This window comes from Neofelis nebulosa, chromosome 15 (genome assembly GCF_028018385.1).
Source record: "Neofelis nebulosa isolate mNeoNeb1 chromosome 15, mNeoNeb1.pri, whole genome shotgun sequence".
In the NCBI taxonomy this organism is placed as follows: domain Eukaryota; kingdom Metazoa; phylum Chordata; class Mammalia; order Carnivora; family Felidae; genus Neofelis; species Neofelis nebulosa.
Window position 1 is genome coordinate 66,369,519 of NC_080796.1, and position 123,522 is coordinate 66,493,040.

At 48.6% G+C, this 123,522-nt stretch overlaps 1 protein-coding gene across 2 annotated transcripts; it reads right to left on the reverse strand.

Annotated features, from left to right (window-relative positions):
* Positions 1-45,505: 45,505 nt before the first annotated feature.
* Positions 45,506-121,614, reverse strand: UCK2 (uridine-cytidine kinase 2). 2 transcript variants are annotated; one of them, XM_058702154.1, is made up of 7 exons: positions 121,236-121,614; positions 64,078-64,237; positions 63,193-63,289; positions 59,186-59,328; positions 52,984-53,081; positions 50,820-50,868; positions 45,506-49,204 (listed from the first exon to the last, which is right to left on the reverse strand). In XM_058702154.1, the coding sequence occupies exons 1-7, from the start codon at positions 121,332-121,334 to the stop codon at positions 49,065-49,067; spliced, it is 786 nt and encodes a 261-aa protein (XP_058558137.1). In that variant the 5' UTR covers positions 121,335-121,614; the 3' UTR covers positions 45,506-49,064. The 2 variants fall into 2 exon arrangements, with proteins under 2 accessions (XP_058558137.1, XP_058558138.1); XM_058702155.1 differs by lacking the exon at positions 121,236-121,614 and adding an exon at positions 94,068-94,291.
* Between the last annotated feature and the right edge of the window lie 1,908 nt (positions 121,615-123,522).

Below are 123,522 nucleotides of genomic sequence, written 5' to 3' on the forward strand. Positions count from 1 at the left end.
CTGGAAAGACCATGTAAAGAGCAGGAGAGAGATTGTTCTAAGCAAAAGGAAGACCATGCACAAAGCCCCATGGGTAGGAAGAGTTTGGTAGTTAGGAACTAAAGAAAGACCAGTATGAGGGGTGCCTGGGTGGCTCAGCTGGTTGAGCTTCTGACTTCAGCCTAGGTCATGATCTCATGGTTCCCGAGTTGGAGCATCGGGCTGTGTGCTGACAGCTCAGAGCCTAGAGCCTGTTTCGGATTCTGTGTGTCTCCTTCTCTCTCTGCCCCTCACCCACTCATGCTCTCGCTCTCTCTCTCTCTCTCTCTCTCTCTCTCAAAAATAAATAAAACGTTAAAAAAAATTAATAAATAAATAAATAGACCAGTGTGATTGGAGGTAGGGACAAAGGAGAGTCATGAACAATAGAGTTGAAGAGACAAGCAAGGAAAAGCCCCCTGGCATCTTGTGAGCCACAATAAGAAACATGGACTGAGGCGAGGCATGACAGGAAACTGCTGGATGCCTATGGAGTGCCATGACCTGATCACATTCAGCAAGTACACACAGAACACACGGTGACTGAAGCCTGGCTGACGAGAAGCTCTGAAGACCTGCCTGCTCTGCGCAACCAGACCAAAACATGAGGATGTGTTCTCTGCCATCAGAGACCTCACAGAAGAAAGAGAAGTTCTCCGCAATTGATGCCTCCCCCTAAACATATACATATGGATGGAGCTTGGTCTAGAGTGTCTGAAAATTCAGATCACAGATATGGGAGGCCAGGACTGAAACGGTGGGATTCAGAATGGGAGGGTTTTGGTGGGTGGTGAGGAACTGGCCTGGACCACTAGGCACCCAGAATATGAAAGGTTTTTTAAATTTTTTAATATTTATTCATTTTACGGAGGTGGGGAAGGAGGAACAGAGAGAGAAGAAAGAGAGAATTCCAAACAGGCTCTGTGCTGTCAGCACAGAGGCCAATACAGGGCTTAAACCCACAAGCCACAAGCCATGACCTGAGCCAAAATCAAGAGTCAGACACCCCACTGACTGAGCCACCCAGGTGCCCCAGAATATGAAAAGTTTAACTGACTTCTATCAAGATTATTGAGGGAATGTTGATATTTCTGTAAATAACTAGGGGGAAAGCTGAGCTCAGGACTCTTGCTCCCAGCCAAATCTTCTAGGCGCACATAAATGGTCCTATTTCAGGGCAACTCCTGTCCACTGTCTAAGAAAAGCAAAAGCAAACTATCTCCAGAGTAACCTTCCCCATGTTGGGCCTATAGAACTTCTACAAACTAAGATAAAGCAATGACCTCACATTTTAAAAAGAATTAAATACATGAGAAGTTATTATGAGTGAGAACCAAAGCTAAAACAACAATCATCAGATTTAGATACCCAGACCCCCAAGGATGTGAGAGTGTATTTTTTAACAGTTATATTTTTACGTTATGTTGAAGAAATACAACATGCAATTACAAAGATGAGCATTCAATAAGAAACTATTAGGAGAGAAGAAACAACTTTAGGGGAAAGAACAAATAGAACCATTTAAAAATAAAAAATATATGTATATAATCAAAATCTCAAAAGACTGGCAAAAACAGCAGTTTGGGTGCAATTTGGGAAAGAATTAGTGAAGTAGAAGATATCCAAAGACATGTCAGATGTAGCAAAGATAAATGAAGAGGAAAAAAATACAGAAGAGGCTCAGAGGCACTGAGAGTAGAATAAGAAAGTCTAACGTGTGTGCAATCAGAATCCCAGGAGAAGAGAACGGAGGAGAGGCAATACTTAAGATGATGACAGTTCTACAAATTTGACAGAGCTAATAACAAGTATAGATCCCAAAGTTCAGGAAACAAAACATCCCAGATATGATGAATAAAAGGAAATCCACACCTTGTAGAGTAGTAAAATTGCATAACACAAAAGACAAAGACCAGATCTTGAAAGCAGCCCGGCAATGACAGATAACCTACAAGGAAGTGGTCATTAGAAAGACAACTGACTTCTCCATGCCAAGAACAGAAATTAGAAACAGTGGAGTTAATACTTAATAGGTTGAGAGAAAATGCTGACAATTAAAAGTAAGTGCCCAGCAAAATCACCTTTAAAGAGAGTAAAAGAATAATATTCTCAGAGAAAGAAAAACTGAGAGTTTACTACTAAGAAACTGATCGGAAGGAAGGAAGGAAGGAAGGAAGGAAGGAAGGAAGGAAGGAAGGAAAAGACAGAAAGAGAGAAAGAAAGGAAGAAAGAAAGAAAGAAAGAAAGAAAGAAAGAAAGAAAGAGAAGGAAGGAAGGAAGGAAGGAAGGAAGGAAGGAAGGAAGGAAGGAAGGAAAAGACAGAAAGAGAGAAAGAAAGAAAGAAAGAAAGAAAGAAAGAAAGAAAGAAAGAAAGAAAGAAAGAAAGAAAGAAAGAAAGAAAGAGAAGGAAGGAAGGAAGGAAGGAAGGAAGGAAGGAAGGAAGGAAGGAAGGAAGGATGGAAGGGGAAGGGAGGGAAGGGGAGGGGAAGGCAGGACAGGGCAGGGAAGGGCAGGGAAGGGAAAGGAAGGGAAGGAAAGGGAAGGGAACGGAAAGGAGTTAGGGAGGGAGGAAGGAAGGAAAAAAAGGAAGAGGAAGGAAGGAAGCCAGAAAGGTGGCTTAAGATGCAAAAAAGAATGCAGAGCAAAGAAAATGGTAAACCTAAACTGAAACAAATACTGTCTAAGTAAAAGTAATACTTGTGTCTAATTTGTGGGATTAAAAAGGTTACAACTAAAAAAAAAAAGAAAAATCATAATATATAAATTGATGGGCAAAGGTTAGAAATAAAAGGTTATGAAATCCTTAGAGTATTTGGAAACTGGGGTCAGGATACTATTTAATTTGTTTCATGGATGCAAGACTGGTAAAACCAGAAGAGGGGACACACAGTAAGAAGTGGCTGCAGAAGCCCAGAAGAGAAATCAAGGTTTCCTGGATTAAGATGTGACAGTGAAAATGAAAAGAAACGGTTTCAAGATTTACTGTAGAGAGAGAAGGATTGGGAGGACCCAAGGATAACTTGTAGGTTCTGCACTGAGTCCCTGGCTAGATGGTGGTGCTGAGTGAGAAGGAGAAGCCAGCATCGCCAGGGTGGATGAGGGAGAACAAGGGAAGCATCCCACTCAGACATGGTCAGTCTGTGAGATGATCGAGAAAGTAGGTGATGGGCAATTCTGTAGTTTTAAGTAGAATTCGAAGCTGGGGAAGTCAATGTGGTCATCAACAGCATAAAGATGTCTTTTTAAACCCATGGGATTGGAAAAAATTATTTAGGGGAAGAATTTTGAGAGAGATTGGAAAATGACTGAAGGCAAGTCCTCAGGGACACTGACCTCTAGAGGTCAGGTAGAGCAGGAAGAGCCAGCAAACAGGAAGGTGGGGGGGAACCAGTAAGGTAAGAGGAAAAGAGGAGAGGGTGGTGTTACGAGACCCAAAAGAAGAGAGCGTTTCAAGAACGACCCCACTATGATGAGAGGTCAAGTATGTTGGGGACAGAACCAAGTATGACCTTGATAAGAGTTAATTTAGAGGAAGTGTTGAGTGGTAAAATTAAATGGGAGGGAAGCAGTGAAGTATCCAAAACCTGTTCATAAAGGCTGGCTATGGAATGGAGCAGAGAAATACAATGGCACCTAGATAGACAAGTGAGGTCCGGCGAGGGTTGGCTGGGTTTGGAGTTGTCAAAGTGTTCCTGTACAGTCTAAGGATGATTCCACAGAGAGAGAGAGCAGTTGATAGTGCAATGCTGGAGAGAAAAGAATCATCAGAGAGGTGTGATCCTTGAGGGAATAAGAAGAGACCAGTGAACAGAGAACAGTGGAAAGACTGGCTTTTTAATGGGAAATGCACGCATTCTCCATTGCTAACACGGGGGGAGAAAATGCGTTTATGTTTTGAGGTTTGGTGGCAGGCAGATGAAGGAGTTCATACCTAACAGCACCTGCTTTCTCAGCATAGCACGAGGCACCATGATCACCTGGGGGCGAGGAGAAAGAAGCTACAAGTAGTTGAGGGGGAAAGTGTCAAAAGGTAACCCTCTCCTCTATATCACAGCACTCCATTTATTTTCTTTGTGGAAGTTATAACAATCTCCAAGAATCTTATTTATTTTTCCATTTACTCATTTATTATCTGCCTCCTCTACTAAAATGGAAGTTCCAGGAAAGGCAGGAACCAGGCCTGACCTGTCCAGTTAGACTCAATCCTAGCAGAGTGCCCAGCACACTATACGGAGAACTGAATGAATAAACATACTTGTGTATTCAATGCTCAGTGATTACCGGAGAATTAAAAACTCCTACATAGAGGTTGTTCTGCTGAGTCCTTAACCAGAGCAGCTCTGTGACCAAGGCAAGCAGTTAGAGTTGTGCTTCGGCTGCCAAGAAGCAGACAGTGATGTGGATGGCAGCCCAAGCAGGACAATTGCCTTGACTGAAACCAAATTACCCTCCACGGGAGCCACAGAGGGGATTTATATCTCCTGTCTCCACCTGGCCCTGCACGGCAGGCAGCCGCCGCCTGCCCTGGGTGGAGAAGGAAGAGAAGCCACTAATTGCATCAGGGCCCTTTAATCCCGTCACAATCTAATCAGGCTTGGGGCTGTCAGCAACAATGCAGCTTTCAAAAGACACTTTGATCTCCTGAGCTGTCCCTGCCAGAGCTGCCCACATCAATCTCTCTGGAGCCAGAAGCTACCAGACCCATGTACCCATTAGACCAGGGACTGGCAAAGAGGCCCGCACTCCAGACACACCAGACCAGACCCCAGATGATGAAATTGGGCATCGGGCCCTTAGGGAAGAGCCTGAAAAGAGCAGCAAGCTGCTGTCTTCTGCCTTCAGGAAATACGAGTTTTGCCTTATTCCTAATTATTAACGCTGATGGCCATATACCCTAGAAATGACAAAATGTTTCCCAATGAAAGCAGAAACAACTCTAAGGAGAGTGTCTTCCTTTCATTAAAAGTAAGAAGACAAGTACAGTGACTGACCTCCCCAGGCTCCCATCTACCCTCTCTCCAATCCATCCTTCAAAAAATAAATTAACTTGTCTACCTAACACATGCTGCTTGAGCATCCAGTGTGTGGACCATTGAGGGACAAGAAGAATAAGACTTGGGAAACCAACATGGAATAGACCACTCAGTATCAAATGGGCAACAATGGGCACGTGAAGTTTGGGCACCCAGGAAGTTCAGAGGGTCATGTTACTCTCCTGTACAAAAGCTTACAAGCACACCCCGTGTCCTCCCTAGTTGTAGCAACCAATGTTCTCTTCACCAATATCCCCCTTCTCTTATTTCCGTGTCCACAGTGGCATTGTCCTTCCCTGACCTCCCCATGACCATAGGACTTCCTTTGATCAATAAAATATGAGTGAAAGTGACAGGTTACTTTTGAGTAAAAGCCTTTAAGCACTGATGTGCATATTTCCATGTCCCTTCCCTCTTACTCTATAGCAAATCATAAGATTTTCAATGGTGAGACCTCCATGATCATGAGCCAGGGTGAGGAGAACAGGGAGCAGGTTCCCTGCTGACTTGAGATGGATTTGTAGCATGAGTTAAAATTAAACTTTGTTGATTCAAGTCTCTGCTATTTTAGTCTGTTTGTTCCTGCAGCAAAATGAAGCCCATGCAGGGGCACCTGGGTGGCTCAGTCGGTTAGGAGACCGCCTTCGGCTCAGGTCATGATCTCGCAGTTTGTGAGTTCGAGCCCCGTGTTGGGCTCTGTGCTGACAGCTCAGAGCCTGAAGCCTACTTCCGATTCTGTGTCTCGCGCTCTCTCTACCCCTCCCCTGCTCATGCTCTGTGTCTTTCTGTCTCTCAATAGTAAATAAACGTTAAAAAAATTTTTTAAAAAAATGAAGCCCATGAAAACTCCTTAGGCTGGCATTGAAGGCTTCCCCATATATCATAGCACCTACCCTCCCAGGCTTTTCTTTCACAAATCTGACATGAACCCTACACTCTAGCCAAAATGGTCTATTTCCCATGCTCCAAACACATCCAGAAGCATCTGACAAGCAGGCATTTCCCATGAGCACCCCCTTACCCAAAATGCCATTCTCCCATCTCAATCCTACCAGCTTATAAAATCATTCTTAGCAACTGCCTCTTTAAGAAGCCCTCCTGGATGACTTGAGTTAGAAAGGAGTCCTCCTGTGGACTCCAAAAACCCTTTCAGTGTCCCATTCATGGGTATTTATCTTATGGAGTTTTCTAGAACGTTTGGTCATTTGTTGACTGTGTTCCTGCAAGACTGTGCACCTTGAGAACAGGGCTTTGGGTCTCATTGATCTTTGTGATCCACACTCCATGTAACCCACACTTTGAGTGTCTTACACATCATTTGCTGGAACATTCCCTAAACCAGCATTCGTGAATCTAGATAGAAAATATGGCGAGCTCTCTCAGTCACATTATAAATCTAAGCCACTACTAACCTTCCAGTCTTTATCTCAAATTTCTATTTTCTGGCCCAAAGTCCTAACATTCACTTCCCCCCCTCCATCCTCAACACTAGTTGTTGCTTTCTTTCAGAGACTATTTTTCATCAAGACACTAAACGGTTATCATTTAACGAGCTATGGCTTCTTGATGGGTTGAAGTGCAGGCACTGAGCGGTCAGAAAGCTTCCCTCACCAGCTGAGAAACCCCCTCTGCACCCAGCCTCACAGTGCACAGACAGACTCAGCCTCATCAACACCACAGATTGCTACACCCCAAGGCCCTCCAGGTTGTTTGAGAATAGCTGAAACTGTAAGTGATAAATACTGTCATTCTCACCTTGCAGGGTTCCCGTGAGGATCAGAGACTAGTCTGTGCAAACGCCTGGTACACAACAGGCACTCAAGTGACAAGCATGGACATTGTTGTTACAAGGTAGCCTTAGTCAGGCCACACATGGACACACAGATGCCCTAGCTTAGTGACCACGGCAAGATCTAAGGGATGAGAAGCAAGGCCTCTGCTTTCTCACCATGCCCCTCCAGCCCTGGCATTTACTCTCTCTCTTTCTATCTCTCTCTCTCTCTCACACAAATACACACTCATGCACTAGTCACCCCACTCTTTGTGTAGGGTCTGGAAATTCTACCTATTATGTTGGGAAATATTATACCTGTCCAAGAAAGCCCTCTAGGAAACAAAAATAAGTTTATTATATGACCATGTAAGCCTTCATCATCTAATATCTAATAGAAGATTCGTAACCTAGGAAATGTGGCATAGAATTAGGCCCCCTTCACCATTATTTGGGATAATGGGGAAAGAGACCCAGAAATAAGGAAAGAGAATCATTGGCCTTTAGACCTCAAAGAGACTGGTTGACCTTGGAAGTCATTTAGGTCAACCCCTCATTATATATAGGAGGACACTGAGTCCCAGGGATGGAAGTAACTTGCCCACAGTCCCAGATGCATTAACAAGAATGCTGGCTCACCCTCCTAGACCTCCTGACCCCATTTACTCTTCTTCCAATACCATGCATCTCCTGGAGACTGACATGGAATGCCCCAAAGGCCATTTTTCTGGGGCCCACCCTGCACTACGATCCCTACTTCTTTCTCCCCCTGCCCTGGGTGTCCTCCTCCTACAAAAGTCCCCATGCCCACAGCACTCTCCTTTCTTATATTACCATCATTGACAAAAATTCCAGTAATCCCAAAAGAAAAGAAAGTAGGTAGGGAGTGGTCAGGAACGAAAAAGGGGCTTCCCACATGTACAAAAAAGCCCTGGCAGGAGCCAAGGAAATATACAGCTGCTCTAGCTTTCTGAGTTGAGCTGTTAGCAGGTATTCCAGAAATTCAGCTGCTAACAGCAGCAGCGGAAGTCTTGCCTGCTCAGCCTCCCACATCTGCTCCCAGGCTCCAGAAGGGGGAGAGGAGCCCAGCCCGGGAGGCCTCTGAGCAGATGGTAACTCTGCGCCCTGTGGATGACTTCACCCAGGTAATTACGACTGACGAGGGTATTGGGAAGCCTCCTTGCCGAGGATAATTAGTCAGGATAAATAAACTGAGCCCTGCTCGGAAGTCTGGGAGATCATAAAACATTAATAATAGTAGCCACTGGTCATGGAGCACCTACTAACTGCAGGCACTTTACAAATCTTTTTTTTTTTTTTTTTTTGGTTAATCCTCGCTACAACCCTATGAGGTGTAGGTTTTATGGTGCCCATTTTACATGGGAAAACAAAAAAAGGAAAGCCCCTAAAATACTAAAGCAACATGCCCAAGATCACACAAGCAGTAAAATAGCAGCTTCAAGGTTCAAACCTTAGTCTGACCAAATGGGGAACCTGTGTGTTTTCTGGGGTGCCACATACATACCCATGCTGCCACTGGTGGTCTAACAATGTGAGTCTTTTTAACCAATACGAATCTAGTCTCTGTTCTGAGACAGACAGTAAGATGGCCCTGAGCATCCAAAGACAAGTAAGATACCATCCCTCTCCCAGCGGCTCACACTCTAGGGGGAAAATAAAAACAGAGACCTCATGAGTAATGGTACCACCAAGCGGGAAATTCCTTCACAGAGGTGGGTAGTCACCTGGATGACTTTTTTTAGTTTGCTTCTTTTCCAATATCCTCCAGATCCTAAAGCGCCATAAGGGTGATGTATAAATAATAAAATGTTTTTGAGATAAAGGAAGAAAGATGTAGTAAGTGCAGGAAAGAAAGAAGAGAAAAGGGAATTATATATCTATGTGTGAGCACAGGAAACCCCACACTAAGCTTAGAGGATACAACAGGGCACTAGTCATAACCGCTCAGGTCCTGGGAGACTTGGCTACCACTAACCAGGGCTCCTTGCCATGGCTCAGAAACATTTATGGCAGATTAAACATAACTCAGGTCAGGCATCACCTCCCTTATTTGAGTAGAGACCCTATGGCTTACCTCGTGTCTCCCTATCATTGGTCTCAAAAGGTCCTTGTGCCTCCCCATTGCAATAATCTTACCCCCTGAAAAGTAAGAAATGAAATAGAGCAATTCCATAATTTTATCATCTCCTAGAAATATCTGCAGAGGTTGGATGGTCATTTCCAGGATGGGACAGAAGTTTTCCTGCTCTGAATAAGTCCGAGAATTAAATGATCTATAAGGTCCCATTCCACTCTGAGGGTCCTTTGCTATGTAAGGTGATCCCAGGCAAAGACAAAGATGACAAGAAATCCAATCAAGGCTTTGCAGTTATTGTAAGATGACAAAGGACCAAAAGTGAAAAGGTAAAGAATGTAAGAGGCCAATTTCACTTGTGAATCTATTTACTTAGCACCCATCATTTACCAGTCAGCAGGTTCTTAGGAGCAGTGACCAGGACAGAGCAGAAATATTCACCCTCAAGGAACCTGCATTTCAGCAGGAAGAGATAGACAATCAGCACATAAACAAACAAAAAATGCAATAAAGTAATTTTAGGCACCACTAAATCCTAAGAAGAAAATAAAATAGAATGATATAGAGGAATTGCAAAGCTGCCTAACTATACAAACCTCAAGAAGACGTTCTCTGGGAAGGTGACATTTGAGTTGGGTTATGAATGATGAGAAAGAGGTAGCTCAGAAAAGATCTGGGGGGAAGAATATGCCCCCCCATGACAGTAAGGTTGGTATGTTTAAAACCAATGCTGCTGGATCTAGGGAGCAAGAGGGAAAAGTGGAGAGAGAGCTAGGTGGAGGTTAAATAATAAAAGGTCTTACAGGTCTTACAAGCAATTTTACTTTATTCTCCTTACAATGGAATGCTAGAGGTGTTTAAGCAGGAAAGAGACATAACTTGACTTATGCTATAGGAATATAATTCTGGGGTACTTGGGTGACTCAGTCAGTTAAGTGTCCAACTTCAGCTCAAGTCATGATCTCGGGGCTCGTGAGTTTGAGCCCTGCATCAGGTTCTGTGCTGACAGCTCAGAGCCTGGAGCCTGCTTCAGATCCTGTGTCTCCCTCTCTCTCTGCTCCTCCTTGGCTCATGCTCTGTCTCTCAAAACTGAATAAACATTAAAAATAAATACATAAATAATAAAAATAATAAATAAAAAAGGAAATCTATGAGTATATTATACCACAAGTTATATATGACAAAAGGTGTGAAAAGGGCATTTAATAATATTTGGATGCATTCTAAATAAACATCTTAAGATGTGAGAGTAGATGTGTTGTTTCTCAACAGAATAAAGAGTTCCTATTTCCAAGGGACATCATTTTTGTGTATAAATTATTAGAGACCCTAAACAAAGATGTCCACTGTTTTCATTACAGTTTAATATTTTGGTCATAAATGGCTAGACAATCTAATAAGACATGAAACACAAATAAAAAGCATCCATTTGAAAAGAAGAAACTCACCGTTATTGATGGAGAGTATGATTTCTTTTCCTGCTGAGAATCTAACCCTTGACACAAACCTACTGTGTGCCAGGTGCTTCTGACATGCCATCTCTCTGCACCCCACAACACATAAGGGGTGACATCTTTCTTCTCATTTGATAGATAAAGATAAATGGTCTTCCTCGCTATTGAGCAGGGAAGCTGAGATTTGAACATAAGTCTGTGATTACAAGGTCTGTGTTCTTACACCATGTTGCCAAAACATAAAAAGATAAAGTCAGAAGCTGCCAACACTTCCTCTTTCCTGTGGTCCCAGAGCTGTGGAAATTTTAGCTCACCTGCAGGATTAAGGTAGGAGCTAGAGCTTACCAACATCTCAGAAGTCTTAGTGCCAGAGGAAGTGATATGGCTGGCAGCTGCCTCCTTCCCTGCATCCCATGGGCCATTCCAACTAGGAAGAGGCCCCAGAACCTCAGCTGCTCAGTATAAATAATGCTGAGGAACTTTGGTTAGGTGTGAGTCTTGGCCCTTCCAGGGAATATTTTTTTTTATTTTTTTTCAATATATGAAGTTTATTGTCAAATTGGTTTCCATACAACACCAAGTGCTCATCCCAAAAGGTGCCCTCCTCAATACCCATCACCCACCCTCCGGGAATATTTAAATTTTAAAAGAAGAACATTTTTTTTAAATTTTTTAACATTTTATTTATTTTTGAGACAGAGAGAGCATGAACGGGGCAGGGGCAGAGAGAGAGGGAGACACAGAATCGGAAGCAGGCTCCAGGCTCTGAGCCACCAGCCCAGAGCCCGACGCGGCGCTCGAACTCACGGACCACGAGATCGTGACCTGAGCTGAAGTCGGATGCTCAACCGACTGAGCCACCCAGGCGCCCCAAAAGAAGAACTCTTTTTACCCAGATGACTCTATAGTTGGTTGAATTGTGTGAATAATATTTTAACATTGGGAGGGGTGTGTATTTGTAGTTTCTCTTTCATCCTCCATGCGGCTGCCAAAGTCACTTCCCCCTACAATACAAGAGGCTATAACCTTGGCTCCCATCTCTGGAAGTGTGCCAACCCTGTCCAGAAGTCACACATTGCTGCATACAGTGACTTGAAGAAAGAGGCCAGGCCCTTGAGCTATGACTGCACAACCTGATTGTCCTCTTTAGACCCCAAGGAGGCTCAACCCAACACCCAGGGATGCTGAGTTGTCCTAAACCAAGGAACTCTGCTTCTCAAAGCTCCAAGTTCCTGCCAGGACTATAGAACTTTCTCTTTCCATTTTGATGACAACATCGAAATAAAGTACATCTCTTCCCATTTTCTTTTTTTTTTTTTAATTTTTTTCAACGTTTTTTATTTATTTTTGGGACAGAGAGAGACAGAGCATGAACGGGGGAGGGGCAGAGAGAGAGGGAGACACAGAATCGGAAACAGGCTCCAGGCTCCGAGCCACCAGCCCAGAGCCTGACGCGGGGCTCGAACTCACGGACCACGAGATCGTGACCTGGCTGAAGTCGGACGCTCAACCGACTGCGCCACCCAGGCGCCCCTCTCTTCCCATTTTCAAATGAAAACCTCCATTCAAGGAATTGAAAACTATTGCCTCTCTAAGATAGAATGGACTGGCATGTCTACATTTTCCACATTTCTCTTGAAATGCCAGTGTCAGGGGCAAAAGGCATTTCACCAGCTGCCTCATATCTGCCTGAATCCAAAGTTGGCAAGCCCAAACTGGCCTCTTCCCAGTTGCCAGTCACTTTGAAGCTTTTCAGTTTCCTTGGAGTGTTTTCTTTCCTCCCACCCTAAAAAACACAATAGCCACCTGCAAGCGGCCTGCATTCTGGCCCTTCTCCCATTTCTCCCATGCCCTCCAGCATGTAGCAGGTGTGAAGCTTGGATATGGTAAAGAGGAGATGGGAGGGACAGATAGGGCATGGGAAAGGGGAGGGGGAAAGAGGAGAAAGGGAGAGGAAGAATATCTGAGGAAGGGTCAAGAGGGTGCCAGTAGAAGACTCTGAATCCGCAGACTGGTGGCACACAGCACCAGCTATGTCTTAGAAGCACAGGGTCATGAGAGAAGTTTCTCGGTCGTGGCCTGAAGCACCTGTTGCTGTACCATGAGGGCCAAGCTGTCGCCGGTTGTCTAAACTAATATTCCAGCCAAACAGCTGAGCACAGAGGAATGTGGTATTTCACTGTCCTGGAACCTTAGGAAATCTGCCCGCCAGGAGGGCTCCCATTTCCTCCTGACAAAATCTTGCAGGACACCCTGGAAGGATGGCCAGCGGTGCCTAGCAACCCCAGCAGTCACCATTCAGTACCTTGGACAGCTCCCTGCCAGCCCGGCAGCCCATCCCTTTCAGATTTCCACAAAGCTAGGCAGTTTGCTTCTCTTGGAGTCCAGTCACATAAACAATAAAGACAAACAGACTTTAAAAAATAAATTTGGGGCCACCTAATCCATAGTCAGCGTTGGTTATTCTGCAGAACAAGTCTCTTTAAACATGGCTCCCACGTCCCCTTCAAGTTGCCCCGTTTATCATTTATGACAAATATTTATTAGCAGCAGAGCAGTAAACGGTGAGTGAACATCTGAAAACAGGGCCATAAAATCCTGTAAATCACAACACTGCACAGGCAGCCAGCAGCACTGGGACGACCCCTCCCTTCCTGGCTGTGGAAACCATGGCAGAACTCCATCTGTACCGGAGTCATTTACCCTGCTCAGGTGCTGTATAGTACGATATGGATGGCCTTTTCCTAAGTAGACTCACTCTGTCCCCTCCTCACTTTGTTTGCAGAGCCCAGACTGTGTGTCAGATGCTGCACTCGGGGTCAGGACCTGAAAATGGTCCCAGCCCTCCAGGAGCTCATAATCCATTAGCAAGAGGCAAAGAGCCAACACCACAGTTGCATCCTTGGCTCTCAGAGGGACCCGGTCCCTGCTTCTTTCTGTCTCCTTTCAATCATCATGCCCCCTTCGTCAGCACAGGCAGCTGGGCCTACTGCTGCTGCTGCTTCTGGTCTCTCACGTTGCTCCAGGCTCAGTCTCTCACATGTCATGCTCCATGCTTCATGCAGCCCGTCTCCCACGCTGCAGAACCCACTGGATCCCACTGAGCCGCTTGGCATGCACACTGGCTGGCCCACACGCATCTTCTACAGGCAGGCAGGGAGGGAGGGCATGCCTCTGGTTCCCACCACCATCGCCAAGTCATGGGATGTGGCTTCCCCAGCAGCCGCCCACAGGGGCAGGTAACACAGCCTGAGAATACAAGGGAATTAAGGCCCCATGAGGGAAACTTTGGCTGATCAGAGCAAAAGACAGGAAGGAGACAGTGGATCAATTCTTCTCCTTCCCTCCTCCCAATAGACTACTACCAGACTCAGTATTTCTGTACAACCCCTCCAGAGGCTTCCCATTTGATGGATCAATACTAATGCTTCTCGGTTAAACTGTAGCCTGTTTAGTAACACTCTTCCTCCCATTTGTTGTCCCTTCTTCTTTGCACCATTTCTCTTCCCCCTCACTCTCACTTCCCTGGGGCTGCATGCCTGCGCCCCTATAAGCATTAGCTCATAAGTTTTGCCTCAGGCTCTGTTTCCTAGGGAACTCAGGCCAACATCCTTCTCAGTCATAAATGACCAAAAATAACTTCCTGCCAACCTCTTAGCTGCCCTGTTCAGCCCATCTCCACAAAGCCTGCTTCAGATTTTGCCTTAGAGCCAGCTCCCTGCTACAGGGTGGAGAGGAAACCAGGAACCTTCCAAAAGGAGTCACAATGGAAGGTGAGGAAAGTTTACTCTTTGATAAATAGAATAAGAGCCTTTATCAGCCTGGTAGGCCAGGCCCCTCATTGACTGAAAGAAGTAGGTCTCAAACTAAGAAAGCTAGCTTATGGCTTATACACACACTGCTATCCCAAATTCTCGGGGAGGGTGATGGGATATATGGGGGAAGAGAAGGCAGGGAAGCTATAAGGTTTCCTTCAATTTTGAGCGCCATGAGAAGCGACTTCCCAGCTGGCCTGTGACAAGGCATTGCTAGCATTAGTGGGTCCTTGAGACATATTTGGCATTTTACTGAAGACACAACAGTAAGACTGTTCCTGACTTTTAGGAGCTTACATTTCAGTAGAGTGCATCAGGTTTCAAAATTAGATATCCTTTGCATACACCCCCCCCAACATTATCAAAACTGATTCAGACCCATAGACTCATCAAGCTCCTCTTGTGATAAATGGCACGCTCTTTCAATACAGCTGTCTGAGATAACCCACGAAATGGCCCGTTGACTGAGGTAAGGTAAAAAGCCACATTTGCAATATGAACCCATTTTTAAAACATGTAGTCTGTGCTTACTACATACCAGCCATCTAGAGGCTAAAAGATACCAAGATAAAGAAGACTGAGATCCTGACTTCAAAAAGCTTGTCTGTTCCAGGACACCAATATATTCAGTTTTAATATGATGTGCTATCGGGGTGCCTGGGTGGCTCAGTCGGTTAAGCGTCTTTTGGTTTCGGCTCAGGTCACGATCTCACAATTCGTGAGTTTTGAGCCCCGCATCGGGGTCTGCACTGATGGTGCAGAGCCTGCTTGGGATTTCTCTCTCCCTATGTCTCTCTGCCCCTCCCCAGCTCTCTCTCTCTCAAATAAACAAATAGATAAATAAATAAACATTTAAAATTTTTAAATAAAAATATGATGTGCCATCATAATAGAAATGCATATTGGGAGTAAAAAGGAGAATATCTGGTCTAATCAGGAATGCTGAGCTAAGTCTTGAGGAATAATTAAGAGGTAGTCTGATAAGAGGTGATACAGGAAAAAAGGAATGGTATATGAAAGGGCTGGAAAGATTTAAACCATTCCAGGGTCTCCAAACATTGCTTCCAATGTTTCCCATTCAGAAGCCCCCTGCTACAGCTGACAGCGCTATCGCTATCCTTCCATCAGTCATACCCTACAGTGACATAATCTGCCAAATCTCTTCGGCACACTACTTACTTCTGGCCATTTCCCCCAAAGCTTTCATGCATATTTACTCTTCTTGTACAAGGAACCGTGGATGTGTCAGACAGACAACGTAAGAGGCTTCCCACATTCCCATCTGCAACAGTGGCTCCTTCAAGCAGTGATTGCCAGTCTTGGGTGGAGGGGCAGGTACAAGGCAGAGGACAAGATAAGAGATTAGAGCCTGTGCCGCATGAAAAAATAAATCCAAGGGGTTTACTAGGAAGGCCATAAACGACTTTCTGGGAGGATAGAAAAGTTCTATATCATGATAAGGATTTGGGTTACAGGGACGTATTTATCTGTCAAAGCAAACTGGTAAAATGTATGCATTTTGTTGTATATAAATGTTACAACTATAAAAGGATAATAAAACTGAGTGTAAGCTGAGGAGCAGGTAGAGGGATGGATGAAGCAAGGATGGTAATGGCAAAGTGTTGGTGACTGTTGACACTGGGTAATGGAAACGTATCATCTTATTTGCTACGTAAATGCCAAGACTACATTCTTCGTAAAGTGTGGCCACTGAAGTCTGTTCTGTTGGCTTAGGGCTTAGCTCCTGATTTGACCGAGATGTCCTTAAACACCTGAAGGGGGAAAAATGTAAAAAAAGAAAAATTGCATACTGACAGTGTGCTATTCCTTCAGGACTTAGCTGGGCATTTACAACTCTGCCTTAGCCTTCACTTCCTGTAGGATGAAACCTAAAAGTTAGCTTTGCAGCAGTGAAAGCTTAGGGACTTCCCAGGTCTTTTCTGAGCGTGTGTCCAGCCCTGGGCAAGTGTGTGACCTTCTACATGCCCCAATAGACAGAGGTTTTTCAAGGCCCTTATTCTGTATCTCCTTCCCCAGTCTTTTCCTTTCTGGGATTTCCTCTCCATCTCTGCCTGCCCTGAATGTTATCTCCTGCGGTGGGTGGCTGCGGCTAGTATATTTGCCTTTAAGTGCTTTCAACAACCACCACCCAGGGAAGCCGCTTCAGCCCTGAGAAGGCAGGAGAAACAAAAATCATTCAGCCTCTCTTCAGGAAGGCACTAGACAGGTCAAATCATACACCCCAACCTTTTGAAAATAAGGTCTGCTTGCGCCCTCTCACACAGGCTGCCCAGCTGAGGAGCGGGGGTTGGGAAATGGGTAACTTAACACAACACAGTGCTCTCTTCCTGAAATTCAGCAGCTTCTTTCTTCACTAAGCACTCCCCTGGCCATTGTAAGTATTTTATTAGGGTTCCAGAGGTCTGAAAAAGTTGATTCTTGCAGCTTTTGTCTGCTTACTCATTGCTTTAGTCAAGAAAGTTTCTGAGTTCACGATCCTGTCCTTTTTGGTGACATCACTCCTGTTTATTCTATATATGTTTCAAATTTTCTATCAGAAAAAGTTTTTGTTAAACCTGCAGGTAAATCTGATGGGTTATAACCACTTCCACTCATCCAAACTTTCAAAACTCACTACTTTCTTCTTCTTTTTTTTAATGTTTATTTATTTTTGAAAGACAGAGAGAGCACAAGCAGGGGAGGGGCAGAGAGAGAGGGAGACACAGAATCCGAAGCAGGCTCCAGGCTCTGAGCTGTCAGTACAGAGCCCAATGCAGGGCTCGAACCCACAAACCATGAGATCATGACCTGAGCCGAAGTTGGATGCTTAACTGACTGAGCCACTCAGGCTCCCCCAAAACTCACTAATTTAAATGAATTCTGGCTTTCTCTTTTTTTGCTTTGAGCAACTTTAACTCACCACCCCCCTGTGGTTGTTTGGGGTTACGCTGGTCATCACTGTCCCCACCCCCACCCCCTCCTGAGTCTCCAGGGGACCAGACACCCTGTGTCAGCCAGCTCTGTTAGTTCATCTACAGGAGAATCAGAAGGGATGAGGAGTTGCACAGAGCACATTGACCAGGACTGACTGGTTGGGGCCAGTTTTCTTCCCTCTCAATGCTGAGCATCCCAGATCCAGTGTCCCTCTTTCTTGTGTCTTTCTTGTGTCTCTCTTGTGAGATGTGGTACATGAGAGAAAAATGAGGAAATTGCTCTCCAATAAGCACATCTGCAACCCCAAGGACTATTCATTGGCAAACAGTGTTTAGCTTTGTTGCGATGTGGTTTTGGTTTTAATTGGTGCAGATGTTACTCCCACTACCCAGAATCTCCACCAGGCCTTTAAGAGCTAGGCACTGAAAGGATTAGGCATTTCTCCTCTTTTGTGTTTTCTAATGTCTATTTATTTTTGAGAGAGACAGAGACAGAGCACAGGCCGGGGAGGAGCAGAGAGAGAGGGAGACACAGAATCTGAAACAGGCTCCAGGCTCCGAGCTGTCAGCACAGACCCCAACGCGGGGCTCGAACTCACGGACCTTGAGATCATGACCTGAGCCAAAGTCGGACACTCAACCAACTAAGTCACCCAGGCATTTCTCCTGAAGAAATCTTTTCAGACAGCCACAAACACTGCTAAGCAGCTGAGTACTTCTGAAATGCTTTCTCTTTCTTTCTTTCTTCCTTTCTTTTTTTTTTTTTTTTTTTTTTTTCTTTTTCATTTCACCATCATCGGAGCTGTTTCTGGCCACCTAGAGGGAACTCGGGAACAAACAGCTCTCCATGTGCTTGTTTTCTCCTGAACCAGATGCATGCGGCACCTGGCAGCTGAGTGATTTGGGGAAAACAGCTTCTTGTCACACCTCCCCTCGCTCCACAGCCCTGGGAACCCTGAGGGATTTCAGAAATGGGGGCACGGAGCTGGGCCTGGCCAGTTCTTACTTTTCACAGAACTCAGAGGAATGTGAGACACCGTCATCCTTTGCCTTTTGTACAGTTTCTTGGTTTCATCTCAGAACAAGATGGGAGTATGCTCCTTCTCGCTCATTAACTGATGTAGAACTCTACACATCATGCTATTTCTGTGAAGACCCAAAGAAACTTCAGTGTCGCCCCATTGTTGGCAAATTAAATCCAACATCTTTTTGGGTCTCAAACAAGCTGAAACTGACCCGTTTTTCTAATTCTGTTTCGTGTTGTGTAGCGCGTTGTGTTCCAGACAAAATCAAACATCATCCGTTTTCTTTTTTTTTTTTTTAATGTTTATTTATTTTTGAGACAGACAGAGACAGGGTGTGAGCAGGGGAGGGGCAGAGAGAGACAGAGACACAGAATCCGAAGCAGGCTCCAGGCTCTGAGCTGTCGGCATAGAGCCTGACACGGGGCTCAAACCTGCGAACTATGAGATCATGACCTGAGCCGAAGTTGGAAGCTTAACTGACTGAGCCACCAGGCGCCCCACTGTGTTAACAGTTTCTACCAGTTAGGGAAGACAGTGGGGCTGCTTCTGCTACTGACATTATCTTCTACATACGAGGCACTCAAACCTGTTCTCGTGCATGAATAAATGTTAAAAGGAGAGTGAAAGAACATGCCCGTTGTTCCTCTTGGGTGCCGAACAGCCCCCAAGGAAAACTCAACCACGATCTGCCTCCTCGCAGTAATCTATTTAGTGCCTCCAAAGCTGCTGAGTTTAGCTCCCCACCGAAGTCCTGCCCAGACAGTGTAGTGCTCCTGGAATTGACTGATCGATGCCTAAGGGACTAGAAAAAACTCCTTTCCCGATGCACTGCCTCTTCTCTTGCTAATTATCCTCTGTGTCTCCTGAACAAATTGCTCCCTAATCAGTAACTTCATCCTGTGCAGAGAGAAAGCCTGGCTCTAACTTAAGATGTCTGAACCCAGCTCTGTCCTCTCCCACCTCCCCAGGGACAAGTGGGCCGTCAACAGACCTGAGAATGGGGCCTGTGAGCCAACCCAGCCCAGTGTTCCCCTGATGTACAGAGGGAAGGGGAAGATGGAGGCCAGAGGTGGAGGGGCGCTGGCCCACGGTCACGTGGCTCCGTGAGGGTGGAAAAGGGACCAGCCCCCTGGAGTCCGGATTCTCAGGACCGTTCACTATGCCAGCATTTTCCCAAACCTGCCTGGGTGCAAAACTCACCCAGTATCTTTGTTAAGAAGAAAGAATCATCAACACTTTGTTACCACCAAGTTATGGAGGATAAAGGGGGCAGGATAAAAAGGGATGGAGGTTTCATGCTTAGGGGGCTGGAAAAGAAGAGGGTTTTAAACACAGAACGGGAAACCACAGGCGGATGCTGAATTGCAGAGGGGAGTGGAGGGGAGCTCAGTGTGGGTCACTTTGACAGCTGCCAACCAGGTCTCGAGCTGGACACCGAAGGTGACACAAAAGGCCCACAAAGTGTTTTATGATCTAGTTGTTAAAAACTAGACTAGGGCCTGCCACAGCAGTGGCTCGGAGCAAAGCATTGCTGGTGTTTGGAGGAGAAGAAAGAAGCCTGCTTACTGAATGATTAGCCAGTTGGAGGAGGCAATGCTTGAGCTGGACCTTGAAGGACAAGCAGGTTGCAGTGGAGCTTCCAGGAGCTAGGCGCTAAGGCAGTAGGCATCTGAGATTAGCCATCGCCAACTAGCGGTCAGGGAGACTTGAGAAAAATGTTAGAGTCAAAGAGTTAAGCAAACGTCGATTCTCTTACATGGTCTCATCCCTTCCCTCCTCACGGTGCGCCTCACACAGCCCTGCATATCCCGCTCTCCCCACCCATGTTACCCAGCGCCTGCTCTTGACAAAGCCCCGCTGAGATCTGTCCTACCCTAGACAACTCCCGCATTCCCAACCTTCTTGGTGCTTCTCCCCAGGTCCCCTGGTAAACCAGACCCACTCCGTTTGCGATCACCTCCTGGCCTTTCCAGACAACTGGCCAATGGAACTACCACCAACATGGCAATGACAGAGAACTCTCTCAATTTCCAATACTCCATATCCCAATAATAGTGTACTCAATATTCCAATAATAACTCGTTAACAGTTACCAGGGCTTACTATGTGCCAGGGTCTGTGCCAAACAAAGGACATATAGGATCTAATTTAGAACTCACAATTTAGTGCCTATTATAGATACTGTTATTATTGCCATTAATCAGAAGAATAAATCGGGTGCAGCAGGCCAAACGACGCCCCCATCAGAGATGTCCAAATCCTAATCCCAGGAACGTATGGATATGCTACCACCCATGGCAAAAAGGACTTTGCGGATGTGATTAAGTATCTTGGGATGGGGCAATTATCCTGGATTCACCGAGGGGGCCCAGTGGAATCGTAGGGTCCTTACAAGAACGAGGTAGAAACATCCAAGTCAGGGAAGAAATGTGATGGGAGAAGCAGAGGCTGGGATAGTGTACCTCGAGGGTGGGGAGGATGCCAAGGAACGCAAGCAGCCTCTAGAAGCTGAAAAGGCAAGGGATTTGATTCTCCTCCGACCACCAGAAGGAACGAAGCCCCACCAACACCTTGATTTTAGCCCATCAGACCCATTTCGGACTTCCGACCTCCAGACTGCAGTGATAATAGATTTGCAAAGTTTTAATCTACTAAGTTTGTGCTGATTTGTTACAGCAGCCACGGAAAACGAATACACTGACTTCACACAACATTTGCACCAGAACAGAAATCTTTACTATCTTAACTCAGTGGTGTTTCTTCAAGCAAAGGAAGTTTGGTCAAGTCTGTCAGGCCAGTAGGGGAGATGTTTTCATCTGATGCCTTCTCCGTAGGGCATGAGAGGGAGGGTGTTGTAAGGAAGGACTGTTGGAAATTCATCGAAAAGGCAACAAAGTGTTCTGCTGGAGAGAATTCCCCAGGGCGGTTAACGCTGCACCGGGGAGGAGATTCTGCCCTGGGCACCTGAGGGGACCAGGCCAGAATGTACCAAGCGGGGACCTCACCCCTCACAGGGCTTTCGAATCCTCTTACTGCCTTTGTACGGAACCAGCCTTTGTTCTCCGGGAGCCTGCTGTCAACCTGCCTAATTAGTATGGTGCAGTGATCAGAAACGGAACCGTAAAAGGAAAATTGCTGAGCGGCTGGCTGCTCATTAGAGAAGGGCTGTGCCTATCACTCCCCATTAACGAAAGAAAGGCGGGACTTGGTGTCACCTCTCGGCTCTCACAGCGCCTGGCTGCTTTCATTGGCCCGTAGGGGACTCTGGGCAGAAGATGCTGGAATGCTGCAAAAGCACTTTATTATACAAGATTTGCTTTGCAACCAGCAAGACAAGGTAAAGTTACTCTGTTGTTGGGGGGAGTGGGTACCTGAGCATTTTGATTTTTGGAAAATATAATCAGTTACCGGGGAAAAGAAGTAAAAACTACACTATGACACGATGCGAGCTAAGTGACCCTTTATCTCTGTGGTTTCCCCACCAAACCCAGACCCCAATCTGATCATGAGAAAAACATCAGACAAATGCTAACTGAGGGACAGTCCACAACATATCTAGCTGGATCTCAAAATCGCTGTGTGTGCCAGTCACTACAGACACTGCCATCCCCATGGCAGGTGAAAGTCTGGCTCACCGTCAGGGGTCCCTCTGAGCCAGGGGGCCCCCGAAAACTGTGGCCTCAGGATCCAGCAGGCAGTCTGTCAAACTTCAGAAATAACCGAAGCAAAGAAGCACCCGGACATGACCTCGGAGACATGACCTTGAGGAGGTCGCTCCCTCTAGGTCAGGGTTTGCCAACCTCCAACTGCAGACAGGTCACCTGAGGACCTTGACAAAGGCAGGTTCTGATTCAGGATTTTTGGGGTGGGGCCTACCAAGTTCCGAGATGTTCTACCAAGTTCCTAGGTGAGGCCGATGTTACTGGGCCACTGGCCACATTTTCCGAAGCAAGGGTCTGGACCCCTAGTTCTCAAAAGGATGCTTTTTGCCTCATCGGGGACATTTGGCAATGTCTGGAGACACTCTGGGTTGTCACAATGGGGAGGTGCTATTGGCACCCAGTGGGGAGAGGCCCTGGGATGCTCTAAACATCCTACAATGCACAGAACAGCCTCCACAACAAAGAATTATCCGGCCCCAAATGTCTGTGGTGCTGATGTCGAGAGACCCTGGTCCACAGCAGCGTGGTCCAGGGCAAGCTTAGTGTGTCCAAGAACCACGTGGAGGACTTGTCCAAACACAAACAGCTGGGCCCTCCCCCGAGTTTGTCAATCAGCACGTCCAGAGTGGGACCCGAGACTCTGCAACTGGAAGAAGTTCCCCAGGTGGTGTTGACACTGCTGGTCTCGGGAAGCACTTGGAGAACCGCTGGTCCAAGGTCCTTGCAGCCATGACATGCCTGGCTCCCCCCTCGCCTCTCACAGGAGGCAACGACTCCTTATCTTCAACCCCCAATACCATCAGAACTTGCTGGTTCCCAGGTAGGAATTGGCATGATGCCCCGTGACAGCGTCAGATCTAACAGAAGGCAGAAGTAAGAGGGCGGGGGGGGGGGGGGGGGGGGGGCACATGGGTGGTTCAGTTAAGCATCTGACTCTTGATCTCGGCTCAGGTCATGGTCTGATGGGTCATGAGTTCAAGCCCCACGTCAGGCCCTGCGCTGACAGGGCAGAGACTGCTTGGGATTCTGTCTCTCCCTCTCTCTGCCCCTCCCCTGCTTATACTTACTCTCTCTCTCTCTCTCTCTCTCTCTCTCTCAAAATAAATAAACTTAAAAAAAAAAAAAAAGGTGGAGGAAGTCAACTCCATCGTGAAGAATATCCCTGATACATCTGGCCTTAGGTTTAGGTAGATCCACTTTTTTTTTTTTTTTTTTTAATGTTTATTTTTTTTTATTTTTGAGAGAGAGAGAGAGAGAAGGTGGGGGTGGGCAGCAGAGAGAGGGAGACACAGAATCGGAAACAGGCTCCAGGCTCCGAGCCATCAGCCCAGAGCCTGACGCGGGGCTCGAACTCACGGACCGGACCGCGAGATCGTGACCTGGCTGAAGTCGGACGCTTAACCGACTGCGCCACCCAGGCGCCCCGGTAGATCCACTTTTGAAAGAAACTAAGGACAGTCCTCCTAAGGCTCAAAACAAAGTATTGGGAGGGCAATCTACCCCTAATTTTACTACTCCCTCCATTTTGTTCCCCACAAGTGGGCCATGAAATATCAGAAACATGTACACGGATTCGGCCAATAGGCAAAGTGGGCTGTCCATTTAGGATAACATTTTGGGGGGCCCCTACAGGGGCACATGGTGACCTTGGCTTACACTATGTAAAAGAGAATAATACGGACCTGTCATAGGGCTACATCCGAGGCGACAGGTTATGGATCCCCTTCTACGGGCCAGCACATTTTAAGCATTGGTGCTACAGCCATGAACAAAACAGACAGAAATCCCTGTCTGGCTGGCCCAGCTAAGGCCCTCAAAATTTTTTGTTGAATTTACTCAAGGAAAATGAATGGAAGCGCTAAGAGATCTATCAAACACAGCCTCCAATCCACACACAAACTAAAGCTCCAACAGGCAAGGCGGGTAAAGCAGAGAAAATGGAGCCCAGTGAGGCCTTCTCCAGGATGATTTATTTTTGGCTCAGCATGGTACAGGGCTGCGGCTCTCTGAGCTTTAAATATTCAGGGTTTCATTATGACTATTTCATTACCCCAAGCAGCACATTGCAGGAGACAAAGTGGCTCAGTGTGACCAAGGCAGGAGGTGAGGCTGGCTGGTGTCTGAAGCCTGGTCCTGGTGGGACCTGCCGAGAGCTCCTGGGGGGCAGGGCCATGTGTTGACCACCGGCACAATCATGCCTGTGCCAGGCACTGGCTGGGCACTGGGGACACAGCGGCACTCGGGGTGAGGGCTGAATGGCCCTGCAGTAGATGCCCAGAGCTGCCCCAGGACTGCCGAGAGCCACAACGCTTTCTGGATGAAGTCTTCCAGAAGATGGCTGTGAGCTTCTGGCCGGCCAACAGAGCAGATCGGTCCGGAGTCCCCACAGGCTCAACATCACGGGTTCAGTTGCTGGGGCCAGCAGCCCTAAGCTGACCCCTGTGCGTGTCTGCCTCGTCTCCTCCATCATGAGACCCCTTTCACAGCTTTGCCTGGCCACCAGGCTGCTTCTTCCTGTCACCTCTTTCTCCTAAGGTAAGACTTCTCCCATGTTCTGGGCCTTTCCACCCACATGTTTCGATGCTTACCCAGCCTGTCCCCTCCCTGCTGTCAATAGCTAACTAGGTGTGGGGCACCTGGGTGGCTCAGTCGGTTAAGTGTCTGACTTCAGCTCAGATCATGATCTCACAGTTCATGAGTTCAAGCCCCATGTTGGGCTCTGTGCTGACAGCTCAGAGCCAGCTTGGGATCTCTCTCTCCCTCTCTCTCTTTGCCCCTCCCCTGTGTGCACTTGCTCTCTCTCTCTCAAAATAAATAAATAAACATAAAAAAAAAAAAAAAACCCTAGCTAACTACATGTGATCAACTATCCCCGGGGCTGGGGTTCAGTGGATGCCTCTTACCAGTGTAGCCCCTCCCTGCAACACTCTTGTCTATGGATCTTCTGGAGGGGGCACCTGAGCGGCTCAGTTGGTTAAGTGGCCAGCTCCTGATTTCAGGTCCGGTCATGCTCTCACAGTTTGTGAGTTCGAGCCCTGCATCAGCTCTGCCCTGACAGTGGGGAGCCTGCTTGGGATTCTCTGTCTCCCTCTCTCTCTGCCCCTCCCTGCTTGCACTCTCTCTATCTCAAAAATAGAATATAGATCTTCTGGAGACTATTTCTTAACCCAAGGAAACAACGAATGTGAAAAATTGTCACACCATGTAAAAAATGTAGGGGGAGTAAAGGCAAGGTATGGGGTCGGGGGATGAAAATATGCATTTACCGCTGTGATGGCCTGCAAGGGTCACAGTGACCCTAAGAGATGAATATTACCGAGGCACATTTTTACAAGGGAAGAATCTGTGAACGAGAGACCTTAAGGAACTTAAAAGCCCACTGGCATTTTCTGACTCTAAAACCACAAGCCCGTCACCTGCCACAGGAGGAGGGGGACTCGTGCAGTGGACCAGGTCGTCCATGAGAAAGAAGCCTGGCCTGCCAAGGAAACCTGGGGTGGGGAAGCCTGGAGATGCACGAGGCTTCCCTAAAACCTGCCCTGAGCCTGCTTTTGCTCCTAAACCCCGCAGCCGCAGCCGTATCCCGTGGGGGTGGAGCTGGAAGCCATCAGAGGAAGCAGTGAAGCTGGGAGACAGGCGTTCTCTGCTGGGAACCACAGCCTGGATCCAGGGCGCGAAACACAGGGTCCAAACCAGCTCCGACTGGGACAGCTGGCCCTCTGGAGCACCCTTCCGCTACTAAGTCCTGGGGGCCGATCGAAGCAGGGTCCAGCCTCACAGCTGGCCGTGGCTGGAAATGTCAGCCCTCCTGATCACAGTAACATCTTGACCCCCAACCTCACGTTGCTGCACTGGAGAAATGGACACTTAAGTCTGTGAGAGGCAAGCGGGGCCTTTCCTAGACCCCACAAAGTCTTTGACTCCCCAGGTGCTGTTCTTCTCCTTATGCAAGACTTCCCACTAAGGCTGGCTCTCAGTGCTTTCCTGTCCGCAGTGGGAAGGGCTGGCTTCAGGGCCCCCTGCCTGTCTCTTTTCAGCCAGGCAGCTTAGCCTCAGCTGGGGCTCCAGCTAATGGGCTCCCTCTGCTCTTCCCCAGCTGGGACTGAAAGTCCCTAGTGCCCTTTCTGCTCCCTCCCCCTGACTCCGGCACCCTCCTCCGCCCCAAACTGGATTTCTAGGTCTCCAACCCAGTGCCTTTGACGATGACGCCCCCAGCAGCACCGGAGCAGACCTGCTGGTCCTATCCTCCGCCATCCCCTCCCCTGACACGTGGGATGGACCGCATCTTGCCCACACATGCCCGTGGCCAAACGGAAAGGACCTAGGGCTCTGAGCTAGGTGGCTCGGCGGGGACTCCCAGCTCTGCCACTTGTTAAATGTGTGGTCTTAGTCAGGACACGCCGTCCCCAAGCCTTAGTTTACTCAGCTGAGAAAGGGAGAGGAAACTAATACCTGCCCTGTCTCACAGAGTTGCCGCAAAGGTCAAGTAAGATCATGCATGTAGGGGGCAAATAAATAATGCCCCTCCTGGGTTCAGAACTAATTGAAAAAAAGAGACAAAGATGAAATGGTTTTGGGGCGCTTGGGAGGCTCAGTGGGTTGAGCACCTGACTCTTGATTTCGGCTCAGGTCGTGATCTCATGGTTTGTGATATCGAGCATTAGATTCTGTGCTGACAGTGCGGAACCTGCCTGGGATTCTCTCTCTCCCTTTCTCTCTGTCCCTGCCCAGCTCGCTCGCTCTCTCTCTCGCTCTCTCTCTCTCTCTCTCTCTCAAAATATATAAACATGTTTAAAAAGTGATGAAATAGGGTTTTTTAAAATCAAATTTATTGGAAGAGTTGAGTTGGAGAATATTGACTGAATTTATGGCCAAGGTGGGGGACCTACTATATCCCTAATTATGTCCCTCCTGAATGCAGATGTGAAGGCAGAAGTCATGAGCGAGTGGCACTCTGGGCCAAGGGACATACCGCCTATATCTCTGAGCATCACCAATCAGCCCTGAGGCAGGCGTGATTGGCATTAGTTACTGAAGAGAAGATGAAAGCTGAAAGAGATTCAGTAGCTTATCTAAGACCACACAGTGAGCAAGTCGCAGAGCTGGGATCTGAACCAAGTTATTGGTTCCAAAGCCCGGGCTTTTACTGCTAGCCCGGGAGAAACCAGGGCTCAACTAGCAGGTGACTTTACCGCCACAGGAGGCAGAGGCAAGGAACAACAATCTCAACCTAGGGGTGATGCTTCCACTTTTCGGGGAGATTCCACATGCATTATCTCCTTTCGCTCATTCACCTGTTCAATAAATATATACTGAACATGTCCGTGTGCTAGACAATCTATCTAGAAACCATACAAAGTCCTTACTCACAAAACTTACATCCTAGTGAAGAAACAGACACAAAAGAATTATCCACATAGAAGGAAAGGTAGGCAGGGGCGCCTGGGTGGCTCAGTCGGTCAAGCATCTGACTCTTGATTTCGGCTCAGGTCATGATCTCGCGGTTCTTGAGTCGGAGCCCTGCATCAAGCTCTGTGCTGACAGTGCAGAGCCTGCTTGGGATTCTCTTTTTTTTTTTTTTTTTTTTTTTATTTTATTTTTGGGACAGAGAGAGACAGAGCATGAACGGGGGAGGGGCAGAGAGAGAGGGAGACACAGAATCGGAAACAGGCTCCAGGCTCCGAGCCATCAGCCCAGAGCCCGACGCGGGGCTCGAACTCACGGACCGCGAGATCGTGACCTGGCTGAAGTCGGACGCCTAACCGACTGCGCCACCCAGGCGCCCCGGGATTCTCTTTCTCCCACTCTCTGCCCCTACCCTGCTCTCTCTCTCTTTCAAAATAAATAAATAAACTTGAAGAAGAAGAAGAAGAAGAAGAAGAAGAAGAAGAAGAAGAAGAAGAGGAGGAGGAGGAGGAAGGCAGATGGAGACAGACCTAAATGTAGATAATCTCAGTTTAAAAATGGGGCACCCGAGGGGCCTCAGTTGGTTAAGCATCCAACTTCATTCAGCTCAGGTCAGGATCTCACATTTCGTGAGTTCAAGCCCCACATTGGGCTCTGTGCTGACAGTGAGGAGCCTGCTTGGGATTCTCTCTCTCTCTCTCTCTCTCTCTCTCTCTCTCTCTCTCTCTCTCTCCCTCCCTCCCTCCCTCCCTCCCTCTTAAAAATAAATAAATAGACAGTTTTCAAAAATGAAATTAGGGCCCACCTGGGTGGGCCAGTCAGTTAAGCGTCCAACTCTTGATTTCAGCTCAGGTCAGGATATCACAGTTCGTGGGATTAAGCCCTACATCAGGTTCTGCACTGTCAGCTTGGGATTCTCTCTCTTCCTCTCTCTCTTCCCCTCCCCCCTCCTCTCAAAATAAATCAATAAACACTGAAAAAATGAAATCGGGGCTGAAGACAGGCTGAGTCGTCGAGGATGACTGCCCTCAGCATCACATCCGTCAGAGACCCAAGTGAAGTCAGAAAATGTGACTCTCAGGGGAAGAGCACTCCAGGCAGAGGGAAGGGCCAAGGCAAAGTTCCCAAGAAGGGAGCCATGCAGGGACCTAGCGCCAGGAAGTAAAACATCATGGCTGAGAACCAGCAAGATGGAGGGTGGTAGGAGGTAAGGTCTTAGAGCTGGAGACAGGGGGTGAGTCTTGGGACAGTCAGCCTTGTTGGTCACAGGACAACAAGATTTGAGGTTTTCTTCATAAGTGTGTCAAGAACTAGAGGGTTACGGAACAAGTGAGTGGCTTGATTTGATTTATAGTCTTAGAATATGGCAGTGAATTGGAAGCAGGCGGCCCCGTCCAGTGACGAAGCTACTAGCTTGTTGCATCTGACAGACAAGGGTGGCTGGAACCAGAAGGTAAGCAGGGGGCATGGTGAGAAGCGGCTGGTTCGGGATCTGTTTGGAAGGTAGTTAATAGGACTGCGATCCTAACAACCTGCCTGTGAAGACGTGGGGGTGGGAGGGCGTGAGGTCATCCCCAGAAACAAAAAAGGAAGCCCAGAGCCCCAGAACAGAAAGAGGAGGGTAAGTGTGCAGTGTGCGGGGTGACCAATCAGGAGGCCTGAACCTGCGCTGGAAGCAGCCTCCCCCCCCCCCCCGACCCTGGCCAGGGACCCCCTGCTTTGGAGACACCGTAACCCCTCAGCATGTCCTGCGGGAGGCCCAGCACCTGCCATGAAACGCCCTTGGCTCCTCAGCCGCCCCCGTCAAGACGGCAGGCCAGATGCGCCATCAAACATTCGCCGCGCAGTTTGCAGGTGACATTTCCCCGTCGTGAAAACACAGCATACGCCACTTTCATGCAAGACGGTGGGACAAAGGCACAACTCCGGGGGGAGGGACGTCAGAGCCCTCCCATCCAGGCAGCCAGGCCTTCCGTCCCTTTTCCACATGGGACGCTCCATTTCCATACACGTTCTCGACTGCCTGCTCGCCAGAGGCTTGCTGAGGTGCCAAGTGGGACGTTACAGGGTGCTGTGCTCTTAGTCTGGTGGTGGGAGACGGGTCGCGAGGCCCAAGAGAAGCAGCGAGGACGAATCTAGGGTTGAGGAAAAGGGACGAGGAAAAGGTGTTCAGGGTGTACCCTGAACGAGGTCTGGCGACCGTGGGTAGGTGGGGACAATCGTGGGTGGGCAGGACAACGTGCGAACGGAGGCACGGGGTGTGAAGAAACCTGGCAGGGTAGCCCCGGGCGTGGGGGTCTGGTGTGGCCCCCGCGACAGCAACCACAGCAGAGACAAGACTATCTGCTGAGCCATGCGCCAGGGGGGCCCCGGCGAAGACCTTGGAGACATTTGCTCACGGAGTCCTCACAGCGCCTGGAGGCAGGTTGAGCGGACCAAGGCTCAGAGAGTTTAATGTTTACTCATTTATTTTGAGAGAGACAAAGAGTGTGAGTGGGGAAGGGGCAGAGAGAGAGGGAGAGAGGGAGACAGAGAGAGAGAGGGAGGGAGAGAGAGAGAGGGAAAGAGAGAGAGAGAAGGAGGGGGGGAGAGAGAGAAGAAGAGAGAGAAAGGGATAGGGAGAGAGAGGGAGAGAGGGAAAGAGGGAAAGAGAGAGACAGGGAGAGAGAGAGAGAGAGGGAGACAGAGAGAGAGAGAGAGAGAGAGAGAGACAGAGAGAGGGAGACAGAGAGACAGAGAGAGGGAGGGAGAGAGAGAGGGAAAGACAGAGAGGCAGAGAGGGAGGGAGAGAGAGAGAGGGAGAGAGAGAGGGAGAGAGAGGGAGAGGGAGAGACAGAGACAGGGAGACGGAGAGACAGGGAGAGGGAGGGAGAGAGAGGGGGAGACAGAGAGAGAGAGGGAGAGAATCCCAAGCTTGTTCCATGCTCAGCAATGCCCGATGCAGGGTTCGGACCCACAACCATGCAATCGTGACCTGAGCCGGAATTAAAGTCAGATGCTTAACTGAAGAGGCTCAGAGAGTTTAAGTCACTTGACCAAGACCACACAGTTAGTAAGATGAGAAATATAGATTTAAAAAAAAAATTTTTTTTTACTGAAGTACAACAGAAATGACTAGAGACCCTAAGCGTGCAGCGGGTGCATTCTTACAAAGAGGATACATGTACCCGTAATCTTAACATTCTGAAGCCCCTCTCCTGCCCTCTTCCAGCCCTTCCCTTCCCTCCTCCCCAGCCCTTCCCTTCCCTCCTCCACAAAGGTAAGCACTTCGGTCTATCCTGACTTCTGACCCCATAGATTTCTTTTTGGAGTTGAGATTTGCCCACAGGTCTGTGGGAACCTGAGGCCAGGATTTTGAGCGGGCACAATAATACGTGGACGGACATCCCAGTCTGGTTAGGTCTGCATACCATTGCCAGCATTGTTTTCCCGACCACATCCTGATTTGTGCAGTGCTCCTTGCTGTCTCCCTCGTGCCTAGCGGCAGACAGATGACCGCTCTAAAGAGAGTCCCGGAAACCAGCGCGGGAGCCGCCAGTGTCCTGTCTAGAATAGTCCCTTCCTGTGCTTGGCGACATGGACATGTGCTAGACTGCAAGTCAGCGACTGAGGTGTCCCACTTCCCATCTTCAGAAAAATGTGATTTAAAGACAAGTGCGTCCTTCTGGAGAGTGTAAATCAATAGCCCTGAGCGGTGTCCTTGAATAGATTTAACCATATTCTCAAAGCTAAGGGTTTTAATTTGTGAGATGTGAAGAAAATTCTATAGTCATTGCAAAATAAAACACAAAGATTCCAGTCCGTCAGCTGGATAGTAAGACTCATGCCCCCACCTGCACCTCACACACACACACACACACACACACACACACACACACACACACACCCCATCTGCATTCTGGTACAAACCAAATTTAAAAAAAAAAAAAAAAGCACAGGGGCATCAGGGTGGTTCAGTCAGCGGAGCGTCCAACTCCCGATTTCAGCTCGGGTCATGATCTCATGGTTTGTGAGATCGAGCCGCTGACAGTGCAGAGCCTGCTTAAGATTCTCTCTCTCCCTCTCTCGCTGCCCCTCCCCCTCTCACGTGCATGCCCTCAGGATCTCGCTCGCTCAAAATAAATACATTAACTTTAAAAAAAAAAAAGCATGAACTTCGCGGAGAACACGACTGGATGGCTAGCTTGGGCTCTTCTAGAGTCCCAAGTAACACAAGCCCTACCCCGCCTGCTGCTTCCTTCGCCCCCAGGCTCATCCCGGCCAAGTCCTCACCGCACAGTCCTCTCGGCAAGTCTTAGTCCCCCTGCGTCCTGGCACTCGGGACAAGATCAGCCCCTGACCTTCTCGGGCCGCAGACCTCACGGTCCTGCTCCCCTCACCTGCCAGTCCTGTCTCAAGTGCCGCGTGTTGGGAAGAGTCAGAGGAAGCAGCACCCCCTCCCCTGCAGACTACTGGGGTCCAAGGAGCGGCCCCCGAAGGGCCGACTCAAACGCAGGTGTGAATGCCACGGTCCCACGTGGGGACGCCGCGTGGGGACCGGAGGCGCAGGCCGGGAGGCAAAGGGAACGATCACCTGCCGGTTGGGTGAGCAGGTCAGGGCCGGTGGGGAGCAGGGCGCTTGCGAGGACACCCAGGTGGGGAGGGGGGGAGGGCGGGACTCCGCCTGTGAGGTGCTGGGACACAGGAGGGGTGCCAGGGAGCTAGGGAGAGCTTGCGTCTTGCGCTCGGAAAGGCACAGGTCAACTTCCGGCTTCCCCACGCACTGCTGACTTGATGTAGTTTCCTTAACGTTTCCTAAACCTCGGTGCCTTTTACATAAAATGAGGTAATATGATCCACCTCACGGAAGTCAAGGCACATTGAAAACTAACGTATTTCGACGCCGGACACACAGCACCGGCCGCCTGTGAGGGTTGACGGAGGACAGGATCGGGGGGGGGGGGGGGGGGGGGGGGAGAGAGGGGGGGGAATGTTCAGTTCCGCCTCCTGGTGGAGTTGTGAGGCCCGGCGCTTTGGAGAACGAAGAGCGTATGGGAGATGGCGTAATTTGCCGGGTGTGTTCTGGCCGACGCACACTCACGCGCGCACACACGCACACTCACACGTACTCACACACACACTCACATGTGGGCTCACACGCACACTCACACACGTGCACGCTCGCATACACACCCACCTACACTCACATACACGCACACATAGACTCACATGAACACCCACACATATACACACATGCACACTCGTACCTACACACATACATGCACACACATATACATACATGCACACATACATACATGCACACTCACACATATACACACATGCATACTCATACATACACACATGCACACGCATGCATACTCACACTCATACATACACACATACACTCACATGTGGACTCACACGCACACTCACACACGTGCACGCTCACGTGCACACCCACCTACACTCACACACGCGCACATACACATACACATACACTCACACACGCACACATACACATACACGCACACAGACTCACACGCACACTCACACATATACACACATGCACACTCATACCTACACACATGCACACGCACACACACATACACTCATACATACACACATACACTCACACGTGGACTCACGCACACTAACGTACACGGTCACATGCACACCCACCTACACACATACGCGCACAGACATACACGCACACACTCACATGCACACACACACATGCACACTCATACCTACACACATGCTCATGCACACCCACTCATGCTCACACTCATACATACATACACTCACGTGGACTCACATGCACACACACACGTGCACGCTCGCATGCACACCCACCTACACTCACATACACGCACACATAGACTCACATGCACACCCACACATATACACACATGCACACTCGTACCTACACACATACATGCACACACATATACATACATGCACATATACATACATGCACGCTCACACATATACACACATGCATACTCATACATACATGCACACACATGCATACTCACATACATACACACATACACTCACATGTGGACTCACGTGCACACTCACACGTGCACGCTCACATGCACACCCACCTACACTCACACACCCGCACACTTAGACTCATGTGCACACTCACACATACACATGCACACTCATACACTCACACATGCACACGCATACATCTATACACAGACACCCTCATAGACTCACACATGCACTCTCATACACATACACACTCGCTTGCACACTCACAGACACACTCACATATGCACACACACACAATCACACATGTACACATGTACACTCACACACATGCACATACATATTCACACATACACACTTAAACATGCACATTCACGCATATACACATGCACACTCACATACAGCACGCATATTCACACACTCACACTTGCACATATATATACACACTCACAAATATACATACATGCACACTCGCACATACCCACTCATACATACTCACACCTATACATATACACACACTCACACACACGCAGAAGCTACCTCTGCCAGTTCTCCTCCGTGCTACAGCAGCACACAGAGGCAAGCGTGTATTAACTCCTTCTCCCTGTGCTCACACACACAAAATGCAGCCAAGAGAAGTCTCCAGATCCAAGTATGTCCAGAAGCCATGTTCTAGAATGTCGATTAGTAAACTGGAGGATGTTGTTGCTGACTGAGTGATCCTTGCAAGAGTAAATAAATCTCTAACATAAAACTGATTAGAACCATCTCAGAGGAGATGCTCTTGTAAACCAGCCTTTCCTGCGGTGCTCAATCCCACCCCGGCAGTCCCCACGCACACTCACACGCACGCGCATGCACACACTCATGCCAAAATGTCTGCATGGAAATCTCACTTTAAGCTGAAGTTTTAAAAACATTCGTTGTGATCGAATTGACAGATTGTTTTTAAGATACACTCCAGTGGCAGAAGGACCAGCAGGCTCCCAGGTGTTCCCTGGTGGGGCAGGAAGTTAAGCATGGTGACCTCTCTCCAGGCTGTCCTCCTCTCCCTTCCTCCCAGGGGCCCCACCAGCTGGAGGAGTCTCCCTCCCTCAAGAGTGAGCAGGGATGGGAAAGTCCCCACTAGCCAGTTGGCTCTTGTCACACTGGTCCTGAAAAGTGACTGTGGCTTTCTTGTTGGCAGCCTGTTTCAGGGCTTAGGGCAGCATCACACTGTACCCATCCAGCCCGACTCCACCCCATGTCCTCTTCCTCAAGGGCCCTGCCTGGGGCCCCCTCCCTGGGGCCTGAGACAGGAGCACCTGCTGCGGGAGCCACACCCCCTGTCTAGTGCCAGCCTAGACCCACCCGTTGAGCATCAGTGCCTGACGCTAATCCCAGCACATCAACGGCACACCTCCCCTCTCGGCTCTGAGGTTGGTCAGAACCAGCCCGACATACATCCACTGGTTATGAGTCTCCTCTTCTGGAAGAGTCATTCCAACCAACTCAATAAATGGCCACGATGGACCCAGCCTGCCCTCGAGAAACTTTAGGGAGATTTATATGAACAATTATTTTAGTGCCCCCACTAATGAATTTTCAAAGCATTAACCTTTATCACTTCACTTAAATATGAGACAACCCTGTGAAGCTGTTGGGACCAACACTGTCACCCAAAAATAAAGCAACTGGGCTGAAGAAGTAGTCACTCCAGGGTTGCACAAGCAGCCACTTACAGAGCCAGACCTAGGAGACCTCTGGTAGGAAAAGCCAATGGGAATACTAAGACATGTTCACATGAAACAACCACAGAGGGTGTTGGATGGGCCAGAGCGGGTGACACAGGGATTGTAGGTTTCCTTCTTACTGACCAATCTGAGTTCTGCTGGGAAGGGGCCAATGGTTCCTTCTTCTTGAGACCCCCTAGATCCAGGAACTGGAATCATCCCCCTCTGTGGCTGCTCCATTCTCCTTCACATAAGTGCTGTGTCTACACATGAGGGGCCACTGGCCATGTATGAGGTCCCAGAGGGCAGGGAGGGCTTGGCGCAGTACCTGGCACAGAATGAATGGTCAATATGTTTGAACCGACTGTCCTCCAGCTGTCCTGAAGGTTAAAGCAAGACTCGACTGTGCTGTGGCTCACTGCTGCCATCTAGTGACCAGTTCTAAGAAACCAGACAGAGTTGTTTCCCCAGCCAATCAGCCAATCGGCCAACAGCGCAGGGCCACACCTAGTCAGCGATCCACCCTTCTTCTTGGTCAGGAATGATTCACACACAGATTTCCACGACGCTCTAAAAACATACGTGTATCTCATGCTAGCACAGGGCCTGGCTCCAAAAAAAAAAAAAAAAAAAATTAAATAAGGAAATCAGCCAACTGTTAGGCATTGATTACATGGACAAGTGTATGTTATAGCGCATTAAAATACAGGAAAAGCATACTTCACAATCCCTGACCTTAAAGAGCCTACAGTTTGATTTGGAGTAAAAACACTCCACAGCAAAGCAAAAATTTCCTGAAGCAAAAATATGAGAAAACCAGTGGCATGCTTTTATATATATTTTTTTACCATGATGTAAACATTTTTACCATGATTTTTACCAGAAATTCCAGATGAAACATTTAAAAATCCTGCTTAGGGGCACCTGGCTGGCTCAGTCAGTAGAGAGTGCGACTCTTGGTCTCGGGGTCACGAGTTCGAGCCCCACATTGGGTGCAGAGATTACTTAAAAATAAAAAAAATAATAATAAAGGTCCTGCTTAATGCATAGGGGAGCACATGAGAAAATGAAGACATTTTATAAGGAGTCAAGAATAGGAAATGAAATATAAGGATAAGACACTGTAGAAAAGCAACAAGCAGGTTTTGTAACACGATGAAGTACTTTTTCTGAAAGCTAAAAATGAAGTCAACAAAATTAAAAACTCGATGGAAGGGTTTTAGACGGCAGGCTAAACATGGCTGAAGAGACAATAAGGGAACTGGAAATAGACCTGAGAAATAGCGAAAATGTAGCCTTGAGAAGCTAAAGGTGTGAAAAATTAAAAAAAAAGAGACTCAGAGGAGAGAATAAGGGTTCCTACATACATGTAACTGCATATCTGGAGGGAGAGAACAGAGATAAAGATGAGTGGTGAAAGGTACAGCTAGCAACAACATTAGAACTTGGAATTTAAAAAAATATATACTATTTGCTAGGGCGCCTGGGTGACTCAGTTGGTTAAGTGACTGACCGGCTCAGGTCATGATCTCGTGGTTTGTGAGTTCGAGCCCCACATCAGGCTCTGTGCTGACAGTTCAGAGCCTGGAGCCTGCTTCGGATTCTGTGTCTCCCTCTCTCTCTCTGACCCTCCCCTGCTCATGTTCTGTGTCTCTCTCTCATAAATAAATGAACATTAAAAAAATTTTTTTAAATACTATTTACAATAGCATCAAAAATATGAAGTACATAAAGACAAATCTGATAAAAGATGTACAAGATCTGTAAACTGAAAATGATAAAACATTGCTGAGAGAAGTGAAAGAACACACACACACAAAAAAAATGGAGAGGTGGACTTTGTTCAGAGGTCAAAAGACACAACGTTGTGAAATGTCAGTTGTCCCCAGATAATCTATGGATTCAACAACATCCCAATTACAGCTCAGCAGAACTTTTTGTAGAAATTGACAAAGTGATTCTAAAATTTATATAGAAATGCAAATGACCTATAATAGCCAAAACTATTTTGAAAAGGAACAAATTTAGAGGGTTAACACTACCTGATTTCAAGACTTATTATAGAGTCTCAGTAATCAAGACAGTGTGCTATTGACCCCAAAATAGACAAAAAGACCAGTGGAACAGAGTCCAGAAACAGAGCCACAAATATGAACAGCTAATTTTTTTTTAAAGTTTTTATTTATTTATTTTGAGAGAGAGAGAGAGAGTGCACAAGCAGGGGAGGGGCAGAGAGAGAAGGAGAGAGAGAATCCCAAGAAGGTTCTGCACTGTCAGTACAGAGCCCAACACAGGGGTTGAATTCGCAAACCGTGAGATCATGACCTGAGCTGAAATCAAGAGTTGGATGCTCAACTGACTGAGCCACCCAGGCGCCCTTGATATTTTTACAAAGGTGCAAACACCATTCAAAGAGGGGAGTCTTTTCAACACTGGTGCTGGAACAAGAGGATATCACATGCAAAATAATGACCTTCTGTCTACAGCTCGCGCCATAAATAAAAATTAACTCAAAATGGATCATAGACCCCTGTGACCAGAGGTAGAGAAAGGAATGCTGTCTTTGTGGCTCCTGCTGGTTCACGGATGCTGCCCCAAAGCCATGGTCTCTGAGTGGCTGAGACAGGCTTTGACTCCTGTTTTCATTTGCCCTAATCTTCTTTCTGGCGGTGGACAGACCTCTTGTCTTCCTCACCGACACTCGGCCTGAGTCAAAGTTGATCTTTTTTTTTTTTTTTTTAATGTTGATTTATTTTTTTTTTTTTCAACGTTTTTTATTTATTTTTGGGACAGAGAGAGACAGAGCATGAACGGGGGAGGGGCAGAGAGAGAGGGAGACACAGAATCGGAAACAGGCTCCAGGCTCCGAGCCATCAGCCCAGAGCCTGACGCGGGGCTCGAACTCACGGACTGAGAGATCGTGACCTGGCTGAAGTCGGACGCTTAACCGACTGCGCCACCCAGGCGCCCCTAATGTTGATTTATTTTTGAAGGAGAGAGAGACAGAGCATGAACAGGGGAGGGGCAGAGAGCAAGGAAGATCCAGAATCCAAAGCAGGCTCCAGGCTCTGAGCCTCCAGCACAGAGCCCGACACGGGGCTCGAACTCACGCACCGTGAGATCATGACCCGAGCCGAAGCTGGACGCTCAACCGACTGAGCCCCCCGGGCACCGCAAAGTTGATCATTTTTAAACATCACTTGGGCCTAGTTACACTTTGCACTGAAAATAAATAGCACACTTGATGTTCCTATTACAGTTTTTACTGTTTCTCGTTCAGGTTCCATGCGTTCTTTCCCATCATGTAGCAAAGCATTAGGTTGGGAATGGCAGAGGTTACACTGTGATTTCGCAGACGGAGAGCCGGGCAGGAGAAGTGCCGTGACTTTGCCAACCTCACTGGCAAGCGGGGCAGTTGAGGCCAGAGTGAGGTTGCCTCACTGACTGCGCCCATCCCGCACAGCCCGCCCGGCGCCGTGGCTCAGGCCCGGCTCACCAGGACACGTCTTAAAAGGGAACACTTCTGTCTACCTTAGTCACCAGGCAACTTGAAGGATTTGGATCTCAGCCAGGGGTTCTTAGTCTGAGGATTCAGGACAGCATTTCCTTATGTTATGAACGCAGGCGACAAAGCACAGGAGTATTAGCTGTAAGTGGGGGCGCCTGGGTGGCTCAGTCGGTTGGGCGTCCGACTTCGGCTCAGGTCATGATCTCACGCTCCGTGAGTTCGAGCCCCGCGTCGGGCTCTGTGCTGACAGCTCAGAGCCTGGAGCCTGCTTCGGATTCTGTGTCTCCCTCTCTCTCTGACCCTCCCCCGTTCATGCTCTGTCTCTCTCTGTCTCAAAAATAAATAAACGTTAAAAAAAATTTTTTTTAAAGGAATATTAGCTGTAAGTGAAACTTTGCCAGAAGAAGTCACAGTTATTTTCAGAACACGTGCTCACTGTTACAGAATGTCACAGGATCGCTTGGGTTCATTAATGCTACCTAACTGCGGTAGTTCTTAGACTTGACCCTGGCTCATGTTATTTGACGGGTTAATAAAGAAGCACATGTCTTCCCACAATACATGCTTGTTTTTATATTTGGGTAACTGTTTTACTACAATTTATTTCCTTTGATGTTTTGGGGTGTTATTTCATGTATGTAAAAACATTATCCTGAGAGGGGGTCCTTAGAAGGCACACTTGCTGCAGGGGGCTAGGGACAACAAGAGATTAAAAACCCTAATCGGGGGGCACCTGGGTGGCTTATTCGGTTAAGTGTCTGACTCTAGCTCAGGTCATGATTTCGTGGTGCACGGGTTCGATCCCCACGTCGGGCTCTGTGCTGACAGCTTGGAGCCTGGACCCTTCTTCGGATTCTGTGTCTCCCTCTCTCTCTCTCTGCCCCTTCCCCACTTGCACTCTCTCTCTCTTTCTTTCAAAAATGAATAAACATTTAAAAAGTTTATAAATAAATAGATAAAATAAAATAAAATAAAATAATAAAACAAAACAAAATAAAATAAAATAAGACAAAATAAAATAAAACAAAATAAAATAAAACAAAATAAAATAAAATAAAATAAAACAAAACAAAATAAAACAAAACAAAACAAAACAAAAAAACCAAAACAAAATAAAATAAAACAAAACAAAATAAAACAAAACAAAATAAAATAAAATAAAACAAAACAAAAGAAAACAAAATAAAATAAAATAAGACAAAATAAAACAAAATAAAATAAAATAATAAAACAAAACAAAATTAAATAAAATAAAATAAGACAAAATAAAATAAAATAAGACAAAATAAAATAAAATAAAACAAAATAAAACAAAATAAAATAAAACAAAACAAAACAAAACAAAAAACAAAATCCCTAATCGAGAAAAGAGAGGTGTTTCATCACTCTGGTACATCCTGGATGAGGGGGACGTCATCCTTAAGGGAGTGCCGGGCACGACGCAGCCGGTCCCACTGAAGATGCCCTGTGCCCACCCCCAATCTGTCGCACAACAGACTCTTCAGATGCAGAACCCGAGGACACCGTATCTGACGCCTTCATTTTGATGCCACGACTGTCTGACACTCATTATTTTCAGGTCTTAAGAAGCACACCATTAAGTTTTCAGTCCTTTGGGTTTTTAATTTTTTTAAGTTTATTCATTGATTTTGAGAGAGAGACGGTGGGGGAGGAGCAGAGAGAGAAGGAAAGACAGAGAATCCCAAGCAGGCTCCAAACCGAGAGCAGAGAGCCCAATACAGGGCTCAAACCCACCAACCATGAGATCAGGACCTGAACCGAAACCAAGAGTCACTAAACTGACTGAGCCACCCAGGCGCCCATCAGATCCATTTTAAATGACTCGATAATACCTATGCAGGTGTCTTTCCTTACTCTATCCCAGAATCCAACTCTCATCACAGAGCCTGACACCAGGGGAGGCGGCGGGGGTGAGGAGAGGCCCAGAAAGGGGTGAGTCTCAGCCTGGGAGGCTCATAGCCCTGGGGCGGCTAAGGCTCTGAACCCCTTGGGTATAGCCCCACATCAAAATAGCCCATTTGGGTTTTGCTAAACCCTCCTCCGTCAATAGGTGAGGTGAGCCTGGGGGCAAGGCTCTAGCAGTGGCTGTAGAGAATTCTAGTTTAGGAATTCTCCCTGAAGCCAGCCAGACTCTCCCAGATGCCCTGAGCTCCAGAGAAGAAAGGGCCTTTCCAGAATTCAGTGTCACCTGTACAGCCCAATTACCAAGAACACCACAGCCACCACTCACTGGGCACCTTATACCGCCGTGCACAGTCCTGCCTCTCTGCCCACACGTTGTCATTCAGTACTCTAGGCCAAGCAGGGGACTTCCCCCCTAGGATACAGCTGCCCAAGACCACCTAGCTGTTATGGGAAGGAGCCAACGTGTGAAGCTAGGTCTGCTGACTGCAGAGTTGTTTGCCCCAAGAGGCTGTCTCTCCTTTTAGCAGAAGCTAGACCACGTGGAAATCATTAAGCAGAGGTGGAACCCCTTCCACAAAACTCAGTTGACACCAACCAACTAAACCTAATTTTTAAAAGGTGTTCAAGGGGTGCCTGGGGGCTCAGTCAGTTAAGCGTCTGGCTTCGGCTCAGGTCACAATCTCGCGGTTCATGAGTTCGAGCCCCGTGTCGGGCTCTGTACTGACAACTCAGAGCCTGGAGCCTGCTTCACATTCTGTGTCTCCCTGTCTCTCTCTCTCTCTCCGCTTCTCCCCTGTTTGTGCTCGCGCTCTCTCTCTCTCTCTCTCAAAAAGGAATAAACATTACATTTTTTTAAGAATTAAAAAAATGGTAATAATAAAATGATAAATAAAAGGCATTCTATTCTCTCTCCTTTTTCTCCTGCCTTCTGCAAACCAAGTGAGTATTACTTAGATCATTCTTCCTGCCAAAAAGAATCAATCCAAGGGGCGCCTGGGTGGCGCAGTCGGTTGGGCGTCCGACTTCAGCCAGGTCACGATCTCGCGGTCCGTGAGTTCGAGCCCCGCATCGGGCTCTGGGCTGATGGCTCGGAGCCTGGAGCCTGTTTCCGATTCTGTGTCTCCCTCTCTCTCTGCCCCTCCCCCATTCATGCTCTGTCTCTCTCTGTCCCAAAAATAAATTAAAAAGCGTTGAAAAAAAAAATTTTAAGAATCAATCCAAGAGCAGAGACCCACCCCAACTTTTGCCAACAACGCCTGCCCCTGGAGAAGCTCCAAGATGAGACCCAGGAGAAGGGAATTCTCTTTTTAAAGCCCTAATCAAGTCCACTGCAGACCTAGAGCCCACGTTGCTAGGATCTTGACCCAGTCACTCGGCCTCTGGGCCCTGATTTCCTCGTGTGTAAAATGAGGGGCTTGGATTCCCGGTTTCAAAGAAAACTCAGAATCCTCAAGGAAGAGTCTGCATGATTCTCGAGATGCCCTCTTGCCAACTTTAACCACATTTTTCTTTTCTCTGTTGAGACTTCAGGTAAGATGTCACAAAGGGTGCTGTGACCAAAACCTGCTTGAAGATGACTCCTAAAAAACGTACCCACCTCTGAGGACATCCTAAGGCACTTTCCCGGGGCACCATAGTTTAGCATCTCCCGGGGGGGGGGGGGGGGGGGGGGTCTTGCAACCTAAGAGGGCAGTGCTGGATTTGAATGGCCTTAAGAGCAGACTCACGCCTTCTTTCCAGTCCCCACACAGGCAGAGAAGAGACTTGAACAGCACAGACGACGTTCCTGAACGAAATGGGCACCTGAGTACGATGAACACCACGGATCTGAATGGTCTATATGATTAAATACACGAGCCCCTCGGTTTCCAGCCCTGCCTGTGTGCCTGATTCACCTGGCAGTGTGTTACAAAGGATTTTTCTCCCTAGACCTACAGAATCAAAATTCTCAGGAATGGACCGCCCTTTTCAACACCCCCCCCCCCCCCCGACTGTAACGAGCAGCTTGGAGAACCGCTTGCAACAGATTGTAGCGGGAGAGAAAAGGGGGCAGCTCCCATCGGGCCCTAACGAAGGCTCTTTTAAAGACTTTCCAGGAAGACACAAAAGCGAGATCACTTCAGCAGTCAGACTTCTGGGGGCGCTCTGATAACCCTCTTAGAACCACAGGAGCCGAGCAAACGACCTTAGCCCAGCCACTCCACGCCGCCCTCCGTCGGGATCTGCGTCCCACCGCTAGATGGCAGGCGCGCACCAGACAGCCCGGCGGCAGCATTGGCTCAAATCCGTCCTCTCCTGGAGAGCGGAGCAGGACCGCATTCCTTACATACCTTGCGGGACTGCTAAAGCGCAGTGAAGGTGTCCTGAAGGCTGGGCAAGTCCGAAGTGACCATTCTCGCCATGAAAGCCAAAAAGTTCAGGAACTGAAAAGAAAGTACAGGGCGCTGATGAGGAGGAATCCTGAAACATCCACAGGTGTTACTACCTGACATGAGAGGATCCTGGACTTCTCCGCATGAAACCCACCCAGACGCGTGGGATTTGTAGGCAGAGGCCACGCTGGCGTTCCCTGGCCCCGGGGGGCAGCCAGGACTCAACACACACTCATTGAACCCCAAGCCATTGCCATTCTGCAACGCGTCAGAGGAACCACTGATGTAGCCCAGACAAATCTCTGAACATCAGCTGGCCTGCAGGGTAATGAGTTGTGCGAAGCAGCTTCGAGTTCTCCTGCCCCCTCACCGCCAGTCATTTAATGGAGAACATATGTCTAGGTTTTACTCCTAACTCAAGCCGATTCATCTGGCTCTGTTATTTTAGGTACGTAGTTTATTGAAAGAAAATATTAAGTATATATACAGGCAGAGCCGAAGATTCAACAAGTGGGTTGACTTCATTCTAGGTGTTAAGAAGTGATCTTTTAAAATTCAGCTTCAAAAACAGAAATCTTAAAGGGGCGCCTGGGTGGTTAAGCTGCTGACTCTTGGTTTCATCTCAGGTCATGATCTCCCGGTTCGTGGGTTCGAGCCCCGCGTTGGGCTGTGTGCTGACAGCCGGAGCCTGCTTGGGATTCTTCTTTCCCTCTCTCTGCCCCTCCCCCACTTGCGCTCGCTCTGAAAATAAACTTTAAAAAAAGAACAAATGCTAAAAGAAAAAAAAAAAACCCACCATATTCTACCATCAGAAGTTGGTTGAAATCCATCTCAAAGAGAATTTTCCCACCTCCCAGGTCCCCTTCTCCACCCCTCCCCACTCCTTAGAACCTTCAAGCAGGTCCTAATAGGTTTATTTTCAACTGAGCCCATGAAGGGTTTAACTAAAGCTGCACCAGCCAAAGCAGTGTCTCCGAGTTGTGTAGGAGGAGGTTGGCTCTGTTGGCTCAGAGGATGTTGTGACAGAGGGTGGAGAAACAAAGCCAGTTTACTAAGGCTTAGGTGTTATTTAAAAGCACAGCAGTCTTGGGGTGCCTGGGTGGCTCAGTAGGCTGAGTGTCCGACTTCCACTCAGGTCACGGTTGGTGGGTTCGAGCCCTGCGTCAGGCTCTGCACTGCCAGCTCAGGACCTGGATGGAGCCTGCTTTGGATTCTGTCTCCTTCTCTCTGCCCCTCCTTCATTCACACTCTCTCTCAAATATAAGTAAACATTTAAAAAAATTATTTAATAAAAAATACAAGTGCCAGTTATTTTACCAGCAAAAGGTGGATTTGTTTGGAAATAGCAAAGAACGGCGAGCCAAGATAAGCTACCTGTAGCAAAACCACAGGCAAGTGCCAGAACAGAGAGGTATGGTCTCTTATAGAAGAAAGGGGAAGTTGGGAAGGCTGTTACGAGCAAGCCCATTGGAGCACACTGGGGGGTGGGAAGTATAGTGGCCTCCCATTGGCTGGGCTGTTGCCGGCGGGAAAGGCGATAAGCCTTTATTCCTCCAGGGGGAGAGTCCAGTAGGATCTCCCTGCAAGGTCCTCTCTTCTGGTTGGATTTGCAATTGACAAGTGGTAAGGCGGTAGGGTGCGTATATACACCCCACCCACCCCTGCCAGACCTCCTGACTCCATTGTAGCCCATGTTTCCCTTTATTAATTTCACAGCACGTTAATGAGGGTGATTCAGTGTCTGGGAGGCAGGGGTGAAGGGATGGAATCCTAGAGGGTGCAGAGGTGGTGGGGGAGGCAGGGATCCCCCCCTAGGTGGTGGGTGACCTAGTCTTTTAAAAACAGGGAGCTATATGGGGAGCCTGGGTGTCTCAGTCGGTTGAGCGTCTGACTTCGACTCAGGTCATGATCTCGCGGTCCGTGAGTTCGAGCCCCGCATCAGGCTCTGTGCTGACAGCTGGGAGCCTGGGGCCTGCTCTGAATTCCAGGTCTCCCTCTCTCTGCCCCTCCGCCACTCGTGCGCGCGCTCTCTCTCTCTCTCTGTCAAAAATAAACACTAAAAAAAAATTAAAAGAACAGGGAGATATATGTAAAACCTTGACGCAAGCAGAGTTCCTCCTGGAAACATGCTTGTCAGCCAAAGCACTCGCATATCAAAGCGAATTTCAAGACCCCTTGCCTCAGTTGTGATCATGTGACGTTCGTACTACTCGTATGGCAAGACATCCCTTGTTTATCAAGTTAAAATGTATTAGAAACGTTGGCTCGCTTGCAGAACACTCCCAGAACAAGTTACTGGCAACTCAAGGTTTTACTGTATCTGCACTGGTTAATATGTATCAATAGCTGTACCGCTTAGAGTGCTCACGCGCATGCACACACCCGAGAAGTTTTGCGCATTGTTATAACGTAAACCTTCTCCACCACCACCCCCATCAAGTTCTCTACATTTGGAAGGTTGTTTGGAGTTTCATTGTGGGCGTGGAGGAAGGGGTGGCGAATGACCCAAGGCAGACCGCCAGGCAGGAGCTGCACTGACTGGGATACTCAGAACCAGAACATCCCAGAGATCAGAAGCCTCCCAGAAAGCTTGGCCCTGGCTTTCGGGGACAGGGACAGGGACCAGGAGAAATGCCCAAGTGTACGTCTGTCCAGGATCCCAGGCCAGCTGCGGTCTGGGGTCCCGCCCAGGACTGCCGGGGACTGAGTGGCTTAGTGACGGCAGGCCGCGTGCCCTCCGCCACTGGCCTCAGTCACCGCTCCTCCTGCCCAAACCTCACAAAGGAGACAAGAATTGGCTCTTTTTCCGTTCAGACTTTATTTACAGCAAAGTACATAGTATGCGGTCATTTTTGTTAACTACTAACAATAAAGGCAGGGCGGTAGAAAGAAAGGGAGGAAGACCAAGTATCTGAAAGAAAAAAAAAAAACAAACCCAAAACAAAAAATGCCTATGTCTTTATTTAGCTACTCACCCTGTTCCTGAGGCAGGACCAGCTAGGCACTCGTGACCTCTAACTGCAGCAAGGAAGCTGATCTGAAGGCCAGCCACCTGGAGGCCCAGGAGGGCAGCATGGGGCCCCGAGACCAAAGATCAAAGAGCACTCTGAGCCCCAGACTGACTCCAGGCCTTTTCCCAACCTGCTGTCTCCCTTGTTTCACTGACACCAAGCCTGTTGCCCCCACCCCACCCTGAGACAGGGGAAAGGCAGCGTTAGACCGAAGTCCAGCCGGTCCTTCCCAGAAGCACAGCCCTGCGATCCCAAACCTGCCCTAGGCTACTGACCCCAGCACGGTCCCTTGGTGCTGGAGTCACTGACAGGCAGGTGGGAGACTCCAGGGCAGAAATATTTCCCTGCAAGAATCTACTAGTTCCCTCCGCGGGCCTTCGGTGCCAGCACAGGTCAGGGGTGCTAAATCGAGGAAGCTGTACCAGGTCAGCAAAGGAGGGGCTCCACAAACCAACTGGGCTCCAGTCCCTGCTGGTTCCCACCTGCTCGGGGGAATACGCAAGCCTTCAGCCTGACCTAGTGACCTCATAGAGACTGGCAACCCGCCCTAGGCCTGGGGGACAAGCGTCCAGTGCCGAGCCCAGAAGGGGCGGGTGGGCAGCATCCACGGCTGAGACCGGAGCGGGCTGTTGTGGGCACGATTGGTTCTGAAGGGTGAACAGGAGACCCTTCCCTGCACCCGCCCCCTGGCCTGTTCAGGGGCCCACCTCGAGGGCCTACCTTAGGCACTCCAAAGGACACCTGAGGTCCAAACACTTGCGTGTTCCTTACACAGACTCCAACCTCTCTGTCCCCACTGGCCTCCGGCTGCCCAAGGAAAAGAAACCCGGGTCAGCACAAGTTCTATTAGCGCGAAAGAGTAGGAGGTCATGCCTTCCCATGACAATGAAGCTTGGATGTGTGTTCCCTAAACACTTGGTCTGTGGATAATACCTGGGCAGGGGTGGGGGCAAGAAGCAAGCACCATTGGGCAGCTCTGAAGCCACGGGACTCCCGTGCACACATGACCAACATCATCCCCACCCTGCTTGTCAGTCCCTCCTCCCTGGGCTGCAGACAAGACCCACAGGACTCAGGTCATGGTCTCTGGCCTAATGATCCTATCCCTGACTCACCAGTGGAGAGATCCCAGGTCTCTCAACACACCAAGTCCAGGATTTGCCAGATAGAAGGCTCAAGCTCAGATACTCAGTTGACTAAATGCTGGGGTGGCCACACAGGGGCAGACTCCTCCCTTCCTTGCCCCAGTGCCCCCAGCCAAGCCACCAAGAACTGGTGACAGTTTTACCTGGAGGCAAGGCAGGCCTAGCACTGTTTCCCAGCAGAGACACTGGAGGCTTGGTCCCAACACCACAGGTAGATGAGGAAGCAGCTAAGAAAGTCAAGGCTCAGAGATGAGAAGAATCCATCTTCCAAGGCAGTGGGACAGACAGCCAAGGCACTAAATGGTTTGGCACCTGGGAGCTTCAAGTAAAGTTGAATGTGCTACCCACCGGAAGGCCAAGGCTCCCCCAGACAGGAGTGGGCTGCCCCTGGGCACAGAGAGGCCCCATCAAGGCACGAGGCCTTGGGTCCTCAGGATCCTAACCCAGGCCTGCCACCCACGCTTCATGTCAGAACTGTCGAAGGCATGACGAGAAAGATAATACGGACTCTGAGACATCCAGAACTGGCCTTCAACGTGGGCACCTCGGAGAGCCGTCCCCTGCTCCCTCCAGAGCCTGCTGCGGTCTCCTGGATGACTCAGGGGTGGCAAAGCTCTGCCGGGGAGGAGGTTTGACTCTTTTGAAACAGCAAAACAGCGTTAGAGTCCAATGGAATCCAGAAAGGGGGAATCAAATTGGACGGCGGTTTAAGTCTCGGGGGCAGTGCGGTGTGGTGGGAGAGTGGCTATGTCAGGTTTACCTGAACGGCTCCAATGGGCTAGGACAGCAATGGAGGGAGAGGGTTCCCCAAAACGTTTCGGGCCGTGGCCTCCCAAGCACTGAGAAGGTCGAGGAAGAAATGCAGGCCTCTGACTCATCTGCAGTTAAAAGCTGAGGCTTTAGGACTCTACACTCCTCAGTCTCGGTCTCACTTAGTCCCCCCCACTTCCTGCCCCCCATCCAGCAAGGATCATCAGGGATCTGTACTTCTCCCAGAGAGGGAGCCCTCAGGAAAGGTGGAACTCTCTACCCAGTAACTATGGCGGCTGTCATGCTGCGAGTGACAATTCCTGCTGGAAAGTGCGTGCTGTCCTCATCCGGCAGCCAAGCCCCGCATCTCGGTGAATAACCCCTGCAGGGCTGTCGCCACCCTGTGAGGGGCCACCAAGCGTCTTTGCTGCTAGCAGAAGCCCTCCTCTGAAGCCCGAACTCAAGAGGCCACCTGTGCTCTGCAATCTGGGAAAAGGCCCAGGGAATCTAACCATAGACGTCCCCGGGAGGCGGGAGGAACCAGTGTTTCCTCGGACGCTACAGTAGGTACCTTGCTACTCTCTCCTCCTCGTATTTTACCGGGAAATGATCCCATCAAATCCCTGTCAGGGAAGGAGAGAGAGGCGGCGCTGGCTTTCGGAGAGCCTGGGTGGCTAAGGAAGGAGACCCTGAGCTACCAGGCGGCCAGAGGTGGGGCATCGGGCAAGAAGAAAACACAGAAGACTTGTTTGTTTGTCTTCAGTGGGCCTCTTCCCTGAGTTTGATTTTTGAGCTGAGGTCTTGCCTAATTTCCACTCAAAAAAAAAAAGAAGGAGGAGGAGGAAAGAAGAAGGGGGTATCTCTTGTCGACGTGTCACAGAGCTCCTGCTCCGGGAAGGTGGCACGGTGGCAGGGGGACAACCCAAGGCTCCCAACTCCACTGTCACTGAGTGGCACAGGCACTCAGAGCCACTTGAGCCTCCCACACCGAGGCCTGAGCCTGCCCCGCCTGGATCCATCACAAGGGCATCACAAGGGCAATCCCCACTGGACCAAGACTCCAGCTCGAGCCCCCAGACACTCAAGTACAGGCCCTCCTGCAGAATACTTACAGCAAACAGCTTTACAGTATTTGTACATTTACACAAAAATAGATCCTTTTATATATATATATGTATTTATAACTGGTTACACGTTGGATTCATAATTAGGCATCACCAGTAGTTGGCACAGTTTATCATTTAAGCTCAGGGTCAAATTCGGTTTCATTGCGCCGCTCCAAAGCACAAAAAGAAACAAAAACAGAAAAAGAAAAACCAAAGGCATGTGACCTCCATGGTGTTTTCTTAAATACAGCAATGTCATAGGAAACCACGTGTACAGATGAACACCACCTCCTGATCCCTCCTCCTGTCTCTTGAAGATAGGGGCCGGGTCGGGGGGAGACAGGGGTCAATGCGGCCGGCTGCTGGACTCCGAGGACTGCCTCTTGCGTGACGGGATGTAGCCGTTGAGATAGCCATTGGTCTGCCGTTTGGAGAGCCCTCCGTTCAGGATGTCCTGAATGTGCTGCACGATGAGGTTGATGGCCACTGTGGGGCAGAGGGTGGCAGCGTGAGGGACGCAGGGCAGAGAGGAGACAACCCTTCTACCAGGGAACCCACCAGCTCCCCATCCCGAAGAGGCTGAGCCCGCAGAAGGTGCTTTCCTCCAAAGGAAATGCAACACGGGACTCTCTTTTCTCAGCTTTAGAAATAAATTCTACGTCTCAAGCAAGTGATGACTGTGTGAGCGTCACCAAAATCGGAACAAGCATCAAGTGCTTTCTGAGACGATGCACAAGGAACAGGACACCTCTTGTGCGGTCTTCTCCAGGTGGTACAAAGCGAACGCAATCATGAGGAAACAAACCCAAACCGAGGGCCGTTCTACAAAACCACGGGGCCTTTCTCCTCAGAACTGCCAAAAGAGATTGTCCCCATGTTCACTTTCCAGAATGTGATGGGTGTTCTGCGGCTATGAATGAAAATGCCCTCATCCTAAAGAAATACACAGTGATGGGGCGCCTGGGTGGCTCGGTCAGTTAAGCGTCCGACTTTGGCTCAGGTCATGATCTCACGGTTTGTGGGTTTGAGCCCCAGCTCAGGCTCTGAGCCTCACAGCTCAGAGCCTGGAGTCTGCTTCAGATTCTGTGTTTCCTTCTCTCTCTGCCCCTCCCCCACTTGCACTCCGTCGGTCTCTCTCAAAAATAAATGAACATTAAAAATAAATTTTTTTTTTTAATTAAAATGTGGAACCTGAGAAACGTCAGAGAGGGAGGCAAACCATAAGAGACTCTTAAATTACAGTGAACAAAAAACTGAAGGTTGATTGCGGGGGGGGGGGGGGGGGGCAGGTAGTAAGGAAAATGGGTGATGGGCATTGAGGAGGGCACTTGTTGGGATGAGCACTGGGTGTTGTATGTAAGGGATGAATCATGGGAATCTACCCCCAAAACCAAGAGCACACTGTATACACTGTATGTTAGCTAACCTGACAATAAATATTACTAAAAAAAAAACCCAAAACACTGTGAAACAGTTATCGCTGTAATGGACTCCCAACTGGCTCAGCAAAAAACAAAAACAAAAACAAAACTTTTTAAATGAGGGGAAAATTGAAATTAATGAAAAAGAGAATGAAAAGGCAGTCTTCTTACAGATCAACTGTGCCCCAGCCTGCCTCAGTCCAGAGCTACCCCTGCTTCTTAGACCAGTCCAAACCAACAAATAAACGATACCTGGATAGTCGGTCACTCTAAATTAAATTAAGGACTGTGTTTTGGCTGAAGGGTGGCCTCAATGGAAGGCCTCTGTCATCGAGTGTCATCCCACTGTCATGGGAGTGACAGCAAGAGACAGTCTCCAGCCCTCTGGTTTCTACCAGAGAAGCACGAGTTCCCATTTGTCGCTGTGCACATGCACGCACACACAGATACACACACACACACACACACACACACACACACACACACACACATATGCAAAGGGGCCTGTTCCCAAGGCCAGGCATGTAGGCAGAAATTTCTTTCTGGTTCCCAATAGCAGACCAGTGGTTCGGCCCTGTCCATGGAGCCTTGTCTGGTCACCACATCCTGTCCCAAAGTCTGATTGACAAAGGGTAGAATAGAAGTTATGCCCTACGAGAGGACCCTCGACCAGCACTCACCTAGATTATCTGCACCTCTAGGAATGATCACATCAGCGTATTTCTTTGTCTGTGGAGAAAGATATTCACAATGCATTACAGGGGGGTTCCAGAGAAGCGGGCCCACGCCCCTGTCAATGTGAGGCTAAGGGGAAAGGGTCAGACTTCCTACTACTGACCCCACACGGTGGCATAATTATCTTCTAGTCCCTTTCTCTACACTACAATACATCAGCTTTCTCTTGATTTCTCATTACTAATATTTAATACAGTTTAAGCTTATGACCTACACAGAGAACGTGGTCTTTGAAACGAAATTCGTAATTGCTTTCTCCCTACTAAGAAAAATATGAATTAGAAAAACCCAACTGAAAAGGGAAGCAGTTCACCTTGGACGTGTGGACACAGTCTGAGAGGTGACACCATTAACCCTAACACAAGGGTAAACCCCGGAAAAACAACCCCCACTGATGACCACTTTCACTGGCTCTGTTATCACACTTGGGGGGGGGGGGGGGGGTGGGAAGTAAAGCCACAATTCGAAGCATTCCCTTTTTTGTTTTCGTTTTATTTTACTGAGATTTTTGTGGACCAATTCACAAATAACTATGTCCTGATGTATGACCCAAGTTTAGGTTAAGACCACATGACCATGACTTCAGACCATGGACATCTTTACTCCAGGCAGCTTCTACACAGAAACCATTCAGATTCATGTGTGTCCGGCCCAAACCCAACCCGAAGGAGGCAATTTATCAGGTCCAAGCTCCTGGCTTACATGGGAATGACCTGATCTTCTCTGAGCACAGAGTGGCTAGAAAAAGTAGAAACCACCCAGAAAACATGCAGAACTTTAAGCTCCATTACAACTAAGTTAAACAGCAGAAAATTGGCAGTTAACTCTAATTTATGTACAATCACAAGTTTATCATGGGTTCTTTTTAAGTTGAAAAGAGCAGAAGTCCTCAGACAGATAGATGGATGGATAGAATTTCCTGGCTTCTCAGTCCCCTGTGCTCTCTACCCAGAAACCTGATCCTGTGACCCAATCCTCTCTGGGGGAATGAATAGGGCATCAGCGTTACTCAGGCTGACTCAGAAAGTCCACCTGTCCCCGATCTGAAACAAAAAGTCTTGTCTGCTTTGACGCAAAACCCCACTAACAGACTTAAAGGAACAGATAGTCGGAGATCCTATTTTTCCAGGAGAAAGAAAGAAGTTAATTACCAGGAGAAACAGAGAAATTCCCACACTCAGCCTCACTCTACACCTCTTCTCAATGCCCTCATATTCCACTCTCTCAAAAGAGATCACCCAAGATCAGACTAAGTCCCAACATCTCCCCACTCTGTCTTACAGCCTAATGATTAAATTGTTAGGGAGTTAGACCACGGGGAGGCCAACCCGGGGAAGACATATGATACAGGTGCAGGAGTCTCCTGAGTTAAACGTTTCTCCTTGTCAAACAACGTCATCTCCTGCGTTTTCCTCCACCACTAACCTCCCACCACTCCACACCTTTTGTCCCTGGTGGTCGCCTCTCAGCATTCACCTGTCTGTCCTCAGGAGGCTGAGGGCTGATTCACTAAAGCCTAAAAATTCCCCATATCTTCAACCTTCCTTCTCTGAAAGCCACCCCACCAGAGAGTTCCCAGCTGCCACAGGAGGAAAGATGAATCTATACTAGGGCAGAAGGATGGAAGCTTACATGGTGGGACACTTCCCATACGGGAACTTACACAGGGGCCAAAGACAAGCTCAAAGCGGGGCCTCAATGTCGTGGCAGAAGAGATTCAGAAGGAAATATCTGGTAGCTGAGCCCTCCCTGCACCAATACTGCAACCATCATAGACCTTTTGAAGATCCAAATGGCCGAGTCTGTGCTGAGACATGACGCACCCTCACACCTTGAGGCCGCCAAGCAAGGAGAGCAGAGCTTGCTGGAATCAGACAGCAGGACCCTGAAGGACCACTCTGACAACGATGGCGGCCTACAGCTCCTGGGGAACACAGTGGTAGCACACAGAGCCCCAAAGGCTGCCCTTTCGTGGGACTTCGGGATAGAGGATCACTCAGAGAGGAATGGGATTCAGGCTGGGGGCTCCGTCAACTTATGTAGCTTTACTGGTACGATCAGGTTTTACATTCTAAATTCAACAAAAAACAAACCAAGAACACAACTCACTGGCAAGCAGAATTCCTCAAAGGCAGGCTTGACGAACGTAATGTACTGAGATAAAATCTGCTCAAGGTCCCTCCCTCTTTCGCTGATGTCCCTTAATACTATAAGAAAAGGAAAAACAAGAATCAAGAAAATGGTGCATGAGCCAACACATGTCTGCCCTTCAGGAGGCAGACCCAGCTCACACAGACTCCACGATTGATCTGGATGATTCACAGCCCGGATTCCCGAGAGACTTGACCAAGAGCAGGTCGGCAGCAGCTTCAAGAAAAACAAGTTATATTTTTATTGCTATCGTCACACGTGGCTATGACCAAAGGCCGTCCAGCCTGAGCCAACAGTCTTCGTGTTTCAAGCAGCATTGGACCCGAATAAAATTTCAGTGTGAACAACACAAAAAGCAGGACAGTCCTACAGAGCTCGTAACAGGAAGTAGATGGGGCCCCAAGAGGTGGCAGGACTCCCCAGCAAAGGAGCCCCGCGCACACCTTGAGCCGTCCCCTCGCACTTACTTACCTGTGCACAGGCCACTGACCTACTGATGTACCACCTTACACACCCGGCTCCCCCCAGCTTCCAGCCCCCCAAGGGTGGAGGGCAGGCAGAGGGTCCAGCTGCTGGGTCGGCCATTCCTGCTAACCTCAAGCATAGAGGTTTGCCAAGAGAAAACCACTTACTGAAAGATGAGAAAAGCATGGTTTTAGAGATGGTGTGGCCACCCAGAGGGACTCGTCATCGCCCACCTTCTTCCTCTCGGCAGTGTTAGCCAGGGGCTTTCGTCAAACACCTTTATTATTTTAACAGAGTCTGTTGTCAAAAAAACCAGAAAAAGGTCGGGGGGCCTGCGTGGCCCAGTGGGTTAAGCGTCCAACTTCGGCTCAGGTCATGATCTCACAGTTCATGGGTTCGAGCCCCACATCGGGCTCTGTGCTGACAGCTCAGCACCTGGAGCCTGCTTCAGATTCTGTGTCTCCCTCTCTCTCTCTGCCCCTCCCCAAACTTGTGCTCTGTCTCTCTGTGTCTCAAAAACAAACATTTTAAAAAGTGAAAACAAAACAAAGCAGAAAAAGGTCTGACCCCCTAAGGGACTGGAATCTTAGTTTTCCGCTCTATCGCTAACTACCCTGATCCTCAGTTTCCCCCAAAGTCAGCAGTGAGAGTTTGGAAGGAGAATCTCTCGGTGAAAACGGCCCCGCCCTACAGGGGCCATCTTAAATCTTAGCCCCCCAGTTCCTCCATCTTCCACCCCCACCCCAAAGCGGGGTGCCACCATCAACAACCATCTGCAAAGGCCCCTCGACTCAACCATTTCTCAAGTTACGGACACAGCAGGGGATGAAACTCACTGCAAACAAACCGGGGAACACTTGTCAGTGAACTTCTGGAAAGCCGTGTCTCCAGATAATTCTGTGCTTCCGCGCACCCCCGCACACAGGCACGCGCAGGGCAAGGGCGGTCATGGTTAGGATTCAGGCTGGCATGACATCCATGAGATTAGATGGCTAGAACACGGTCTCGAAGACCACACTCCACAGAGTCACGTGATATCACTACCACCACTTGACTTTTCTACCAGCTCCGCAACTTACAAGGACGTTTTCCCGCGTGAGCCCTGGTCACAAGATGGCTGGTTGGCCGCTACTGCGTCACCACTTGCCTCAGAGCCCCTCCTGGTCGCCCGCTGCCCCCCAGGACTCCCCAGCCAGGAAGTGGTGCTCCCGGGCATTCTGACTCGGGGCCCGGCAGCTCGGCCACGAAGAAGGCCCAAGAGCGGCCATGTGGCTCACCCCCACAGGCCTCGAGAGCCCTGGCACGCCGGCTAACGAGCTCCCCTCGGCCAAAACACACAGGCGACGTGGCCTCCAATTCTTCACGTCTCCAGGTAAAGTACAAAGAATAAAGGAAGCCGGAGCAAAGGGTTATCAGAGCTGGGGAAAAAACAAACACGCGCCCGCACTTGGGCAGCTTTTACTTAAAAGCCCTGCGAAAGCCCGATGTGGGCTTGTTTCCCATGCAAAGCATCACACAAGTGCTGACGGCTTTAAGCAGCCTGGGAACCGTTGTCCTGCCCCACCTCCCCCCCAAACGTGCACACACGGGCACACGGGCTCTCCCGTAGCTGTGCCACGGCCCTCGGTCCCGGCCTGCAGCTCCCTTGTAGCCGGCAGACCGGAGAGCTTCACCCGCAGCGTCACCGAGTGAGGGCCGGGGAGAAAGCGGATGGAGCAGGAAAGTCACGGGGAGCCAGCTCTGCAGCCCAGAGCTGCCTCCCCGTCCACCATCTAGAGCAATGCAGGCAAAACTGCCCTGCACTTGAATCCTGACCCCACTCTTACCTCTCTGTGACCTTAGACAAGTTACTCAACCTTTCTGCACCTCATTTTCCTGAACTGGAAAACAAAGACAGTGATACGCAGAGACTTTCTCAAAGTCATCACTTAGGAACACAGGGAGAGGTACACGTGGGAAGACACAGCGGAGAAGGTAGCAACAGGGAAGACGGAGAGGAGCCCTCCTACAGTTTCTGCCCTGGAAAAGGAAACAGGAAATGGGTGAGGATGTTGCCCAGACACGGGGAATGTGCAAATTCAAAAGGCATCACCCACCTCCGCTCTCGGAGAAGCTTCCACCGCGTTATCGCCTTCAACAGCCCGAGACCCCTCCCTGAGCCCAGACAACACTGCGCGGAACTGCCCTGCTCCTCGGGCGAAGTCAGGAAATGGGGCCAAGCCAAGCACTGAATCACAACAAGGTCTTGGCACAGACCGGAAACTGCAGGGACTCCAAACCAGCTCCTTGATGATCAATCTGACCTCGGCACATTCGCTTGGCCAGGAAAGACCCTTTCAGAGGAGGGGGGTAAAGAGCAGGAAACTCACTACACGTCCGCCCACCTTCCCTGCCTGGCTTCCACGGCAGCCTTTCCAAAGTGCTCCTTCTGGCCAGCCAAAGCCAAGAACGAAATTCAGAAGGCCCCAGGATAAATACAATTCCTTGGTGGTTAAGCCAATTCACTTTAAAAATTAGTCAAGGGGCACCTGGGTGGCTCATTTGGCTGAGTGTCCGACTTTGGCTCAGGTCATGATCTCACGGTTCATGGGTTCGGGCCCCACATTGGGCCCTGTGCCGACAGCTCAGAGCCCGGAGCCTGCTTCGGATTCTGTGACTTCCTCTCTCTCTGCCCCTCCCCTACTCGTGCTCTGTCTCTCTCAAAAATAAACATTAAAAAAAAATTTTTGTTGGGGTGCCTGGGTGGCGCAGTCGGTTAAGCGTCCGACTTCAGCCAGGTCACGATCTCGCGGTCCATGAGTTCGAGCCCCGCGTCGGGCTCTGGGCTGATGGCTCGGAGCCTGGAGCCTGTTTCCGATTCTGTGTCTCCCTCTCTCTCTGCCCCTCCCCCGTTCATGCTCTATCTCTCTCTGTCCCAAAAATAAATAAAAAACGTTGAAAAAAAAAATTTTTTAAACGACCAATTTAAAAAAAAAAAAAAATTTTTTTGTTTTAATTAGTTGAGGAGATGTGTTACTCTAGCAATAGAAGAGACTGACTGTCCACCAGAGCCCTGATGCTATGAGAACCGGACATAGAGAATTATGGCAGGAGAGAGAGTAGGTGTCAGGGGACCCTGGACCCCTGCCTCAGTTCTTCCCTGTCCCCGAGTTCAAGGGTGGGTGGGAGTCAATAACACACACGGAGGGAAGATGAAGGCTGGAAGAAGCCAATTCCCCAAAGTACAAGGGGTTCCCATGGGATGGAGGGAGGTCTTTCCAAGGCTGCCTGGACCAAAGGCAAATCCCCCCTCCCAAGGGAAGGTCAACTTTGATCATAAGGGTCACCGGCCCAGGAAGTATGACACACAGAAGGGTGAAACTGCGGCACCTACTCAAGTCTCCAGGAATGTTCTTAGGCCCAGCAGCTGCTCCTGACTAACCCACCCTCTCCCTTACCCCACACCCTCCCATCCCCCAAAGCACATGCCAGGCATGGTTTTGGTCCTATGTGGACAGAGTTTGTAGAAACAGCATGTGGAAAGGCCCTGAAAGTCTACCAGGAGAATAACTCTCCAGCGGGTGACCTGAGAAGACAGAAGGCATAGGAGAGAAAGTGGAAGCCTCCCTGCAGGGGTCATTGAACCGACCCAGAGAAACCCACAGGAGGCCACAATCCTCACTGTCACAGCAGGATCCCAGCACCAGGGAGCAAGGGAGAATTCTCTGTGTCATCGGCGCCATGATGATCTGTTTGAATTAAAGGCCAAGGTCGTCTGATTTCCAAGGACGCTGAATTCTCTATTCCCAAATCTTGGTCCTCATCTCCTGTGCCACACCTCACACATCCTGCTCCCTCAAGCACAACTTCAGCCCCTGGGACTTTAGTACCACGCACTGACCAAATGATGGTATCAGCCTCGCATCCCAGCTCGTGAGAGTGTGACCGCTCACAGGTTCCGACTAGTCCCGCCGGGAAAACTCAGGAAAACAGAACACCTACCATCTATCAAAGCAGACTTCCGATCTAACCCAGCAATTGTTATCAACTAATGCGCCACCCGGCATTTTACCCACGTTACCTCTGATCATCACAACCCAGGGGGCCTGATCTTGACGTGATCGACCACTGGGGTGATTCCTATTTATGAGGGACAAAGAAGTTAATGCATAACCTGCCCGAGGTCACACGTCTACGAAATGGTGAAATCAGGATTTAAGTCCAGTTCCTCTGATTCCAATCTCTTCCCCTGGAGCATCATACTGCCTCCCTGATTTGGCAGACTGATGGGGACATCCAGCAGATCACCCACGGCAAGGCCTGGCTCTGGGGACTGAGGTGATAAACCAGGCCCTGGGACAGCTGTGTGATGGACCATCAGCCTCAGGCCTCGATTATCTACTAAAAAAGACCACGGAACTTCTTACCTGGCCAGAGTCCTGACCCAAAAAACAGGCTTGCCTCCCTCATAAAGAAACCCAAGCCTGGGAGGTTACAGGAGTCACAAGGGCCACCAAAGTCACAAAGGTAGCTGGAGGCTATGGGGCTAGAATATGGGCCTCCTAGTCTCCTTTTATCCATCATGGAGTTCTACCCCTCCCCCACCCCACCTGGGAGTGGAAGTGTAACAACAACTCACTTAGTAGAGTGTAGACACTACTACCTGGGAGGGCAAAACTCATTTCCCTGGATTCTGCTGGTTTCACTTATAGTTCTTGCCATGAGAGGACTGATGGAGATAAACTCCAAGTTGGTTGTGTGAACCGAGAAGAGAAAATGCCACAGGCTCTGAGGTCAGAAGGCTCTGGGTTGGAGCTTACAAAACTCCAAAGTGTCCAGGATTTGCTCTGTGACTAGGAGCCACCTTGTCACTTCCTAGGTCATGTTCCTCTTCCACACGATGAGGACTCGAAGCCTTCCTCGCCCCCACCCGCTGCCCCCATGGGGGTGTCCTTTCCTAACTCTGCTGGTACCTTCTCACCCCTCCGAAAGCCCCCCAGCCCTCCCCTCCCCACCCCTGCTCAAAACCCCTTGGTACCTCTCCCTCCTCTTCCAGGAACCAAATCAGAAGCCACAGTCCCCACAATCTGCGTCAAGAAACTTCTAGTGTCTCTAGAAATGAATGCACGAGCCCCGTGTGTCTACATTTGCACCATGTGACTTGGGTTGTCTCGTCATCACTCTGCCACACCCTGCATGAAGCTTCCCAATCCCTCTGGTGGAGGCAAAGGCTCTCCTCTCCACCGAAGGGCAGTTCTGTGTCCTTGGGACCCCTGGCATGGGGACTCGCACAGGCACACTCCCAAACAGCCCTGCAGAGGAACTGACCGACCGACTTTGCTCCACAGCCGGCTGGACAGAATGACAAAACCTCCACAGAGCTTTCTGGAAAATCAAGGGCTAGAGAAGCAGCCTGGTGCCACAGGCACAGGGCACTCCTGCACCTACACCTCCTACGGTTAGCTCCGGTGTAGATTACGATGCCTGTGGGAAAACCAGAAAGAACTGGGCATTTAACCAAACCTGTTTCCAGCGAAACCAAAACGTAAACCTCTCGTTTCACCTCTGTGACCTCACAAGCCTTCCGTTATCCGAAACAGTGACTAATCCCTTCTCAGAGGTCACCAAATGTTTGGGCAGCAGGATGCCCTGGAGCTGATTGGACTCGGCTGGGCTGGGCCACCCACGCGGCCACTGGGGGCTTTCTAGAACGCACCTCTGCGGGAGAGCCGCGTGTCGGCATCTGTGTCCACGAAAAGCTTCATCTGGAACAGGTCTCGTACTTCCTGGGAGTAGAAGGCCAGGATCCCTTCAAAGAGCACCACGTCTGCAGGGTAGACAGTGACCGTCTCCTCCTTCCTGCAAAACACAGAGCGCATGACGGGCCGAACTGGGCAGGGTGGGCAACAGGGCAGGAACAGCATCTGTCTGGGAGTCTGGGGTCCTTTCCTACAGCAGGACCGAATGGGGGTAGCTAACACAGCCTGGCAGAGCCCTCGGACCACCACTGAAGACCCACCAAAGGGCCAGCAGCACCGGGGCAAAGGTCCCCTTTGACCAGTTCTTCTGGGCTCTGGCCATAAAGCAGAAATCGAAGCCCGTCATCCCTCTCCTTGGAATAAACAGCCTGCTGTTTGTTGAACGCACAACAGAGACAGACAGAAGCAGATGCGATTCCTTCTTTTCTCCGGAGGCGTCTGGGGGAATGCTCTCGTGCACGGGCATTTATGGAACCTAACCCAGAGCTTTCGGAGCTTTCACAAACAGAACGTCACAGTTTTCTCCCAACAACCCTACCCCTTCCCCGCTGTCCTGAGGCAACTGGAGAGGAGAGAAAGGGCCGGCAGGGAGGGAGGGAGGGAGGGAGGGAGGCAAAAAGGAAGTTGTAAAGAGAGGAGTGGGGAGGAAGCATCTCCAGGGAAGGAAAGACTCCCGAGCTCTGTGGGGTCAGCCCCTACAGCTAGCAGCAGCACCGTGGCATGGCATGGCATGGTGTGGCCGTGGCCGTGGCCGTGGCCGTGCGTCAGGGCCTGTGGGGTCCAGGGCTGCAGGGCGCTGCTCCCTCCCCCTCATCACTGATGCAGGGGTCCTGCATCACCACCTACCCCACAGGGCTGGGTAGCCCAAGGCAGATATTAGCAAATAGAGGGCTTTTCAAAACCAAGGCGGGCGGGGCGGGTTCTATTGCCAAAAGCGATAAAGGGAGGCTGTGGGCCGAGCTGCGCCTTGCCTGCATTTTCAGAGCATTTCTTACCATCTGACTCTGTCCTTACCACCCTACGCTGCACTGTCACCTACTGCCTCTTGCTCCAAAGTCACTGAGAGGGAAGTCATGATTACCACCGCAAGGTTTACTCCTCACGCGGGCATTGGTGAATAAAACCGAATAAAGCATTATTTTTTAAGTTCCTTAAGACGATACGTCCATCGGGGCACCTGGGTGGCTCAGTCCCTTAAGCGTCTGGCTCTTGGTTTCGGCTCAGGTCATGACCTCACGGTTGGTGAGATCGAGCCCCGACGGGCTCCATGCTGACTGTGCGAAGCCTGCTGGGGATTTTCTCTCTCTCCCTCTCTCTCTGCTCCCCCTCCTCCGCTCATGCTCACTGGCTCGCACGCTCTCTCTCAAAATAAAGAAAGAAAGAAAACTAAAAACAAAACCAAAAAAAGCCAATAGGGGCGCCTGGGTGGCTCAGTTGGTTAAGCATCCAGCTCTTGGTTACAGCTCAGGTCATGACCTCACAGTTTCGAGGGTTCGAGCCCCGCATCGAGCTCTGCGCTGGCAGTGTGGAGCCTGCTTGGGAATCTCCATCTTCCTCTGCCCCTCCCCCACTCACGTTGTCACCGTCCCTCTCAAAATAAATAAACTTTATATAAAAGAGAAAGGACAAGAGGTTTATCTGTGCAAACACAGGGAAGCCAGCAGCTACCAACGCAAGAGGATGCACTGAACTTCCTTCCCATAAACACTCCTCGATTCCTTCTTAGCTCAGACCCTTGGGTTCCTGTCTAATTTCCAAGGCAGGCACTGTTAGAACAATGCCAAAGTGGCAAAATGTGGGGTGTAAATGACAGCAATAAAGGACCAGGTGAGTAAGGTCAGAAGATATTCTCTTAGAACAGTGATAGAACTCCAGATTTTTGTTTTGTTTTGGTTTTTTTTTGAGAGAGAGAGAGAGAGAGAGAGAGAGAGAGAGAGAGAGAGAGAACACAAGATGGGGGGAACGGGCAGAGAGAAAATCTTAAGCAGGCTCTGCGCTTAGTGTGGACCTAGGTGCCGGGCTTGATCCCATGACCCTAGGATCATGACCTGAGCCGAAATCAAGAGGCAGACACTCAACTGGGGACTGAGTCACCAGGCGCCTCAGGATGGGCTTTTAATTATAGAAATATTTGGCCATCAACAGATGAATGTACAGATGTGATTTATACATACAATGGAATATTACTCGGCCATCAAAAAGAATGAAATCTTGCCATTTGCAACAACATGGATTGAACTAGAGTGTATTGTGCTGAGCGAAATTAGTCAGAGAAAGACAAAAAAAATGTTTTCACTCATATGTGGAATTTAAGATAAAAAACAGAGAACATAAGGGAAAAGAAGCAAAAATATAAAAACAGAGAGGGAGACAAACCATAACAGACTCTTAAATACACAGAACAAACTAAGGGTTGCTGGCGGGGTGCTGAGTGGGGGATGGGCTAAATGGGGGAGGGGCATTAAGGAGGGCACTTGTTGGGATGAGCACTGGGTGTTCTATGTGGGGGATAAATCACTGGATTCTACTCCTGAAATCATTATTGCACCATATGGTAACTACCTTGGACTTAAATTTTAAAAAATAAAATAAACTACATTAAACAAAAGAAAATTATAGAAATACGTGGTAGTAAAAGATGAAATCTAATTTCCCATTTAAAAAAAAAAAAAAAAAAAACAAACTCCACCCAAGGGGCACTCAGTCAGTTAAGTGCCTGACTTTGGCTCAGGTCATGATCTCGTGGTTCATGGGTTCAAGCCCCGCGTCAGGCTCTGTGCTGACAGCTCGGAGCCTAGAGCCTGCTTCGGATTCTGCGTCTCCCTCTCTCTCAGTCCCTCCCCTGCTCATGCTCCTCTCTCTCTCTCTCTCTCTCTCTCTCTCAAAAATGAATAAATGTTAAAAAATAAATAAATAAATAAATAATTCCACTGGAGAGAACGAAGTCAAGGAATCAAGAAGAAGGCGGAATGATAACCAGGTGGGAGAAGCCTTCAAAAGAGCAAAGGGCTGAAAACAACACTTACTGAGCAATTTGTAGCCCAGAATATGGAGCGACTACGTGCGGCTGATACGCCAGTCAGAAGTTTAGCGTCTGCCTGGGAAGTCCTGAGTGAGCAGAGTCCCTGGAGGCTCGAAGGAATTGGGGGGGGGGGGGGGGGGTCTGGCCAGGAGCCCCCTGCAACCACGCAGAGGGAAGGAAGACAGGATGGAGGTCAAGCCACACTCCTCCATTCCTAATCAGGAGCACAAACACAGAGCCGCGGAAGGGACAGGACTGAGAAGCTCTCCTGAGAGTCCAGTGTCCCATCTCTGGTGACCTCAGCGCCCTCACACCTGTCTGCACGGTCCAATTCAAAGTAAACCAGGAGAGAAGAAAGAACAGTTTCCTTTGTTCTTCTTCCTGTGTCCTCTGCCCAGCCCCTTTACATCTTATTCCAGGAACAGCAGCTCAGGGATGTGAATCAGGACAAATACGTAGCCCCTCACCTGAGGGGTGAATTCGTGAACTTGTCCCTTCAGAGTTAGCAAATCGTGATAAGCAGACAGTCCCAGGAAGCGCTGGGTAAAGTCCCCAAGCCGTGCCCACCCACGCACATGCTAACAGGCTGCAGTGGGTACCACATAGGGGAGGACCCTGGCTGCAACTTGACAAACGGGAATGTTTGGGGAACTACAAGAAATAACGCCCAGGGGCGCCTGGGTGGCGCGGTCGGTTAAGCGTCCGACTTCAGCCAGGTCACGATCTCGCGGTCCGTGAGTTCGAGCCCCGCGTCGGGCTCTGGGCCGATGGCTCGGAGCCTGGAGCCTGCTTCCGATTCTGTGTCTCCCTCTCTCTCTGCCCCTCCCCCGTTCATGCTCTGTCTCCCTCTGTCCCAAAAATAAATAAAAAACGTTGAAAAAAAAAATTTAATAATAAAAAAAAAAAAAAGAAATAACGCCCAGCCCAGAGCAGGTCACTTACCGGGAATGAGAGACAAAATCATACACGGGAATCTGTACTGTTTTCCCTTCGGTGATTTCTTTGAGTGTTTTGAAGATGAGTTCATTGTCAAAGGCATCTGAAGGAAACCAAACTGTTAAAATGTTTCTCGATTTTAAAACGATTTCTCCTATAATCTTACACATGTATTTCATGTATGTATATCACACCCTAGAGGAGCATATACACCCACCCCAAAAAGCCAGATCTCTACCCAAAGCAGAAGGCAAACTCCCTGTGACTCAAAATAGAACACATGAATGAGTTCTGAGACCCTGCTTTTTTTCTACCTTTCTATCCCACCCTTGGCTTCAGACCTCACTCTCCTCCAAGTTCAGCTGCTGCCTTGGGCACTGGCATAAGTTAACCTGGAAAGCATACTTGCGACACGGGGAGGCAACAGGTTTTGATTCCAATGGTTACAAGGACCCAAACCAGTTAAAGGGCAATGTGCTGATCTGGGACCATCAGGGCAAAAATCACTCTGTCAGACATCCTGGACCCTCCTTAGTCCTTTCTGCCAGTGAGTTTCACACCATGCCATGCTGGCACGTGTGCGCGGGTGGGGAGGAGGGTGTGCATGGGCTTCAGGTCAGAGGAGGCAGATGTGTTTGTGCTAGCCTGTGTCTGGCCAACCTCAAATAACAGACTCCTATGGAGTCACCCTCGTTCAGATGCAGATTCAATCAGTATTTACAAAGTCATGCAATGTGTGATGTGTTTCAAAATGCCTTCTTTAATATGAGCCCCATCATAACCCCGCAAGGTATTTAGTAATCCTCCCTTTTACAGGTGGAAGCAGGTTCCAAGAGGTTAAACAACTCCCTCAGTGAACCAGCACACACACACCTTCAACTCCTGACTCACCCGGGTGATCAAAATTGAACTGGCCCTTCAAGGCTTTGGCCTTCTGCTCCGAAGTGAGGACACGGTAGAAGCTATCCTGGCTCAGGATAACCACCTGCTTCTGGCGACAGTCCACCTCATTCTGTCCCAGGAGCTGCACAATCTTAGCACAAACGGAAGACTGGAGGAGAGAACAGAACACCAAGGATTAAAGGGGAGTGCAGAGTCACTAACTCATGAACATGCCTTAAGCAAGGCCTTCTGGAAGGAAAACTCCAAAGGCTGCCATCTTGTATGATGGATTAGACGGTTAAAGGAGAGAGACAGCCTGCTGAGAGGGAAGTTTGGAGGTCCCAAAGTCTCTTCCTCCCTTTCCTAAATGTGAGCAGTAAGGGAGATGATTCATTTTCAGAAATACCAAAAAAAGCTGTGCTGTTTAGTTAACGGTAGGTTTACAACCTATTGGAAATATGTGCGAATCCCGACAACAATGGGTATCCAACCCTTAGACACTTCACTTCCTGGTTCTTCTTTCCCTCTCTGTTTGCAGGCTTATTTTCACAGGCCATACAATGAGCATGCACCAAAGAACAAAGGGAGGAGGGGCTGAAAGTCTCTGGGTCACCACAGGGAATGTACATTGTTACAATCAGACAACTTCTTGCCTTACGTGGGCATAGGGGACTTCCGGGTCAGTTGTAACCTCTGTAGTACTCAGCCAATGAGGAACCAGGGGAGGGACTTGCCTCTGTAGTACTCAGCCAATGAGGAACCAAGGGAGGGACTTACACGCTAGGAGATAAACTATCTGCTGTAACTGCTTGTCCATCAGACACCTGCTCTTGCAAAACAATGATTGAAGCCTCGCTTCACTGTGCTCCGAGTCTCCGCGTCCCTCCTTTGATTGGGTCGGTGGGCTCGTTTTTCACACTAAACACAGCTTACTACTCTCAGGTGTCTTCAGGGACAGCAGCAGAGAGGAGGGCAGTCATTTCTACCTCTTCTTCCGTAAAGTCTTTTCTAAAGCCACTAATAAAAACGAACGCAAATTTATTTATCCCTGCTTGTGCCCTGGCACAGATACACAAAACAGACAGCAGAAAGTTGAAAGAGAGCACACTGATGATGCGCAACGGCCTCCTGAAGTGATGGCACGTCCATGTAGAAATCAAAACCGCAACCAGAGAACGTGGCCAGTTAGCAGTAGGGCCAAGGTCGTGGCTTTCAGCCCACTTCGGTGGGTTACTCTTGCTCTAGTGCATAGCCGTGGACTTGTTCACACTCACGGTGGAGGCTTCTTCACAGATGTTTGCCACTACTTACGGACTGGAGTGACATGGGACACAAAACATCACCAACACCTAAAACACTGGGGTATGCCAGCTCAGAATGGGGGAGCCAGAAGGAAATCAAACCTACATGCTTTGTGTTGTGTGGCTTGCAAGACACAAATCTACCTGTGACATTGTCACTGGTAATAAGAGACAAGTATTTAGTCCTCCTATTTCTGGCCAAGAGTTCCTAAAACCCCTGCATTTCCTAAGGGAAGAGCAGCAGGCGACAAGTGTCTATGTTATGTTAATGAGGTAGCCTTTGGAAAGCACCAAAGGATAGGGGCTGGTTGCCGGGGGAACCAAGCACGTGATTAGCAGGTTAGAACTTTCAATCCCACCACCCTGACCTCCAGGGAGAGGAGAGCAGAGAGGAGAGGGGCTGGAGGCTCAGTCAATGGCCAACACCAAGGACAGAATCAGTCATGCCTATGTAATGAAACTCCATACAAACCCAAGTGGATGGGGTTTGGTGAGCTTCCTGCTTGGTGAACACGTGGGAGTGCGGGGAGAGTGGCACACTCAGAGAGCACTGAAGCTGCACTCTTGTTCCACACCTCGCCCTGTGCAAGCATCTCCGCCACCTGGCTGTTCCTGAGTGACATCCTTTTATAACAGACTGGTAACCCTGGAAGTAAAATGTCTGGGTTCTGTGAGCTGCTCTAGCAAATTAATCAAACCCAAGGAGGGGGCCGGTGGAACCTTCGATCCATGGCCAGTCAGCCAGGAGCACAGGGGACAACCTGGGCTGTCCACTGATGCCTGAAGTCAGGGCAGAGGGGGTGGAGGGCGGTCTTGCAGGGCTGAGCCCTTAACCTGTGGGACATGATGCTGTCTCCAGGCAGACAGTGTCAGAGTTACTGAGGTGAGGGGGCGCCTGGGGGGCTCAGCTGATTAAAGATCCGACTCTCGATTTCAGGTCAGGTCCTGGTCTCCCGGTTCGTGAGTTTGAGCCCCATGTCAGGCTCTGCATTGACAGTGCTGAACCTGCTTGGGATTCTCTATGTCCCGCTCTCTGCCCCTCCCCTGCTCCCAAACTCTCTCTCTCTCTCAAAATAAACATTTTAAAAAATTTAAAAAAGACTTATTGAGGTGAATTCTCAGATACCCTGCTGGTGTCCCAGAATTGCTTATTGATGTGGGGAAGCCCCTCCCCCCACACACAATGGAGTTGGAATTGGGTATAGAACCTAATATCTACCTTTTCCCCTCCAATAATACATACACTTCATAAACAGAAAAGCATAAGAAGCACTTTCCAAAGAATGAGGCAGTGAAGGACAGTATTTACCAAATAGCTCATTTCTTTTTTTCCATTTTATACAGAGATTAATTTAAAGGTAAGAATGTCGGGGTGCCTGGGTGGCTCAGTCGGTTAAGCGTCCAACTTTGGCTCAGGTCCTGATCTCACGGCTGGTGGGTTCCAGCCCCACGTCGGGCTCTGTGCTGACAGCTCAGAGCCTGGAGCCTGCTTCGGATTCTGTGTCTCCCTCTCTCTCTGCCCCTCCTCTGCTCACACCCTGTCTCTCTCTTTCTCTCAAAAATAAACATTAAAAAATTAAAATAAAAATGAGAACGTCTACATTACCAAAAAAGCCTGCAAGCCATAGCCACGCCCCCTTCTGGAGTTGGCTGACCTAATTACAAGAGATGAAAAAAGTGGCATAGAGATTTCTTGGGTTCGGGCTTGGGAGCTTCACTAATGAACCTATTTTACCAACTGGCTTTAACAAGGTAAAACAGGAAAACTATAAAAAGTTACATTTCTCATAAGCTATGCATTTGATTTGTACAAGCATAAGGGGAACCGGCCATTCCTGTTGCCCTAGTCAATCCACGTGAAACTGTTTTGCACAATATTTCCTGTTGGACAAATTGTAACACACAACCAAATAAGGATCTTTAGGGGCACCTGGGTGGCTCAGTCGGTTAAGCGTCTGACTTCAGCTCAGGTCATGATCTCGCAGTTCGTGGGTTCGAGTCCCGTGTCGGGCTCTGTGCTGACGGCTCAGACCCTGGAGCCTGCTTCACATTCAGTGTCTCCCTCTCTCTCCACCCCTCCCCTGCTTGTGCTCGCTCGCTCTCTCTCTCTAAAATAAATAACTATTTTTTAAAAATTAAAAAAACATAAGGATCTTTGAGAGAACAATATTTTGATAATTCTTAATTATTTGAGAACTACTTTACTTTTCTGACAACTTTGCACATTAATAGAAAAGCATTTAAAACAGGTTTTGTGGAACAGGAGCTATGTCAGCAAAAAGAAAAAATCATAGAGAGGTAAAACTTGCACATGACTTAAGCTAGATTCAAAAATGAAAATATCACAAGAGAATCAAAGGCTCTAAACAATTATAAACTATATGTTATTACACAGGTATGAGCCCATAATTTCCTTTCCCTAACTTCCATCTGGTTCTTACATCCTAAGGCTAAGGGGGGCCCGGGGGGGGGGGGGGGGGGTGGTGGTAAAACCTACACCTACAGCTTTTATTAGTAGATAGAATTACTTTTGCAAGTCCAAAGAACAAAAATGAAAAGAGGGATTCATGGGACCAGATATATTTAACATATCTGGTGATTCAAATCATGGCACTTTTTATTTATAGTTAAAACCCACTAAATGTTTTTTAAAATACGAAGAGTAATCTCTCTTCTACCAAAAAAAGTATATATAAAGAAGTTACATTGCCTAATTTTACAGGTAAACAATCATTTCCCTTAACCCAGGTACAACCTAGAACAAATGGATGTAACCCCAATAAAATCAGGTTAATGGGGGGCGCCTGGGTGGCGCAGTCGGTTAAGCGTCCGACTTCAGCCAGGTCACGATCTCGCGGTCCGTGAGTTCGAGCCCCGCGTCGGGCTCTGGGCTGATGGCTCGGAGCCTGGAGCCTGTTTCCGATTCTGTGTCTCCCTCTCTCTCTGCCCCTTCCCCGTTCATGCTCTGTCTCTCTCTCTGTCCCAAAAATAAATTAAAAACGTTGAAAAAAATTAAAAAAAAAAAAAAATCAGGTTAATGGGCACATCTAGAAAGCCAGTGTTTACAACGACTCCTCATCAAGGATAAAATATGGCTGTTTTGGTGCACAGCTACATGTCCTAGGCTCCATGCTTTTTCATGGCCCTGTTTGGCGACCCTACTTGCCAAAGTACTTGCCTACCTTTATTTAAGTCACATCCTAGGCCAAGTGCTCCATCACAATCACCTCTGTAAATCACAAGTACTATCCTTCAAGGACATGGGAAGCTGGTGAAAAGACTTGGCTACAGTCCTGGTTCTTTTCTTCCCCTCAACCTAAAAGGTAGTCAGAAGTCCCAAGGCAGAAATCCTAAACACCACTGCATGCACCAGCACAGAAACACTTGCCTCTAGGTTGATCTAGATTTTCCTAGGACGGTAAAACCTTGGTTTGCGAGTGTAATTCATCCGGAAACATGCTTGTAATCCAAAGCACTTGTATTATCAAAGCGAATTGCAAGAACCCTTGGCTCAGTGGGGATCATGTGGCATTCGGCATCGTGTACTACTCGTACTGCAAGACATCACTTGTTTATCAAATTAAAATTGATGAGAAATGTCGGGACGCCTGTGTGGCTCAGTCAGTGAAGCGTCGGACTCTTGATTTCAGCTCGTGTCATAATCTCACAGTTCTGGAGTTCGAGCCCTACATGGGGCTCTGCACTGACAATGTGGAGACTGCTTGGGATTCTCTCTCTGCCCCTCCCCTGTTTGCACTCACTCACACACACTCTCTCTCTCTCTCTCAATGAATGAAAAAAACATTTTAAAAAGATTATTAGAAATGTTTGCTTGAACACTCACAGAACAAGTTACTCGCAACCCTAGGTTTTACTGTATTTTCTTCCTTGTGGAACTTATTTAAAATGGCCCTTAGAGGGGCACCTGGGTGGCTCAGTCAGTTAAGGTCCGACTTCGGCTCAGGTCATGATCTCACAGTTCATGAGTTCGAGCTCCACGTCGGGCTCTGTGCTGACAGCTCAGAGCCTGGAGCCTGCTTCGGGTTCTGTGTCTCCTCTGTCTGTCCTGTGCCTCCCCTGCTCATGCTGTCTCTCTCTCAAAAATAAATAAACATTTTTTTAAAACGGCCCCTAAAAACCCTAGGCAGCTGTTGAATCAGGGGCAGCAGGTACACAGGAGTTCCTTACAGTTTTCCTCTACTTGTGGATGGCTTTGAATTTGCGCACAGAGGCTTCACTTTGCCAGGAGTGAGTGGTCTTTGCCTTATTTAAGGTCCTCTTCTTATGTCTCTTTCATTTTAACGCCCCTTTCCCCTAACCCTGCCTTCTTCGACAGGACAAAATGAATTGCGAGGTGTCTCATTCCCTCGAGAAAAGAAATAGTTCATTAATGATGAGCGTTGGAGACGGTGGTGAGCTTACAGAAAGCTAAAGGTGGGCGAGGACACAACGCCGGGCTAACATTTAAAATCATTACAGTCACAGAAAGACAGATACTGCAGGATCCCATTTATAGGAGGTATCTAGAGTAGTCAAATTCACAGAAACTAAGTAGAATAGAGGCCGTGGGGGGGGGGGGGCTGGGGGGAGGGGGAATTGGGGAGTCAGTTGTTCAATGGATATAGTTTCACTTTTACATGAGGAAAACTTCTGGAGATTCGTTACCCACAGATGGGACTACACCGAATACTAATATGGCTAAGGCAGTAAATTTTATGAAACAGGTATGTTACCACAATCATTATGCGCAATCATTATTATTAATTAGAACAAGAGCAAAACGGGCGGTTTCTTCTTTACTGGTACTAGGCTCAGTATTTGGAAACCATCTCATTTACTTATTACAACCCTAGGTGACAGAAATTATTATCACATGCACTCCACGGACGTGAAGACGCGTGGGAAACAAAGACAGAAGGAAGTGGTAGCCAAAATTAAATTTTCTTATAATCTGCAAGCCAGCCACTGACAAATACTTGAGACAGGCAGAGTGTAACATTCCTCCAGGATCTCTCAACTGTCTTAATGTTAATGCTTTGCTAGAGGAAGAAACCGCCTTAGCTTGACAACTGCTAGGCCTCCAGGAAACTTCCCTCGCCTTTACCTCCCGCCCAGATCCCAAGTATAGAATCAGTCACTGCTCACAATCCTGGGACAGCTCTTCCTGCCCATGGGTCCTGTCCCTGTGCTTTAATAAAACCACCTTTTGCACCAAAGACATCTTCAAGAATTCTTTCTTGGACATTGGCTCCAAACTCCAACATTCTCTACATCAACAGGTTATATGACTTGCCCAGGGCATGGGTAGTGGAGTCAGGATGCAATCAGCCCAACCGGTCTAACCCAGAGCTCACCCTCTTACTGACTGGCACCCTCTCAGGCAAACAGACTTTGCCCACGGGAGCCAGAGCGGAGCTTAATTTTCCATGGTCTCTCCAGATTCAGCGCAATGTATCCAGAATATATTTGGCTCTTGCCACTTCTAGCATATTATTTTAAAGGTGAATAAGCTAGCCAGCTAGTGGGTTGCTGTCTGAATACAAAGTGAAGGTCAACATGAGGTTATCTTTAGAAAAGGGGGTGGGGGAGGAATATATATTTGTTTATATAATAATCGGTAAAGGGGATGTACAATTTCTTCACTTGAATGGCATTTTGAAGACCTCATTCCCTGTAATTCCATTACAACAAGATGTTGATATCTTATCTCTTTTTTTATCTAATGAGGAACCTGAAGCTTACAGAATCCATCAAGCTAAATGCCTTGCTCAAGGTCACAGAGCTGCATCTCAAATCTCAGGTCTTCTAACTTCAAATGCCCAATTCTTTTCACTCTTCGAGAACCAAAGCCCCGACACTCTCCATAAACGTACGTACTCTACCTTCAGAGAACAGTGATGGGGGCAGGGAACTCGTTAGAAATAGAGGACAGTTCTGTCCCGCCGCATCATTAAAGTCCACATAATGGTAAATTTCATAGAATTTCAGATAACTACAGGCAGGCAAGTGATATATGTATCGAAAAGAAGCCAAAAGTACGTACACACACACAACTGTTCTCGAGATTTAGAACCTAAACTTGGAGTCTGTTCAAAACAGTCTAGCTGTTTAGAAGCCAGGAACTAGGAGAGCCCCAAAGGCTGTGTAATTCTGAGAGCAGGCCAACACTGGACCCGCTGATCCGGCCAGTTCACCAGATGTGAACAGTGTGCTCGACTCTTAGAGAGACAGACTTCCCATTCGGGAAGCCCCGGGAGCAAGCAGGCAACACGCCATTCCAGCTGGCCGGTTCCAGCTGAGAGGCCACAGGTTCCTTGTACTACCATGGGAAGGATTATTTCTCTAAAAAAGGATTCTTGTGGAGAGAGTGGCTCAGACAGCCCAGACACCATCTAACTGCTATTTCTAGCGTGCGTGTTTGTTCAACACACAGACACACATCTAATTCTTCAGGTCTTCTGTCCAGTTCCGACATTGCCGAATAAGTAAAAGAAACAAACCAAACAGGACGGCTGAACTCTGGGTCGATTCTTTGTCAAGAACTCGCCATCTCAACCCTTATAGCTGCTGGGAAGGTGGACAGAGACGAGCCAGAAAGCTCAGAGTAATGTTAACTCACACCGAGGAGTTTGTGAGTTTCTGATTTAGATCTTTGTGCGTGTGTGTGTGTGTGTGTGTGTGTGTGTGTGTGGTGATGATGGAGGGGGTGGTAGTAATTATATTATGGCTAGCAGAACCCATTTGTAATGCATGGGTACTGGGGCCATCCAGGACGCCAAGACTGGATGTGTCTTCATGCTGGGTGCGTCCCCGGAGGAATGGGCTAGTATTTCGCACGGGCGACTTTACAGAACACAAAGGGACAGGCTGCCCTGCATTTAGGAATCCCATCAAGGTGCCTGCCCCACTCTCAGTAAGCTGCTTCAGAATCGGACAGAGGGCTGTTGAGATGGAGAAAAGCCTAGTAACCACCCGAGCCAGGGCTTAAAAGAGCCAGCCAGCTCCAGGTGAAGTGAGTGGACTCCTCAAGTCCCAGCCTTAAGAATGGGATGTGGACGTCAGATAACAACCTGCTTCGAACCTGCCACCACTATTAGCTAATCGAGCAAGAAGGCCAGATGCTTATTAGCCTCTTCGAGCAGGCGGACCCCCTCGAGCTCCTTCCCTCGGGGACTGTTCGCAGGTCACCCCAGTTACTCTTGCTGGCAGCCTTCTGTCACTACCATGAAGTCAGAAATACACTGCTAACTTACATGGTGTCCACACGGCCCTCAGACATGACCTCACTCCTTTGGGGGCAGGGGTTTCTCCCCCCACAGTGCTGAAGCTCTAATTTACGGGCATGAGGGAACCAAAATGCCAGTGGTTTGGCCTGGATAAGATAAAACACATCTCAGGGGCGCCTGGGTGGCTCAGTCGGTTGAGTGTCTGACTTCAGCTCAGGTCATGATCTCACAGTTCGTGAGTTCGAGCCCCGCGTCAGGCTCTGTGCTGACAGCTCGGAGCCTGGAGCCTCTTTCAGATTCTGTGTCTCCCCCTCTCTGCCCCTTCCCTGCTCACGCTCCGTCTCTCTGTCTCTCAAAACTGAATAAACGTTAAAAAAATTTTCTTTTAAAGATAAAACACAGCTCACACATGCTGACTTGACTCCCAGCCCAACCGCATGGTAGCAACAGGGAGGGGTTTCTCAACGCTCCCTGGTAATATCCATAAGGCCATCCAGTCTTGGGGTCCTGGATGGCCCCAGTACCCATGCATTACAAGTGGGTTCTCCTAGCTAGGATACAATTACTACCACCTATCACCGCCCCCCACCAAAAACACACATACACACACACACACATTTAAACCAGAAACTCACTGAATTGCTATGTAATAAAAAGGTCTTAGATACCAAAAAGCAGCCACAGGTCAATCTAATGTACAACCCCTGGAGCACAGAGATCACCTGTGACTCAGCGTTTACTCCCTGAGTCTGGCAGGACTTGGGGGGGCAGGGGGAGGGGGTGCTCACTCGAATGTGTATCACAGTTACCACAGAAAATCTCTGAATTTATCAAGCAGACCTCTTCTTCCTTCAGAGCTGGAGTTTCTAAAAGCATAACATGCCCTGCTCATTCTTTGCACCAGCCTCAATTCTGTAAAGGACATAACGCACTCTGGCACAGACCAGCTAGCTGCACACCCAAATCTCAGTCCCTGAGTTTTAGCTGGACACATGGCCCTGATTCCCAGCAGCTTCCCTCGCGACTGTTGGGTGATTGTGCTAAGTTCGAACCAATTCAATGAGCAGAAGTGTGAAGCAGGAGCTTCCTGGAATCTCCTTTAAAGCATCAGGGTCCCTCTTGACTCTCCTTCCTGTTGGCTGGAATGAAGACTGGACAGCTGGAGCATAAGCAGCCACTTTGTAGCACTGAGGCCACACCGACTAAAGGTAGTGGATCAGCTAAATAAAGGAGTCCCAGACTCAAATTGCAGAACTGAGAGGATGGAGGGGGGAGATCAATCATCTTGTTTAAACCCTGTCATTTATGGCTTTCTGTCATCTCCAGCTGAAATGACCCTAATACTGACGTCCACCCCCACATACCCAGTATACCTCTGTGTAAATGTTCTCCAGAGAGCTGGGGTAATCCTCCCATCCTGGGCCATGAGGCTGCCTTATTCATCACAGGAGCCACAAACATCTCATCACCCAAGTCCATGTGAGTTTTAAAAGGTGGAGTGAGGACCACTTGCCTGACCAATGTGCCCAGACCACTGGGCAGCTCTCTGCCACCTGCCAGCATCTATGTGTCTGCCCTGATGTGTGAGGGCAGAATTCAACATCTCCCCACTTTTCAGTACTTGTTTGTGCTGCAGGCTGAGCTATCCACAGAGGAAGCAGTACCCAGGAGGCAGAAACCCAAATTATAAACAGTACCAGGTAAGAAATTCTCCACAATAGAAGCTCTCAGCTTTAATTCCCGATCCTTCCGCTGGAGCTGCAAAGGTAGTTTCGCCTAGAAAAAAACCCAGGTATTCGACTGCGTGAGAAAAATTCTGGTTGATCAACAGTCACCAAAATAAACATGTTCCCAAGACCTTTCGGTGCCCTGTCCATCTCATTAAGCCCCATTCCTAGGAAAGACTCGTTTTAAGGACTCACCTCTGGGTTCATAAAATTACATGTTTGGCCCTGCTCTCCTGAAGTCATGAGCTCTTACTGACAAAGCCCATCGATGAGCACTTACTATCCGCTTAAATGCTTTAGAATCCACTGGGGGAGGGAAGCCCTTCAGCTAACACTTAACAGCTGCACAAAACGCACCAAATGCAACTGTTCTAAGGACTTTATAGATACTCCCTTATTTAATCTTCAAACCAGCCTTAGAAGGCTGGTGTTCTCATTACCTCCATTTACATAGCAGCAGATGGGCACAGGGTAGGCAGGTTACACAACTAGCCTAAGATCAAACAGCTAGGAAGCAGCTGAGACGGTCTTCAGGCTTCAAACTCAGGCAGGCTGGCCTCAGGATACACGCTCTTAACCGGAACACATACTGCCTTGCCTTGCCACACCAGAGGCGGAATCCTTTTCTGTTCCCAAGGGCCACAATGACCTTACCCACGCAGGTATAGCACCAACAAAAATCACAATAAACAAGAGCTGCCAGGAACACGATGCTCTCAGCAAGGCTCTGCAATTTAGTCCCTGCGGGCTCTGTAAAGCACAGGCTTCCTTAGAAGTTCATTTTTCTAGGGCGTCTGGGTGGCTCAGTCGTTTGAGTGTCCAACTTTGGGTCAGGTCATGATCTCACGGTTCAGGAGTTCGAGCCCTGCGTTGGGCTCTCTGCTGTAGGCGCACAGCCTGCTTTGAACCCTCTGTCCCCCCTCTCCTTGCCCTTCCCCTGCTCATACACGCTCTCTCAATAAATAAATAAAACATTAAAAAAAAAAAAAAGAGGTTAATTTTTCTGATAAATATTTTACTAGGAAGAGGGCAAGACAAATCACCTCTGATCCCCTACGATTCATTCTTTGGGAGAAAATGGTATTTAAGTACAAGCCAATGGAGGCCAGACTGATGCTCTGCAAAAAAGGTGAGCCCATACAGATGTTTTCGAGCAGAAGTGAGCAAAGTCTTTAAAACCTCACTACATGACGGGGCGCCTGGGTGGCTCAGGTGGCTGAGCGTCCAACTTCGGCTCAGGTCACAATCTTGTTTTCACGAGTTCGGGCCCCGTGTCGGGCTCTGTGCTGACAGCTCGAGCCTGGAGCCTGCTTCGGGTTCTGTGTCTCCCTCTCTCTCTGCCCCTGCTCCTCCCCTGCTCGTGCTCTGTCTCTCTCTCTCTCTTTCAAAAACAGAATGGAAACGTTAAGGAAAAAAAAAAAAAAAAAGAGTTGTGAACTATGAAATTAATCCAAGTTTAAAAAAAAAAAAAAACCTTCTTAATAAATAAAACCTTGCCACATGAAAACAGGTGCATGCACACTGGCGTGTTATGAGCTGGCAAACCCCTGATTCAGAATCAGTACAGAGAAAGGGTCATAAATTCCTACCCTCTTACCGGGTACCAAACTTACAGTGAGATCAGTGAGGGTTACAGGAATAGGAGTGTGTACGTGGAAAAGAGAATCCAGACTGGAGTGCACACCAGGGCTACGACCATGTAAGAAACACAGGTAAACATGACGAGGGAAATCTGGAAGGCAAACTGGTCAAAACTGAAAATTCCCGTAGTTAGTTCTTGGACATCCTTTTAAAGGGAAAAAGCGAGGGGGAGGGGTGCCCATACTCCTCACATACAGCCAAGTGCTAGTTTTCTCCACAGCCTGCTTAACAGCTGCCTCCAAACAAAGGCCAAACAGCAGGCAAGACAGGACGGTGCTTGTAACTCAAGCGGCAACCAGGCCTCACAACCGGATTAAAATGATTCAGTACAAAACAATGACGGATTTCAGCCTCCTCTGGCTGATTCTGAGCCTGAATATGGAATTTGTGGATGTGTCTTTGCATCCCCCACAGGGTAAGTACAAAAGGCACCAAAACACACACACACACACGCGCACACACACATACACACACACAGTCTCTTGAAAGTATCTAGGATTACTCTAGCTTTGATGACTGTTGCTTAGGAAGCCCTCTTGGAAAGGTGGGAGCAAAGAGGAAGCGTGCTGGCCGCTCAATTCTTCCTGCCCCGTGCGTGCGAGATTGAATCTATTTCCTTCCCTTTTTACTTGCGGGTCAAGACCCAGCAAACCGAGCCCCTTGTCTTAGGAAAACGTCCAAACGACATCTTTGGACGAGGCAACCCCACACCCACCCACCTGCTGCAGTCTGGCTTACTGAGCGAGAATAATACTGCCCATCACGGAAATTATGACCCAGGACTCGAATTCCTCCTGAGGGACAGACACAAAAAGAAAGTTGACTTTCCCCCCGTTTAAAAAAAAAAAAATGAATAGGATAAAGGAGAGCACGGTATGCCCGTTGGATCCTTTGCTGAATCTTTCCAAATTGAAGGCCACACGTGGGTAAACATTCAATGAGGACTTAACAGCACAACACGGCTCTGTTGTACCAACTATATTTGGGTTAACCCTTCCTTTCCAGCGGTCCTTATCCACACTGTGGAAAACCAGACGTCAAAGTATCGGGTTATCAAAAGTTTTGGGGTTTTGTTTTTAATTTCCTCTTTAGGTCTCCTCCGGCACCCATGCCTCACCAGGGAAAGGAAACCGAAAACATGTGCCAAGCACCCACTTCCCTTCCTTTTTGAAAGTCTCTTTTAGTGTCTTTGAAAACTCAGTATTTATTCTTCAAACCATTGAAGAAAGGGGTTCAAATCTCTGTTCGACTCAATTCCTTCAAGGTATCCCTTTCTAGATTTTGATGGATTCACCACCACCCCCCCTCCCCCCAAGGCTCCCAAAACTCCTCTGGACTCAAAAAATAGAAAACTACACAGACCATGTTACTCTACAAAGGACGGTAAGTTTACCACAGTGAAAGTCACCATAAATTGTCAGGGCTAATCTGCTACGGCAAGTAAGAGGAGTTAAAGAAAACATCCTTTGAAGACAATGATTTTCTTTTACTAATTTGTGGAACGAAAGCTACTATCAGTAAATACAGGCCAAACTTCTATTTTACAGCCACACAAATATGTCCAGTGGATCTGACAAGGGCACAAAATGCAATTCCATGGAGGAAGGGGAGCCTTTTCAAGAAATGGTGCTGGAACAAGGACATCCGCAGACTGACATATCAACCTTGACCTAAACTTCACACCTTGTATGAAAAGTAACTCAAAATGGACCACGGGCTTATGTAAAGCAAAAATCTATAAAATTTATTAAGAGAGAAACATAGAAAGAAGTCTTCAGGATCTAGTGCTTAGCACAGTGTTCATAGGCTTGACACAAAAAGCATGATCCATATAAAGGGAAGTTGATAAACTGAATCTCATCAAAAATAAAATGTACTCTGTAGAAACATGCTCACTTAGAATGAAACAACAAGCTACAGATGGGGGAAAAAATAATTGTAACACACATGTCCAACAAGGGATTAGTATCTAGAATACATAAAGAATTCTCAAAACTCAACAGTAAGAAAACAATACAATCAGAACATGGGCAAAAGACATGAAGAGGCTTTTCACCCATGAAGAGGGTACACAGATGGCAAATAAACACATGAAAAGATGCTCGACTTCATTAGCCATCAGGGAAATATAAATGAAAATCAGGACTACCTATCAGAATAGCTAAAAGAAAAAAAAAAAACGGCAACATCAAATACTGATGACGATGGAGAGAAAATAGATCAGTCATACACTGATGGTAGAAATGTAAATAGTTGACCTACTCTAGAAAACAATTTGGCACTTTCTCTTTATTTTTTAATTATTTTACATTTTTAAAGTCATCTCTACACCCAACGTTGGGGTTGAACCAATGATCCCAAGATCAAGAGTCATCTGTTCTACCGAATGAGCCAGCTGGACACCCCCAACAATTTGGCACTTTCTTAAAAAACTATAAACATACAACTACCCGTAAGTTCCTGCAAATTGCACTCACGAGCATTTATCCCAAAGAAATGAAAACGTGCTCACCCTGGAACATGTACACAAATGTTCATAGAAACTTTATTTGTAACAGCCAAAACAGGAAACCACTCAAATGTTCTTCAAGGGGTAAATGGCAAATTGTGGTACATCCATGCCATGGACCACTACTTAGCAATGAAAAGGGACAAACTACTACCTGTATGAATTTCCAGATAATTCTGCTAAGGAAAAGCAAAGCAAACCTAAAACATTACATCCTGTATGATTCCATTTATAGAACATTCTAGAAATGACGATTGTGGAAATGAAGAACAGGTTAGTGGTTGGCAGGGATGGGGGGGTGGAATGGTAACACGCAGAGGGCAGGGGTGGCAACCAATGCATGGCATGAGGCAGCGACCTCAAAGTGATGAGAATGTTCTGTATCTTCTCTGTATCAGTATCCATATCCTGGCCCTATCCTGGCTGTGTTTTGCAAGACATTACCATTGGGGGAACTGAGTAAATGCAGGGCCTGAACCCACAGACCGCGAGATCATGACCTGAGCCGAATGGTGCGTGGGATCCCTCTGTATTACTTACTACAACTGTACGTGAATTGACAATGACCTCAAAAACAAAAAGATGACCATCCATCTTCTGCAATGTCTTTTTTTTAACACCAGAAATTCAAGCTCTCACCTTTCAAAATTCTTTCTTCCTCACAAACCCCAAATAATTAATTGGTGTGGAGCAATTGTATTCTCTGTGTGGGACAGACATGAGTTTGAGGGGGGTAGGGGGGAGAACAGACTGTTGTGGGTTGAACTGTGGCTCCAAAAAAGATACAACCATGTCCCCACCTTCAGAACCTGAGAATGTGACCTTATTTGGAATAAAGGTCTTTGCAGATGTAACTAAGGTTAAGGGGCTCAAGATAAGATCATCCTGGATCAGGATGGGCACTGAACCCAAGGACAAGTGTCTTTACAAGAAACAGAAAAGGAGGGGCGCCTGGGTAGCTCAGTCGGCTAAGCGTTCAACTTCAGGTCATGATATCACAGCTCAGGAGCTCGAGCCCCGCATGGGGCTCTCTGCTGAGCCCGTTTCCCTCTCTCTCTGCCCACCCCCCTCATGCTCTCTCTCTCTCAAAATAAATAGACATTTAAAGGAAGGAAGGAAGGAAGGAAGGAAGGAAGGAAGGAAGGAAGGAAGGAAGGAAGGAAGGAAGGAAGGAAGGAAGAAAGAAAGAAAGAAAGAAAGAAAGAAAGAAAGAAAGAAAGAAAGAAAGAAAGAAAGAAAGAAAGAGAAAAGGGAGAAAACAGAGACACACGACGCAGGGAGTGCGATGTGAAGACAGGGGTAGAAATTGGAGGAGGTATCTATAAGCCAACGAGGTCCACCAGCAGCCAGGAGGAAAGCAGAGAACAGATCTGCCTTCAGACCCTCCAGAAGAAAGCAATACTGCCAAACCCCTAGATCTGGGGCTTGTGGCCCCCAGGACTGTACGAGAGGAAGTTATGCCACCAAGTCTGTGGTTCTTTGTTACTGCAGCCCGAGGAAACTAATGCACCTGTCATTGTTTGGTGGGCTCAACTTCTCACTCTTTTTTCAAAGTACGTACCTATCAGTAATTATTTTATTTCGTGTTTTGTTTTGTTTCAATAATTAAGTAATCTCTAGACCCAACATGGGGCTCTAACTCACAACCTCAAGATCAAGAGTCGCATGCTCTTACCAACTGAGCCGGCCAGGTGCTCCTTCTCTCTCCTTTTAAAAAAAAAAAAAAAAAAAAAAATTTAACATTTATTTATTTTTGAGAGAGAGAGAGAGAGAATGAACACAAGCAGGGGAGGTGCAGAGAGAGAGGGAATCCGAAACAGGCTCCAGTCTCTGAGCTGTCAGCACAGAGCCTGATGCAGGGCCTGAACCCACAGACCGCGAGATCATGACCTAAGCCGAAGTTGGACACTTAACCAACTGAGCCACCCAGGCGCCCCTCTCCTTTTTTAATCACAGAGGATCTGAGCACCTTCTTCAACTTTTTTTTTTTGTAATATTTTAACATTATTTATTTATTTTGAGAGACACAGAGACAGTGTGAGTAGGGGAGGGACAGAGAGAGACGGAGAATCCCAAGCAGGCTCTGCATTATCAGAGCAGAGCCGGATATGGGACTCGAACTCACGCAACCATGAGGTCATGACCTGAGCTGAAACCGAGAGTCAGACGCTAACTGACTGAGCCACTCAGGAGCCCCTCTCAGCTCCTATTTTTATATATTCCTAGACACAATTTTTTTCTTCTTCCAGAGGATATATGCCATAAGGACGTTCCATTTCACTTTATACTCTTTTCCTACAGAATTTTTCCTGGCGTCTGCTCTAACAGTAAACTATTGCTAGCTGGCATTTTCAGGTGTCTACTTCATCAAATAGCCTGGTTAATGATTACCCCGCATGCTGAGGCTCCTGGGTGTTTCGGTCGGTTGAGCGCCCAACTCTTGATTTCAGCTCAGGTCACGATCTCACAGTTGTGGGGTCTGGGATCGAGTCCCGTGTCACTTAAGATTCTTTCTCTCCATCTCCTTCTGCCCCCCACCCCCAAGACACACTCTCTCTCCAAAAAAAAAAAAAAAAAAAAAAAAAAATTAAAAAACAAGAAAGAAAGAACAAAAAAGTAAAATTGTACAGCACTGGACTTAATCTGCAGTTTACCTGGTGACTAAGAACTTGCTTCTAGGTCCAGCCATGTGCTTTAGGGTCTTTAAAATGAAAACAATTAGGGGTGCCTGGGTGGCTCAGTCGGTTAAGCGTCCGACTACGGCTCAGGTCACGATCTCGCAGTCCGTGAGTTCGAGCCCCGCGTCGGGCTCTGGGCTGATGGCTCAGAGCCTGGAGCCTGCTTCCGATTCTGTGTCTCCCTCTCTCTCTGACCCTCCCCCATTCATGCTCTGTCTCTCTCTGTCTCAAAAATAAATAAACTTAAAAAAAAATTTTTTTTTAATAAATAAATAAAATAAAATAAAATGAAAACAATTAGGGGCGCCTGGGTGGTCAGTCCGTTAAGCGTCTGACTTCAGCTCAGGTCATGATCTTGTGGTTCGCGAGTTCGAGCCCCGCGTCAGGCTCTGTGCTGGCAGCTTGGAGCCTGGAGCCTGTTTCCGATTCTGTGTCTCCTCCTGTCTCTGCCCCTCCCCTGTTCATGCTCTGTCTCTCTCTCCTTCAAAAATAAATAAAAAAACATTTATAAATGAACGAATGAATGAATAAATAAATAAAACCTGAACTGAAATTCTGGCTTTTTTTTTTTTTTTTTTTTTTGGAAACATTTATTCAGTTTTGAAAGACACAGTGTGAGTGGGGCAGGGGCAGAGAGAGAGAGGGAGACACGGAATCCAAAGCAGGCTCCAGGCTCTGAACTATCGGCACAGAGCCCGACACAGGGCTCGAACTCATGGACCACGAGATCATGACCTGAGCCGAAGTCGGATGGCTTAACCACCTGGTGCCCCTTTTCTGTCTTTTTTTTGTTTTTAAAGTTCTCCCCCCTGGTTTTTCCACTTATTTTTCTTTTCAAGGTGGTCAGGTTTTTTCCTTCTTTTTGGGTTTTCAGAGATAGTATCTCCATCACAGTACAAAATTTAAAAGGCATAAAATAGCACAGAGCACAAAGTCGGCCTCCTTTCTACCCCGTGTCCCAACTGCCGAATTCCTACCTCTTGGCAGCCACTGTTTTTCCCTTTTGTGCACATCCTTTCAGAGGTGGTCCCTGAATCTAAAATCCTGAACGTGGGGGCGTCTGGGTGGCTCAGTCAGTGAAGCGTCCGGCTCTCGGCTCCGGCTCAGGTCATGATGTCGTGGTTCGTGAGTTCAAGCCCCGCACTGGGCTCTGTGCTGAGAGCAGGAAGCCTCCTGCTTGGGATTCACCCTTTCCCTCTCTCTCTGCCCCTCCTCTGCTTGCTCACTCTCTCTCTCTCTCTCTCTTTCCAAATAAATTTTTAAAAACTTTTAAAAATGTTTTAAAAACATCCTGTGGGTGTATGAACTGTTCAAACCCGAACACAATGCCGTCTGCCCCTTCATTCACTTGTGCATTTAAGAACACCTCCTTTTTGGGGCGCCTGGGTGGCGCAGTCGGTTGAGCGTCCGACTTCAGCCAGGTCACGATCTCGCGGTCCGTGAGTTCGAGCCCCGCGTCGGGCTCTGGGCTGATGGCTCGGAGCCTGGAGCCTGTTTCCGATTCTGTGTCTCCCTCTCTCTCTGCCCCTCCCCCGTTCATGCTCTGTCTCTCTCTGTCCCAAAAATAAATAAAAAACGTTGGAAAAAAAATTAAAAAAAAAAAAAAAAAGAACACCTCCTTTTTAAGAGCCTCACAGTATTCATACAGCAGCTGGTATTCCACTGATGGACATTTAAATGGTGCTTAGCTTTTTCTAAAACAAGCTTTATGTGTGGGCATTGGTATGTATCAGTAGGATAAATTTCCAGTAGTGCATTTGCGAGGGCAAAGAATCTGCATTTTCTGAATTTCCATACATAAGCCCAGATAGCCCCCCCGCCCACTCCCCCACCATCAATGATTTACATGTATCTATTTCCTCATATTTTGTAAATGTTTATTCATTTTTTAGAGAGACAGAGAGACAGAGGCAAGTGGGGGAGGGGCAGGGAGAAGGGGAGACCCAGAATCCCAAGCACGCCCCACACTGCCCGTGTGGAGCCCGATGTGGGGCTCGAACCCATGAACCCACAGATCATGACGTGAGCCACCCGGGTGCCCCGATGTTTCCCGAAGAAAAATTCTGTTTGTGTAGACTGATAAATTTTTGTCTTTATCATGTTATAGCTAGAAAGGACTTCCTCACACAAAAATTTATAATAAAATTCCACTACGATTTCTCCTCCTCAGTGACCCTCACACCCTTTCTTTGCCTCCAACGGCCGAGATCCCTCCTGGACCAAAGCAGGGCCACAGGGGGCCACAGGGGCGCCAGGCCAGCAGACTCTGCACCAGAAGCCTCCCGCCAGACACCCAGGGACACGGATGACAAGCAACTGAAAAGGAAATGAGGTCTAGCGCTGTGGGTTGTAAGGAACTTCCTGCGCGCATACAAACAGCTACAGAAAAGTCTGTGACAGTGTCCTCTGGAATTCCTCCGGAAGGGGACACTGGCTACAGGCCCACAGCTGCATACACGGTGAGGGACCCGGCCTGTGGCACCCCTTTTAGAGCAGGAATCAGAAGCAAGTTTGGAGCTCGTCGCAGACGAAGGCCATTTGTGAAAGTATCTCTCTTTAAAACCCAAGGTGTGTTTTTCCCACCTCATGCAGGATATTCTGTTAAGAGAATCAAATCCTGGGGTGCCTGAAGGGCTCAGTAGGTTGAGCGACCAACTTCACTCAGGTCATGATCTCCCTCCCGGTCTATGAGTTCAAGCCCTGAGTCAGGCTCTGTGCTGACAGCTCAGAGCCTGGAGCCTCCTTGGGATTCTGTGTCTCCCTCTCTCTCTCTGCCCCTCCCCTGCTCATGCTCTAACTCTGTCTCAAAAATAAATAAAAACATTAAAATAAAAAAAAAGTAACCTAAGGAATGGGAGAAAATATTGGCAAATCTCCTCTGATAAGGGATTGGTACCCAGAATATATAAAAGAACTCCTACAACTCAACATCAACAAACCAATTTAAAAATTGACAAAAGACTTGAACACCTGTTTTGCCCACGAAGATACACAAACAGCCAATGAGTACATGAAAAAGACGTTCGACATCACTAATCATTAGGGAAACGCAAATCAAAACCACAATGAGATCCCTCCTCACACCCACTTAGGATGGTTATTATCAGAAGAAAAAAGCCCAGAAAATAATAAGGGTCAGTGAGGGTGTGGAGAAACCGGAAGCCTGTGCACCAATGGAGGAAATGTAAAATGGTGCGGCCATTGCGGAAAACAGTATGGCGGCTTTGCAAAGCATTGAACTGAGCCAACAATTCCACTTGAAGGTATACACCCAAAAGAAGCGAAGCAGGAATAGATACTTGTATACTTGTGTTCACAGCAGCATGTGTCCCAAGAGCCAAAAGATGGAAGCAACCCAAGTGTCTACGAACTGATGAATACGTAAACAAAATGTGGTATATACATACAAAGGAATATCTATTCACCCTTCAAAAAGAACGAAGTTTGGAGCTCCTGGGTGGCCCAGTCGGTTAAGCATCCGACTTCAGCTCAGGTCATGATCTCACAGTTTGTGGGCTTAAATAAACCCCACGTCGGGCTCTGTGCTGACAGCTCAGAGCCTGGAGCCTGCTTCAGATTCTGTGTCTCCCTCTCTCTCTGCCCCTCCCCTACTCACACTGTCTGTCTGTCTGTCTCTCTCTCAACAATAAACATTTTTTAAAAAGGTTCCAATGGTAACTTTGTTATGCATATTTACCACAATTAAAAATTATTTGTATTAATACTCTCTTCTCTGCCACTAAATCTAGGACAAGGATCTCACCTCGTTACTCTTTGCACACCTATCCCAGTACCAGTCATTCAATAAAAGTATTCTGAACCCAACTCACACTTTTCAGGCAGAGTCTCGAAAACCAAGATGTTCTCCAGGTTCAGGTTCAGGTTCAGGTTCAGATTCAGATTCAGATTCAGAGGATGGAGACATAGCACCTAACCCCACAACAGGGGCGGGAGGTAGGGGAGGAGGGAAAGCCCTGATCATATAAGCTTTTTTGGTCAGTTACAGAAATCAATTCCCTCATTAACGAACAATTTTAAAAAATCAACAGCCTGCATTACTAGTTACCAACTTCAAACCACGCTCTGAAGAGGTGCTTACTTCCTAGTATATGAAAAGTACAAGAACATACTTTAATCTCCCAGAGTTAACTTCCTTTTCCAGGGAGACTTAAAAGATTGCTCCCTGCAGGTGCCTTCTGTTCCCAGACCTTCTTTTCTTCCTCTCCCCGCTGCCCACATTGGCCAGCCACTCATTTTCCCAGCCACACACCAAATAAGCGTTGAAGAAACAGGTTAGTGAAGGAGAGCTGGATCTTTCTGCTAAGTACATGGAGGCAGTAAGCTTGGTCGCACCTTTACAGAACCTCGACTTCTGTCCCTACTGAGGGCAGCAAAGTCTGATTGTGGGTATTCTGTAATTAGCTATTACGGCCGTGATTATGCTAGTTAACCATGCCCTTTCCTTCTCCCAGTGTTCTCATGGGGTCCTTGGCTACCATCAGAAGCGTGCTCATCAGATCAACTTCTACTATGTTCTCACGGTAGGCACTGAAGAGATTCCTGCAGAAATGGCATGGAGAGCCAGTGGCTCCCTTTTTTCTGTGGGAGAGGTTTGAAAAGGCAATAGACTATAGGCCTATCTTTTTATATGAGAAACATAAAGAACATATAAATGAGGCTGAGAAAGAACACCAAGCCCCCACCCCCACAAAACAGGAGAAAATGTATACAGCAGTTCTAGTGTTTATGCCTGTGGGGCCGGGGTGGGGTGGGGGGTCTTCCTGTGCATGGCCACCCCCAACAGCCGGCTGCATCTGCGACCCAGCTGTCCTGGGAAGCACGAAGAGACCTGCCCACCAGGCATGAGTATGAAAAACGTTCATCCTTCTAACTGATAATTCAACTTTTAGGAGTCTATCCTAAGGGAATAAATTAAAGCGGAACAAAATGTCCATCATCGCAAAACCCTTGATGTCAACAATGAGAGGGGTGGGATTTGTGAGATAAATCTTAGTACAGTAGGTTAAGCACCTGCCTCTTGGTTTCGGCTCAAGTCATGATCTCACAGTTCATGGGTTCGAGCCCCACATCGGGCTCTACACTGACAGCTACAGAGCCTGCTTGAGATCCTCTGTCTCCCTCGCTCTCTCTCTGCCCTTCCCCCGCTATTTCTCTCTCTCAAAAATAAATAAATAAACATTTAAAAAATAAAATAAAATAGGGGGGCCTGGGTGGCTCAGTCGGTTAAGCGTCCAACTTCGGCTCAGGTCATTATGTTGTGGTTTGTGAGTTCGAGCCCCACATCGGGCTCTGTGCTGACAGCTCAGAGCCTGGAGCCTGCTTTGGATTCTGTGTCTCCCTCTCTCTCTGCCCCTCCCCCTCTCACACTCTGTCTCTCAAAAAATGTTAAATAAACATTTTTAAAAATTAAAAAAATAAATAAAATAAATCTTGGCACACATAAAATGCTACCTAGTCCAATTTACACAGAATATTCATGAATATGTTAGGGAAAATGCTTTAAAAAATTATGACATAAAACTATTTTTTTTCTCAGTCTTGTCCAAAAACCAAATAAGTTTCATGGCTGTCTACATATTAAAGTTCAAAAAGAAACAGAACAGTTTCAACAAAGGATAGGTCTTTTTTCTTCTTTATACTATTCTATTTTTTTTTTATAAAGTGTATTTATTTTGAGGGAGACAGAGACAGCACAAGTGGGGGAGGGGCAGAGAGAGAAAGGAAGAGAGAGAATCCCAAGCAGGCTCCGTGCTGTCAGCACAGAACTCAACGCAGGGTTCGACCCTACTGTGAGATCATGACCTGAGCTGAAACCAAGAGTCAGACGCTTTTAACCAAATGAGCCACCCGGGCGCCCCTATTCTAATTATTTTTTATACACCAAATGGCACGGCTCAAGCCGAAAGAGGTCCAACCCAAAACCCCATACACAAGATGCTGATACTCAAACAAATAATAAAATGACACTTGTGTCTGAAATGTCATCTAAAAAAAAAAAAAAATCAGACTGTTTACATCCTTAAACTGGACTTCTGAGAGGAAAAGCTGTGGTCTCAGGTGAGGTTTCCCCTCTATTATCATTAGGATACATAGTGCTTGGGTGGAGATGGGAAAAATTCTGTGGTTTCCTACTCTCATTTGGCACCCCGAGTCTGACCTCTACGGATGCCAAAGAATGTACAAAAACAGGTGGATCCAGGACCAGGATATGAGAGGCCACTTACCTGGTTACTGGAAAAATCAAGGCAGGAAATGCTAAAACACAAAGGACTTTGGAGTGCCTGGGAGGCTCAGTCGGTTAGTGTCTGACTCTAGGTTTCATGGTTCATGAGTTCAAGTCCCACATTGGGCTCTACGCGGATAGTGTAAAGCCTGCTTGGGATCTCTCTCTCTCTCTCTCTCTCTCTCTCTCTCTCTCTCTCTCCCCCTCCCTCCCATGCTCGCTCTCTCCCTCTCTCAAAATAAATAAAACGAAAACAATTTTAAAAATAATGACTTTTTTTCATTTTTTTTAATGTTTATTTATTTTTTAGAGAGAGAGACACAGCATGAGTGGGAGAGGGGCAGAGAGAGAAGGAAACACAGAATCTGAAGCAGGCTCCAGGCTTCGAGCTGTCAGCACAGAGCCCAGTGTGGGGATCGAACCCGCGAACCATAAGATCATGGCCTGAGCTGAAGTTGGACACTTAACCAACTGAGCCACCCAAGCGCCCCAATACATGACTTTTTAGAACACAAGCAACGAACGTGAGTGTCATATTTAACAAATGTGTAATGTAACTGACATATATCACATATACTTTCTATAGACATTTTGGAGAAACAAAACCTTTACCACAAACCAAAGCAGTCTGTAATCCAGCAGCCAGGAAGACTAGATGACCTCACATCTCCGCGACTAATATTCTGCATTTCTAGAACACCCTGTTCGAGGTTATTCAGGTTCAGCCATATCAAGGTCAATTCCAAAACTAATTTCAAGCATGCTTTTTTAGCATCTGGTTCCAGGGACGACTCCCCTTTAACTCATGGAAGGCCCTGGCTTGAAAAGAAGGTTTCTTTCTTTACAAAATACCCTACGAGCAGTCCCTCACTTACAGACACACCGTCCTCGGAAAGTTCCCTGGCTGTGCAAAAGCAGGAACACGTTTTTCCGTGCAAATGAATAACAATTAGAATCCCAGGATGGCTTAAGTTTTTTAAGTTTTATTTTATTTTGAGAGACACACAGACCGTGCAAGTGCGGGAAGGGCAGAGGGAGAATCCCAAGCAGGCTCCCAGCCATCAGTGCAGAGCCCAGTGTGGAGCTCGAACTCACGAACCGGGAGACCATGACCTGAGCCGAAACCAGGAGTCGGACGCTTCACCAACTGAGCCACCCAGGTGTCCCCCCCCACAACATAGCTTCTGATGTCAATTTGACCCATGATGCTGACAAAATACAGATAATGTGTCTACAAAATAGAGAAAACAGTGCCACTGCAATTCTAAAACTTGAGCAAAAAAAGAAAACCAGTACAAGGGGGTACATGCTGGAACTTGAGGGTACAGGAAGACTGAGGTTTCTGAAGCTTGCTTCTTCATGCCACTCACCAAAACTGGCCAACGTGGCTTGTTCAACACACAACCGGCACACCTCCTCCATGCCTCTCCCCCCCCCCAACCTGTCTGCGTGTCCCCAGAGGTGAGCCCTCAAGCACATTGCACCTCTCAGGGTCTTAGGGTCAGTGTGCAAAGCAGACCTCTGCACACCCAGTGCCAGGCACAGGAAAAGGCAGTGCCCCCTGATGGACACCCCTGGAGCCATGCATTTTTCTATGCTGGAGCCCAGAGGCTCGCATAGAATTCCATGTTTCCTACGTTCCAGATGGGGCTGGGGCAGCTGAGAACCAGACAGTAAGAACCATCTCTCAAAGTAGCCAAATGCCTAACAAGGTCCCTAATTTAATTTTTTTAATGTTTGTTTATTTTTGAGAGAGAGACACAGACAAGAGGACAAGCAGGGAGGTGCAGAGGGAGAGGCAGACACTGAATCTGAATCAGGCTCCAGGCTCCGAGCTGTCAGCACAGAGCCCGACGCGGGGGTCGAACCTACGAACTGTGAGGTCACGACCTGATCATGATGCTTAACCACTTGAGCCACCCAGGTGTCCCACAAGGTCCCTAATTTAAATAAAGCTCCATTTATTGCTGCCTGTGGAGACTGCTCAATTACGGTTACGTTTATTTTTACACACAGATCTAACAAGCTTCTCTTCCAGATTTCAAATGAAAGGGGCAGTAACAATCGTTAGTGCCTCTGGATGACACTATTTTATTCTCAATTAAAGTTTCAGTATCTGGTCGAGGCCACTCAGCAACATTAAGACCTGTGACCTGTGAGACCCCACCTGGGTGGCGCCTATCAGTGGAGGCAAAGTCCCAGCCAACAGCCAGCAACCACGTGACTGAACTATTAAGGCAGTTAAAAAAAAAAAAAAAAAAAAGCTGACCTAAGTCTCAGACTGTAGCTGTTCCATTCACAAACTGCTCTTCCCGGACACCAAGGGTCCCTGGAATCCTTTTCAATCATCTGTCTCTAAAACAAGGCCTTCCAGGAGGTCAAGATATAAAGGAGGCTTATCTGAAACATGTGGCTTGAGGTCCAGGGGGATGGGGGGGGGGGGGGCGGGGGAGTGGTTTACTCTGGGGACCTCATGGTCAGAAAACAGCCCCGGGGACATTTTCTGATATGGACACTACCTTAGCAAGGGCAAGTTCACTCTTCCCGAGATGTAGCAGGACATTCCAGAGCAGGTCAAGGGCTTAGCTTCGTGGGATTTCTTCTCTGACACCACTCAGGAGGAAGCAGAGATGGAGAGAAAGAGACGGCAGGAAAGAGACTGCACAGGGCAGGGGACTCTAATGTCTCATCCAGGTATTACTTTACTAAAGGATGTCTGTCAAGGCTGATGGAATAAGTAGGACTTTCCTTCCAATCAGCAACGACCTTCAAGGGGCAGTCATTAGAGAATAAAAAGTGATGAGGGCCTCAACCCAGCTCCTTCTGTTCCCCAAGGGCCACTCGGTAATTGTCGGTTTACTGAAAACGTAACACAACTTACTGACATTATAAAAGCGGGATCATGAAATTAGTATTACGCCCCCGGAGGCAGGATAGCATGATGAAGAGAAATTAGGCTCGAGTTACACACATGTGCGTTTGCATCCAGATGTGGCTAGGCGACCTTGAGCCAAGGAGTTAACCTCCTTTGGTCTAAGTTTCTTCATAAGATGGCCAGGTAGGGGACACCTAGCTTACAGGTACATAGGAAATGGTCAATAAACCATAGCTCATCCGCTTTTACTGCCTGTTGTTGACACAAATTCTATTTGGGAATTTCACTTTCACTTTTAATCCAGTTGATCCAGTCAACGGGATGCTGTTTAGGTCTGAAGTGCAGGGGAGGGCTCAGAGATGAGACCCGGAGGAGAGACGACTAACTGACTGAGAGCTGGGACACATGTACCATGGATGGCAATAAGAGACCACGGCAGAGGGCAGTTGAGTGTAACCAATCCAAGGATGGGGGCCGCGAGTCTCCAACACAGGAGGAGAGTGACAGCTAAGGGCCTCTCCCTAGACATCCGGCAAATTCCAGGACAGCCGCTGGTGTCAACCTCCACTCTCAAATTGCCAGCAGCCTCCTCAGCAGGGGGGGATGCCCCCCCCCCCCCGAACACCTGTCCCAGGATGCTCCAAGTACACATGAAGAAGGCCCTTTTATGAAGACCTTCCCTGTGTCCGAACTTGGTGAGCTGCTTTATTTCATTCCTCCTTCAAAACACACAGTTATTAAACATGTCGTAGTTGGGGCACCTGGATGCCTCAGTCAGTTGGGTGTCTTGACTTTGGCTCAGGTCATGATCTCGCAGTTCACGAGTTCGAGCCCCGTGTCGGGCTCTGTGCTGACAGCTCAGGGCCTGGAGCCTGCTTCAGGTTCTGGGTCTCCCCCCCTCTCTGCCCCTCCCACACTCATGCTCTGTCTCTGTCTCTCTTTGTCTCTCTCTCTCTCTCAAAAAAAAAAAAAAAAAAAATGTCATAGCAACAGAAATAATCCCGGCAGAACTTATCCAGCAGATGCGGACCTGGAGAATTTGATTCATGGCTTGCCCGACCCTTTCAACACTCACTGTGCTAACCAAACAGTCCCAGAAGGCCTCAGAGAGATGGGTATAGAAAACAACACCAGGCACCTGCGTGGCTCAGTCAGTGAAGCATCCGACTTCAGCTCAGGCCATAATCTCGAGGTTCATGGGTTCAAGCCCTGCGTCGGGCTTTGCGCTGACAGCACAGAGCCTGCTTCGGATTCTCTCTCTCTCTCTCTCTCTCTGGCCCTCCCCCACTCACACATACACTCTCACTCTCTCTCTCTCACAAATATAAAATACACATTAAAAAAATAAGCAGGGGCGCCTAGGTGGTTCGGTCGGTGAAGCATCCGACTTCAGCTCAGGTCATGAGCTCACGGTTCGTGAGTTTGAGCCGCGTGTCAGGCTCTGTGCTGACAGCTCGGAGCCTGGAGCCAGCTTCAGATTCTGGGTCTCCCTTTCTCTCTGCCCCTCCCCTGCTCACACTCTGTCTCTCTCTTTTTTCTCAAAAATAAACATTAAAAAAATTATTTTAATAAAGCAGGCCTTTTAATTGACTAATTAAAATAAAACAGCACCAGGTCCCACAGTAACCTTTGTTGCTTTGAACACAGATGGAATGCCTAGGTCACCCTTACCTCATTGGTCACTCATCTGTTTTTACAGAAGGGTCCCTGGCTTGGCCTCTGTGAACAACTTCTGTGGGAAGGGGAGGGGAGGGGGACAGAAGGGGAGGGAAGGGGAGAGAAGGGGAGGGAGGGAGAGGGGAGGGGAGGGAAGAGGAGGGAAAGGGAGAGGAGGGAAGGGGAGGAGAGGGGAGGGGAGGGAGGGGAGGGGAGGGAAGGGGAGAGAAGGGGAAGGAAGGGGAGGGAAGAGGAGGGAAAGGGAGAGGAGGGGAGGGGAGGGGAGAGGAGGGAAGGGAAGGAGAGGGAAGGGAGGGGAAAGAAGGGGAGAGAAGGGGAGAAGGGGAGGGGAGGAACAGTCCTACAGCACAGGTGCAAAGTCTCTGTCCGGAAAGCTCCCTCCTGCATACAGGTGGTCCTCTCCTGGGCTGAGGGCCGAGCACCAGGCAGGGAGTCAGCACGGGAACTGCTGACTCAGCAGGTCCTGTGGCATGTCCAGACACTTCCGCTGCAAAGCCTCATATCACCTTCTCGGACTTGGCCAGTCTCCCCAGGGACAAGTCCCCAGACTTATCAGAGCAGCTGGCTGCTGGTCTGTTCATCCGTCCGCAAAATCGAGCTAATGTAGGCAAGGCTGCCGGCCAAGGGGGCAGACAGGGAACCACAGTCACTTGCCGCGTGACACCCAAGGCAGTAACAGACTGCAGGAAGAACTGGACGGACCCACATGCAAATCCTTGCCTCCACCCCTTCTGGCTGAGCAACCTTGAGCAGGTTACTTAACCTCTCTGAGCCTGCATTCCATCCCCTGAAACAGAAGGCCAAATGCCTAACACCTCGGGGCACAAGCAAATGGGCACGTGTTGATCTGTATGTGCATCCTGCAAAGTGGCTCAACATTCCATAAATGCTGGTGGTGCCTCACACACAAACCCGGACAGATCTATCCCAACTCGAGAGTTTTTGTAACCATCTGGAAGAACCAACCACTTTTCTCCAGTCCTCCTACCACACTCACCTCCCTCGCTTCCTCAGAGTGCTAATTCTAGACGCCAAGACCCTCAGAGTTCCTCTGGACCACCCTGTCAATCCCTCCAGCCGAGGCAGAGGGAAAGTGCTCCCGGGAGACAGGGCTGGCCTGGTGGTGGCCCCTAACCCTTTAATGCCAAGGCCAACAGGGACTGCCTAAGGCAGAAGCTAAGAGGTGGACTGGAGAAAGGAAGCTGGGGGCGGGTAGGGGGGGACAGAATGACAGTCAGATGACGGCCAGGGCGGCAGGTGAGGGACACGTGGTGCCGCAGCAGGGCATCATTCAAACACCTCGGCTGGGCACACGGGCCTGTCGCGCTGTCCCTGCCTCTCACCTCTGCTACCAACTGGCTGGGACCACGCGCTACTCTTCCCAGCTCTCCGGTTCCGCCCGGAACATCCCCACCGCCTCCCCAACCTGGCTATACCTCCTGCTCATCCCTCCGACCCCCAGTTCAGGCATCACCGCAGTCACCTGCCTGCCTTCTCCAGCTACTCACCCCTGCAATTCTGTCTCCGGCCGGGCGTTCCCGACGTGCACTGCAGTACGAGTCACACCAAGTTTACTCAACTGCCCAGCCACCGCTCCTATCCTTTATCTGTCCTCCCCTGTGGCCTTCCTCATCTCAGTGCACCAGGTTCTAGGGATGCAATGGGCACTCTGGGTTTGCCAGATCAATTAGTGACGCGGGTGGTACCTCGGACCGCAGTTTGCCTACTGTTCCGAAGGAGCCTCATTAGCTCATCAGCTTCGTAGCCAGGGGGCTCCGAGAGAACAGGGGTCACGTGCCAAGTGTGCTTAAGAAAGACACTGTCATTCCCGACCTTGGTTCTATGGTGTATTCAAGGACGGGAGACGAACAAGACCACCTACTTCCCATGACTGTGGTTGACCTCGGGATCCCTGAGAGAGCAGGTGTGACAGAGAGGTCTGGTAACCGCTAGCTCTCTCTGAGTCCAAATGCTTTCCCAAGCCCCGAAAATGTCCCGTCTGCGGAGAATGAAGCCACGACACGCGTATGACTGGCTTCTGAGTCTCGTCTGCGTCAACACACGACCAAACGTTAAAAAGAAAGCCCCAGAGCCTCTGAGGGCTGTATTCAGTACACATACATCCTTAATTCTCAGGCTCCGAATACTGGTCCCCGCTGACACCTGCAGCTGCTGAAGGAGTGACATTTGACTCCGGGAGTGGTTTCCGATTGATTTATGTATTAAAGCCTTCCGGCTCCCGCCAGAGAAGGCCAAAGCTGGAGTTTGGAAGGTTAACGGTTAAGTCGCCAGCGGGCCGACTGAAGACAAGCAAGCTGATACATGTCACAACTCCTCGTTTGCTCACTGAAGTCATTCCAAGTCTCCTTCCCTAAGAGACACCCCCTCTGGCCAGCTGCAAGATAAATACACACAAGAATGTCAACTAAGAAATTAACGCTAAGACTTGTGGGTGGAGTGGTTGAAAAGAAGAAGATTTGTTTCCAAGTCTTTAAATCAGCTCATTACAAGTTATTTAAGGGGGGGGGGGGGAATACATAAAAACAACCAACAAAACTCACCTGATACCTAAACTGTCCAGTATTAGGGATACAACAGGCACTTAATATTTGCTGAATAGCTGAATGCATTAAACATAAGGTGCCTACTACGTCAGTGGACCCCAATCAGCTTAGGAGAAACCAAGTTTCCAACAGGAGATTGAGAAGTGGCTTTGTCACCTGCTAGCTGTGTGAGCATGCCTTAAAACGCTTCATTCTGAAGCCTTGGTTTTATCACCTACTGTAAGTGGAAATGGCTACACACGTTAGAGAATATGTAACACACTGTTTGGAACATGTCACATATTGTAACATATTGTTTAGAACACAAAGCGCACAATACCCTCCGTAGGTCACACAGACACCGCTTTCCCACGGATCCTTCTTTCCCAGTCAACGCATTCTCATACCAGGGCGCCTGGGTGGCTCAGTCTGTTAAGTGTCTGACTTGCGCTCAGGTCATGGGTCATCTCAAGGTTTGCGAGTTCAAGCCCCACATCAGGCTTGCTGCCATCCCGCCTGTCAGCACAGAGCCCGTTCCGATCCTCTGCCCCCCTCTCTGTCAGCACTTCCCCTGTTGGTTATTTCTCTCCCTCCCTTTCTCTCTCTCTCTCTCTCGCAAAATAAATAAATAAGCTTAAAAACTAAAATAAACTGAAAAAGCCATTTTCGTATGTATTTTCACATTTCACGCTCTCAACACCTAGGTGTCGCAGACACCTTCTTCCGCTTTCCAGAAAGGATCAGAGATCGTGGAGGTGAGTCCACTTACACTAGGGCACATCCAGAGTCTGAGCGGGAACAGACGCACGGTGTTCCGACCCCTCTACCGTGACTCCTGCCGGTGCCCCGTGCCGGCCGGGACAAGGACACGGCGTCTCCCCTCCCCAGGCTAGCTCTGGGACGCCGCGTGGGCCCTCCACCCTCACCTCTGCACCCACCAGCTGTCCCGGAAACCCCCATGTTCTACGTCACAGGCAGCTCCTGCTTCTGCACACGACGGGCTTTCAGCACGCGCCCCAAAGCAAGGTCCAAACAGCACAGGTCCTACTGCCCCGCGTGTTCCGACATCGACACGAAGTTCATCTGACAGAGGCGACGTGGGCCCCGGTCAGGGCAGAGGCGTGCCATGGAAGATGCAGGAAGTGGGAAGGGTCTGCACGGGTATGTGACAGCACCTAGGCATGGTGGGGTCTGGGTCTGTTGAACCGTGTTCGCGGTGAGCTGTTCTGAAACAAGACCGCAAGGATGTACGTCTGCTGCTGTATATGAGAGCCTGATGTGGGGACATCTCGGCTCCAAAATACATGGAGATTTGGACAAGGACTAGAAATAGGCATTTGTGGAAGGAATTCAGGAAGCCTGACTCACGGCAACTAACCTTCACACGGTACGGTCTACTGCTTCCGGAAAGAAGTCCTAAGGAGAGCTAAGCTGGACCCTGCCAGTTACAATCTACGTCATTCCAGAGATAAAGAACGTGCTTTTCATGTGTCTTACAAATGTCCACCCAACCAAGGGAGAACAGTTCAAAACAGGCTCCACACATTCCGCACCGCTTCCTGAAAAAATGGCAATCACCATCTTCCCCAGAGCGATACTCTATAGATTCTGTCCTCTTTTCAGTGTCCATGTGTTCAAGGTATTTAGCCAATTATTAGTAACACCTGTTAAAAAGAAAACCGCAGGCCCAAAACGGTGTCACTTGGGCCAGGCCAAGCCACCGAACCATGCTGAAGGCCTAACCTAACCGCAGTTGCAGCCTTCTCCAGAAATGGAATCTCAACCTGGCAGTCGGGAATTTTCTGGTAAGTGCCAATGAGGGAACGTGTCTCATGGGCCCTCTCCACCCCCCAAAGGAAGCTGAAGTCACCCACCTAATAAGACCCCCCAGTCCTGCTCCTAAAAGAAGGTGACCTTGCCTGGAGCCATATTTTCTTTTGTCTTGCTAATAACTCCATTGCCTTCCCTCCTTCCTATGAAACCCTTCCATTGGGGGATGCCTGGGTGGCTCAGTCACGTAAGCATCTGACTTCGGCTCAGGTCATGATCTCACGATCCGTGAGTTCAAGCCCCGCGTCGGGCTCTGGGCTGACGGCTCGGAGCCTGGAGCCTGTTTCAGATTCTGTGTCTCCCTCTCTCTCTGACCCTCCCCCGTTCATGCTCTGTCTCTCTCTGTCTCAAAAAATAAATAAACATTAAAAAAAAATTAAAAAAATAAATAAATAAAAGATGAAACCTCTATGTTCAAGTTAACTAAATACCACCGCTCCCATAAACAGACATTCCCAAAGCCCCGTTTACCCAGAGCCTTGGGCTCCTGTACTGATAAAGAAGAGCTCCCAGGAAGGTAACTCGCTCGTCCCCGGGTGTGAAATACTCCAGACGGAGACACAGGGCATGGAGGGAAGGAGGAAAAGCTTCCATGACATCACTCGGACGTAAGCCTGGTAAACACCACGTAACTGTTCTGGGACGGGGAGAGATCTCAGGTTCCCTGCCCTTCCTGGCATTTCTGGGCCGCCCTCGTCACATTGCTTACCTGCTAATCCAGTCAATATCTCTGAGTCATGGGTGCTTGTTAATCACGCTTACTTTATACAGAAGATGACCAAGCTGCAGACGTGGATGGCTCTGGCAGCTATTCAGCAAAACCCGGCAGAGGCTGGATGAATGTGTGGGGTTTAGACACCACGCCAAGAACAGAAAGGGAAGAAAAAGTACCTGGAACAAGGAAACTCTCCGTGGGGCGCCTGGGTGGCTCAGTCGCTTAAGCGTCCGACTCTCGGTTTCAGCTTAGGTCATGATCTCACGGGTTTGTGAGTTCGAGCCCCACATCGGCCTCTGCTCGGAGAGTGCAGAGCCTGCTTGGGATTCCCTCTGTCCCTCTCTCTCTGCCCCTCCTTCCCTCTCTCTCTCTCAAAATAAATAAACTCGAAAGAAAGAAGGAAAGAAAGAAAGAAAGAAAGAAAGAAAGAAAGAAAGAAAGAAAGAAAGAAAGAAAGAAAGAAAGAAAGAAAGAAAGAAGTCAACAAAAAAACTCTGCTACTTATTCCAAAGGACACTTCCTGTCTAAAACTAGCTTTTCCAGTCTTCGCAAAGATTCCAGATTCCCTCACTAACACCGCCCTATATAAACTGGCCACAGAACACCCAACACAAAATTTTAGAGCCAAAGACGGGAAAAGGAACTATTTTTACACAAAGTTAATCTCATTTTCCTCTTATCACTTTGTTTAAAACTATATGCAATTAGTCCCCAGGCATTGGCTTTCTCCTCTCACTTCTGCACCACCCACCCCACCACTCTGCCCAGGCCCCTTTTCCTCAAAATCTCCGCGGCCAGAAAGTCCCAGACCACGTTCACTCCAGCACTAACTACCACGTGAGTGCCAGCAGTGTGGCTCCAGAGAGAAACTCTGCTTGGTTCCGGGTGCCCCCCACTTCCTCCCGGAGCCAAAACCCACCGTTTTGCCAGGCACTGCATAGACACAAGGCTTTGCCTCTCCTTGGGACTCTCAGGGCAGGCCACCCGACCTCCTCCACTGGGTTCATGGGTAAAACACACACAACAGCCAAACCTTAATTCTCTTTTTCCTTCTCCTCTGCCCCTCCCCCACTCTGGCAAACCACACCAAGTAAAAGTCAATCAATATTGACATTCCAACGGTGAGAATCTGCCCAGCCCTTCTGCTGAGGGCACTTTTAAGATTCTGTCCTTCCCTATTATTCTGACTTACTTGTCATAACTGCATTCACCTGCCTTTTCCCACACTGGGCTTATTTTGTTCCATATCGGCCGAGACAGTCCCATCATTGCGCCTTCCTATGACCCACCGTGTAGCTAAGGCTTTCTAGCCTCAGCTGACATCAGCCTAAGGGTAAGGACGTGAGGGGCAGCTGGTATCGGGACCTAAGGCTCATGCATTTCTTTTTTGCATTTTTAAAATTTTAGACAGAGAGAAAGAGGGTACATGAGTGGAGGGAGGGGGTTGGGCGGGGGAGAGAAAATCTCAAGCAGGCTTTACACTCAGTGCGGAGCCTGATGTGGGGCTTGATCCTACCACCCTGGGATCATGACCTGAGTGGAAATCCAGACTCAGGCACTCAACAGACTGAGCCACCAGGTGCCCCAAGGACCACCCATTTCTACTCCAAACTCCCCGTCTATTTAAACCGCAACGTTTCTTCTAGAAGTTTAACTCCTACCAATTCTTTTTTCTTAAAAATTAAAAAGATATATTTTTTAATGTTTATTTATTTATTTATTTTAATGTTTATTTATTTTTGAGAGAGAGAGAGAGAGCAGGGGAGGGGCAGAGAGAGAGGGAGACACAGAACCCGAAGCAGGCTCCAGGCTGAGCTGTCAGCACAGAGCCCAACTCGGGGCTTGAACCCACAAACCACAAGATCATGACCCGAGCTGAAGTCAACACCCAACCAACTGAGCCACCCGGGTTCTGCTAACTCCTGTCAATTCTTTATAAGATTCTAGAATGGTTATCCAAATGAATGAGGTGAAACCAAACATCAAAGGAGAAAAATGGGCAGGTCACAAAATAAGCCTAAAAAGATAGCAGCCACATGGCAAACTTTAACTTCACTCATAAGTAAAGGCAAATCAACAATTCCCCATTCTATTTTTCTTCCATTCAGAACTGCAGTTCAAATGTTTGATAAGGCCCACCAATCCCACACTTGATTCCATGACTCAGCTGTGAACGACATTTATATGATAATAATGTAAAACACTAAATGTCACTCTAACTGAACTTGATACAATTATAAAAGAAGAAGAGACATGTGGGGAAGGGGAAAGTGCCAGTTAAAACCTAATGATCTACAATAGGAAGTCAATAAGGAATGCCGATATTGAGAGGGGGAAATCAGAATAATACCGTATAAATGTGATTTTTTGAAATATGGAGACAAATAAAAGTAGAAAAGAACAAAAGAGCTTAAAGTGGCTGTCTCTGGGGCACCTGCGTGGCTCAGCGGGTTAAGCATCTGACTCTTGGTTTCAGCTCAGATCATAATCGCACAGTTTTGTGAGTTCAAGCCCCACATCGGGCTCTGCACTGACAGTGTAGAGCCTGCTTGAGATTTCTCTCTCCTTGTCTCTCGGCCCCTCCCCGGCTCTCCCTCTCTCTCAATCAATCAATCAATCAATCAAACACTTAAAAATTAGAAAAAAAGAAACAAAGTGGCTGTGTCTGAAAAAAATGGGCTGGGATGAAGGAGGGGGCCTGCAGGTTCTGGCTACAGACCTCACAGCAGGTGTAATAGTCCTAACTGTCCTCATCACCTTCATCTTCATAAGAACTAACACTTATTGGCTGTTTCCCATTTACCGGACACCATTTCAGTTGCCTTCTCCGTACTACTTCACGTAATCCTTACGACCTCTGAGAGGCAGGCACTATTTTGTACCCATCTTACAGATGAGGAAAATGAGGCACGGAGCAAGTGACCTGCCCAAGGGTAGAGCTGAGGCAATATTCTCTTTTTATACTATATACTTTGGTAAACTTCTACCAAAGTAATAATACGCAGGTTAGGTTTTTAATCGCGTACTTGCACGTAAGCAGCAGCATTTGGAAATAAGAATGGCCAGGGGCGCCAGGGTAGCTCAGTTAAGAATCCGACTTCAGCTCAGGTCATGATCTCACCTTGAGTTTGAGCCCTGCCTCGGGCTCCTGCTGACAGTGTGAAGCCTGCCTGGGATTCTCTCTCTCCCTGTCTCTGCCCCACCCCTACCCCCCAAACAAATACATAAGCAACGACAAACAAAAGGAAATAAGTACGGCCAATTACCCATGAGGGTGAGAACAATTTCCAGTGTACATGACAGAAGGCTCAGATGGAGCCAAAAGCAAGCATAATGGTGTTGCTGCACCAGAAGGTGACTATTTAAATTGAATAGGTGCCCCCTGTAACAGGCTGAGCCCGTAGGTCCACTATTAGCAAGAACCCCTGTGCCTTCATGAAGAAAAGTCCAAACTGCCCTCTCTGGGACGGGACAAAAAGATATCTAATCTCTCAGTCAAACCAGCTTCCAGGACTCTTGCAGCCTGAGACTGAGAGTGTGTTAATATTTATATCAAAGAAGGCTCTCTGCTCTTTGATGTCTCACGCTCACTTCCAGGATGGAATGCTGTCCCAGCAAAATGTGCACTCTTGACAAAATTCTGCACACATTTTCAAGAGATTGATGGCCCTTCTGAAGCCCATCCGTGGACCCCAGGCTTATCTAAGGAGCCCTGCCCTGCAGGAAAACCCTGCGCCCCCACTGGAGGGGAAGAGAAGGAAAGACAAGACTTCACCACCTTCCAAATATTACTATAAAATATCGCCCCAAAATTTAATCAGTCTTTTTTCTCATCAGCCCAATTACGGGAACCAGGAAAAGACCAGTCCGTAACCAGGGTGCTTAAACTCCAAATAAGGCGTGTGCTTGGAATTCAGTGACACGAACTTTCTTTACGGGGATGATGTCTAGCAGTAAAAAGCGACTGCGGAGACATGGCAGCAGCCGTCTGCAAGAGCATCCCTGTCCTGAGGATCCTGCTGATGCGGCTGCCATACTTCCCAGAGCTCAAGGACACTGACATTTAGCTCATATAAACCAGGACTTCAGATCCTGTTCATTGTTGCAAAGTTAAGATAATGTCACACCCTGGGGTGATGGGTGGCTCAGTTGGTTGAGTGTCGGATGCTTGATTTCAGCTCTGGTCAGGATCCTGGCCGTGTGGGATCAAGCCCCATGTTGGGCTCCACAACGAGCTTGGCGCTGAGCATGAAGCCTGCTTAAGATTCTCTCTCTCCTTCTGCCCCTCCCCTGCTAAGACAAAAAATAGGTCAGGTCCTACCTCAAGGGACATGGCCCCCAGGGAGTCGTGGAGAAAAGAAAAATATGTTTCCCAAAGGAGCAACATTTATGTAAGAGGCACTACATCTATGTATCCGTGCATGTCTGTAACTGAAAAGAAAGAGCTTTTGGTTGGGGAAAACAAGCAGGTTGTAGCAAGGATCAGTGACGCAAGTTTATGCACACGCTCAGTAGAGCAGGGCGGACTCCAGCGACGTGGCTGGAGTCTAAATTCCAGCCCCACGGCTTAGTACTGTCGGCATCTGGGACAGTTCCTTCGCTTCTCTAGGCTGCGATTTCCTCACCTGGACACTGGGGATGATCCTAGTAATTTACACGTTGGGGCTCTTGAGAAATTAAAGGAGCTTAGCATGGCACCTAGCACAGTAGCTCAGGAAATGAGCTACTGGTAGTAGACAGATTTTGAAAGGAAATGGATAATAGACACACATACAGGGGCGCCTGGGTGGCTCAGTCGGTTAAGCATCCGATTTCTGCTCAGGTCATGATCTCATGGTTCATGGGTTGAAGCCCCACGTCGGGCTCTGTGCCGACAGCTCTCAGCCTGGAGCCTGCTTTGGATTCTGTGTCTCCCTCTCTCTCTCTGCCCCTCCCCTGCTCATGCTCTGTCTCACTCTCTCAAAAATAAACATTAAAACACACACACATACATATAATGATGGCATTAAATGATAACAAGAAAATAAAATAAGGCAGTGGAATGCAGAGGGGCTCCGCCAGTATTATGTCAGCGTTTTGCAAGAGCATGTATCCGTCTGGATTAAGGGGGAAGCCATGGTAAAGCATGATAAAAGTTATTTTTAATACATTAAAAATCTGTGCCACCCCTGAAAACACCTCAATTCAAACATTTGCCAAGAGCTCAATAGCAATGCGGTTGTTGATATAAATGCAGGGTCCATTTAAAGCTGGCTTTTCCACACTTAATTTACAAGAACCGTGCACACGACCTAACAGTTTTTAATCTCAGAAGGTCAAAGTTTTCTGCACTAGTCCTGTGTTCCAAAGCAACAGTGACCGTCTACCATCCCTACGGCCATGCCTACCCCCTTCACCATCCACACACCTACACACTCCCCGGGCCCAACTCACAGGGCAGGAAGGACAGAGGGCAAACCGTTCCCAATGTAAACAAGTGTGCCTCCTGCACGAACACTTCTCACCAACACTAGCCTAACGTTCAGCTCTGTGCAGAGCAACCACCATGAAGATGGGGAGCATTATCAGCCCGGAACTATACATGTGAGCTTAACTTTTCAGATCTCAAATTCAGATGAAAGAAACCAAAGAAGCCAGATGACAGGGCGCCCGGGTGGCTCAGTCGGTTAAGCATCTGACTTCAGCTCAGGTCATCATTTCGCGGTTTGTGGGTTCGAGCCCCGCGTCGGGCTCTGTGCTGACGGCTCAGAGCCTGGAGGCTGCTTCCGGTTCTGTGTCTCCCTCTCTCTCTGCCCCTCCCGTGCTCACGCTGTGCCTCAGTCTCTCAAAAATAAATAAATGTTAATAAATAAATAAGCCAGATGAACCCCATACGTAACCCAATCCCACACTCGTGGCAAGAAAAATACCTCCTTTACACTCCCTCCAGTATCTTTGAGCACCTATGATTTTCTTCTTTTTTTTTAAAGTATTTTTATTTTGAGAGGGAAAGAGCATGAGTGGGAGAAGGGCCGGGGGGGGGGGGGGGGGAGAGAAAGAGAGAGAGAGAGAGAGAGAGAGAGAGAGAGAGAGAGAGAGAATCCCAAGCAGGCTCTGCACTGTCGGCACAGAGCCTGATTTGGGGCTTGAGCTCACGAACCATGAGATCATGACCTGAGCCGAAGTCAAGAGGTGGACGCTCAACCGGCTGAGCCACCCCGGTGCCCCGGCACCTGTGATATTCTAAGCACCCTGGGTACAGAGAGAAGTCGCTGCTTTTAAACCCACAATCTACTGGAAAGACAGGCAGTGCACAGCAACACGGGGTGCTGGAGGGAGGAAAACATAGGACAGAAGCCTCAGTTCAGACTGCAGGGGACTGACAGACACTTCCTCGGGCTTTGAAGTGACCAGACAAAAGAGGAGGTGACAACATGGGGAGCAGAAGCAGCAACACGTCCAGAGGAATGGAAGTGAGCACTCTGAGATCCGGGAACAGGAAGGAGCAGACAATGAGTTTGGGAAGGGACAGGATGGCATATGGAGGGCGGCAGGAAGGAAGGCTGGAGAGACTACGCTGGCCGGCTCCGGGGGGAGGCAGTGCTGACGACAAGCCTGAAGGTGAAAGGAGAACCACCAAAGAATGTTAGGGGAGTGACAGACTTGATCACAGCCGCATTTTTCCCCCCAAAAGATTGCTCCAACAGCAATGTGGAGAATGTTTTGGAAAAGGTCCAGATTGGCAGCTGGGAAACCGGCCACTGGAGAGTGATCCAGGCAAGAAATGATGGATGCAGGGAGGAGAAGGTAATTTCAGGACAAAGTAGAACTGATCGGACCCTCCGGGGGGCCCGGCTGGATGACTGAGGACACAGGAGCGCTACCTGGACTGTGGCAGAGCTGACGCGGGGTTTCTGTCCCGTGCCTTCGTGTGCACAGAAAACACAGAAGTGCAGGTCTGTGGATGGCACCAGGTAAGGTCGCCTCTTACCGCTGAATGAATGGGGAAGGAGCCCAGGAAAGGACTCGGGACAGGAAATAAGCTGGGAGTCACTGCCAAACAGAGGATACAGAGACAGAGAGGGCGAGGACCACGGGTCCAAGCAGGGGGTCCTGAGGCAGGACGCATTCACGGGTAGAAAGGAACCCAGGCAGTTGGCTGAGAAAGAATAGCGAGAGAGGTGGGAAGCCAGCCAAGGGCAGTGAAACGAGGTTCCCTGGAAGACATGGTCCTTGTCAAATGTTACAGAAAAGCAAGATAAAGGATCAGTAGCTTTAAGAGGACTTGGGGACTACGGGTGACTTTGGCAAGAGCTTAACCCTAGCCCATTAACACGTTCCAACTCCTTTTGACCTCTGACAGCATTTACTGACCCCCCCCCCCCCCACTTACATGCCACTTGTCACGCCTTCAATAATCAGCATGAAGTCCTTTCTCTGCACAAGGCTAAGGATGCAAAGGTGGACGGCCTGCGTTCCAGGGTCCTGGAATCTAGAAATCGCAGATCCGCCAGCCGACCACGATAGAGGAGCGTGAATGCTACAAGAAAGTAAAGGATGGGAATGCAAACTGGTGCAGCCGCTCTGGAAAACAGTGTGGAGGTTCCTCAAAAAATTAAAGAGATCTACCCTATATCCAGCAATAGCACTGCTAGGAATTTACCCAAGGGATGCAGGAGTGCTGGTGCAGAGGGGCACTTGTACCCCAATGTTTATAGCAGCACTTTAAACAGTAGCCAAATTATGGAAGGAGCCTAAATGTCCATCAACTGATGAATGGAAAAGATATTGTGGTTTATATACACAATGGAGTACTACATGGCAATGAGAAAGAACGAAATATGGCCCTTTGTAGCAACGTGGATGGAACTGGAGATTGTGATGCTAAGTGAAATAAGCCATACAGAGAAAGACAGATACCATATGGTTTCACTCTTATGTGGATCCTGAGAAACTTAACAGAAACCCATGGGGGAGGGGAAGGAAAAAAAAAAAAAAAAGAGGTTAGAGTGGGAGAGAGCCAAAGCATAAGAGACTCTTAAAAACTGAGAACAAACTGAGGGTTGATGGGGGGTGGGAGGGAGAGGAGAGTGGGTGATGGGCATGGAGGAGGGCACCTGTTGGGATGAGCACTGGGTGTTGTATGGAAACCAATTTGACAATAAATTTCATATTAAAAAAAAAAGGAAAGAAAAGGAAATTTCGTTTGGTCTGGCAGGCATTTATTAACGGACTATGAGAGGCACTGGGCTAGCAGACATGAGTCAGACCTAGACGCGTCAGCTCCGTGAGGTCAAGGGCTTTTTCTAACGCACTCCTACGTTCCCAGCACCTGCCGGAGTGCCTGGCACTTTGTAAGGAACCAGCGAGCATTTGCTGGATGAAGGAAATGAACGGAAGACGTGACCTGCTCTCTCGGGGCTAGACAAGGGTACACGCTTTGGGAGACAGTTGTGATCTGGATCTGAGGAGCGGTAGGATTTTGCTAGACACACGAGGGCTGAAATGTTTTTGACGACGTATCTTCTATGCAAGACCAAGTTCCCAGAGCCACACGAGTCTTGGTAACCCGCCAGCTATACAACATGCCTTGTCTCTACTAAAGTCATCAAATCGCTGACGGAAGAGGTAGGGAAGATGACCATGTGCTGGTCATACGCTGCCCCTTGACTCGGTGAGGATCTCCACAGGTGGGTCCACTGAGCCATACAAAACGTGTACACTTTCCCACGGGTTCTTCTTTTTTTGTTGTTGTTACTTTTTCTTAATGTTTACTTTTGAGAGGGAGGCAGAGCGTGAGCAGGGGAGGGGCAGAGAGAGAGGGAGACACAGAGTCCGAAGCAGGCTCCAGGCTCCGAGCTGTCAGCACAGAGCCCGACGCGGGGCTCGAACTCACGAACCGTGAGCTCATGACCTGAGCCGAAGTCAGATGCTTAACCGACTGAGCCACCCAGAGGCCCCCCACGGGTTCTATTTTTAAATAGAAGGGGTTTTTTTCCTTAAGTTTATTAATTTATTTTGAGAGAGAGAGAGAGAGAGAGCATGAGTGGGTGAGGGGCAGAAAGAGAGAATCCCAAGCAGGCTCCACACTCTCATTCCAGAACCCGACACGGGGCTCAAACTCACAAACCGTGAGATCATGACCTGAGCGGAAACCAAGAGTCGGTCGCTTAACCGACGGGGCCACCCAGGCGTCCCAATTAGAAGGGTTTCTTTTTTTTTTTTTTAATTTTTTTTAACGTTTATTTATTTTTGAGACAGAGAGAGACACAGCATGAATGGGGGAGGGGCAGAGAGAGAGGGAGACACAGAATCGGAAGAAGGCTCCAGGCTCTGAGCCATCAGCCCAGAGTCCGACGCGGGGCTCAAACTCGCGGACCGCGAGATCGTGACCTGAGCTGAAGTCGGACGCTTAACCGACTGAGCCACCCAGGCGCCCCTAGAAGGGTTTTTAAAAGGAATGTCAGTAAGCTGCTTTTTCTTCCCCTGTAACCACCCATTGTGAGACAAGTCCGCCCAAATCTTTTCAAGAAGAGGTCCAACTTGACAACGGCAGGAAAGGACCACTGAGGCCTGCGGCAACGAGAGAACAGGATGACTGAAAGGTGGCCTGCGGGAGGGAGTGGCCAGCATCTGACCCGTTGGGGGGGCCTGATCCTCAGGGAAGCAAATCACATCACATCAGTAAATGGAAATCAAACTGGCCCCATCGCCATCCGTGCCACCACACCTGGACACATCGGGCTCACACGTCCAGGAAGCTGGGCTGGTTGGAAGTGGGCAGACAGCAGCACAGGGCACGAGCCACGGGTTCCAGCCGCTGCAGAAACGCCACCACGGATAACCCCCCCTGCGTGCATTTTCTCCTCACATCCTACCAGCAATCCTCCAAAGCAGACATTACCTGCTCTTCCCAGATGTACAAACGGGTTCAGAAGACACAGATGAGGAGTAGTCGAGCTGGGATGTTAACGCAAGCATGGCTGTGTCTGTTGCACCCCACGAAGCTGTCTGGCCTTGCAGCGGGAAAGCATTTTCCAGAAGAAACCAGGGAGCGGCGCTCCAATCCTTGCTTGAAGAAGAGACTTCATAAAGCCTCGAGTCTATCAACCATAAAGACTTTAATCCCCACTAAGACCCTCAGGGCAGGCCTGGGATTTTAGGTCTTCTTAGAGGACACGTCCAGAAATGTCCAGAAATGCAAGCTTTTCCACCTCAAGCATGACCTCTCCTGATCATAGCTTCTAGAGACCAAAGGGCCAATCCCGCGTGCACTCAGCTCTGTGTCCTTCAAAGTCAGCCAAGGAGAGCACCCCCTGCTTGCCTTTTCTTCCAGAAGAGTATTCACTGCCTCTCTTGCTTAAAGAGAGTATTCACTGAGAGTATTCAAGAGTATTCACCGCCTCTCAGTGTTCAATACTATGTGTCAAATACTATTCTGTTCATTCTGTTTTCAAATATTTACCCTCTCTACCAAGGAAGCGGAGAAAAATAAAGCCACTGACTAGTCAAAATAGTATGTTTTGCCTCAGTAGAAAAATCAACAGGTCCTCAGGAGATATGCCTCACCCTAAACAGCAGGGCCCTTGGCCAATCTCCTCACCAAATTCAACTCACGGAGAAAGTTTCTCAGACGACCAATATGCCACACAACAGAAACACACCCTAGGGACACCTGGGTGGCTCAGTCAGTTAAGCCTCCAACTTCGGCTCAGGTCATCACCAAGGCTCATGAGTTCGGGCTCCACGTTGGGCTGTGTGCTGACAGCTCGGAGCCTGGAGCCTGCTTCGGATTCTGTGGTTCCCTCTCTCTCTGCCCCTCCCCTGTTTGCTCGCTCTCTCTCTCTCTCTCTCTCTCTCTCTCAAAAATAAACCTTAAGAAAAAAAAAGAAAGAAATACCTCAGAAACCCCCACAAAGACAAAGGACAGTCATTCCATAGCTGCTTCAATAAATGTCCACTGATTCCTAGGCACCTGTCGTCAGAGATGCCAACCCACGAGCCACACAAACGAGGCAGGGCCACCCCTAGCCCTCTGGATATATGCCCTGGGTTCTGAGTTCTATTCCTGCTCAGAACTACTTATTACCAATCCTATCATGAATTTGCCTCAGCAGTAAAGACCATAACTAGCCCAGGCTACAGGGTTTGTGGTTCTTTTATCAAAAAAGGAAAACGTTTTAAATACAGGCATCTCATGGGGCACCTGGGTGGCTCAGCCAGTTAAGCATGTGACTTTAGCTCAGGTCACAATCTCACAGCTCTTAAGTTCGAGCCCCACGTCGGGCTCCCTGCTGTCAGCACAGAGCCCGCTTTGGATCCTTGTCCCACCCTCTCTCTCTCTCTCTCTCTCTCTCTCTCTCTCTCTCTCTGCCCCTCCCCCACTGGTTCTGTCGTTCTCTCTCTCAAAGAAATAAGTAAACTTAAAACATTAAAAAAGTATCTATAAGCATCTCAGATCTTAACACTGCTGTTGTACAGCAGAAACTAAAGTTTATAATACATATAATTATATAGCATCTGTGTTGATGAAAGAACATCCATAATCCCAAAGGGATGACAGCTTTGGAAGGCGGCTGTGTCGTGTCAACTCTACATCTCGACAAGGATGCATCGGGTTCCCTACAAGCCACACTAAACTCAGAAGCCAAAGGGCTGCCATGCCCTCACCCAAAGCTCTGCTCAGCACTTTCCTGGCTCCAATCCAAGCTACAAAAGGCCGGTTATTCAGACTAACGCAGGCTGCCCAAAGCTTTTCTCCGAAGACGATGGCTCAGTCTCCCCCTAAGATCCACAAGCATCGACTCAAACAAAATAAGGTGTCATTCCTAATAAGAATCTGACAAGATGTGAAGGTTACCCTCCAGCTGATTTGATTGTTTTTAAAAATGCACCATTGAGGCCGCCTCGGTGGCTCAGTTGCTTAAGAGTCTTGACTATTGGCTTCGGTTCAGATCAGGATCTCGTGGTTCGGGAGTTCGAGCCCCTTCGAGCCCCAGGTCTGCTCCACGTCACTGGTGCAGAGCCAGCTTGAGAGTCTCTCTCTGCACCTCCCCCACTCTATCTCAAAGTGAATAAATAAACTTTAAACAAACAAACAAAAAAAAATTCAAAATCAGGCCCCTGGGCGGCTCAGCTGATTTAGCATCCAACTCTTGGTTTCAGCTCAGGTCACGATCTCACAGTTTGTGGGTTCGAGCCCCACGTCCTGCTCTGCGCTGATAACGTGCAGCCAGCTTGGGATTCTCTCTCTCCCTCCGTCCCTCTCCCCCACTCTCTGTCTCTCAAAATAAAGTTTAAAACAATAAATAAAAATGCACCCGTAAACAGGCACCTAAGCCATCTAGCATGTACCCCTACACTGAGCTCTGTGACGGACAAGGTACCAATCATCATCCTACCCAGGTAAAGGGACCTCACAAGGAAGGACAAATGTGAACAGTCAAGGAACAACTATCCACATCTCCCAGCAAAAGCCAAAGCAACCAGGTTTAAATGCTGAAAACTAATATTAGACGAGGCAACCTAGCAAACAAGTAATGAATTCTTCAACCATTTATCCAAAAAGTACAGTAAAACCTTGGATTATAACTTGCTTGGGAGTGTTCTGCAAGGCAAGCAATCATTTCTACCAAATTTTAACTTGATAAACAAGTGATGTCTTGTCATTTGTGACGCCGAACATCACATGATCACCCCTGAGCCAATGGTTCTTGAAATTCGCCTTGATATATGAGTGCTTTGGATGACAAGCACGTTTCTGGAACGAATTATGCTCGCCAACCAAGGTTTTTCTGTAACTGAGTGCCTACAGTGTGCAGTTTTAAACAACGGGACCATGAGGAGGTGAGAGAGCTAACCACGCTGATGTCTGAGGGAAGTGCTACCCTGGCAGAAAGAACAGAGCCCATCTTGGGGACTTGCGGGTCTCTGCAAGGACTGTGGCTTCTACTGCGAGTAAAATGGGAAGCTACTTCGGGGTTCTAAGCAGAGCAGGGAAGTTATTATCCAGCCTTCTACTTGAACGGGATCACTGGCCGCCATGAGAACGGAATGCACAAGGCCAGAGGCAGGACAGGGGGAGGAGCTAGGATACTACTGCCATGGCCCAACCCCAACATGTTGGTGGCTTGGACCCGGAGGGAAGCGGTGGAGGTGAATAGGGGCAGACTGAGGACACGCTTTAATGGTAGAACCAACAAGACTTCTTAACGGACTGGGTGCAAATGAAAGATGGTGGTCAAGAATGACTCCACGGTTTAGATGGTGGTCAAGAATGACTCCACGGTTTAGGTCAGAGCAACCACAAGGATGAGGGCTGTCATCAGCTGAGATGCAGAAGAGCTGCCGGCTGAACACATGTGAGGGGAAGATCGGGAGTTAAATGTTGGCCATACTGAGATTCCTGTTGAGATCCCAAGTGAAAATGTCAAGGATTTTGAAAAAGAGGCCCTTAATATTTGGCTATTCAACAAATATGTACGGAGAACCTACCTAGACTGGCTTTAGTTTTAGCCCATGTGTGAGCCTCAGGCAACAGTGAGGAAAAACAGTCCCTGAGATAGCAGTGGAGAGAGGAAGACAGACTTACATGAGCAAGGGCAACACAGAATGGGGGACATCCTATGACTGATGCTTTAGCAACACAGAAGAGGGACACTCCATCATGCCTGAGAGGACTTCCCAAGAAAGACCATGACAGGACGCCTACAGAAAGATGAGCAGGGGTTAGCCAGGTAAGGAAGAGGAAGGTACCGGGAGGGAGGGATGCTAGGAAAAGCAACAACATCTATGAGAGCAAGATACAGGGTCACAGGATCTACGGGAAACCCAGTTAATACCCAGTTGAAGTGAATGTTGGCAAGTGGCAGGAATACCCGTTTCTCAGGACTCCCCCCCACCCCAGAAGGTCACAAATGCCAACCACATTATGCAGGTGTGGGTGGGAGAAGTACTTGGTAAGTGTGACCAGTTGTGAGAGGACAATTCAAGAACACTCGAGGCTAGCTACAGAATTGAAAAATGTTAAGGAAGGAATGAAAGGAGAGCCTTTCCTGTAGATGAAAATCCAGATACCCAGTAAGCAACTGGCAAAGCTGGGCTGGAACCCACAATCCCTAAATCAGTGGCCATACAAAGAGGCAACATGAAATGCGAGTGCCGATACCGAAAAATGAATGGTCTGATGATTGGGTAACAAATCCTTTTACAAGTCTGAAGGTCTCCAGTTTTCTGTCTTTGACAAAATTAAAGGAGGTGAGTGGCAAGCTGGTTGACTCATAAAACTACACCGGATTCTGGGGCGCCTGGGTGGCTCAGTTGGCTGAGCGTCTGACTTCAGCTCAGGTCATGATCTCACCATCCATGAGTTCGAGCTCCACGTCGGGCTCTGTGCTGACAGCTCAGAGCATGGAGCCTGTTTCAGATTTTGGGTCTCCCTCTCTCTCTGCCCCTCCCCCACTCATTCTCTCTCTCTCTCTCTCTCTCTCTCTCTCTCTCTCTCTTTCTCTCTCTCTGTCAAAAATGAATAAACATAAAAAAATTTTTTTAAATACATTGGATTCTGACACATACTTTGGAATGTAAAAACTGAGCGACCTTGATAGAACAAAAGCCTTTCCGTTCCCATCTAGTTATGTCAACAGCACTTCTCAAAGTTTCTATCTATACAAGAGAAAAATCTTATTGTAGCCTTGAACAGTAATAACCCACCCCGATACAGGCTATAACCATCAAGTTGCTTTCCAACAAAATTCTACCTTTTTCGTTTAAGCATGTATCAAAGTGGGTATCTACTTGTTCTGATTAACTTAGGACAATAACCACAGTAACATAATCTGAAAGAAATTAATGCTGAGACTTCTAAGAATAGAAAAAAACCTTCCAATGTACACATACATTTTGTTGCATAAGGATGATAGAATAATCGGGGCGCCTGGGTGGCTCAGTCGGTTGAGTGTCCGACTTCCGCTCAGGTCATGATCTCACCACTTGTGAGTTCGAGTCCCGCATCAGGCTCTGTGCCGATGGCTCAGAGCCTGGAGCCTGCTTCCGATTCTGTGTTTCCGTCTGTCTCTGCCCCTCCCCCACGTGTGCATATGCACACATGTGCACTCTCTGTCAAAAATAAACATTAAAAAAGACAATAGAATGATCAATAAAAGATTTTCAAGAATAAAAATAGATGAAATTAAGTTAACATTTTGTGGGAAAAGTGGAACTGAAATATGATTTCATCGGTTAAGCATCCGACTTCAGCTCAGGTCACGATCTTGCAGTCCGTGAGTTCGAGCCCCGCGTCGGGCTCTGGGCTGATGACTCAGAGCCTGGAGCCTACTTCCGGGTCTGTGTCTCCCTCTCTCTCTGCCCCTCCCCCATTCATGCTCTGTCTCTCCCTGTCTCAAAAATAAATAAACGTTAAAAAAATTAAAAAAAAAATATATATATATATAGATGCAATGGGATAAAGAATTCTCCAAAGCTTCTCATAGCAGTTAAGGATGCAAACATGTTTGAAGACCAGAGTCCAAATCACAAGTCAGGGCTCTTAGCATTGCATCCTACAAGCTCTCTCTCTATAGCCTGAGACCCACCAACCCGCACAAGGCAGACAGGGCTCACCCTCCACTGTTGGGGAAGGAGGCATTCCTGGAGAACCCGAGGCTTCCTAGAGGACAGGCAGGGGGTGTGTGTTGAGACAGGACAGAATGGCCCTTCAGCTAAGGTGGGGAAAGGCCAAAATTTCAGACAAGATGGCATACTCACACACTGATTAAAGCACTAAAGAAGCACAACCCTACTTCGCCTGCACACATAAAACTCTTATGCTTCTACTGCGTCTTATACAAGTCCTACGATACCGTTTCTACAAGTCACACCAAGGGCATGTGGCAGAACCTTCTATGAGGTGGGGGACCACATGGGGCAGGAATAAAACTGCAGGCCACCTGCTCCACAGGGTACTCAAGGTTACTACAGGAAGTATGGGAGGTTCAGAGACACTTTAGACACTTCTCCTGCAGTTTCATAGGCTGTAACCATGCGGAAATAACTACTTTTTTTCTTACACTATGGAAAGACCATTTTTAATAGCCAGGTAACAAAGCAAACTGATTTTTTTTTTTTTTTTTTTTTTTTTTTTTTTGCCTTACTGTCTCCCATCATCATTCAAAATTCTCAAAGCATGTGTGGTCCACTTTAGAACCAATGCCCCCCCCCCCCCCCCCCGTAATCCAATTACTGCTTAGGAGAGGCCCAAAGGTTCAATGCTTTCTAGCATTCTTCAGACTTTTCAGGTTATTATGTTAAGTAGCCTATTGATGGTAATTTCTTTATTGTAACTACTTTGGCTTTCTCTGTATGAACTTTCATGTTCGCTTAACTCTTGCATGCATGTGACCTGTACACCCATTAGTTTGGTTTGTTTTTGTTTTTGGTTTTGTTTTTTTAGAGAGAGGGAGAGAGTGAGCCTGCACATGGGCAGAGGGGAAGGGAGAGGGAGAGAGACAGAGAGAGAATGAATCCCAAGCAGGCTCCTCGCTGGCAGCTCAACACAGGGCTGGATCGCCACTGAGCCACCCAAGTGCCCCACAGATTAGTTACTTTCTGTCAACACCTGACAGCTGTTACACCTTTTCTCTGGTCTTTTAGACACTCCTGTCTTATTTTCATGTGATCTTTGCAGTTACTTGTTCATTTAGAAATCCTGCTCTTTCAAAAATAAACTTTGACTTGTTGTTTTATGTAGGATTGAAGGCAAAGAAATACATCTATTAAAAGTAAACGATCCAATTATCTGGTAAAGAGATTTGAAAATGTTTCCACTGTTAAGCAACACTGTTGCCAAAAACTATGTGTGCACCTGTAAACAGAAACTTGTAAGAACTTGTAAAATACTCCAGATAAGGATTTTCAGTGGAGTTTGAATTCAACTAGTTAATGAAGCACCTTGGTTTGCAAAAACAGCTGATGCACAAAGGTGAAAATTTTCTCCTTGGGTTTTGGGGGAGGGGACTATTGTGATTTGGTAAACACTGCAAACGGGGACTTTCTTGTTCTTGGATCTTTGAAGGAGATAACTTTTTCAAATAGGATGGTCTTTTAATCAGCATTCAAAAGACTAAACTTAGAACCAAGCCTTCATTCAGCCTTGTAGTCACCAAGACTAATATCACCATGATCATCCAACATCCATGAGTCACCACGTGTGAAACAAGATTTTTAAAAATAAAACACTCTTTAGTCACAAATAAAAAATATCTTAGTAAAATCAAAAGGTTTTATACCTTTAAAGAAACCATCATTTTGGGGCGCCTGGGTGGCTCAGTCGGTTAAGCACTCGACTTATGTTCATGTAATTCATATATACATATACATGATACATCATGAAAAAGAGATGGTCAAATGCTTTAGTAAGCTGGCTTACTGATAAAAGTGATTTGATGATATTAATTAAAATTAAAAAAAAAAAAAATAGGGCGCCAGGGTGGCCCGGTCAGTTAACCATCTGACTTCAGCTCAGGTCACGATCTCACAGTTTGTGGGTTTGAGCCCCGTGTTGGGCTCTGTGCTGACAGCTCGGAGCCTGGAGCCTGCTTCGGATTCTGTGTCTCCCTCTCTCTCTGCCCCTCCCCTGCTTGCACTCTGTCTCTCTGTCTCAAAAATAAATAAAATGTTAAAAAAAGTAAAGAATAAAACTAAAAATTAAATAAAAAATAAATGAATAAAATAAAATAAATGTTTAAATAGTGGTTTAATGGACACGAAAACACCTGAACGCACGCACACACACACACACACACACACACACACACAGGGTACCCCCTCCAAGCTTTTCCACTGGTTTAAAACACTGAGACCCACACCTAAAAGACCTCAGAGATCTTGAATAGTCCAAGAGCACCATCTCAGACCCCACCAGCAACAAAGACCAGGTCCTCAACAGGGAAACTTCCCAACACAATCTGTCCCCAGCACAGAACTTCGTGAAAGCAACACCCAACAAAGAAACAAGGACATCAGGCAAAAGATCTCAGCAAGGGCTACCCAGCCAGCCGGAGTCAGGTGACCACAGAGAGTGTGCATCAGAAGCCACACTTCAAAGACATTCAAGCAAGGAAGGAAAAGGAAGGCAGCTGACCACACAGGCACAGCTGGGGACAACGGGCAGGCGGCACGAGAGGAACACACAGGAGCCCTCAAGATCTGCTAGGTCTCCTTTCCTCTACCGGGCTCCGTGTTAGGCGCTGGCACAACCAACAACGTTCTTGGGCAGAGGGAAAGCCAGGGGTGGGGTGCAGCCTGTGCGGCTGCAGCAGAGAGAGCAAAGGGGAGAGGGGCAGGAGGCCAGCAGAGCCACATTGCGCCAGGCGTTCGTTGATGGCCACGGCAGCAGTTTGGGGCGGCAGAACGCACACAGTGCCAGCTCTGAGAAAGCCAGTGGGACCAACCCAGTCCCCGGAATTCTGGGAGAACCTAACGGAAGGAGGGTGCGGAGTGAGCGGCCCGGCGGGAGGGACACGGCCGCTGAAGGGTCCAGGAACAGGGTGATGGAATCAAGGGGATGCAGGCCCACGGCACGTTCCAGATGCTCCAAAAGCAGATGAGTCATGGTCGAGCTAAGGGGAGGTGACAGCCCAGACCTCTGAGGGCACTGCCGTTTGCCCTCTTGGTCTGTGTTACTCATACACAGTCAGACCAACCTCCTTGCTGCTTATGAAGATAGCTCAGAACAGACATGGATCTAGGAAAGGGAAAATCCGGACTCCGATCCAAGCTGTATCCCTTACTAGCCACCGTCAGTCAAGTCAAAAACTCTCCTAACCTCATGTCTTCCATTGTTACGCATCAACAGGGAAGACAAGCCGCCTGCCTGACTTCAAAGAGAGAGGGAATCGAATGCTTTACAGATGAACTGGCTTGGGCGGGGGCGGGGCACCAGGCTGGCTCCAACGGTGCAGCACTCGACCTCGGCTTGTAGGTTTCAGCCCCGCGTTCCGAGTAGACGTTACTTTAAGAAACGAATAAAATCTTAAAAAAACAAAACAAGAAAAAGAGAATCTGGCTTCGTAAAAGTGGTTTAAGCAACATTCAACTGTAAAATACTGATAGACCTTCTCTCACATGTCCTCACATCCCAACTTCTCAAAAGCACTTAATTCAGGGGCGGCTAGGTGGCTCAATCCATGGCGTGTCTGACCTCGGCTCAGGTCATGATCTCACCGTTCGCGAGTTCGAGCCCCACATCGGGCCCTCTGCTGTCCCCCTCTCTCTCTGCCCCTTCCCCCACTTACGTGAACGTGCTCTCTCTCAAAAACAAACAAACAACAAAAGAAGCACTTAATACGGTATTCTGCAAAATGACCTTCACTCAACAAATACTTATTTAGTGCATACTAAACAAATGCTAGGCTCTGGTTAAGCAATACCAATGCATTAGGGTTCAGGGGGCTTTTTTTAGAGTTTGGTCGTTACAACATGCATCACAGAGGTAAACGTGGTTTCAACTGTGGCTCCAAATCCTAATTCAAATAGTCTTATGAATCAAATAACAAAGGATAATTATAAGTCTTGGTCTGCCTAATGCGGCTCAATCAACACCTAACACCAAACAGCAGCACGGTATCAAACACTGACGGGGACGTGAAGGCCCAAATACTCGAGACACTCTCACAGAACTTCTAGTGCAGTGGGGGAGGCAGTCAACAAGCAGTCAACAAACAGCCAGGCGCCAAGGCAAAATGTCGGTAAGACTATGGAAGCACGGGAGACAAAAAAAAAAACAATTCTGATTAAGGAAATGAATAACAAAGTCCCCTGGAGGAAGTTATTTACAGAACTGAAGGCTTAAAAGGACTGGAGGCCATTCCAGAGAAGATCCTAAGCAAAAGTTTAAGTGAAAGAGGTTCCGTACGTGTGTCTGTCTGTGCACGTGGGTGGGGGAGAAGAGGGGAAAAAGAGACAGTCTGGGACCACATTAGGGGATCTGCACTAGGCTGAAATATTTGACCAGTAGTCTGGGCAACGGAGAGTGGTCCACGATTTCCAAAAAGGAGAGGGACATAATCAGAGCTATAGGCAAAGAAGCCCACTCTGATGGCGGCCATTGAGAAGCGACTTTAATTGGCCAAGGAAGAAACCACCGAAAAAAGACAGAACGGCATCTACGGTCAGGGACATATATGTGGGCAGAGAAGTTGAGGCTTTTTTTTTTTTTTTCCCCTCTTCCTGTGTGACTTCTTGCTCACCTAGACCTGTCCTTTCGGAGGAAAGCAGGAGAATCTGGTTAACATAGGTCAGAATAACCTCCTCAACCCACCACAATTTTACCATGAGTCTTTAACAATGACTCACCATGTCAGCCTGGCAAAGCTTACTCGCAAGTTCTAATTCGTCGTCATTTATTTTTTTTAATTTTTTTTTTAACGTTTATTTATTTTTGAGACAGAGAGAGACAGAGCATGAATGGGGGAGGGTCAGAGAGAGAGGGAGACACAGAATCAGAAGCAGGCTCCAGGCTCTGAGCTGTCAGCACAGAGCCCGACGTGGGGCTCGTACTCATGGACCGTGAGATCATGACCTGAGCCGAAGTCGGACGCTCAACCGACCAAGCCACCCAGGCGCCCCTCGTCGTCATTTATAAAACAAACTAAAAAATGTGATAGATGGAGCTGCAATCACTTTTTTTTTTTTTTTTTTTTGCCTTGTACAACCAAAATAACTTAGTCTGAGATGCAATTTTTGTACTTAGGGCGGCCACAACAGAGACAAATCTGAGCCCTCAAGAGAAGCTGAACAGGGAGTTGATTTTTCTTATAAAGGAGGAGTGCAGGAGGGGGGAACAACCAAGATCTACAGGGCTGGGCCAAGAGTACAGAGCAATCTGCATTTCCATTTCCCTTTGGGTCAAGTACGTCTGAAACCAGTTCAAGGCCATTTCCCCACAGCCCTTTTCCAAGGCGAAGGCTGTAAACATGTGTTTTCCACCCTCCCCCCCCCCCCCACCTTAGTCTTACTCTTCGTCCTCAGTCAATTCTTCCTTAACAAGGCAACAGCGGGGATCAACCAGCATCAGTCCAGAACTGGGTCCGCCGCTAAGTACATCACATGGATACATTTTTCTATTCTAGAAGTGATGAGACTAAGTGTTGGACTCCAGGGACTGGACTCTGAGGTTCCTCCTGGCTCTAAACTGTCAGTTTTGATGATGTTCTGAGACCCTTTGCCTTGCCCAAATCCTTTTAACAGACACATAATAAATACCCGAGGAAGCGGAGGACCAATCTTGCTTCCAGATCCTCGTGCACAACTATGTTCAGATTTCAGATTTCAGACTTCCAAAGGGGGTCCAGCCTGTTGGTGCTGCACATCGTCTAAAAAATACTTTGGGGCGCCTGGGTGGCGCAGTCGGTTGAGCGTCCGACTTCAGCCAGGTCACGATCTTGCGGTCCGTGAGTTCAAGCCCCGCGTCAGGCTCTGGGCTGATGGCTCGGAGCCTGGAGCCTGTTTCCGATTCTGTGTCTCCCTCTCTCTCTGCCCCTCCCCCGTTCATGCTCTGTCTCTCTCTGTCCCAAAAATAAATTAAAAACGTTGAAAAAAAAAATTAAAAAAAAAAAATACTTTGAATTTCTTTCAGGAAAGGCACTAAGGCCTGGAATAAGAGAATCAAGATATAATCACAGCAAATGAACTACTACATGGAATTACAGAAGTTCAGTGCTCCCTTGGGCTTTTTATTTTTTATTTTTTATTTTTTTTAATTTTTTTTTCAACGTTTTTTATTTATTTTTGGGACAGAGAGAGACAGAGCATGAGCGGGGGAGGGTCAGAGAGAGAGGGAGACACAGATCAGAAACAGGCTCCGAGCCATCAGCCCAGAGCCCGACGCGGGGCTCGAACTCACAGGCCGCAAGATCGTGACCTGGCTGAAGTCGGACGCTTAACCGACTGCGCCACCCAGGCGCCCCTCCCTTGGGCTTTTTAAAATAACAGGGGTGCCTGGGTGGCTCAGTGGTTAAGTTAAGCATCCGACTTCGACTCAGGTCATGATCTCGCGGTTTGTGAGTTCGAGCCCCATGGGCTCTGTGCTGACAGCTCGGAGCCTGGAGCCTGCTTCGGGTTCTGTGTCCCCCTCTCTCTCTCTGCCCCTCCCCTGCTCATGCTCTGTCTCTTTTTGTCTCTCAATAATAAATGGGTGTTTAAAAAAATCTTTAAATAACAAAACAAGGATATAATATTCTTAAACAATGACACAGTATTTATTAATGCCCAAAATGTACAATATGCTTTACACTGTTTCCTTTTTTTTCCCTTCCAGTGTGACTTCTTGTTCTCTCTAGACCTGTCCTTTCAGAGGAAATACAAGAACCTGGTTTTGAAAAGACTCCTTCTTCAGAGTTACTATAATCTTCCTCCTCCATGAGAACCCCAGGAGCAGGGCTCACTACTCGTTCCCATTGGACACATTACAGAAGTAACACGACTTACACGGAGTATCAACTGAGACCAGGTGATGACCAATGAACCCAAAAATAAGGAGAATGGAGTTATTTCACCGCACAGGGTCTGCTTCCATGTCTGGAGTGACTATATCATTTAGATGATTACCAAGGACATGGTTTCTAAATGCGACACTCATCTGCCAGTTTAAGTCTCCCTCCTCCCAGGAGGACTGAACCTCAGGTTAACGATTGGGGCGAGCTACGTGCCAGACATGTGCTATAGGAAGGAGCGCTGGGAATACCGCCATCAACAACAAAAAGGCCCCATGCAACAGTCGTAGGCTACACAAAAGAGGGGGGGGGGGCAAGAATAATCCTAAAAGAACAGGGAAACCTTCCTGAAAGTGCTGGCCTCTACCTTTGCTTCTAAGAACCAGCAACAGCGCTGGCAGAGAACATTTAGCAGCCTGAAAACGCATTCGGCCGGGGAGGGGCAAATGCCACATCAACTTTGGGGACCTAAAAGCTGCCAGATTCCTCGCCCTGGGAGCGAGAGACAAGATGAACTCCATAAAGAAGTTTCCCAGCGCCAGCTGCCGGGTCTGGGCCCCCGCGGGGACCCGGAGGGGAAAACGTGGAGCCAAAATGGAGGAGGGGCTCGGGAGGAGTCGGCTGGGGCGCGAGAGCCTCGTGGCTCGCTCCTCATGGCGCCAACCAGCCTCCCCGCTCCGCTCTCCCCGGCCCTGGGAGGCAGCATCCCACCTCGCCAAACGCGGCGCGCACAGCCCACGGCTCGCAGGCTCGCCAGGAGGAGCCCATGCTCCCAATGCAATGGGGAGCTTGCTAAACGCCGAGGAAACAAGTACACACATCTTAAATGCAGTAAAGGGGAGCGAAGAAAGAAACATCTGCGAGGTCCCCACCCTTCTCCACCTGCAGGAAAGGCCCGGGGTAAAGCTAAAAAAGCATTTCCCTCGTTTTTTCTTGCTTGGCTGATAAAACAAAGACGGGCTCCTGAGGGGGGTCGGACGTCCCTAGGACTGACCCCTTTCCGTGCACCCACGACGCTAAAGCCCCTGCAACCGAGGAGCACGCACGGAGCCAGAACAACTTTCTCATTGAAACCGGCCACGTTTCTGCTCATAGCCCTACGGAAGCCCGTATTGTCATTTGGTCCATGTCACCGCACCTAGCTGGCGCTCAGGGTTTCCCCCCCAAGAAACCCCCGCAGTCCCCAGCCCGACACGAGCTCCCTTCCCCGGGACGCCGCCTCGCGCGTTCCCGCAGCCCTCCAGGTCGGGCTTCCCGGCTCGCCCCGCCCCCGCGGCCCGCGCTGCGCCGCGGGGCGAGTTCCCCCACCCCACCCCCCACCCAGGCGGGGCTTGGGGGAGGGGGCGCGTCGGGGGCTCCCCGGCGACCCCGCTTGAAGCCCTCTCCCCCCGCCCCCACCGTCGGACTCGCAAAACAATAAGCATCCGCTTTCTCTGCCCGTTCCCCCTAGGAGCCCGGCCACGAGTTACCGCAGCGGAGAAAAAGAGCGAGCGGGCGCGCGCCAGCCCCGCGACCCGTGGCCGGCGTACCCCGGGGGACCGCGATGACCGGAATCCCCGCCCGCAGTCCGCGCAGAGGCGGGGGTGGGGGAGACACTGGGCGCTGGAGCGCGGCCAGGAGCGGAGGCGCGCGGGCCACGCGGTGGCTGCAGCAACTGACACGGCCCGCGGCCGCGCCACATGCGCCGCCGCCCGGCCCGGGCCCGGGAGCGCGGCGCCGCGACCCCCCGTACCTTGCCGCTGGCCGTGCCCCCGCTGACGCCGATCAGGAAGGGCTCGCCGCCGTTGGGCTGCTGGTGGTTCTGCAGGGTCTGCTCGCTGTCCCCGGCCATGGCTGGCGCCGCCCCTCCTCCCGCTGCTGCCGACGGACGCACGCTCTCCGCCCGCGCCCGCGTCGGGCTCCCCCGCTCCCCGCAGCCGCGGCTGGGGCGCTGCCCGGGTCCCTGCGAGCCGCGCGGAGCTCGGCCGTGGGGCTGCCTTTCCCGGAGGCGCCGAGAGCCTGCCTCTGCCCGCAGCGGCCGGCTCGGTTTACAGCCCAGGCGGAGGTCAGCGTGATGCTGCTGCTCCAATCCGGGCGGGCAGCGCGCTGCTATTCGCCGAGGCGGAGGCGGCGAGGCGTCCAGCCCCAGCCTCCGCCCCTCCCGGGCCCCGCCGCCGCCGCCGCCGCCGCCGCCGCCCGAGGTCTCCCGGAGAGGTGTGAGGCCGGCCCTCCTCCCCCCGCCCCGCTGCCCGGTTAACCCTTTCCCCGACGACCTCCGGCGGACCGAGGGACAGGGCACACGCGCCCGGCGCTTTCATGGGGTGTGCTCCGTCTATTTCGAAGGGGGGCGAAGAGCTACAAGGGCAGATCGGGTAATGGGGGGACTGGCAACGCCCCGGGCTTGGGAAGCAAAATCCCAACGAGCACGGGAGGTTAAGAGGAAGCGAAGAGTGGGGACAAAACCGAAGAGACTCTTAAATATGGAGAACAAACGGAGGGTTACTGGAGGGGGTTGTGGGAGGGGGGATGGGCTACTTGGGGAAGGGGCATTAAGGACTCCACTCCTGAAATCCTTGTTGCACTCTATCCTAATTTGGAGGTAAATTTTAAAAATAAAATCAAATAAAAAGATGAAGCAAAGAGTTAATGTCGTTTGCCCATTATTCAGGCTAAAAACTTGTGTTTTCCCCAGATGAAAAAATTTCCCCCTCCCGTTTGCCAAAATATGTCAGCGGCTAGCTCTAAATATTTCCTCTCTTGGAAACACCATCCTCCTTAGTAAGAGACTCCCGAGAGTCCTTCTCCCCAGAGAAGGGTAATCGGACGGGGTTAAATGAAGGGCACCCTCCCTCCAAAATGCAAGGCCCTTTCAAACCAGTCTGAAATCACAAATACTGAGGTCCCTGCGGAGTTAGGATTTATGAAAACATTAGAATGGTGATGGATGTCATTTTGACCGGCTAATACTTTTCAGTGAGCTGGGTTTTCAGAGGTGGGCAATTAGTCACTTGATTAGAAAGGGAGTATTTTCTGGTGATTCACAGCCGCCCCCACCTTTGGAGGCAGATTTCTGCATTCACACCTAGTTCCATGAGCAGGTCACATAATCTCCCTGTGCCTCAGTGTTCTCATCTGTTACATGGGAATAATAATGACAACTCCACCCTGGGATTGTTGTACTCAGTGAATTGTTATATTTAAAGTTCTTAGAATAGCAGCTGGCACAGTCTAGGCCCCATGTAAGAGTTGGGAGAGGGCCCTACAAGGCTGAAGCCCTGAAAGGGAACTTTTGGTGGGGTGCAGCGGGAGAGAGGTAGGACTCCACCAGTAGCTTCCAGCCTCTGCCCTGTGAGCCTGTTACCGATGAGCTGATGGGCTCCCACAGTCCAAAAGACAGCTTAAGTCAATAGCATTCGTTTCAAACTTCATAAAGTACCTCAACTCCGGAATTACTTCGAGAAAATTTGCTAGAGAAAATTAAGCGTATTAGAAAGCACAAATGATCTTTTTTCGCTTTTGAAATATTCATGTCACCATCCAAAACCAAACTCCCGCAGACGCTCCCACAGGAGACTAACACGGAGGGAGTGGGCTACCTGGTAGGTAGAGGCAGGCCTTTGGGAGAGGTTGGCTGGAAGGAGCCTGCCTTACCACGTGGCTGTGGGGTGGGTGGGTTTTAGCTGATTCGGGAGTCGGCCTCGTGGCCCCAAAGGCTTTTCTCCACTAAGGAGGTCTCACAGTCTTCAAAGACTTTTGCAGAGTTCTTTATAGCCCAAGATGAAGCCCAATGGGACTTGGAAAACCTGATGGACCCAGAGCTAAGGGGATATTAGGTAACTAGGGAAAGAAGAGGGCGAAAGAATGTTGCATCCTCTATGAATGTTTCCCAAATCCCCACCTTCCTTATTTCATTGTTTGTTTCCGTTACTTTTGGGGGGCGGAGGGCAGACAGAGAAGGGAACAGAGGATCTGAAGCGGGCTCTGCACTGACAGCACAGAGCCCCATGCGGGGCTCGAACCCACAAACTGTGACCTCGTGA

Bases quoted from the DNA above. Each gene is read 5' to 3' on its own strand.
- UCK2 (XM_058702154.1), bottom strand. From the start codon at position 121,334: ATGGCCGGGGACAGCGAGCAGACCCTGCAGAACCACCAGCAGCCCAAC. The intron at 64,238-121,235 runs GTACGGGGGGTC...TCTCTCCTCCAG, and splicing joins GGGGCACGGCCAGCGGCAAG to TCTTCCGTTTGTGCTAAGAT. The intron at 59,329-63,192 runs GTAAGTGACCTG...TGTGTTTTGCAG, and splicing joins GATTTTGTCTCTCATTCCCG to GAAGGAGGAGACGGTCACTG.